The 144,179-nt window shown below is 42.2% G+C and overlaps 1 protein-coding gene across 1 annotated transcript; it reads right to left on the reverse strand.

Moving 5' to 3' along the window:
- Positions 1–647: 647 nt before the first annotated feature.
- On the reverse strand, positions 648–85,071 carry LOC126091188 (toll-like receptor 2). Its single transcript, XM_049907044.1, has 9 exons — positions 84,860–85,071; positions 78,399–78,583; positions 72,554–72,721; positions 67,703–67,933; positions 53,060–53,253; positions 30,194–30,406; positions 23,318–23,425; positions 12,722–12,926; positions 648–2,041 (listed from the first exon to the last, which is right to left on the reverse strand). The coding sequence occupies exons 2-9, from the start codon at positions 78,465–78,467 to the stop codon at positions 1,730–1,732; spliced, it is 1,500 nt and encodes a 499-aa protein (XP_049763001.1). The 5' UTR covers positions 78,468–78,583; positions 84,860–85,071; the 3' UTR covers positions 648–1,729.
- Positions 85,072–144,179: the final 59,108 nt, after the last annotated feature.

Here is a 144,179-nt window from a genome sequence, read left to right on the forward strand (position 1 = left end):
CATGATTCTTAAACCAAGTGTTAGCTATGATTAAGTTGTGCTCTGTGCAAAATTCTACCAGGCGGCTTCCTCTTTCATTTCTTAGCCCCAATCCATATTCACCTACTACGTTTCCTTCTCTCCCTTTTCCTACACTCGAATTCCAGTCACCCATGACTATTAAATTTTCGTCTCCCTTCACTATCTGAATAATTTCTTTTATTTCATCATACATTTCTTCAATTTCTTCGTCATCTGCAGAGCTAGTTGGCATATAAACTTGTACTACTGTAGTAGATGTGGGCTTCGTATCTATCTTGGCCACAATAATGCGTTCACTATGCTGTTTGTAGTAGCTTACCCGCATTCCTATTTTCCTATTCATTATTAAACCTACTCCTGCATTACCCCTATTTGACTTTGTGTTTATAACCCTGTAGTCACCTGACCAGAAGTCTTGTTCCTCCTGCCACCGAACTTCACTAATTCCCACTATATCTAACTTTAACCTATCCATTTCCCTTTTTAAATTTTCTAACCTGACATTCCACGCTCCGATTATATCTTTGGAATAGCTTATTCTTTAAGTGGTTATCACAGACAGTTTTATGTGGGATTATGATACAAATATACAAATAACATGCGGTACATGTATTTTACATCCATTACAGTACGATTTACTTGGGCTATGAGTTTTGACAGATACGTTACATGTTAACTGTATGAGGGATGCTGTTGTACGAAATATCGTTTTGCACATGCGGATAGTTCTGTGTATACTATGTTGCTGTGTACGCAGTTGCTTTAGTTCTCAGTTTCTCAAGGAAGGTAAAAAACATCTGTCTCGAGGATTCTAAATAATTAAAGAAGACGTGGCTTTACACATTTGGCTTTATAGTGCTTACGTTTCCGTGAAGCTACCGAATATTTTGCTACTTCATATTGCAACAACTGGCAGAAAAATTATTCTCTGGATTGGTTATTGGACATTATGTCCTAACATGTCCAAATGTTAAGTAAATAAATACTTTCGTGAAGATACGATGTCTCAGATATTTCAAAAGTGGTTAATTATAATTGAAACCAGTCAATTATGGAAGCTCAAGTATGCCACCCAGTATCGAAGATATACATTCTAATCTGTGATAGGCTGTATGAAAATTAATTGTGGTTGAGATGTTGGTATTAAGTAAAAGAGCAATTTCTTTCCCTTCAAAATATCTTTCTTAGCGTTCGCAAGTAATATTTTATTTAGGTTTTCTAGAACACATGTTATATTTCGTTCAATAGAAATAGATATTTAAACACTTTAGACAATAGGTCGCATATGTGCACTTGCTTGCCTGATATTAATGAATTCTATCCTTTCACACAATTCCTCTGAACGCTTCTAACATACTTATCATTTACATTACGTGCATAGGTGCTAATGTTCTTGTTTTGTGCGCCCAAAAAAGAATTCATCATCAAACCCAAACACGAGATTTTCATCCATCGTCACCTCTATTCGTGGCAAGGTAATTAAGAGGAATATTTGTACTAACGTCGTGGAGTCATAAAACTGACTACAACCACAGGTATGTAAATCAGAGGAACGGTCCAGATGTTTCGAATCAGGACCCATATCGTAATCAGTATCAACCACACTTAATGGAGTGCTATTCTGAAAACGTGCAGTCCCACTCAATTTCAAAGGTACAGTATGTTTGTTGCAAAGAAGAGTATAGATGCGACTCTTCCTCGGACGAAGTCACACAGTGAAGGCAGTGGCGTCCACCATCCGCAGCTGCTGCTGCTCGTTGTCAGGAGTGTGGTCGTCGACGTCTGCACCGTCAGTGTCTGTGTCAGCAGCGGGAGAGCCCGCCGGCGCGGTGAGGACGGCTCGCAGCCGCCTCCACATGGAGTGCTGGGCGGATGGCTGCGACGGCCACGTCAGGTAGGTGCGCGTGTCCATCAGGAAGCGCAGGTGCCGCTCCAGCTGGTGCCGCTCCAGCCGTTCCAGCTCCAACAGCACCAAGTGGTGCACCTTCTGCGACGCCAGATCCAGCTCCCAGCGGCACCACTGCAACATATCATTCACCTTCAAGAAAATCCAACAGCTCAGATGATGCTTCCGGCCAACGTAGTACAAGGTAGAAATCGTTTGCCTTCGAAAAATAGGCTAACGAATCTGCCTCTACTTATGAACTTCGGAAGCCACCGTGCGATGTATGACGGAGTCTACTATACATCCCAGCTAATCACTTCCTCTCCTCTACACTCACAAATACTCAAAAACAATTACCTATACGCTTTTTTTCTTCAGTCGTCGATCTTCTGATTGGTTTGAGAGGCCCGCCACGAATTCCTAACCTGTACGAACCTCTTCACCTCAGATTGGCACCTGCAACCTACACTATGTGATCAAAAGTATCCGGACATACGTTTTTCTTATTATCAGGTTACCCTCCATTCAGAGGCTGTTGCACGCGGCGACCGTTATTTTGATTTGTAAATAACAGATTTTAGCTGTCAGTCGTCCTTTGGAATTTTTACTGCCAGATATACACTCCTGGAAATTGAAATAAGAACACCGTGAATTCATTGTCCCAGGAAGGGGAAACTTTATTGACACATTCCTGGGGTCAGATACATTACATGATCACACTGACAAAACCACAGGCACATAGACACAGGCAACAGAGCATGCACAATGTCGGTACTAGTACAGTGTATATCCACCTTTCGCAGCAATGCAGGCTGCTATTCTCCCATGGAGACGATCGTAGAGATGCTGGATGTAGTCCTGTGGAACGGCTTGCCATGCCATTTCCACCTGGCGCCTCAGTTGGACCAGCGTTCGTGCTGGACGTGCAGACCGCGTGAGACGACGCTTCATCCAGTCCCAAACATGCTCAATGGGGGACAGATCCGGAGATCTTGAGGCCAGGGTAGTTGACTTACACCTTCAAGAGCACGTTGGGTGGCACGGGATACATGCGGACGTGCATTGTCCTGTTGGAACAGCACGTTCCCTTGCCGGTCTAGGAATGGTAGAACGATGGGTTCGATGACGGTTTGGATGTACCGTGCACTATTCAGTGTCCCCTCGACGATCACCAGTGGTGTACGGCCAGTGTAGGAGATCGCTCCCCACACCATGATGCCGGGTGTTGGCCCTGTGTGCCTCGGTCGTATGCAGTCCTGATTGTGGCGCTCACCTGCACTGCGCCAAACACGCATACGACCATCATTGGCACCAAGGCAGAAGCGACTCTCATCGCTGAAGACGACACGTCTCCATTCGTCCGTCCATTCACGCCTGTCGCGACACCACTGGAGGCGGGCTGCACGATGTTGGGGCGTGAGCGGAAGACGGCCTAACGGTGTGCGGGACCGTAGCCCAGCTTCATGGAGACGGTTGCGAATGGTCTTCGCCGATACCCCAGGAGCAACAGTGTTCACGTCCACGCTGTCGCGGCATGCTACCAGTGTTAAAGACTGCGATGGAGCTCCGTATGCCACGGCAAACTGGCTGACACTGACGGCGGCGGTGCACAAATGCTGCGCAGCTAGCGCCATTCGACGGCCAACACCGCGGTTCCTGGTGTGTCCGCTGTGCCGTGCGTATGATCATTGCTTGTACAGCCCTCTCGCAGTGTCCGGAGCAAGTATGGCGGGTCTGACACACCGGTGTCGATGTGTTCTTTTTTCCATTTCCAGGAGTGTATATTTCAGATAGAAACTAGCCTTCTCAATGCACTATCATTTTTGGTCAATGCAAGTAATGCCTGTAGGTCGAGCTTTGTCCACAGTTCATTGAATGATAGTGCATTGAAAATGGCTAGTTTCTATCTGAAATCTAGATCTGCCAATAAAAATTCCAAAGGACGACTGATAACTGAAATCTATTATTTACAATTTTTTCTTATTAGGTGCATTGTGCTGCCACCTACTGCCTGGCATTCCGTATCAGTGACCTCAGTAGTCATGAGAGATCGGGAGAGAGCAGAACGGAACACTCCGCGGAACTCACGGACTTCGAACATGGTCTGGTGATTGGATGTGACTTGTGTCATACGTCTGTACGCGAGATTTCCGCACCCCTAAACATCCCTAGGTCCACTGTTTCCGATGTGATAGTGAAGTGGAAACGTGAAGGGGACACGTACAGCACAAAAGCGTACAGGCCGACCTCGTCTGTTGGTTGACAGAGACCGCCGACAGTTGAAGAGGGTCGTAATATGTAATAGGCAGCCATCTATCCAGACCATCACGTATGAATTCCAAACTCCATCAAGGAGCCACTGCAAGTACTATGACAGTTAGGTGGGAGGTTAGAAAACATGGATTTCTTGGTCGAGCGGCTGCTCATAAGCCACGCATCAGGCCGGTAAATGTCAAACGCCGCCTGGCTTGGTGCAAGGAGCGTAAACATTGGACGATTGAACTGTGTAAAAACGTTGTGTGCAGTAACGAATCACTGTGCACAATGTGGCGATCCGATGGCAAGGTGTGATTACAGCGAAGGCCCGGTGAACGTCATCCGTCAGCGTGTGTAGTGCCAACAGTCAAATTCGAGGGCGGTGGTGTTATGACGTGCTCGTGTTTTTCATGGAGGGAGCTTCCATCCCTTATTGTTTTCCGTGGCACTATAACAGCACAGGCCTACACTGATGTTTTAAGCACCTTCTTGCTTCCCACTGTTGAAGAACAATTCGTGGATGGGGACTGCATCTATCAACACGATCGAGCACGTTTTCATAATGCACGGCCTGTGGCGGAGTGGTTACGCGACAACAACATCCCTGTAATGGACTGGCCTACACAGAGCCCTGACCCGAATCATATAGAACGTCTTTTGGATGTTTTGGAACGCCGAGTTCGTGCCACGCATCACCGACCGACACCGATACCTCTCCTCAGTGCAGCACTCCTTGAAGAAAGGGATGCCATTCCCCAAGAGACCTTCCAGCACCTGATTGAACGTATGCCTGCGAGAGTGGAAGCTGTCAACAAGGCTAAGGGAGGGCCAACACCACATTAAATTCTAGCATTATCGATGGAGGGCGCCACGAACTTTTAAGTCATTTTCAGTCAGGTGTCCGGATACTTTTGATCACATAGTGTACATCATCGTTATTCAAATGGCTCTGATCACTATGGGACTTAACATCTGAGGTCTCAACCTCCTAGAACTTAGAACTACTTAAGCCTAACTAACCTAAGGACATCACACACTTCCATGTCCGAGGCAGGATTCGAACCTGCGACCGTAGCAGTCGCGTGGCTCCAGACTGAAGCGCCTAGTACCGCTCGGCCACAGCGGCCGACCATCATCGTTATTATACCAAATCTACAATCAAATATGCCGGAACGGATGTAACCTTATCCGTTACAAGAATAGCCCGTCCAACTTATCAGCAAAACTTCACGTGTTACGCCACAGGGTAAAATAGTGGTTTGGTAGAAACCATTACATTAAATATTTCAGTGACTTTGAACTGAGTTCCAGTTCTAGATGAATTACGTGTAATTCGACATTCAGTTCCTGCTTGTTGGTATCCAGGTATCTAATTTCCTATTTCAGCCAGTTAGTTTTGTCAGGAACAGCACGTGAAGAAGTAAAAACATCCAGAAGACACCGCTAGCGACCTAAAAATTATCAAATGCAGCCACAACCCCCAACAGAATCTAATAAGTGAAGGATGCCACCAAATACAGAAAGCCATAGTTGAAAATAAAAAAATAAATAAAACTGATGCTACAAATTCATCAAGCATGTCTAGGTAAGAATATAAGAATAAGAACCAATTCAAAATTAAACTGCATATTTCAGAACATTGTTGATTAATTATTTTATTTTTGTCTACACATCTGACGATGGTTCAGGTGTACCGAAACCGACCATTGTAATAAAAAATTGAAGAAATCTAGAAGAACAACAAAATATGTGTAACGACAAGTGATAACGCAATTTCTCCCGTGACTGTACTTTAATTTCTGCAAATATAGATGGTAACTGATCTAAAATTGTCGATATTATGAACTAATGACCGGTAATGAGTATTTAGTTTCTCACTGACGTAAACTTCTCTATTAACAGCTTAAGCTCACGTCAAACGTTCGAAGTGCCTACCGGCCGGTGCATAAATACTACTGCTCTCTTCCAGAAACAGTTGTACAGTACAGCTCTGATCCAGTTCCAACCATTTTGTTTCCATTTTGTGCTGGCTTTTCATACAACAACGACTAGATGTAGCCCCATAGTAAAATGACTAAACGAGCTAGATCCTTGGATAGCTCCAGCCATGGGATATTCCAAACAGACGATCAGGGTATCTGTCGCTTAGGTGCTCACAGATGTTTCTATCAAAGTGGAATCGTGTTCCGTCATATTGAAACACGATAACGAGAACTGTATGCTCCAACGACTGTGGCAATATATCCAGCTCTGGACCTACGATATTTCCGAACCGGGCAAATACCTGATAGGGGCGCCCTCCCCCCTCCCGCTCGAGCGCTTGGCATAGGACGTCAAAAATTTAAAAAAAAATGGTTCAATGGCTCTGAGCACTATGGGACTTTACATCTATGGTCATCAGTCCCCTAGAACTTAGAACTATTTAAACCTAACTAACCTAAGGACATCACACAACACCCAGTCATCACGAGGAAGAGAAAATCCCTGACCCCGCCGGGAATCGAACCCGGGAACCCGGGCGCGGGAAGCGAGAACGCTACCGCACGACCACGAGCTGCGGACAAAAATTTAAAAAAAATCGATTTTTCAAATATGTGTTCATTTTGTGGTGCACATCTTTCTGATGGGTTTGATATGTTAAACATATATGTTCGAGAATGTTTAAAATGTGTTATTTGGTCTTAGGTGTGCCAAAGTGCAGTGCCACACCTCATCACACACTATTCTTCTATCGCATGTTACTTTATTTCGAACTGTGGAATTCAAACTTGTATATTTTGTAATAGAGGCCATCAAGCATATATTCTTGACAATGGAAATTAAAATGTCCTGTGGTGCCTCTCCTGCTCCCAGTCGGCCGGTTCGATATCGTACCTACCTTAAAAAAATTCGCAATTAATACTGCGTGTGATTATTCGTAACAGGGAAAATAAGAACTCTTCAGAAAATTTGCCCTCTTCATCGCCTATTAGATAATAACGTTCTCTTCTGTGTGACATAAAATTAAATGTGGGAAACAAAAAGCTAGGAAACGCAAGAGACAAGGAAGATAGTACACATTTCTTCAATCCTTAGGTCCAGCACTTTTTTTCTCTCTAATCTTGCTACAGCTTTACATGCAGTGCTTTACTTTCTGCGAAGGAAACTATTAGATTATCAAAGTTCGTCAAAGGTTTTGCTACGTGAAAAATCAAAATGTCCTTGTCTAATACTGAAAAAGTTGTTAATACGAGTAGTATCCGAGACTGGAGTGGTTTTTCGATTTGATTACGTCTGTTTTTCCACTGTCTGCTACATAAAACGAGAAGGTATTTCTAATATTGCAGCAATTGTAACACACGCCAAATAAGGGAGTCTGTTTTAACACAAATAGTCCTTTTTTCCTACATCGTTTACATAAATAACATAACAGAATATAATTCACGACATACCAATACCAAATGCCAACAGCAAAAAGGTGTTCATACATACGCTCCAGTTTCCCAAACATGAGACTGAAAAGTAGTAGTAACAAACTTTTATGTAAAATTTGGAATCGTCATATTCTACCATATAATCCGTGTGATGTCCCCATTTCTTCTCTTTCCTAGTTCTAATAAGCTACCTTCTCATTCTGTAACTATTCCTGCTATTGTAAAAATTTACTCTCCGGTTAACTTTATTAACCTTGCCAGAATCAACGGTTTAGTTACCCCGCCTTTATTGTCCGATTAGGCGTTATTACGTGTTCGTACAATGCATTTTCGGCGCTTTTCCGATAACAGAACTTAAACGCCTGCTAACCAGTGACTTTACGATTGGGCCTTCGTAGTGTAGCGATCTGGCAAAAATTTTCGATCAAACTTCTATTTTATTGGATACACCTAGAAGATAATACGTAATCTTTCTTAACTATTATTTCTGTTAGTCGTTTGCTTCCACCCTGGTAGACTGAATCTATGGATTTCGCTAATGATTATAACAACGCTGATCATTCGCACACCCAATCAACCGCATAAACAAACAGCGATTGCTGCCGAGAATTCTTCCGGGTTGTATGGCCGTGGTCCATGGAAGCCTTCTATCCCTGACGTTTCGTCCAAAGCTACGTTGGACATTTTCGGAGGTGCTCCTGGTTGTGCTGAGTCTTGCCGACTGACGAGTCGGACGTCGAAGACCGTGTTTAGGCCGCCCTTCGATGTCCTACTTGTCAGTCGGCAAGACTTAGCACAACAGGAGCACCTCCGAAAATTTCCAACGTAGCTTTGGACGAAACGTCAGGGATAGAAGACTTCCATGGACCGCGGCCATACAACCCGGAATAATTCTCGGCAGCTGAAACATCCGGTCGTGAAAGCCTTCATTGCATGATTAGACAGTGATCGGAATTCACCCGTTTATTCGGCTTAACACGTATAGCCTCACCCCTTTTGTCTGCAGTAAAGTTTTTTTTTGTTTTTCTTTTTATTTCCAGACCTTGCAGAGACAACGCGTACACTACGCACACATTCAAAAATCATCTTATGATTCGTTCAGAAATCAACTTAGAATGCTTTCAAAAATGTTCAGAAACCAACAGAGATGCGTTTCAAAATAAAATGAATAATCTATAAACCAACTTTCGCTCGATTCCAGGCGCTTTGTGAAACAAGGTTTTCCTCAAGAATATGAATTAGGCGCACCCTGAAATTACCACCAGTGGCAGATACCCAAACTCATCCTCATCTAACATCCCTAATTTTCTTTTCCATTATCGGTATGTTATTCTCGTCAGCAACTTCTATGCATGAGCTGTTAAGCTGATAATGCCATAATTCTCGCACTTTTCAGTTCTTGCAGTCTTAGAAACTGTGTGAATGATATTTTTCCGAAAATCAGATGGTATATCGCCAGACTCATATGTTTTACACACTAATGTGAACAGACGTTTTGTTGCCACTTCTTCCAATGATTTTAGAAATTCTGATGGAGTGTTGTCTATCCCCATCTGCCTCATTCGATCTTAAGTCCTTCAAAACTCATTTAAATTCTGATTCTAATACTGGATTCCCTATCTCTTCTATATCGACTCGTGTTTCTTCTTCTATTACGTCATCAGACACGTTTTCCCCATCATGCCTTCCATTTACTCTTTCCACGTATGCGCTCTATCTTCTGCATTTAACAGTGGCAGTCCAGCTGCGCTCTTAATATTACCTCCCTTGCTTTTAATTTCACCGGAAGTTAATTTGACCTTCATATACGCTGAATCAGTCCTTCCGACAGTCATTTCTTTTTCGATTTCTTCAGATTTTTCCTGCAGCCATTTCGCCTTAGCTTCCCTGCAGTTTCTATTTATTTCATTTATAAGTGACTTGTATTTACGTATTTACTGAATTTCCCGCAACATCTTTGTACTTCTTTTTTTCATCGATCCACTGAAGTATTTCTTCTATTACCCACAGTTCCTTCGCAGTTACCTTCTTTGTACCTATGTATTTCTGTCCAACTTCAGTTATTGACCTTTTTAAAGAACGTCCTTTCCTCTTCAACTGAACTGCCTATTGAGCTATTCCTTTTCACAGTATCTGCAGCCATAGAGAAATTCAAGTGCATCTCTTCATTCCTTATTACTTCCCTATCCCACTTCTTTGCGCATTCATTGTTCCTAATTATTGCCTTAAACTTTTTGCCTACTGTTCATCACTACTGGAGTGTGACCTGAGTCGGTATCTGCTCTTGGGTACGCCTTACAATACAGTATCTGACTTTGGAACCTCTGCCGGACCATTCTGTAATCTAACTGAAGTCTTCCTGTATATCCCCGTCTTCATCAAGAATACCTTCTCTGCTTGCGATTCTTGATCAGGGTATTCGCTATGAAATGTATTGCAGAACTCAATTAGTCTTTCTCCTCTCTCATTCCTAGTACCAAACCCTTTCTTCCGCTCCTTCCCCTACAACCATATTCCATTCCCCCTTGACTATTAAATTTTAAATTCCTTTACGTACTTTTCAGCTTACGACGTCAGCGTGTATACCTGAACTATAGTTATCGGTGTTGATTTGCTATTGATTCTGATGAGAACAACCCTGTCACTGAACTGTTCACAGTAACACATTCTGTACCCTACCTTCCTATTCATAACGAATCCTACTCCCGTTAAACCATTTCCTCCAACTGTTGACGTTACCCTATATCCAAATCCCATTGTGTCACAAAAAGCTTTCAAGCAAGTGCGGTCGATCACATCTGGAGGACGAGATAGCCTAGTTACTGTATATGGTGCTGTTTCTGCTACTGAGAACGGTATTTTGCCGGTCTTCATCTTTCCCCGGGTGCGTTTCGAAGAGCATTTTATTCGTGATGGGCCACTAGGTTCCCGTGGAGTGATTAACCCTTCTGGATGAATGATGGAAGAACATTTCTACGAATGTTTGAAACACGTTGTTTCTAAGGCAAAGTGCTCGAATTATAGAGCCGGCCGAGCGGATCTAGGCGCTACAGTCTGGAACCACGCGACTGGTACGGTCGCAGGTTCGACTCCTTTCTCGGGCATGGATGTGTGTGATGTTCTTAGGTTGGTTAGGTTTAAGTAGTTCTAGGTTCCAGGGGATTGATAACCTCAGAAGTTAAGTCCCATAGTCCTCAGAGCCATTTGAACCATTTCTAAACATAGTCTGTCTCCTCTTCTCCTTGATAATCATACTTCTCTACTGTAGTTAAAGGACTCAACTGTGAGAAAAATAACAGCATTGCTTTACTGTCACTTCCTCCTTACTGCTCCCCCCGATTTCAACCACTAGATCGGTCACTGTACGGACTATGGAAGAAGTACGCGAATACTGAAAGTGATTCGTGGATGTAATTCACCACCATGACAATATATGACATTCCAAGAATAGTGAGTTCTACATATACTGTTGCGGTTACGCCATTAAATATCCAAGCAGACTTGTGGCATTTAGCCCTTAATAGAGACGTTTTCGGCGACCATGAATTTCCTCCTGGTTCGTGACAGATCTACCAAATTCTTATAGGCCTACTGCTCTAAGTGCTGTCACGACAGAAGAACGACGCAAATTCAATCATTGAAGGTCTCCACGAAGCAAATTAATGATACAGGAAAACCTCAGTCGCAGCCTTCTTGCGGTGGCTTAGAGAATGTTCAGTCTATGCCTACTGTTGTTTCTCCGAAAGAAAAGTTCAGTGGATGTCAAGAAGCGCTTTTTCCCAGCCGAAAAAAAATAAAACTAAGAAAAGTAGAAACAGCAAAAGAAAGCTCAATACAGAGACAGTGATAGCTCTATTTGTACTGCAGGTTTTGTTTCATTTACCAATAGCAGATCAAGGGAAGTGTTGGTACAATGTATAGACCGCAAGAAATGGGCACCTGATAAATGCAAGCAGAAGCTGCCCATTTTGTTTATCAAAATTCTCAGATTAATTACGTAAAGTCCTAACAAATTTTATTTCATGGCTATTATCAGATGACAGTTTTCACCGTGGGATATTGTTGAAGGCCTACGATCTTAGCTTTTTCTTGTGTATGTTGAATTGCCGAGCTTCTTGTGTAGAATCATCAGAATTATTTTACTTGTCTATATATTATTAGTGTTAAATAGGGTAGTTCTATTTTAATCTTGAATGTTCCTTTGGCTTGAATTAATTTATATGAATACAGGAAGTGTTTTGTTACTTTAAACACCTACATTTTTCATGTAATATTAACACGTGACAAGGAACTCCATCCGTGTTACTACCTTCCCAGTCTCGGAGACGGCAGTCGCAAACAGCGCATAATAGAAAAGGCAATGCTAATTTTATCATAATAATTATGAAGCCATATATTATTTTACAAACATTCTTCAAATATAGACTACAAGTTAGTGTAATTAAAGTGAGAGTATTTATGTTGACGATCACCTAAAAAATTTAAAATAAAAGATAAGAATACCATACCAGGCATCCCCTATACATTACAGATGACTGTGTGCTATTTTACAAGACATCGGCTCCAAATTCAGATCAGCACCAGTTGATAATTATGAAACATAATCAGTTTACACACAGGATCGACACCTAATCTCACATGAAGTATTTTTTTTTTTGTACTTGTAGATAATAATTTTCCAAAATCGTAAACATGGCTGCAACTTCAGCAACTATGTTACAGTAAACGTGGAGAGGTTGAAAAATTCAACCAGTCAGTTGCAAATAAAGATTTATTGGTACCCTTGACCTTGGTATTTATAATTTTAAAATTGTCTTCTTCAGAAGGTGTAATTGACCTTGTTACATCGATGCCGATTAAGTACACTGAATAAAGCCAAACAGCTCTATCCATCTTACGAACACAAATAATCACAAGCCATGACTTAGGATTGCAGCACTACTGTGTTTCAGGCATCCAGACAGAATTCCAGGTGCAGTGGCCAATGAACAAAAAGGTCTCGTCAGCGTAAAATTCGACTTGTATACAATAGATTACAATGGAGCACAGCACTGCCACCTGGCTTGCAGCAGTATGTGTATAGCAAACAGTCAAATCTTGACGGGCCTTTTAGCCCCTAGATTGTTGCGTTATTCCTACAACTCACCCGGCTGTCGACGAAAGCTTGAGACAGGACAATGACTGTTGAGCGGCTGGTTTTCATGGAGGTGACAATGTTGTCAGCAATGTAGGATCCCAGCGGGAAGTCCCTCTCGTGCAGGCAGAGACGCAGAGCCACTTCATCGGGGGAATCCCCCGCAGTCTCCAGGTGCGGTACTAGTTGGTCCACAACCCACTCCCGGTCCGCACTGCTGCTCTCCCAGAAATAATAATGTCACATGTAATGCAATATTGACACATGAAATATTCAGATTTTTACTTCTCCTTTTAAACTTGATGGAAATTTGAGCTATTATACTGCAATCCAAACATGTATAAACGGATGTACGACTGAACGTTGCATCGCAGGATAGCACAAAGGAACTGGATGATAGTTACCATGCAGCAGTCCAGAGTCCGACTGTAGCAGAGCCTATCATCTTTCATGTGCAGTGCAGTCAAGAGAACAAACGAATGGATACGATTTCCTTGCGTTGTGAGTGAACATGCAAATGCTGTATAGATACATTGATGATGCTGAAATACCTTCATTCGTGACCACAGGCGTTAACGTAGTGTTCTTGAGGAAAAATATTGTCAATGCACCGAAAATAGCAATACTCCAAGACCCAGATTTTGCACAAGAGTATCGTGCACTTAGATTTGAAGCTATATGACGTATCAAATTCCTGTGTTGGACTGAAATTTACAGAAGCTGATCATAAAGTTTTAACCAACTGAAGTTACAAAATTATTTTTTTCTTTGTTTGCAGTTACGCGATACTAAAATTCCCTCATCCATTGACAATTTTGTCTTAGCTTCTCTAGAATTCGTGATTGGCCCCAACAAATCAGTCAAAAGCCTGAAGACGCAAAGAAAGTAATGCCCAGAATAGAACAGTCACTCATAACATGTCACCAGTGATCAACACTGAAGTGGGCACATCACAGGCGACGGTGTACTGTTTTAAAGCTTCACCTGCAAGTCGCTTAACGGTTACAAGGTGAAATATCGTAGCAAAATGTTTACGTCATCTGGCAAAAATACCGAGACAGTGTGGAACTCCTAGTCTTAACTGAAGATATTAATACATGCTGCGTATCTAACGTTTGGGTAAGATATATCGTAACTTTTTACAATAGTAACGGTATAAATACAGACTGCATACTGCATACACGGTAAGTGAGTAGTGTAACACACTTTACCTGTTCCGATTTACTGTTTCCTTAGGCGATTACATTGCTCGATTTCGGAATTTTGGGGTGGAATTCTAAATAAATGAATAATCAATGCTGGTAACATAAGAAACATTAATCCTACGTAAAAATTTGCGTAAATACCTGTTTTCCAGTGAGTAGAGGAGATAGTTACACAATAAACTTAGTGCAATCACATCACAATATTGACAAGCTCTGAGCTTATGTTGTCGTGTAGACAACGTACGAATAAGGTGTGGTAGGAATGATAAACGTTGCAGGCTGCGTACCTAACGAAAATTAGATTAAAAGTAAAGCAGTATTTTCTTAAGTTGGTTAATCCTAGGAAACACTGATAATTTTTAAACAGTTGTTAACATGAGATGGTTGCATTGTACAAGATTTATGGTATTGTATCACACATTATTACCGAAGGATAAAATGCTGATGGCATCAAATTGATGTAAAAGTTTGCACGGATTGAAAGACACTCTACGTGTGTACGTTAGTGTGTGTGTGTGTGTGTGTGTGTGTGTGTGTGTGTGTTTTGGTAGTTACATATCTTCAGGAGGTGAAATTCTTTTGAGTACTGTCAATAATTTCAAAGTACACGACGGAACTATCCTAACTTTAGGAATGAGTAGATCCTTCCTCGGGTAAGAGAAAGAAATAGATTGGGGAAGGTAAAAGGGAGGGGCTGCTCAATATGAGAGGGACCCAGCTGCTGTGAGGGCGAGGTGAGACAAACAAGAACGGGAAACGACGGAAAGAGTAGCCGAACATAGATGGTTCACGGATAAGCAGTGTGCCAGTATCAGTCCAGAGATGATGAGAACGAAACGAACAAAGATGAATCACGAGGAAGAGGAATAAAATGGGTAGTGCAATTAAGAACTAGAGGAAAATGAGATCGAAGAAAACATCGATAGAAATGGGATGTATGCGAGTGAGAAGAATGAAGATGAAAAAATAAAGAAAAAGAGAATGAACTAAGACATAGCACATAAAAAACACGTGAAATGCAAATAATAATGAAGAAACAGAGTGGTAGCCAATAAGTCAACGAAATCCAGGTGTGTGCTGGAATGCTATGGTATGTTGCAGGGAAAGTACCCAACCCTGAGGTTCAAGGTTAGATTTAAAGAGCCCATGTGTAGTAGCAGCCACTCAGCTCCCTTAAGTAATGCTGTGGAACAAGATTGGGAAGTGATTTCTGTTCCAAAGGTTAGGAGTTCTTCTATGTCTATACGCGCTCATCCAGTTTAGTGCGGAAATTCGTTCATAAAACGCTATGCAGTGGATACATGTTAGCTGTAAAACAACGTGCGTGGTTTCTCAAGTTGCTCTGTCGCCGATATTGTGTGACTTACTAGTGGTGGGCTGCAATAGATGGCGAAGAATTCGTGCTCTGAGTTCATAATGCTATTTCTTCCTTGCACAGTAACAATAAATAAGTGACTGTAACAAAATTTCACTCTATGCATATTCTGTAGTAGTAAAAGAGATCAAAGAATGGCACTTTGATTACACTGTATTCACAAGTACGCCGCATACATTCATTTTCTCGTATTGGGATCTGGATTCGAATGTAGTAGATGGAATGTGTAGCGAAATGTTAGTCATAAAATACCTTTGTGGTTTCAAAGAGACATCTGCGTGAAACCTACAACACTTACAGCAAATTGACACTAATCAGTAGGTGGAGCACCTATCCAAGTTCTTAAGTGACGTTACAGGTGCTCAACATACACACCGTTTGTGATGTGGTAAACGTTAACAAGATAACCAAATTCTGGCTCCATATGTCCCAACACATCATAGTCGATATCAGCGATTGCGTTTATTATTTTTCCTTTCAGTTCTTCCATATTAAGTGGCACTGGAGGTAAAAAAACGCAAGTTGTGAGACATAACCCCTCACTAAGATCTCACATGGTGCTAGGTGGCAGTGGGGGCCATTGAAGAAGAGTCGCGTTGCGACGCACGTCCAATCCAGTCCTGCAGCAGTTCGAATGTCTGAAAGAGAGTGTGGTGGCACAATTCCTCGTTGCATACTGAAGTTTCCTCTGCCTTGCTGTAATTGTACAGCAGTACGTCCACGTACACGAAATCAGTCACTGATTTCTCTGCAAAGAAAAAACGTCCATAAACTTTGGAAGAAGATATGAATTCTAGATGAATTTCGAACGTGTGGACGTTCTGTGGTTCAAATAAGCAATCGTCTTTCTGCACACACGAATCTTGGTTCCGTCACTGAAAAACAACTTCTTCGAAACGCCTCCCTCCTCCAGTAGCCGCTGCAAAACTCAGAAGGAAATTCATCGCCCCAAGTACTCAGCGCACGGAACAACTGCAATCAGTATCGTTTCACACCCATAGCACATCATAAGAAATGAAATAATAAAGTTGATAGTATTTCATTTCTGTGTCACTACTTAGTTATTGCACTGTTTTGTACAAGACCTGCAGTAATTGCTGCCTACTGATTAATCAGCTTAATACTACACCACGCATACTAAAAATTAGAAAATGAAAACAGAAACATTTACTCTTGTAGTCGAAACCTCCACCTCTAGCTATATATTCAACACTCTAGATGTCGCTTTTAGATTACTAGTGAATAAGTGATGAGCAAAGTGTGCAGCGTTTGCGTAATTATATGAATTGTGGAAGGAGGTAGGAAAAAGACAAGGAAAACGAAGGGGTTGTTGATACCAGTTGCATCAGGACTTCGTGCGGCATAAGCGGCGACGAGTGAAAATATGTGATACGCCTTCTCTCGTCGCCGCTGATGATGTAATTGACAATGGTGGTATTTATGTTGCAGTTCGTTACGCTGCCATAGGGGTATTCTCAGACATGCACTTTTTTATGGAGTTATACAAAAGACGGACTGTTGTTGTAGGCTTTTTCGTTGATAGTAGTTTAGTAATCACACTGTGGACTACAAATGCACTGTACGCAGGATAAGCCGGCTGAAGGAGGCTAGCACAATGGCGTTTCATTTTCTTTTTTCTATGAGATTGGAAAGAGCCATCCCAGAGGACCACAATGACATTGGAGCAGAAACAGCCTGCTTTGTATGGCGGCGTTACATTAAGGCAAATAAACGATTTTCAAGCCCCTGATGTGTAGCCTGCCCTGCATCGCATATCTGTTGTAGTAATAATAGTACTGATCTCCTTTATTGAAGTCTACTGCAGAGGCTACACATGTCTATGAGCGTGTCTGGGGCAGCTTGAGATGCGTAGAGGCTTGGATGAAGAGAGCGAGGGGGAAAGGAAATGGACAGAGGCGAGGAGGGGGAAGTGACTGAGGTCGCTGGAAGGTGTAGATGTGGCTTGCGCACGTGGGAAAGGAAGAGGGGGAGTCGTAGATTGAAAGAGAGATGGGGGCAGTAACATGGTATGAAGGGAAGGGAAGGAAAAGAAAATACAGTTAGAGAGAGGGATGGAGAAAATGGACAAAGAGAGGGGACGAGAAGATGAAAATATGGAGAAAGTGGGAAGGAGGCAATAGACGTGGGAGGATCAGATGGACAGACAGAGCAAGGAAAATGTGGACACAGAAAGAGCGAGGAAGTGGTGTGTCCAATATATGAGTCGAAAAGGCTAGTGATCCATAAGCAACATTAGTTGTGTATGAAATATATAATAAGACTTGAGTCGTCTTTCCATCCCTTTAAAAGTAAGAATCGCCTTCACTCTCATACTCACCACAAATAATAATTATTTCTTATCTTGTTGCTATGAAAACAAGTTTCCTTTTAAACTGAAAGAATACGCTGGAAGAACCAGTATCATGTAAATATTGTAACGCATTGACGATGATTATTTCCAAGACTGTACGAAAATTTTAGTGGAAGACTGAGTTCCTAGATTTCACCTGGCTATATTTTTTTCTCTTTTTATTCGAGCTGAAACTAGGAGAATTTTGCCTCTTCTGAGCCGAGAAAAGCGACTTTTATGTGAAATAAGAGAGACCACGGGTGTGAAAAATATATATGACAAAACTCCAGTTCTATAATTCAAACTAAAGGGAAACAACGTAGCGGAAGCCTTGACTGAAATGAGGTACCAACTGTTGTTCTATTGTCTCAGTAGAAGTACGCCACAACGTAGTAAGAGAGTGTGTAATATTGTATATAAAATGGGGTAAGAATCGATGGCATGCACCTTATATAGTGAGTGTTATAGGTATCTCAAGTACGATCGACCCTTAAAACGATGCGATATCGCAGTGCCTGTGTTATTCCGATTTACAAGAATCCTTCGGACATGCATGATTGTTTGCCAGAACAGACACTGCGGCAACTACAGCCATTATGAAATACATGCAAAACGGAATGACGACAACAAAAAATTTGTGCCGGATCGTGACACGAACCCAGATTTTCCACTTATCGCTTTACCATTTTTTTCGTAACGAACCTTCCTGGAGACCAAAGGGAGGGGTGGGCGCAAAGTGAGCGGGGGTCACAACCCGAGGGCTCGCCACTATGTACAGTCCCCTCCTCAGGATCTGCGGTTTACTTCAGCAGCACAGGTTAAGGGGAATCATCCCCACGTCGACTGGCGTGCGGTGTGGTGATCGGTGTGCGCTCTTTACCTTGTCACCGATATATAGTCTGCAAGGTACCTTGCGGTCAGTGGTATAGTACAATGCCAGTCTCGCCTTCATGGAATTCATCTTCCAGACACCCCGTTGTATGCCACCTGTTATGTTATGACGAGCATCCCTTGGTGTGCCGATTGGCGAATACGTGTTCTTGGTGTGACAGATGCTAGCCATAATTACCGGTACGACTCCTCACCAGATAAATCATCGCCTGCTCCTCTTTCCGGACCTTTCCGCAAGCCATGAGTAGCTCCGTGAAGCGGATTTGTGGACACGCAGTTTTCACTTGTTTGCTGAAGGCAAGAAAAATATCCTTGATTTTTGCCACTTCTTTAATGAACGCCATTGTGCAGTTGTCCGCAATCCCAAATACAGACAATTTTTCTCGAATTTCCTTCGTAGTGTCTTTCTTAACCCACCCGTTGATTTGGGGTGTTTCTGCAATGAGTAGTTGATAGAAACCATTCCCACTCTTAGAAGTGATTATTCTCTGCTCATCGGAATGTTCACACACACTACATAGTCACCACTCCGACTTAGACATTTGTCGTAGCGTTGTACCAACTTTCCAATATCCTCAGCATAGAAAGCAGCCGCCTGTGCTTCCCGCCAATTATGTACGCTCATCTGTAGCTCGTTGTCTGTGCGAAAATGTTGTCTTCACAGCCAGTAATTAATGTGAGCAGAGATGAAACACAGAGGGAGCCAATTACCGCTGTAGTGCGGGTGATCAAATAATTTCTACCTAAAACGCTGCAGGAGCATTTTCATTGCCCCTGCAAATTGCGACCGAGAACTGCCACGAAGTAGGAACCGTATGACAGTTCTGTAATGTGGGCTGCATAACATCAGGCGAATTCTCTCACCAGGACCTCATACTTGGCTATGCATCTTTATGTGTTCACCATGCTCTCAGAACTAAAAAGAGCGAAGAGATGCAACCGATAGGCATACTAGAGACAATTTCGAACACACATGTGCAAAACTTTATTAGATTTTCACAGTGGTTTCCATTTCTTGACCGATCGGAACTTACTTTCCGAATATCCCTCGTTCATACAATTAACTGCGAAAATATTTTTGTATATAACAGTGAAATCTCGAGAGTTGATGTATTGTTTAAGTGTTGTTTGAATGTCTAAATCTGCTGGAGGCAACAAGTGAATGTCCTTCGCATATGCCTATAGTGTCATTTAAGGTGTTGGTACTGCGAATACACATTGAAATAACTTTTTATTTAATTAATGTTTAACTAGCCAATAAAACAGCACATGACACTGTTATCATTGACAGAATAATATCAGTCAGTGTAGAAAACGAAGCACATACTGTTGCGAGAAGTACAGCTTGTTATATAGTGATGAGCCAAAACATTATGACCTCCTGCGTAATAGGTTCTTCGCCCGTCTTGGGGACGAAATATGATATGTCTGAGTAAGCAGAAGAAACTATCTATCAAAGTCCGAAAACAATTTATTGAACTGTTCAATTAACCAAAAAGTATGACACCAACACAAAACAGTGTTCCGACTTCGAATCACAACTACATGCAAGAATCATATAGAAAACAACTGAAATAATTTCCTACTAGTCTCCGCCAGAGACTTCTTCGATATAGCTCCCTACTTAGCACTCATATACACCCGCTCGCTCACCGATAGATCTGTACCTACAGATTGGAAAATTGCGCAGGTCGCACCAGTGTTTAAGAAGGGTTGTAGGAGTAATCCATCTAACTACAGACCTATATCGTTGACGTCGGTTTGCAGTAGGGTTTTGGAGCATATACTGTGTTCAAACATTATGAGTCACCTCGAAGGGAATGATCTATTGATACGTAATCAGCATGGTTTCAGAAAACATCGTTCTTGTGCAACGCAGCTAGCTCTTTATTCGCACGAAGTAATGGCCGCTATCGACAGGGGATCTCAAGTTGATTCCGTATTTCTAGATTTCCGGAAAGCTTTTGACACCGTTCCTCACAAGCGACTTCTAATCAAGCTGCGGGCCTATGAGGTATCGTCTCAGTTGTGCGACTGGACTCGTGATTTCCTGTCAGGAAGGTCGCAGTTCGTAGTAATAGACGGTAAATCATCGAGTAAAACTGAAGTGATGTCAGGTGTTCCCCAGGAAAGCGTCCTGGGAACTCTGCTGTTCCTGATCTATATAAATGACGTGGGTGACAATCTGAGCAGTTCTCTTAGGTTGTTCGCAGATGATGCTGTAATTTACCGTCTAGTAACGTCATCCGAAGACCAGTATCAGTTGCAAAGCGATTTAGAAAAGATTGCTGTATGGTGTGGCAGGTGGCAGTTGACGCTAAATAACGAAATGTGTGAGGTGATCCACGTAAGTTCAAAAGAAATCCGTTGGAATTCGATTACTCGATAAATAGTACAGTTCTCAAGGCTATCAGTTCAACTAAGTACCTGGGTGTTAAAATTACGAACAACTTCAGTTGGAAAGACCACATAGATAATATTGTAGGGAAGGCGAGCCAAAGGTTGCATTTCATTGGCAGGACACTTAGAAGATGCGACAAGTCCACTAAAGAGACAGCTTACACTACACTCGTTCGTCCTCTGTTAGAATATTGCTGTGCGGTGTGGGATCCTTAGCAGGTGGGATTGACGGAGGACATCGGAAGGGTGCAAAAAAGGGCAGCTCGTTTTGTATTATCACGTAGTAGGGGAGAGAGTGTGGCAGATATGATACGCGAATTGGGATGGAAGTCATTACAGCAAAGACGTTTTTCGTCGTGGCGAGATCTATTTACGAAATTTCAGTCACCAACTTTCTCTTCCGAATGCGAAAATATTTTGTTGAGCCCAACCTACACAGGTAGGAATGATCATCAAAATAAAATAAGAGAAATCAGAGCTCGAACAGAAAGGTTTAGGTGTTCGTTTTTCCCGCGCGCTGTTCGGGAGTGGAATGGTAGACAGATAGTATGATTGTGGTTCGACGAACCCTCTGTCAAGCACTTAAATGTGAATTGCAGAGTAGTCATGTAGATGTAGATGTAGATGTAGATGTAGATACCAAGCCTAATCCAGAGATCAGCGAGAAGATCCAAGAAGGGCTGCTGGGGCGGCAGCTATCCACGTCTGCTGGCGGTCCATGAACTGCCGATGTGCGGCCGAGCGCCGGCCTTTATAGCGCTTCGGCAGATGAGTACCTATGAACTATTTTCCATCACGTGGTTTCACGTGTGAAAATAGTTCCGGGATCTGCAGCGACCTCTTCCTTATGTTTATGTAGGCCGGTAGAGGCCCCTGGTGGCCGCTGGTGTGTTGTTGTTGTTGTTGTTGTTGCGGCCGTTCATCAATATTGCCTGTCGGTTGTGCAGTGCTTTGATGTGCCTGCGAAGCGGGCAACCCGCGGCTGCAGTCTGTCAGTTTGGTTGCTGATACTCTAGGTGCTGTGATGTCTGGTGGAGAAGGCCACAGCAAAATACATCAGTGATTCTGCGTATCAAGGATCCGACTGTTTATTGGTAGGATTGTGGAGGTATGTGGCATTAGATATCTACGCACAGATCATTTAACTCGCGTAAATAACGGGTCGCGGTGATGGCGCCCGATAGCGACCCAGATGGGTTCCATAGGATTTACATCAGGCGAATTTGGTCACCGAGTAATCAACGTAAATTCGCTATAATACTCCTCAAACCACTGTAGCACGGTTATGGCTCCGAGACATGGGAAATTATACTGCTGAAAGATGACGTCGGCGTCGGGGAAGACATCAAGCATAAATGGGTGCAGGTAGTTCGCAGCTGTCAGCGTATTTTCGATTACTACCATAGGTCCGATGCAAGTGCAGGGGAATGTCTCCCATAACATAATACTGCGTCCGTGGCGCGGAGCACGTTTCGAACCGCCCTTCACCTCGATGACGGCATTCGTGGGGATGACCATCGACCTAGTGTAGCAAACATGTGATTGACCCGAAGAGCCGACATGTTTCCATTGATCTCCGGTCGAATCCCGATAGTCCCTTGCCCGCTGTAATCGTAACTGACGGTGTCGTTAGGTCAACGTGGACCACGTAGGGGTGGTCTGCTGCGGAGCTCCATGTGTGACAATGTCGATGAACGATGTGCTCTAAAACACTTGTGTGTGCAAAAGCATTGTGGTCTTTCGGAAGAGATGCCTTAGACACCATCTATCCTACCTTACAGAGCAGACAAGCCTCCGAACCCCCTCCGAACTCCACGTTCTGTGAAGAGTCGTGTACGCCCAACCATTCAGCGCCTAGTGGTCGTTTTGCTGTCCTACTTCTTTCCGTAGCTGCTCGTGACAGTAGCCCCTGAACATTCGACCAGCTTCGCCGAATAGTCTGCCCTTTGCCAAAGTCATTTATATCAATGGATTTCCCCATTTGCGGCCCATATCTTCGCTAGGCTGATACCCGTCCATGTCTGCTCCACTTGCATACTTTCGTTCCCGCTTCACGTGCCCGCAACGCCACCAGGCGGCATACAACGTCGCGGTGGGCATTGGTCATAATATTTTGGATGATCAGTGTATTTTATTTTATATTATAATGCCAAGATAAACTTGATCAGATCATTGTTAGATGCAAATACGAGTGTAACAGTCTATAATGATAGCTCCGGAAAGTAAAAAACTCACAGTAGAGTTTCCTGTACGGCGGAATGTTTGAGAGTGAGATCCAAGCACAGTACTACGAGTAACTAGAGGTCACCATTGCCGAGATAACGGAAGAGCAGTGCGTCTGCCAGAGCCGTTTCGCGGAATTTGCGAGTGCTGAATGCGTTACTCACCTGTAGCAGACGAAAGCGTCGTATTTGTAGCTGCCTGAATTACGCCTCTCGGCGGCCACTCTCTCACGACGCATCTCCATCAGGTGCATCATGTAAGTTATCTCATACCTGGACGGACATATGGTCACAAATGAAACACTTTTTTGTTATTTAATGGAACTCTTGCTCAACTGTATTAACGACAACTATACAGAAAAGACAGACAAAAGCTGAGAAATTTGTCACGGAAATTCTCAGGTGCCGAGAATGTCTATTTCCGTTTTGAAAGTGTACGTGGAAGATGCAATGCCAAAATTGGGAAATACGTCCCTAGACATATTTTTAATGCCTCTGCAAGCAAGAAATTCGGGCAGATTTGTATATACGTTAGTTTCTATTGCTCACTACCTGCAATTGTAGCAGCAAGAAAAATATATTCTCTCGTCATATCGTACCATGGTCTCTGTACAGTAGCTATTGATGCATGTATGACGTGATGTATACTGAGAGATAGTGGTTCAAGAATTCACGTCTTTGACTCGTTTGAAACATAGGCTGCTTAACGTGGTAGTATAATTTCGTACTCTCGTATACTACTGGTAAGGGATTCACAAACGGTTATTGATTCGTTACAAACCAATCATTGGTCAAAATTTACGATGAATACGTTGCTGCTGTTCTTCTCCTAGGCCAGTACTGAGTTTCACATGGCTCGTGTTGATGACAGATATATTGTAGTCTGAGCGGCATTAAGACCGCTAGTTTGAAGCATAGAATATTCTACCTTACAGCTGGAGTTGCATTTGTTTAAATAATGGTGAACATGTAATGATGAGCAATTGATAAACGTTTCTGCAAGATATATGAAGGATTTACGTTCATTTTAAGCGCTCTCAAATAACTTAGAGCAAATTAATTCACCTCCTTTAGATTGTACATATCATTTCGACACCAGAAGGATGTTCAACTTATCATACCACTGCGAAATGGCTTCACAAGGTATGTGTTCAAAGGGCGCCTTCTTCGATTTTTTTTTATATAGCATTTCAAGGTCAATGATAGGACTTAAATTTCGCTACGCACTATGATGAATTTCCCGAAAGCACTCCAAAAATCGAATTTGAACATTTTCGAGCGTTATTAAGTATAAAACATTCAGAGATGAGGTGTGTTAGACTGATTTACCCTAATCATGGATTTAACCAAAGGCGATCTCAAATAAAATTCCCGATATGTTTTACAGATTAATAATTAATATGGAATATTTGTGTGTACTTTTTAACAAAATAGAACAAGATGGGGATATTACTTGTTGTCTTTTATTAGTAAGATCCATAAAAAGGGAAACAAGCGGTGTTGTCCAAATTGCATGGAATTTGTGTAGTGCATGGAATAACAAAACTTTCCTCTAGTATCTTTAAGGAAGAAGATTGAAAAATTTCTCCGAGGTACAAGGTGGCATTACAACAGGTAGATCATGTTTAGATAATATCCACTATAAGACTGAAGAATGTAGCTAGTAACAGGAAAAGGCACGTGACTTCTGTTGAACAAGCATGTTAAGCATACGAAGATTGCATGTGGCATGAAGAGTCTAAAAGTACGAGATGAACGGCTTTATAGAATTACGAGATTCCACAAGGAGACAGAAGCAAAAGTAAAGCTGGGAAACAGAGTAATAGAAACTGTTAAAGCCATGAAAATCCTTAAGGAAAGTTACAGTCTGTCTACTTTTTAACATAAGGATGAGCCAAGCGCTGAAGGTATAGACAAAACATGTTAAAATATGAGTATGTTAAATGGACAGGACGGAATGTTGCAATCGATCAAATAACCATCGAAATTAGCATATACGCTATGGAACACATTCTAGAAAGTTTCAGCTGAGGTCTAGAACTAAATTTTGAAAATAAAGAGTAGGCGTACACGTATATTGGTAACGAAAGAACGGATTTTCTATTGCTTGATAAGAAAATAAAAATATAAAATTTTTAAATATTTAGGCATCGTTTAGGCATTGTCATAACGTAGTGAAAGCGCCCGCAAAAAAGCCACGGGCGGCAAAATAGAGACGAATTCTCCACATGGACTGATTTGGAACGATAGTAATAGTCGACAGAACACAGCAAAATATTCCATAGTGATATTGAATATATGTAACTTCTTACGATGCAGAAAGGTGACCACTTACCAACATAAGAAGGGGCAAGATCAGAACAGTGGACTTAGATTATATGAGGAGATTAATGGATTCATGTACAGAGGGTTGACAAAAATATGGAAACACCAAAAACACAACACATCACTGTGCCTAAAACGGTGCACGAAAATCGATGGATTTTATAACAGTCTCCAGTCGTATTGAAGTGGATAAATACTGGTGCTGTTTTGGTTTCTATCTGCACAATAGTGGCACGTTCAGGTAACGATGGTGGAGGTGGATCGCTACCAGGCACTCTTCTCTCCAAAGTAGACTTCAAAGGCTCAATAATATTGTAATCTTGTGCTTTTCATGGCCAGGAGAGGTGCGACAATTCATCCTCGTGCTCAGGAAAACCTGTCCTGAACGATGCGAGCTGTGTGAACAGGGGCCCTGACATCTTGAAGCACAACATCACCGTTGAGGAACGAATACTGTACCATGGAATGAAATAGACCAGCCAGATTGGTCTCATAAACCTTGGCAATAACGTGACCTTGCAAACCATGGGGCGCATGGAATTCGGCGATATGACTACTACAATTATAATCTTGGAAGTAAACCTGGTCAGGAGTTGGAAACAATATGAAACAAGAGTCACCCGATTAAATGACTTTCTGGTATCGCTCTATAGGCCTGGTTTTATGGCTCTGGCACCGGGTTTACTTATTACGGGGATTGTATCACTGATGATGTGGTTTTGGATTTCTAGCTCGCCCTGCGGTTCCCAGTTTATGGAGATCTCTTCGTGTTACTTTTGGCGCTGACAGGTTTCACATGTGCAACATTCGCTTCCGCTGTTGTAATATTATTTTTCGTCATAATCCTCTTCAATCATCGTCTGTCACGAGCACACAACACACACTGTGTCCACGTTGTGGCTTTCTCTCTTTTCCTTGTACGCGGTATACAACGAGTGACAAAAGTAATGTGTATTGTGTCGAAGCTACTTTGGTCCAGCGTAGTGCAGCATCTCGACGCGGCATGGACACAACAAGTCGTTGGAAGTCTTGTGCAGGAATATTGAACTGTGCTGCATTTATAGTCATCCACAACTGCGAAGGTGTGGCCGGTGCAGGAGTATGCGCACGAAATTATCTCTAGATCATGTCCCACAAATGTTCGATGGGATTCATTCTGGGCAATCTGGATGACTAAACCATTCACTAGAACTGTTCAGAATGTTCTTCAGACCAATCGCGAACAACTGCGGCCCAGTGATATGGCGCACTGTCATCCATAAAAATTCTACCGTTGCCTGGGAACATGAAGCCTATGAACTGCTGAAAACTATCCCCAAGTAGCCGAATAAAACCATTTCCCGCCAACGCTCCGTTCAGTTGGACCATGGGCTCGGTATATTCCATGTAAACACAGCCCACACCATTATGGAGCCACCACCAGCATGCACATTGCCCTGTTGACAACATGTGTCCATGGCTTCCGTGGGGTCTGCGCGAAACTCGAAGGCTACCATCAGCTCTTACCATCTGAAATGGGGACTCATCTTACCAGTCGACTGTTTTCCAGTCCTCTAGGGTCCGACCGATATGGTCACGAACCCAGGAGAGACACTGGAAGCAATATGCTGCTTTGCAAAGGCACTCACGTCTGTCATCTGCTGCCATGGCCTATTAACGTCAAGTTTTGATGCACTGTCCTAACGGATATGTTTGTCGTACATCCTAAATTAATTTCTGCGAGCATTTAAAACAGTATTTCATGTCAGTTAGCACTGACGACTCAGTGCAAACGCAGCTGCTCACGGTCGCTAAGTGGAGGCCGTTCGCCACTGCGATATCCGTGGTGGTATTTATGAATCACTCTTGACACTGTGGATCACGTAGTAATGAAATCTCTAACGATTTCCAAATGGAATGTCTCGTGTCTAGTTATAACCAACATTCCGCGCTCAGAGTCCATTAATTCCCGTCATGCGGCCGTAATCACATCGGAAACCTTCTCACACGAATCACCTGAGTATAAATGACTGTTCCGCCAAAGTACTGCCTTTTTATACCGTGTGTATGCGTCAATACTGCCACTTGTATATAAGCATATCGCTATCCCATGCCTTCTGCCACCTAAGGGTAAATCTTCAATATGGAGCCTTTAGATTCACCAAACACTTTGGATACCTCGGCTATAGAAGCACCCACCACACGAACACCAACCATTTGCTTAGCTTTCAGAATATGCACGGACAACACAAAACTCAACGGTTAACATTTGCAACGTATTAAGAACATACGTTGCCGTCGGCAGGCACATACAACAGCTGAACCTGCTGCCTCATCTAGCCTCTGAATTTATGTTCAAGCATGCATTTTTCGTGGTTTCTGCATATTTTTGTCCAGTCCTGTAGTAATGAGGATGTAGAAAAAGACTGATACAGAATGGATGGGGTAGCTTTGGTGTTGTGATTATATATTGGTTGAGTGATAAATGGGAGGAGTTAGCAGCTTTCGATTACAGTAATCTAGACTACTAGAAGGCGTAAACGACTGAACTCTAGTGGGAAAAATCAAAGAAGGAAGTTTCCATGCGCTGACCTTCGAAACTTCTAAGAAATCTTATAAGGATGAAGAAATTCGAAGACGACAAATGCATAAGATCATCTCGTTGGATGTGTTCCACCGAACTCAAGGAAATATAGAAAGAGAAAAAAAGCTACATGCCACAAAGTAATCATCCGAATGGGACGGAAATCGATAACTGTGATGTACATGTACAGACAAACGATAATAATTTCAGAAAACTTGCTTGACTGAATCACGAGAAAAAGTTTCACGAATTGAGCAACTCAGTAGACATCCGGTCACTATACTGGCATTGAGTGACAGAGTTGTTGGATGTCCTCCAAAAGGATATCGTGCCAGATTCTATCCAATTGGTGCCTGATATCGTCTAAATCCCTAGCCTCTTGGAGGGCCATGCCAATAATTCTCCAAACATTTTGAATTGGGGCGAGATCAGATGACCTCGCTGGCCAAGGAAGGAGTTGCAAAGCACGAAGAGAAGCAGCAGAAATCGTCGCCGTTTGTGTCACCCATGAAGGTGAACAAAACGGGGCATAGAATATTGTCGACGAGGCTCTGTACTGTGAAGGTGCCACGGATAACGACGAAAGAGGTCGCGCCATGAAATAAAATGGTACCACAGATCGTCACTCCTGGCTGTCGGGTCATATGGCGGCCGACATTTAGGTTTTATCCCACAGCAACAGGCGGGTTGGTATCCCACCACTGTTTGGGGTGTCTCAAGAGACGTCTTTGCTGGAATTCAGGGCTCATGCGAAGTGGGACTCCCATACACTGAAGCAGAATAGTCTTCAGTGATGAATCCCGCTTCGAAGTGGCCCCTATGACCAGCGAAGATGCGTCTGGAGACGCTCCAGACAGTGGCGGGACACCAGCCTGACCATCATCGGCTCGACAACCAGGATTGACGCTCTGGTGTGCCGCTTCGTTTAATAGCGGGGTGCCTTTGGTTGTCATCTGTAACACCCTTACAACATAGAGTTACGTCGACGATATTCTACACCCCGTTTTGTTGTCCTCCGTGGCAACCCAATCACGGGTTTACTTTTCAGCAAGATATGCACGCCCTCACACAGGGAGAGTTTCTACTGCTTGTCTTCCTGTCCTACCTTGGACAACAGGGTCACCTATCTCTTCTCCGCCAGCCGGAGTTCAAATGGTTCAAATGGCTCTGAGCACTATGGGACTCAACTGCTGAGGTCATTAGTCCCCTAGAACTTAGAACTAGTTAAACCTAACTAACCTAAGGACATCACACACATCCATGCCCGAGGGAGGATTCGAACCTGCGACCGTAGCGGTCTCGCGGTTCCAGACTGCAGCGCCAGAACCGCGTGGCCACTTCGCCAACCGGAGTGGCCGAGCGGTTAAAGGCGCTACAGTCTGGAACCGCACGACCGCTAGGGTCGCAGGTTCGAATCCTGCCTCGGGCATGGATGTGTGTGATATCCTTAGGTTAGTTAGGTTTAAGTAGTTCTAAGTTCTAGGGGACTTATGACCACAGCAGTTGAGTCCCATAGTGCTCAGAGCCATTTGAACCATTTTATCTCTTCCGCCCAGCTGAGCACATTTGGAACATTAAGGGCAGGGCTCTCCAACCAGCTCGGAAGTTTGACAATCTCGCGTGTCAGTTGGACAGAATCTGTCACGATATCCGTTAGTATGACATTCAACAACTTTGTCAATCAACGCCAAGCCGAAATAGTGCTTGGACAACGGCCAGACGTGGATCACCACGTTATTGACTTCCCAAAAAAAATTTCAAATGGCTCTGAGCACTATGGGACTTAACATCTGAGGTCATCTGTCCCCTAGACTTACAACTACTTCAACCTAACTAACCTAAGGACTTCACACACATCCATGATGCCCGAGGCAGGATTCGAACCTGCGACCGTAGCAGCAGCAGAGTTCCGGACTGAAGTGCCTAGAGCCGCTCGGCCAAAGCTGCCGGCTGACTTCCTCAATTTGTGAAAGTCTTCCTCTCAAATAGTTGATCCAAGTATTCTGAAATTTTAATAAACGGTTTATCTGTACATGTACATCACATCTACCGATTTCGGCCCCTTTCGCATAACTGCTTAGAGGTGCATGTTTTTTGTGCAGGAGTGTGCCTGAATCAAATTTTCAAGCAAGGTTTGAAGCAGTGGACCTGACCTGCGGCAGTAGCAGACAGCGCAGACGACGGCGACGACCGCCAGCAGCGAGAGGCAGAGCAGCGCGAACTGCGCCACGTGGCGGGCGGAGCCGGGGCAGCGCGGCGAGTCCTGCAGAGAGGGCGCCTGCAGCAGCGGCGTGCCGGCAGCTGTCCACGGGCCGGAGCACACCGGCCGCAGCGGCCGCACCACGCGCGGGCCGCCCGCCGACGCGCTACGGCAGCATCAGCAAACTACAGCCACTGTGCGAGGCTACGCAATTTCAGCATTTTACTGATGAAGGACCACCAAATCACTTTTTCATGAAGAACTTGTTACAAACACGTTACAGTTCAAGTACATACACAGTACCGGAAAAAAATATCGCAACACAAAAAACTAATTAATTTAGAGTAATGAAATTTCGGGAACACATTTGTCTAGGTAACATATGTAAGTGATCAACACTGCAAGATCAAAGGTTAAAGTAAGCGCGAGATAAGTCATTGCAAGTGCGAAATGCAGATACATTAATAATCGATGTTACCTCCAGAACATTGAATGCAAGCCCTCAAACGTGCATGCTTTATGTTGTACAGGTGGCACATGATAGTTTGTGGGATGGAGTTTCATGCTTGATCAACGCAGGGACGGTTAATGTAGTTTATGAATGAAGCGGTACTTGTTGTCCAGTTATGTCCCAAATGTGATCGATTGGAGACACAGCTGGTGATCGAGCACGCCGAAACAACATGACGACACTCTGTAGAGCATTTGGGTTAAAACAGCGGTATACACGTGAGCGTTATCCCGTTGGGAACCCCCACCCCCCTTGAACCCCGATCATGAGTCGCAACACAACAGGTCGAATCACCAGATTCGTGATTGGATTCAGGATTTCCTAGAAGAAAGAACACAACATGTCATTCTTAACGGTTCAAAATCTGCAGATGTAGAGGTAATTTCGGGAGTACCGCAAGGAAGCGTGATAGGACCTTTATTGTTTACAATATACATAAATGACTTAGTTGACAACATCGGTAGCTCCGTGAGGCTATTTGCAGATGACACGGTTGTCTACAAGAAAGTAGCAACATCAGAAGACTCGTACGTACTCCAGGAAGACCTGCAGAGGATTAATGCATGGTGCGACAGCTGGCAGCTTTCCCTAAACGTAGATAAATGTAATATAATGCGCATACATAGGGGCAGAAATCCATTCCAGTACGATTATGCCATAGGTGGTAAATCATTGGAAGCGGTAACGACCGTAAAATACTTAGGAGTTACTATCCGGAGCGATCTGAAGTGGAATGATCACATAAAACAAATAGTGGGAAAAGCAGGCGCCAGGTTGAGATTCATAGGAAGAATTCTAAGAAAATGTGACTCATCGACGAAAGAAGTAGCTTACAAAACGCTTGTTCGTCCGATTCTTGAGTATTGCTCATCAGTATGGGACCCTTACCAGGTTGGATTAATAGAAGAGATAGACATGATCCAGCGAAAAGCAGCGCGATTCGTCATGGGGACATTTAGTCAGCGCGAGAGCGTTACGGAGATGCTGAACAAGCTCCAGTGGCGGACACTTCAAGAAAGGCGTTACGCAATACGGAGAGGCGCGCGCGCGCCTCTGAGCACTATGGGACTTAACATCTATGGTCATCAGTCCCCTAGAACTTAGAACTACTTAAACCTAACTAACCTAAGGACATCACACACATCCATGCCCGAGGCAGGATTCGAACCTGCGACCGCAGCAGTCGCGCGGCTCCGGACTGAGCGCCTAGAACCGCTAGACCACCGCGGCCGGCACGGAGAGGTTTATTATCGAAATTACGAGAGAGCACATTCCGGGAAGAGATGGGCAACATATTACTACCGCCCACATATATCTCGCGTAATGATCACAACGAAAAGATCCGAGAAATTAGAGCAAATACGGAGACTTACAAGCAGTCGTTCTTCCCACGCACAATTCGTGAATGGAACAGGGAAGGGGGGAACAGATAGTGGTACAATAAGTACCCTCCGTCACACACCGTAAGGTGGCTCGCGGAGTATAGATGTAGATGTAGATTGGCTACAAATTACAAACAGTTCTGTTAGAACATCCGCATCTGAGCATTATAGCAGAGGTTCAAAATACCGCTTGAGTTGTAAATTACTTTATTTTCACACGACCGGTTTCGGACTGTTGTAAGCCCATCTCGTAGCTGTGCTGTGGTCCCCGAGCGCTGCGTGAACCAGGCGCGGTATGCTGTCTATGAGCGCAGCACACCGCGCCTGGTACACGCGGCGCTGGGGGACCACAGCACAGCTACGACACCTGAGGACGGGCTTATAACAGTCAGAAACCGATAGTGTGAAAATAAAATACTTTACAACTGAAGCGGTATTTTCAACCTCTGCTACAAATTAGTAGCCGGGGTGCGTGGGGTAACCAAGAGAATGGTTCTGCTATCATACGAAATCGCACGCCAGACCGTAACTCCAGGTATAGGTACAGTGTGTCTAGTACGCAGACAGGTTGGTTGCAGGCCCTCACGTGGCCTCATTCTAACCAACACTCGGCCCTCACTGGCACCGAGGCAGAACCAGCTATCATCAGAAAACATAACACACCTCCACCCTGACCTACATCGAGCTCTCGCTTGACACAACGGAAATCGAAAATGGCGGAATGCATGCTATAGGCCGCCTTGCTAGGACCTGTCCATGAAATAAACAATTTTTTTGCAATTAATTGTCACACTGGATGCCAATTGCTGCTCAAATTGCTGCTGCGGATGCACTACGAAGCGCAACAGCCATACGCCGAACGCTATGGTCATCTCTGTCGGTAGTGCCATGTGGCCGGCCCGAACCCGATCTGCTTGCGATTGTGCATTCTCGTGACCGCCGCTGCCAGCAATCATTGACAGTTGCTACATTCCTCACAAGTCTTACCTGACTGGCGCGAAATTTTTATAGACGTCACCTTTCAGATATGGAGACACACCTAACAACTTTCGTTTACGTCGCACAGCTTCTTTTTGGTGTAGTAATTTTTATTCGCCATCAGTTTATTTTGGCGACTTGTTTCCAACCGACTGATTCATTCTCAAGCCTGATCTGACTTTTTATAGTGAGCATATGTATATCGTGACATATATCTACCGTTACTGCGTGATGTACACTCCTGGAAATGGAAAAAAGAACACATTGACACCGGTGTGTCAGACCCACCATACTTGCTCCGGACACTGCGAGAGGGCTGTACAAACAATGATCACACGCACGGCACAGCGGACACACCAGGAACCGCGGTGTTGGCCGTCGAATGGCGCTAGCTGCGCAGCATTTGTGCACCGCCGCCGTCAGTGTCAGCCAGTTTGCCGTGGCATACGGAGCTCCATCGCAGTCTTTAACACTGGTAGCATGCCGCGACAGCGTGGACGTGAACCGTATGTGCAGTTGACGGACTTTGAGCGAGGGCGTATAGTGGGCATGCGGGAGGCCGGGTGGACGTACCGCCCAATTGCTCAACACGTGGGGCGTGAGGTCTCCATAGTACATCGATGTTGTCGCCAGTGGTCGGCGGAAGGTGCACGTGCCCGTCGACCTGGGACCGGACCGCAGCGACGCACGGATGCACGCCAAGACCGTAGGATCCTACGCAGTGCCGTAGGGGACCGCACCGCCACTTCCCAGCAAATTAGGGACACTGTTGCTCCTGGGGTATCGGCGAGGACCATTCGCAACCGTCTCCATGAAGCTGGGCTACGGTCCCGCACACCGTTAGGCCGTCTTCCGCTCACGCCCCAACATCGTGCAGCCCGCCTCCAGTGGTGTCGCGACAGGCGTGAATGGAGGGACGAATGGAGACGTGTCGTCTTCAGCGATGAGAGTCGCTTCTGCCTTGGTGCCAATGATGGTCGTATGCGTGTTTGGCGCCGTGCAGGTGAGCGCCACAATCAGGACTGCATACGACCGAGGCACACAGGGCCAACACCCGGCATCATGGTGTGGGGAGCGATCTCCTACACTGGCCGTACACCACTGGTGATTGTCGAGGGGACACTGAATAGTGCACGGTACATCCAAACCGTCATCGAACCCATCGTTCTACCATTCCTAGACCGGCAAGGGAACTTGCTGTTCCAACAGGACAATGCACGTCCGCATGTATCCCGTGCCACCCAACGTGCTCTAGAAGGTGTAAGTCAACTACCCTGGCCAGCAAGATCTCCGGATCTGTCCCCCATTGAGCATGTTTGGGACTGGATGAAGCGTCGTCTCACGCGGTCTGCACGTCCAGCACGAACGCTGGTCCAACTGAGGCGCCAGGTGGAAATGGCATGGCAAGCCGTTCCACAGGACTACATCCAGCATCTCTACGATCGTCTCCATGGGAGAATAGCAGCCTGCATTGCTGCGAAAGGTGGATATACACTGTACTAGTGCCGACATTGTGCATGCTCTGTTGCCTGTGTCTATGTGCCTGTGGTTCTGTCAGTGTGATCATGTGATGTATCTGACCCCAGGAATGTGTCAATAAAGTTTCCCCTTCCTGGGACAATGAATTCACGGTGTTCTTATTTCAATTTCCAGGAGTGTATGTATTGCCAATTTTGGATGTCATCAAATTCACGCACTTTCAGTGCAGTCTCAGTAGCTCAGGCTTGAAAATGAGGCAGCCGTGACGGATTTGGAACAAATCTGTACAGGGCACCAGCAGCGTGAGTCAGCGTGGCCACTAGAGTGATTTAGTGGTCCCAGAGGGTATCCGATTTTTTATTTTTTACTCGCAAAGCGAGACTCATATAAGAATCAGCTCACTGAGTTGTGTGGTTCTTTCCGTGTGCTCACACGCGGCACAGACACACCTAGTGTTGGTATGAAACTTCCAGGCAGGTTAAAACCTTGTGCTAGTCCGAGATTCGAGCTCGGTAACTTTGCCTTTTGCGGGCAAGTGCTCCACTGACTGAACTACCCAAGCCCAAGCCACGATGACCCCTCCTCATAGCTTTATCTATGCCAGTACCCCGTCTCTTGTCTACATTTTGGTGTATCTCTCAATACCCATACTACTGCGAATCGGGCACGCGTCAAGTTTGCACTCCGCCTACCACTGCATTGAGCGGATATGATTATTGTCTTACCATACCATCTGGTACAGTAAGGTTCAGTGATGACATCGCTATCCTCAGCGAAACTGAAAGAGAATTACAGGGACCTGTCTAATGAGCACAGAATATTAATTCATTACAAACCAAAGAAAGGAGAAATCAATTAGTAAGCGGAGGATTTCTGCTAATTTGGGATTAAAATAAAGCATGGTGGACGAATGATGAGGAAATAGAAGTGAACTACGCATTTTTGGAGCAAAGCGTTGTATCGTAGTGAATGAAGGATAGTGAGAAAACCAGAACAAAAGAAAATCGAAGTGATTGAGCTGTGGAGTTATCGAAGGATATTGGAGACTAGTTGAACCGAGAAGGTAAAAAGTGAGGACATTGTGCGCAGAGTCGGAGAATGAAGGAATGTGTGGAAAAGACCGAGCAGAAGAAGGGGCAGGATAGTAACAGACGTGTTGAGGCAGCAGGGAATCATTTCCGTTGTAGCAGAAAGTGCTGTGAAGTGTAAAAGTTGTTGGAGAAGACGGATATTGGAACATAACAAACAAGTAACTGAGGACAGTGGGTACAGCAAAAGATTGTGATAACCGAAGCTCACAATATTATAATACAAAAATATGTTGGTTTAGATGCAACGTAATGGAACACGTATGACGAGATTTTAATTGAGGCAGGCAAGGACACCAAAGGAGGAATGGGGAAATGGGGAAATCGATGTTGAACACGATGTTGTCAGGCCATCTAATCCACCATATTGAATACCTATATTTCTCTTAGTAAAGTCTGATAGACGGTATAGACCTAGCCTGTGGTGGACTACCGTGAACTGAATAAAAAGATCTTAATTAGGTCAGTACCTTTATTGGATACACATTCCAGTTTAGTGTGGTTCAAGAGAGAGACACGATTTCCACAAAGTTAGTTCTTAACGAAGCATATAACCAGATTCCGTTGGCCAATGAATTGAAGACGGTAGCGGCACTTTCTACTGACTGAAATATCTATGGCTAGCTCAGGGGTGGTAGTTCTATTCCAATTAATGAGTCAATTTTTTGGAGCCATAAAGTTCAGATATATGTACAACTACCTAGGCGATCTTTGAGGAACATGTACAGTACTTGAAGGAAGTTTGTACACGGTTGAGGAAAGGCGAATTAACTATGAACCCTAAGAAATTGGAGCAGGCATACAGTAGCACGCAATTCTTGGGTCACATTGTGTCGGCTGATGGCGTGGCTATTGATACCCTGAGGGTGCAACCCATACTGGAATTTCCTACAACCTCCAATGTAAAGGTCGTTGCTCGCTTCGTCGGCATGGCGAATATTTTCCGAAAATTTATTGACAGCTTCGCTCTAAAGGCTGCTCCGCTAAAAAGTGTAAGGCGCAAAGATTGTAAATTTAAGCAGAGGGAACCACAACAACCGGCATTCTTAAGTATTATGCAAGCATTGAGTACAGCTTTGGCTTTGGCAAGACCAGATTTTAATAGCCAATTTATTCTTCAGACTGATGCATTCATGCAGGGAGTGGAAGCGAATTTACTCGAGGAAAGTGCTGAAGGGAGGCAACCCATAGGTTATGCATCGAGGCCGCTTAGTGATTTGTAAGAAACATTTTCCGTTTACGAAGTTGAAGCGCTGGCAGTACTGGACGGATTAGAGAAGTTCGGATACTACCAAGAACACGTCCTCTTTAAACCGGATATGGACAACCAGGCTTTTAATTGGGTGCTGGTCAAACACTGTAAATGGACACCAAGTAGACTTAAATTTTTCTTTCCTATAGTAAGTATAAGAGGAAGAGACAAACATTATTGTGGATACCAGAAGTAGAATGTTTGATTCACAAAACCCCTAAGAAGAGCCGCAGTTAATTAATTTTATATTAAATGATACACCAGACTTATTTAAGGATATTATGGAATTTCAGACACAAGATCAGAAATTGGATGATATCATAAATATGGTGAAGAAGGAAGAAATTCAGAAGCCATACATTATGAAAAAGGGAGTGTTATGCTATTATGCTCAAAGTGATAAAAAGCCTGAGGCTCTGGTTCCATAGATGTTTAAATATTTCCATGTCACCAGAGGGGCACACGGGAGTACATAAAACTCGTAGAAAAATCTGGAAAAGTTTGTCTGGGAAAATATGGATACCGATGTAAGAAACGGTACTGCAGCCTGCCAGATTTACGCGGAGAGCAAACCGGCTCAGAATACGAATGGGGTCATGCCGGTGGACACGATATTAGATAAGCTGTTCGTCGACTTTGTCGGACACCTCAAGAGAAGAAAGGAAGGGAATATATTTGTTTACGTTGAGGCATTTTATAGATTCACCTCCTCTATCCCAACGAAAGAGGCAAACTCTCGCTGAGTTCTCCGTGGTTTGGAGGATGATTTTGCAGTGTTTGGCCCGGTCAACATCGGCAGTGGATAATGCGTTGTCATTTACGTTATTTGATTTTAAATATTTTGTATGGATATGGAGGTCAAGCATATTACCACTACACCTTATTGTCCAAATCCTTCGTATGTGGAACGTGTAAATCGGAACCTCACAGTTTGCGTTAGTTGCTTACTACAGCAAAGGCCAGGACTGCACGTAGTCTTGGTTCATGCTTTCATTTAATAACGCTAAGCATGGGAACACTCCCGCAGAATTAATGTTCGAATTCAAGGTGGTGACTACATTGTGCAGCTTGTGGTCATTAGATGATCCGTTGCCGGTAAGGCAGTTGGCTGGACAATGGAAGAACACCAAACGGAACATACAGAAAGCGCATGTGGTTGAAACTAAGAGATATAATGATGTCAGGAAAAATTCCGCTAACAGCTTGTAAAACTGTTGTTTATCAGAACAACCGGTTTCGCTGGATAAAGCCGCACCAACAGGTGCAAAAAAGCAAAGTACAGTATTATCACATTTTGTGGAGGTTAAAATTGATAACAAATTTTTTTAATATACTCACAATGTTAAAATATCATAGGCTTACCCATTGATTCCAGTCAAAATTTACTACTCAGTGAATATCATTAACACTATGGCGAGCGAAAGGTAAAGAAGACGTGTTCCATTCTTTAAAATTTGCCTGAATCTATAAAGAAAATAGAAAATATTTCATAGTGAGCTGAAGCTAAAAGTTTTTAAAACGGAGCCAGACTGGCGATAAAAAATTTTTCACTGTTAACATGATTAGTCGCGGCACATGCAAATTACTGTGTAGACTGTATCAAGTGTTAGTGTCTTATCGGTGTGACAGCAGGGTAACGCGGTGTTGGGCAAAGTAAAAGTGGCCGTCACGAAAGACAAAGGGAAACTAGCTGGCGTAATGAAAGCTATCAATGTGGGCAGTGTGACGTCCTATACTCATGACTAGGAGCGCTGGGTTCCTACCTTTACAAGCGAGAATAATACACAATTTTATTCTTACTAATACCTAATCATACAAAAAACCAAAATTAGCCAGAATGCTATCGTGCTTTCAGACCAATCGGTTATTCAAAGTGAACTGTGCTTTTTGGTACTTATGCCTAAAAATTTTCTGAAGGTCCCCTCTTGCCGTACGTGCGCCGTTAATGCTGGTCGTGGGTTATTTAAGTTAAGGCGTTCCTGAAACCTTATTAGAAACGACCTAATGGTTCACCCTAAATATTTCTTAAGGCAATCATTACCTGTATTGCATTATACAACAGCTTCATTATATTTATTTACCATAGCTTTTTCCTTGTGTCTCAATTTTCTGCCTAATTCGAAAATGTAAAATTCACTGGAATAATGTTTTGGTCTCATAAGTCGAACAGTTTTTTCGGATACTGCACCCAGATATGGTAGTCTACAAAAAATAGTTTGTTCCTTTCTCTGCTCGGCTGGTCTAAGCTTTATAAATTCTGCCTCTGATCCGCTATGGAAAGGAACAATATTCCAGCGTATTTCACATTGTTCGTGCCGTAACAAAATTCTGTATTATTCTCGCTTATTAAAGTAGAGACCCAGGGCTGCTAGTCATGAGCGAGGCCTACGAGGAAGACAGGCTGCGGCGCTTATGTCACGAAAGTAGACCTGAACTCGCTCGCTCGTTCGCTCAACTCAGCAAACAAACTACGTTTCTACACTTGTTAACTCGCAGCTGTATGTACTCACGCATTTGTATGTACACACCTAGCTACGAGTTAAAAAGTGTAGAAGCGTAGCTTATCTGCTGAGTTGAGAGAGCGAGCGATCTCAGGCCTACCTTCGTGACTTACTACTTGACCCCAGCGAGGGAAGGGACATGTGTTTTCATCTTTCCCAGGTGAATAAATGAGCCCCTGATAAGCCCAAAACTCTGATACTGTGGTATTATTCTGTGATCTCTCGGAAGCGTGGAAGAAATGGTTCAAATGGCTCTGAGCACTATGGGACTTAACATCTGTGGTCATCAGTCCCCTAGAACTTAGAACTACTTAAACCTAACTAACCTAAGGACATCACACACATCGATGCCCGAGGCAGGATTCGAACCTGCGACCGTAGCAGTTCCACTGTTCCGGACTGAAGCGTATAGAACCGCTCGGCCACCGCGGCCGGCAAGCGTGGAAGAGAGGATATGGTGGAACAGAAGGGGGTTAATTTGTGCCGGTTTGCACGTCTTTGCCCGTCTATGGCGGTCGATGGGCTGCGTGTCGTGCATCGCCGGGAGGGTGGCGCCAACGGCTGGGACGGTTGTTACATGGGGGACCGCAAAGCGATAACAAGCAAGCGCAGGCTGTGTGTGGGGTAGGACGTAACGGAACGGGTGTGTGACAAGTTCGGCTAGGGCAATCGGTGTCCTGTAAACGACGTGGAAGTTTGCAGTGGTCACTGTGATTAAGTCTGTGGGGATTTTGAGTCATTTTCTCCAGAGGGGAACAACACCTATGTAACATGGACATGTTGATATGTTGCTTTGATGGGACGTGGTAGACTGGAGAAGCTTCCCGTTCTATAGTAGGGATCGACCGAGTCAAGGGACTCTTATGCGGTTAGCCGTCTGAGTAATTCCGTACTGAAGGTAACTTGCCGCTCTGAACTGATTGCTTGTTGTCACTGTGTTTTGCCGCACACTTATTGGCCGTGGCCCCACATAAGTACGGGGCCTTGTGACCCATTAACCATTGCAGAACACTCGTAACGGAGCAGATGGCATTGAGATGGCATTGATGATTTTTTCCCGTCGGGTTAGCGCGTATATTTTGATGCGAGTAGAAAGTCCACAGCTCAGTGATGTGGGGACTGGGTTATAGTGCAATTTTGGTATTAAATCGCATTTACCTAACTCCGGTTCTAATCGTGTCATTGGACCTCACGTGAATTTTTCTGATTATTGCTGGCCAGCAGACGCGTATCACATAGTGTCTCTGTCTCAGATGAACTTCAGATTTGGTAAGTACCATTTAGATGTATATACAGGAAACAGAAAGGCCCAACCAGGTAGTGGCGGTTAGATGACAGGAAACGTACCACGCTGGTGGCAAAAGATGCATCTGCATGAGCCACTTCGCTGATGTTCACAAGTTACGTAAATATTTGTTTTGTATCTCTGTGTCCTCATTAACTGCTTTTAAATTTATTAATTATATTGTAGTTTTGTAATTTAGTAATGCTATTGTTGGGGGACTATTGTGTGGGCTTTGCTATTTCCCAATCCGGTTGTCCGCAGCTCGTGGTCGTGCGGTAGCGTTCTCGCTTCCCACGCCCGGGTTCCCGGGTTCGATTCCCAGCGGGGTCAGGGATTTTCTCTGCCTCGTGATGTCCTTAGGTTAGTTAGGTTTAAGTAGTTCTAAGTTCTAGAGGACTGATGACCATAGATGTTAAGTCCCATAGTGCTCAGAGCCATTTGAACCATTTGAACCCCATCAGGCGCCTCCCCAGGTGGCGGATAGAAGAAAGCTCTCTAGATATGGAGGGTACGGGAGAAATAAAATAACTTGGGTGGACCAAAACTAACATGGGCAGAAGAGGCTCGCCAAGCCGTGGTGAAGGCAACGCTCTTACTGGTACAACTCCTCAAAATCAAGACTCCTGATCCTTGAAGTTTGGTTCAAATGGTTCAAATGGCTCTGAGCACTATGGGACCTAACTGCTGTGGTCATCAGTCCCCTAGAACTTAGAACTACTTAAACCTAACTAACCTAAGAACATCACACACATCCATGCCCGAGGCAGGATTCGAACCTGTGACCGTAGCAGTCGCGCGGTTCCGGACTGAGCGCCTAGAACCGCTAGACCACCGCGGCCGGCTTGAAGTTGAGGTTTGTGCTGAGAGCTACCAACCTACTCACGTAAAGATGCTGACCGGTGAGGATACTCAACGCATGCCTCGGTAACAGGACAGAATATACTGGAACAAAAGTTGGCAAAGCTACAAGGATTTCTCTTTTGGTTCTTGGAAAGTCAGAAGTCTCTACCGTCCTAGAAATGCCCAAATACTATAAATTAAGTACAGAAATACAGGGTGCAACTGGTTGCTCTCCTAGAAGTAAGATGGCAAGGAACTGGCTCACTGAAAACAGGAGACGGACTATAATGCATGGAGATTGCGGCTAACGCCATGAGTTTGGAACTGGATTCCACATTCACAAATCAATAAATGACTCGATAAAGGAATTCAAACATGTGAGTAATCGAATATCATGCATCACAGTTCAGGTTCAGTGGTTAGATATTGCATTTCTAAATGCACATGCATCCACAGAAGATAAGGATAATGATATGAAAGAAGAATTCTTCAGTCAATTGGCCCACACATACAATTCAATAAGTAGGCATAATGTAAAAGTAGCCTTAGGAGATTTTAATGCCAAAGCGGGAAAAGAGGAAATTTGCAAACCAACCATTGGCAATTTCAGCTTACACGAGAAAGGTTCTGATAATGGGTTTCGACTTATAAACTTTGCAATAACAAATGATCTCACCCTAAGCACCACAATATTTCAACACAAACACATTCACTTAGGGACATGGATATCACCTTATGGAGGAGTAGTGAATCAGATTGACCATGTGGCTATCCAAAAAAGATTCCAACAGAATTAAAGATATTAGAACCTTTATGGGCGCCTATTGTGACACAGACCATACGTTAATCATGTCAAAAATTAAAATAAAATTAAAAAGGAAAATAAATGGAAATAGAGTGGAAATTACTATACATAACCTAGGAAATCTGGCTGAAGAATCTTCAAAAGAAAACTTTACAAAAGAAATGAAAAGCAACCTACCAAAACCAACACTGTCCAACAAGGAACAACAAGATGTCGAGAGCAGATGGAGACGCCTGAAGGACAGTATTCAGGAAGCGTCTTCCAAAGTTATAGGAAAAAGAAAACGACCTAACAAAATTTGGTCTAACAAAAAGTGCCAAGAAATAGTTGAGGAGAGAAGAAATGCGAGAAAAGTGTGGATTACAGAAAGGAAAGATATGAGACTGATGGAAAGACATTACAAAATTCGCCAGGAAACACAACGAACCCTAAGATAAGAGAAATGGGAGTACTGGAACAATATGATGAAAGAAGCAAAGGATGATTTTAAGCACCACAGAGCAAGGCAGATATACCAAAATATTGAATAATCTTTGGGTAAATCTACTAAAAGAGAACAGTTTATAAAGGATCAGCATGGGAAAATACTGACCAACAACAGTGACACACAAAAAAGGTGGAAGACATACTTGTCACAATTATTCACCTGCAATGAACCACAGCCTTACTTTAAATCTGAAGAACCTGATACAGTCGATGCGCAAGTTACCACCCCATCAGTAAATGAAATACAACAAACCATAATGAAATTTAAGAATAACAAGGCTTGTGGTGAAGACCAGATACACGCTGAGTTATTAAATAATGGAGGACGACAACTGGAAGTAGAGCTACAATCTTTAATAAAACAATTTGGAAGACATAAACCATACCTGCAGACTGGAAGATCGAAATTATAGCCCCATAGTTAAGAAGAATGATCCCCTTGTGTGCGAAAACTATAGATGAATTGCTTTACTGGATGTTACTTATAAAAACCTATCGAAGTACCTCTTAAACAGACTGATCCCAATTATTGAAGAATTAATTGGTGACTAACAGTGCGGTTTACGCAGAAATAGATCCACACTAAATCATCTTTTCACTCTAAGACAGATAACTGAAAAGGCGCGGGAATTCCATGTAGATGTACACATATTATTTGTAGATTTCAAAAAGGCCTACGATAGCAAACGCCAGCAGACACTTCTAAATATAATGAGAGAATTTGAAATATCATCAAAGCTAATCAAATTAATCTGTACAGATGAAACTTTATGTGGTATCAAGACACCTGTAGGAGAAACAGAAAATTTTAAGGGGTTGACTAGACTGAGACAAGGCCAAGAAATGTAGATTATGACTGGTTCTTACGGTGCTACAGTTTTATGTCTGACATGGAAAAACTTTGGCATACATTACCTTAGTGTTACTCGCTTTTGAATAAGGCCAAATTCTTTTGGCTGAAACCTGGGTAAAATTTGGTTTCTATTTGCAACTGAGGCTGACGTGTTACATGTTCAATAACCACAGTTGCTGACAGGGCTGCACAATGTTAAAAATTCTTAGCCATACATGATTTACGTCGATCGCATGGGCATGTGGCACGCTGTGTTCTATCTGGCATTACCTCTGCCCCTTTTCCCCCACTACCCGTTCTCCTCACTACTGTCTTTTAATCACAAAATTATTTCATTCAGCTTCAATGTGCACTGGAAAGTTTCTCACCTCAGGTACTAGATGCATTGCCATTATGAAGCACATTATCATGTCGAGTGCAACGTTGTGTTCGTGCTGTTGATAGTTGTAATGGGGCATATTGGTAAGCTCATTCGATGGCCTGACAGTGTACTTTAAAAATAATCTGGGAAATAATTCAAAATTTAATCTGGAACACTGTGTAGAGTTGAGCATGTACGATTCGTATATTGTCGAAGGGGGAGAGGTAGGAAGAACAATTGAGGTGGCAGTTAACAATGATAAAATGCCAACTTACGAAGTATGCTGAATTCAGTAATATCTTACCTCTGCAGTGAAAAGACTACGAATACATAAAAATTTTATAGTGTCAGTGAAATCTGAACTCTGAACTCTGTTTGAGATTATCTGCAACGTGAATTCCAAGTTTTGCAAGAAGATATTCACTGCATGGTGTTTGGCCACAGAGGATAAGCAAAGTAACATCAAGTGCCTAAAGTGTTAGACCTATGCTAGACAAAAGGTATCCACTCCCAGTAAGAATCCAATTTATTTCATTTAATTGACAACTGGAACATGTGGAATACAGTCCCATCAAACTGCAAATCCACACTACTTCAACCCTGTACCAGAATTCATCAGTTGCAGCAGCTACTGCCGAGCAGTGGTGTGCAACTCTCTCAACAAGCCATGGCCAGGTGTTGCCAGCGGGTGAGAGGTTTGGACATCATGCCCGCCATTGTAACTATCGAACACCCTCTGGATTGGGCATGTGGTCTTGTGTTTCCTTGATGAAATGTAGCGTCACGGAGACCACATGTATGACTGGGGAATATTTTAGTTTAATATCACAATATAATTGGAACACTTCCAATGCACTTCTTGGCAGACGCCCACGTGTGTGCCACCTCGCGACCAAAGGCAAGGCAAGGCAAACCGAAATTCTGGTGACTCCCAGTTATCACATGAATGGTCTTCCAAGGCTACAGCGTGTGGTTAATGTTGTGACTTGGCAAGACAGCCAAGCCACTATGATTGGTAGCCGAAAGGCACGCGTCTAAGCTCACGCAGGCTGGCGTGAGGTCTGGAACAGTTATAGGAGTTTATAGTAGGAATAAAAGTACGTAGCTTCTGGAATACTTAACTTTAATCCATAATTGGTGAACATCGGTCTGACGGTACATGCTCACAAGATAAATAGCAAATGATAATGGCGCCTTGCTAGGTCGTAGCAAATGACGTAGCTGAAGGCTATGCTAACTATCGTCTCGGCAAATGAGAGCGTAATTTGTCAGTGAACCATCTCTAGCAAAGTCGGCTGTACAACTGGGGCTAGTGCTAGGAAGTCTCTCTAGACCTGCCGTGTGGCGGCGCTCGGTCTGCGATCACTGACAGTGGCGACACGCGGGTCCGTCGTATACTAGCGGACCGCGGCCGATTTAAAGGCTACCACCTAGCAAGTGTGGTGTCTGGCGGTGACACCACAGTTAACACTTGCCAAACATGCCAAAGAGATGCCACGACAAGGCCTAACGCATGATAGGAATAACACATTTCCGAATCTTGACCAATAGATTGAAAATTAAGACCATCATATGGGGACACAATGTTCCAGAGCAGGTCATATGTAACCAGATCCGAATGGCCAAAAGCTATTGAAAAGAGTGTGAAGAGACAGCCATGATGAGTGTCGAATCAGTGTCAGCTCAGTGTCGAATCAGTAATGGAGTAACAGAGTTACAAAGAGTAGCGGAGAGCAACAGGGCAGCACAATGGCGGAATACCAAAGAACTATCCAGAAGGAGCTCGCAACACTGCTTGAGAGCAGCCACTACAGATGGAGCAGTAGGATTTCATCCAAGAGCAAACAGTATTACTCAGACGACGAAACTGCAAGAGATAGATGTGTAATAATTTTACTAGTGTCTTTTATAAACACACATCAAAAAACTTTCCCAGAACTCCTGAAGACAGATGTTGACTATGGATATTGTATCACAGACACCGTCCCTTTTACTATTCAGAGATGTCACTAAACCCGCCCAAAGATGTAAGCAACCATCCATCAGCAGCGCTCATTAGGCGGAGGGGGTCCGATAGCCTATCAGTTCCATTCATCCAACAGGAAGGAGGTATACGGCTCGTGTTGTCTGTAACTCAACCATGCCTAGCCAGTCAGTACCGTGGTTCGATCGCGTCCACATTGTTACTGTGTGCCAGGAAGGGCTCTCAACAAGGGAAGTGTCCAGGCGTCTCTGAGTGAACCAAAGCGATGTTGTTCGCATTTGCCTCGCTCAGGGCGTCCAAGGGCTACTACTGCAGTGGATGACCGCTACCTACGGATTATGGCTCGGAGGAACACTGACAGCAACGCCACCATGTTGCATAATGCTTTTCGTGCAGCCACATGACGTAGTGTTACTACTCAAACTGTGCGCAATAGGCTGCATGATGCGCAACTTCACCCCCAACGTCCATGGCGAGGTCCATCTTTGGAACCACGACACCATGCAGCGCGGTACAGCTGGGCCCAACAACATGCTGAATGGACCGCTCAGTATTGGCATCACTGATGAGTGCTGTATATGCCTTCAACCAGCCAATGGTCGGAGACGTATTTGAAGGCAACCCGGTCAGGCTGAACGCCTTAGACACACCTTCCAGTGAATGCAGTAAGGTCGAGGTTCCCTGCTGTTTTGGGGTGGCATTGTGTGGGACCGAAGTACGCCGCTGGTGGTCATGGAAGGCGCCGTAACGGCTGTACGATACGTGAATGCCATCCTCCGACCAATAGTGCAACCATGTCGGCAGCATACAAGCGAGGCATTCGTCTTAATGGAAGACAATTCGCGTCCCCATCATGCACATCTTGTGGGTGACTTCCTCCAGGATAACGACATCGCTTGACTAGAGTGGCCAGCATGTTCTTCAGGCATGATCCCTATCGAATATGCCTGGGATAGATTTAAAAGGGCTGTTTATGGAAGACCACTCTGACGGATCTACGCCGTTGAGGAGTTGGACAATCTGAACCAACAGTTCCTTGATGAATTTGTAGGTAGTATGGCACGACGAATCAGCCATGCATCAGTGTAAGAGGACGTTCTACTGACTATTAGAGGTATCGGTGTGTACAGCAATCTGGACCACAACATCTGAAGGTCTCGCTGTATGGTGGTACAACATGTGAAACGTGGATACTTATTGGAATTAAGGAAAACGCGGAAGGGACGTCCCATCAATATAACTTTCTTTTCACACAACCTGTTTATTTAACAATATATAACCATACTTTTTTTTACAAACGAACAAATTTGAAAAATTCTTTTGACCTTAAAAAGGTGAATATGCTTTTGCAAAGGGAATCAAAACAGCAAACAATATGACAATAATTACAAGAAGGCCAGACCTGGAGCCCACCCGTTATAGGGTGAAACAGCAGTGTTTGCTACTGTGCTGGACACAGTCTCTCGGAATTCGTGACCACCTCTTGTCGCGACGCTGCCGCCAATCCCCAAACTTCATGCCTCCGCCTCTCAGGCCAGCGAGCCTTTTATATATATATAGTCGACACCACCCTTGAGCCAATGGAGCCAGACGGAACAGTCTATTAACTCAATGGCGCCATGGCTCAACATGCAATGTGTGGTTTTCATGAGCAATAAAAGAGCGAAAATGATGTTTATGTTGACCTCTATTCCAATTTTCTGCACATGTTCCGGAACTATCGGAACCGTGGAGATGCAAAAGTGTTTTTGATGTGTGTGTATATATTTTCCACTGAATAGTGTTGAAGAGAGACAGACTGTTTTTGTCTCAAATAACCGTGTTATTTCAGTTACTATTAGGAAGAAATAGCTGCATACTATTTGTCTCTTGTGAATTAGTTTATTAGTATTAGTTTATTAGTCGGAGCTAAGTGAATTCTATCGTGGGCAAGTTGTTGGTGCTCATATGGTGGGTGCCTCCGTAACCAAAGAAGCCGATGTGTTTTGTGTTTCAAAAGGCACCGCGTCGAAGATTTATACTACATGCAGAGAAATTGGAACACAACACGCGCTGAGTCACAACGCGACAAAAGAGCGTGTCGGATGATCGTGACAGACGGTCACTGAAAAGGACTGTGACGAAAAGTAGTAGGACGACAGCTTCTAAAGTGAATGCCAGCCCTGTTAGCACCAAAACAACACAAAGATCCAGCAGCAGCAAATTGTAGGGCGAGCAGGACCTCCAAAAACACAGTGATCCTGTCAAAAGATTCTTCTCTGTTCCCCAGTATTAACTCTAAATAACCAAGGAGGCTCTACTCCCTTTCGATTCCGTTGTAAAGGTTAGTCAGGGGAAACACAACAAAACAACATTGTAATCAAGTCCTTATTACGTCATGCAGGCTACATCAAATCGCTATTGGTAGCTTGGGCATGTGACGGAACGCGACATACGAAATACAGCAAACAGGAAAACCAAGAAATTGACGGTGAACATAATGGAAAAGGCATTTCGAACTTTTATGTGAGAACGCCTATGACGTGTAGTGCAAATACGTTCTGTTCCCGTGAGTAACATACCAAGGAGAGTTGTAGAAAGTTAGATCTAACATGCGAATATTTCTGGACACGTCTTTCCTTCGTTTGTGTGTGAGGAGTGTATTCCGAAAATTTTGGAACTTTTTGTTACACATAGCATAAAAATTAGAGGATGATGTCCCCTACTCAATAAGACATTGCTCACACACGAAAGCTTCGATAACGTTGCAGAGCAAGGAGTTGGAATAATTTTAGCGATAGTAAAAATATATATCTATAAATATATTACTTATTTTTGAGAATGCCGGTTATTGTTTTACACATATTTATTTTATATTACTCAGAAATCTTTCATTATTCGACTTTCTTTTATCAACGCTTCAGACCCAACTGTTTAGGGAAAAAGGTAACTTACAACTCGTTCCCTTGTATCGATGTATCCTAAACTTATTTAACAAACAGAGACGTGATCGCGTTAAGTTGTTAATTTTTATTTTCTAGATGACCGGTTTCGATCTTCTAAGAGCTCTCATCATATCTATATTCATTTATGACTGTAGGAATTGCTGATGTGGAGCAGGTCCGTCCATGCTGGCGTGCAAACTGCAGTGCTCATGACTTTTGTTTATTAAGTGAGGTATAACATTAATTGATTACTGTTTTTCTTAGAGCTATGTTCCCAAAGATTTCGTTTTTGTTACCATCGATTTACAGGACGCTCTCTTCATGGTATATATCAATGTAATGAATTATGTTACTTTTGTTAAATTAAATAGTCTGTTCTTCGTTTCAGTTTTCTGGGGAAATAAAATTGTTGCTTGTATCTACCATTTCATGGATTAATTATTTCGTCTTTTTTAAATGAGCAGTAAATGGGATCATCAATTTGGAGTAGGCCTACCAGTGATGAGAAGAATAATCGGAATGATACTCACGTGGTGCTCCTGTTCCCTTAGTGAAGTCGAAGACTAGATGAACTTCGCTTCACTGTGCAAAAGATAACTGTGTACGAAGCCGCTCGGACTGTGCGTCTGATGCCGGCGGAGTTTCGAGTCCTCCCTCGGGCATGGGTGTGTGTGTGTGTTTGTCCTTAGGATAATTTAGGTTAAGTAGTGTGTAAGCTTAGGGACTGATGACCTTAGCAGTTAAGTCCCATAAGATTTCACACACACTTGAACATTTGAAATGTGTACGAAACTTATATTAATGTTACCGTTAATTTTAGTTATAGTGCCGCTAAAGTGCAGCGTTACTTTTTCGTTTAAGAATGGGTTTCCCGTTGCAGTGACAAAGTACAGTTGTAATTGTTCCAACACAGGAGGGAAAAAAATAATATTTTTCTACTTCTAATAAAAGACGCAAAACGTGATTAGTAACTCAGTTTTAAATGTTGTAGTGAATAATTTACGTTGAATTTCGCAGATGGCTGAATATTACTTCTAACTCAACACAGTGAATTCCTACCGATGAACATGAGCATTTAGTCATGGAAACAAATGTTCCACTGTCGGACGCTACGACCTTCACTCAGAATCTGATGAGCAGGAACTGTATGCCCTCACCACACTTCCATTTTCCGGCTGAGTTACAACAGAATTACTTTTTTTCTCTCGCAGAGTGGCAATTGCACAGCTGTAGCTGCCTCGTCTTTACCACAAAGCACTTTCACATTTGCAGACGTAACGTTACATAAGGGAGACGCGGTATGGTCCACCACAGTGTGGATCTCGAATGGGCGTGAGATACGCTTATTGCTTTCCGTACTATTCACTGGATGTGCACTTTAGATATCATGCCACAGGCGCCCATTTGCACATTTGCTGTTAGCAAATACAACAGGAGGGCGACGCATATCCATGTACTGAATTTGCCTGTGGTAGACCATCGCAGGTTTCTGTCTGCCAAGCACATACCAAGAAGAAGGAATCCTTCTCAAAGGTTAAACTATCGAACTGTAGTCTGTTGGAAACAAAAATATAACATGCTCTTCAGTCGGGAAACTAAGAAATGACATATGCCGAGAGTAAAATTTCATCTGAAGTACAAACTGTTATCAAAGGCTTTGTAGTAAAGCCATCGAAGCATATAGTCATGGTGACTATTTTTAGAGAAAAGGAGAAACCAGGAGCCACGTTCCCTGTCCACGGTGCTTAGGCCGCTGTCCGACGTCTGAGCCGTCCGAACAAAGAGAACTTCTGATGGCGTCCCTGCAGCTATGAATGAAACGGCAGGAACAAGAAAATTTCATGGATCACTTCTTTGCAACCGGGAAGATTCACCGACAACTATTTTAATATCTGATTTTACACTGAATGCGTAGTATCGCCTACACCAGCCTTGAAACGCCCTATTCTTGAGTACTACTCGAGCGTTCGGGATCAATATCAGGTCGGATTGAGGGAGGACATAGAAGCAATTCAGAGGTGGGCTGCTAGATTTGTTACTGGTAGGTTTGATCATCACGCGAGTGTTACGGAAATGCTTCAGGAACTTGGGTGGTAGTCTCTGGAGGAAAGGTAGCGTTCTTTTCGTGAATCGCTACTGAGGAAATTTAGAGAACCAGCACTTGCGGCTGACTGCAGTACAATTTTACTGCCGCCAACTTATATTTCTCGGAAAGACCACAAAGATAAGATAAGAGAGATTAGGGCTCGTACAGAGGGATATAGGCAGTCATTTTTCCCTCGTTCTGTTTGGGAGTGGAACAGGGAGAGAAGATGCTAGTTGTGGTACGAGGTACCCTCCGCCACGCACCGTATGGTGGGTTGCGCAGTATGTATGTAAATGTAAATATAAATGAAACAGTTGGGTACTCAAGAAATCAGGTGTTGGGGAGGAGTGGAGTAACACGGGGCACTGCATCATGCGGCATGCCAGCGAGTAGTGTCGCATCTGCTGGACAAAAATACGGAAACGCCGCGACAAATGTACGCTTCAACATAAATTCAGAAGCTAGCTGAGCCTGCAGGTTGCGCTGTCGTAGTTGACCACGAACGGCACCTTGGTAATGTCCTAAATGCGTTGGAAATGTCAGTTGTGTTCACAACAGAGTTTTGTGAAGTCGTGAGCCCATTAGGTCGTAGACAAGTGAATTAGAAGGCGGGAAAATTGTGGGTACTTTCGCAACAAACGGAGCCGTACCGTAGTGCTCTGTGTTTCGAAAGGCGTCGTGTCGCAGATTTATATCACGTGCGGAGAAACCGGAAAAACATTATCTGCTAAGTCACAATGCGGTCGAAAGAGTGCGTTGAGTGATCGTGACGGTCTCAGGAGAGGATTGTAACGAAGAATAAGAGGACAATAGACGAAGATCCCTGCGAGCCCCTGCAGCACCAGAACAACACAAAGGGAACTCCACAAGCAGGAAGTTGCAGGGGAAGCTGGAACTCCAAAAAACACAAAGCCACGAAAGAAAAACGTGTTGCGAGTCCTAAAACGTGAGCTCTTGAGCGACGGAAGAAAGTTATTTGGTCGGATGAGTCTTTTTTCACAGTGTTTACACCTTTTGGCCGAGTTTACTTCCTAAGCGTGATAGATGGCGGGGATTCGGTGATGATTTGGACAGCTATATCGTGTTAATCCAAGAGGCCCATAGTTACTCTGCAAGGACGCATTTTTGCCAAGGTTTATACGACCATTTAGCTGATCAGGTGCGTCCCAGGGTGCAACATCTGTTCCCCAGTAGTAACACTGTGTTCCAGGCTGACAGGGCACCTGTTCAGATAACTTGTATCACCCAGGACTGGTTTCGTGAATAAGAGGGTGAATTGCCGTATCTCTTCTGGCCAGCACAGTGACATCTCAATATTATTGAGCTCTAGTTGTCTGCTTTGGAAAGGAGTGATCGCTATCCACCTCCATCATCGTTGCCTGAACGTGCCGTTATTTTACAGGAAGAATGGTGTAAGATTCCCTTGTAAATCAGACAGGAACTGTACCTGTCTTTTTCGAGGCGAATGGAAGCTGTGTAAAAATCCAACCGTTTCCCTACACCGTTTTAAACGTGGTAATGTGTTGCGTTTCTGTTGTTTCCATTTTTTTTTTCACCCCTGTAGCGCATCTGTCAGTATCCAGTTCTTAGCGGAGCACCTTCAATAAGTATCGTTGATTTTTGGTTTAGTTAGTGCTTCCTACGTCTTACTAGGCGTAGTAGTGTGCTGTATTTGTGATGCTGCCATTCTTTTAACCACTCTCTGTAGTGCATCTGTCTGTCTGTAGCATGCGCTTTGTGGAACCCTCCTCCATAAGTACTGTTGATTTTTATTTGAGTGTAGATGTGCAGTGTGACACAACAAGTGCACACACTGGAGCTGCCGCGAAGTAGTCTCCGTCTCCGTCTGCATCGAACGCCTCAAGCTCTTGATTTATAACTTGTGCACCACTCTAGAACTAGCTGTCTTGTAGCTTGGTGCCCGAAAGGAAACACTACTCGTGGCAGCGTACTACACAAGCCGCACACTGAATGAGGTCCCAAGACTGGGAGGGGCTGACTCACTTGGACATCTGGCGGAGCAGCCAGCAGCGCAGCTGCAGGGCGACGCGGCTGGCCGGGGAGCAGGGGTCGCAGTCCAGCAGCAGGTCCTCCCCCAGGTCCACCAGCAGGGACGGGCTGGGGTACGAGCCTCCGGACCACTCCAGGCCCAGCGCCGCCCTAGGGTTCCCCACCAGGGCGATCTCGTGGCCTCGAACCTGTTGCAAACCCAGGAATTGCTCCTCTCTGCTGCAGTGCCAAAGCTAATGGTAGTAAAACTAAAAATGGCACGGAACCCGGCGATCCCAAAGTAACATGTGACTACTTCAAGAAACTTCAGATGTGCTTTTATACAATAATAACAAATATTAATAACAATTGAGAACAGCTCAAGTACATCCATACCTAAAATTCACAAAGTAAATACAGCTATCAAACCAGTGTTAAAACGTAAATCTGCACCAGAAGAACAAGTTATGTTCAATAAAATACCTAAGAATATGCATATAGAGCGATTTGAAGTGGAACGACCACGTAAGATTCAGTGAAGGCAGGTAGATTGATTGGAAGGAAATTTAGTTCTTCATTGAAGATACTTATAAATCACTCGTTGGACCAACAAATGGGTATATCTTGTCAGTCTGGGGTCTGTACCAAATAGAAGAAATACAGAAAAATCCAAATAAGAGCAGTACATTTCAGATTCTTTTGAAGATTTGTGCTAAAGATCTATGGGACCAAATTGCTGAGGTCATCGGTCCCTAGGTTTAACACAAATTAAACTAACTTACGCTAGGGACAACACACACTCCCATGCCCGAGGGAGGACTCTAACCACGGGTGGAGTCGCGCGATACATGACAAGGCGCCTTAGACTGCGCGGCTACCACGTGCGGCACAGCACATTTCATTATACAGTATATACATGTAGTAAGTTCGGAAGTGTCCGATGCTGCAAGACAGACATTCTGCAGTCTGCTTTTGAAGTTCCAAGAGCATACATCCTACAAGAGTCTCCCAAGAAGAACATGAAGACAATGTTAGAGCTATTGGAGCCCACTCGAAGGCTTACCAGCAATCATTTTTCTCACAAACCCTACGCGACTAGAACAGGAAAACGGGGAAGTGACAGCACACAAAGCACACTCCATGGCTTGCAGAATATAAATGTAGATGGAGATGTATATGTAGATGTAGTTATAGAAGGATCCATACGCTTTTGAAATATTGCACGTGGATCAGCTCGCAGGAGAGCTCTGTCGTTTTTGGTACAAGTTCTTGTAACAATGCACACTTCTATCTGTTAGAGTAACTGGAGATATAACTGCACAAAATCAAAAAATCAGAATCTATATCAAGTGAACAAACAGATTTCGCAAGCCACAGTTACTTCAGTAATCTTCAAGACGTATTCTTAAGTTGCTGCATATATGAATTGTCTTATAATTATATGTTTAGCACTACGAATAAATTCATCGCCGGCCGCTGTGGCCGAGCGGTTCTAGGCGCTTAAGTCCGGAACCGCGCTGCTGCTACGGTCGCAAGTTCGAATCCTGCCTCGGTCATGGATGTGTGTGATGTGCTTAGGTTAGTTAGGATAAAGTAGTTCTAAGTCGAGGGGACTGATGACTTCAGATGTTAAATCCCATAGTGCTTAGAGCCATTTGAACCTTTTGAATAAATTCATCTTTGACCACACCATGTACAAAAACATCGGTGAAGTGTTTACAAACATGTGTAAGCAAATGTGCCTCTTGGATGATGTGACATGTATGAAAACGGTCGATAAAAGAATGTATGCTGGCGCTAAAACGTTAAAAACGCTTTTCTTGGATTATGTGGTAAGTTTCACTGTTCATCGTTTCCACTATTTCGCACATATTTTCCGCGTTTGACTTACGTAATTCATAACATCAAACCTTTTCTTGACAAGAATACGCATTTCAGTTTATTCAAGAGAAAAAATAAAGCATGTATTAATAAAAATTACACTTGCTCCCACAGGGTACGAAATGCATTGTGCACTTAATAAAAAACGAAAAGTTGTGACTGAAGACGTTTTTTAATTCATACCTCCAGTACACTTCTAAATGTCTTTCTTCAAGAGCTGAAGCGTTGTTCCTTGTCAATATAGACCTATTGCATAGGGGCCTATACGAGGGCTATTTAGAAAGTAAGGTCCGATAGGTCGCTAAATGGAAACAGCAGTAAAAATCCGATAACGCTTTGCACAGATGTGTTGGTTAGTGTAAGTGATATGCCCTTCGATAGCGTCACTTGACTCTTTTCAGATCTGAGCAGACAGTGAGTATGTACAGATGCCTGGAACAATAGTGCCTCCTGCCAGCTATGGGTGACCACTGTGAGATTTCGCCTATTTTCATGCAACCCCACATAACGTGCCTATCTTGCATTTTCTTCTCTATGACAATTCACAGCCCTACCCTGAGGGGACAACGAGCTTGTGCCTGCAGTGTTTTCTATGGAAGTGTTTGATCACCCACTGTGCAGCCTGGACTTAGCTCCCTCTGAGTTTCATTTCTGTTCACTTGGAGACTACATTGGTACAAACAACAAACTGCAGACTAGCGTAAAGAAGTGACGTAAAGAACAGGCGGCTGTCTTCTACATCGAGGATGTTGGGAAGTTGGTACAAAGCTATGACAGTGTCTAAGTCGGAGCGGCGACTGTGTAGAGAAGTAGGTGGACTACTGTCTACAGTGAAGTAATGGCGGCTAGTGCACGCAAACTGCTTCGCAATTTTTCTCAAAGGAATGTATAATACTCTTTTTTTCTTAATGGTAATAGCTATTGTGATATCTCGAAATTAAGTAATCCACTGCACAAAATTCACATCGTTTGCATAGGAGTAAATGAGTCGTTATGATTTTATATTTAGTGCTTTGTGTAAATTAGGTCGTTCATTGCTGCGTGCAAAATGTAATTAAGATACTGAATTTTTTAAACTGGAGGCCTCTATATCCAACTTCAATCTAGAAAAAATGAATTGTACGTAGCGCACACACTTCCACCATCATGCACAAACAGCGTAGTCAGACTAATTGTTCAGACATCCAAATTTCTTATAAACAGTTTAAGAGTTCTAAACGGATTTTCGGGTAATGATTGCACCAAGAATGGAGAGTATTTTGCCGTATCGTTAATACATGAAATTCTGCATCTACTGTGACACAAAGCAACTACAAATTATTTTTAATGGGTTACTGTATTATTTTAAAGGTCATCGATAGCTGGTGAAATGAGAGATATTATGGGTTTGCAACAAGTGAAGAAATTACGTTAATTTTTATTATTTTTTACCACCAATGGGCTTTTCTAGAAGTGACAGACAATTACATCTGCAGGTGCACTACATTCTACGTGTACTGCTCTACCTGTCTGGCCGGGCAGAGTCCACACAGGATACAGTGGCCTATGTACAGAGACGAATTCTCGTCCAAAGTGCTGGGTGAGTTCATTTGTTTGTACAGAAGTGGAGGCGGCCATTGTTTGCCCGCTTTCTGCCAGCTGGCGACGCACTGCGTTGACGGAATCGAGGCGCACGCTCTGAAATCTTCGGCATGCAATTTTACAGAAAATAAAAAAAAATGATTTTGCATTAATTATAGCTTTATATGTCAGCTTCACGATGAAGTTCCCATCATTACGTTGATGGCAATAGTTCTGATATTTGCATTCAAATAAGAAACCGCCACCGTGCGTGGTAGCCGCACGGTCTAGGGAGGTCTTCTTACGGTCCGCGCGGCTCCCCGTGTCGGAAGTTCGAGTCCTTCCTCGGGCATGAGTGTGTGCGTCGTCTTAGCGTAAGTTAATGACCTCAGCAGTTTGGTCCCATAAAACCTTACCACAAATTTTCCAAAAAAAGAAAAGAAAAGAAACTACCCAAAATTCCTAAAGGTTTGCAATGAAAACTAGGGGCAGCAACGATTTTGCGTTTTTTGCATATTAGATCACATTATGTAACATGCAACAAACGCAGAATTAGCTAACATATTGAATTTTTTTTCTTTTGGTTTGGGTGGAGGTCACCAGTCTTGAAAAAAATTGATTTTATGTACGATACTCATTTGCAATCACGTACACCAGTGACAAATCCAGAATAAATTATCCATTCTTAATATCTCATAAACGGTTTCAGACATCGAAACGAAATTTTCGCATACAAAGGGGAGATTGTTTTGCCATACTGAAAACATGCAAAATTTCAATTTCTTCCCTAGTATTCCACTAACAGCTGACTTCTTCTATGAACTAATGTAACCCTTAAGGACCATAGTTAGGTAGTGAATCGAGAAGAGCTGTGGGTTTTGGTAAAACGTAAGTGAAGACCTTACGCTATTATTACGGTACCGAGGATGAGCTTTTTCGTAAGCTACTGACCTCACTTGTTCGCAGTTCATCTACATCTACATCTACATTTATACTCCGCAAGCCACCCAACGGTGTGTGGCGGAGGGCACTTTACGTGCCACTGCATTACCTCCCTTTCCTGTTCCAGTCGCGTATGGTTCGCGGGAAGAACGACTGCCGGAAAGCCTCCGTGCGCTCTCGAATCTCTCTAATTTTACGTTCGTGATCTCCTCGGGAGGTATAAGTAGGGGGAAGCAATATATGGGGCCGAGCGGTTCTAGGCGCTACAGTCTGGAACCGCGCGACCGCTACGGTCGCATGTTCGAATCCTGCCTCGGGCATGGGTGTGTGTGATGTCCTTAGGTTAGTTAGGTTTAAGTAGTTCTTAGTTCTAGGGGACTGATGACCTCAGAAGTTGAGTCGCATAGTGCTCAGAGCCATTTGAACCATTTTTTTGAAGCAATATATTCGATACCTCACCCAGAAACGCACCCTCTCGAAACCTGAACAGCAAGCTACACAGCGATGCAGAGCACCTTTCTTGCAGAGTCTGCCACTTGAGTTTGCTAAACATCTCCGTAACGCTATCACGCTTACCAAATAACACTGTGACGAAACGCGCCGCTCTTCTTTGGATTTTCTGTATCTCCTCCGTCGACCCGACCTGGTACGGATCCCACACTGATGAGCAATACTCAAGTATAGGTCGAACGAGTGTTTTGTAAGCCACCTCCTTTGTTGATGGACTACATTTTCTAAGGACTCTCCCAATGAATCTCAACCTGGCACCCGTCTTAACAACAATTAATTTTATATGATCATTCCACTTTAAATCGTTCCGTACGCATATTACCAGATATTTTACAGAAGTAACTGCTACCAGCGTTTGTTCTCCTGTCATATAATCATACAATAAAGGATCCTTCTTTCTATGTATTCGTAACACATTACATTTGTCTATGTTAAGGGTCAGTTCCACTCCCTGCACCAAGTCTCCATCCGCTGCAGATCTACCTGCATTTCGTTGAAATTTTCTAATGCTGCAACTTCTCTGTATACCACAGCATCATCCGCGAAAAGACGCATGGAACTTCCGGTACTATCTACTAGGTCATTTATATATATATTCTGAAAAGCAATGGCCGGCCGGAGTGGCCGTGCGATTCTAGGCGCTACAGTCTGGAACCCAGCGACCGCTACGGTCGCAGGTTCGAATCCTGCCTCGGGCATGGATGTGTGTGATGTCCTTAGGTTAGTTAGGTTTAATTAGTTCTAAGTTAGAGGCGACTGATGACCTCAGAAGTTAAGTCGCATAGTGCTCAGAGCCATTTGAACCATTTGAAAGGCAATGGTCCCATGACACTCCCCTGTGATACGCCAGAGGTTACTTTAACGTCTGTAGACGACTCTGCATTGAGAACAACATGCTGTGTTTTGTTTGCTAAAAACTCTTCAATCCAGCCACACAGCTGGTGTAATATTCCGTAGGCTCTTACTTTGTTTATCAGGCGACAGTGCGGAACTGTATCCAGTTTGATAAACTTGATGAACCACTGTTTCAGGATTCTGTCGCAATTGCGCCTGCACCATATGTTAGTCAGGTGACACTGTGTAAACTCCACTGTTGTTTGGCAAAAGAAGAAAATTTTAACAGGGCAGCAATAGACTTATAAATCACAATCAATTGCCACTCGTGGCACTTCTCTGAAAGTGCTTAACAAGTCGGGCGAAAATAAATCGCTGCTTTTGTTGCATTTTTATGGAATTCTTTTTAGATACTAACCACAGCGGAAATGATGACAGATCTTTTCGGGCGATCACTATACAATTGTAGGCGTGGGGGGACTCCACTTAATATTTACAAAACGATGGTTTAGAGCGGCATTCCCTCTGCAGTGCTCTTGCATTTCCCTTCCAGCGCTATGACGGCCCGCCCGCAGTCCCTTCTCACTACCCCTTTCCCCATGCTTGGCCACCCAACTGCACGTTTACCGGCCATGTTATTCTGGTACACTCTAACCAAGCATTCTGTGTGCCTCTGAAGGCTTATGTAACTGCGCTAGGGCGTGGGGGTATGAGTACCTTCTACCAGCTTTCTTTGTTTCCCTACATTTTGATGACACGTCACACGAGAGACCACGGTATGGGACTCCCAGCGTCACCAACCTCCAGCGGAGAAAGCGGAAATCACTGGCTCCCAGTAGGAAACAGCGCAGGGAGAGCCGACACCAGCTCCTTAGAGAAAATTTCTACACATCTTCTCGCAGCAGCCATTGCTAAACATGACGTTTGTGCCTGCATTTTTTCATTACCTTAATGCCAGACTCTACATCTAACCACCATCATACCGTCGGGCAACCGCTATCTGCGCATCGACGCTGTGCTTGCTTACTTGGGTCGAGTAGACTTCACGTTGCAGTCGTGACGCCACTAGTGCGCTTCCGACTATAGACGTTTGCGAGCTTGTGTGAACGCCCCAGTGTGAATCAACTGAAGATGTGTACAGAAAAGTCACCCTTATCATCAAATGTCAGTTAATAAAGCATGGAAGATACAATGCTTCATCAGATATTACATTAATCGCTACGAGAGACAGAACTCGTACGATTAATCTGTAGCGTAATAAATAACGTCGCGGTTTTCAGAGCTGATAGGTTCGGATGTTGCTACAAATTGACATTTTCTCCAATATTAGCGTTTTTAACAGGTTCTGGGGCTTTTTTATGAATGTAATACCAGTATTTTCAGCAATATTCAATCTTATTTAACGTTTCCGTCTTATTAGGGAACAAAGAATGGCATAAATATTTACCTGTCCATTTCCGAATATGTGATGATTTCCGAGTGTGTGGTTAAGCACGAACTTTAAAGGACAGCTTAGGTCGTTGCAAGTGAAACGATGAGCAATAACATTCATATTCATCCTTCCGCACGTTACACAACCACAAAAACATTCCGTGAAGAGTTTCGCTACAACTGAGATTCTTCTATCATATCCATAAACATTATCACCTCAGCGCTACAGCCATCGACAAATCGATAGCCTCGTTTCTGGTCTCCTTCACAGCACCTCTATGTCACGATTACGTCAGTTCCTGCAAAAAGTGGTGAGGAACGCACTCGATCGTGCTTACTCTGGCACGTATCCGAAGGCTTCGCTCATAAGTCGCCTAGTGAACAGTGAGCTCCTACCTGAGCCAAGGCCACCGTAACACGCCAGCGGCTCACCGTGCCCAGCCTAATCAGACATTCTCGCATCGCCCATTGCGTGGTCTGCTACTTGTATAGCGCTTAACGAAACGAACAACGTGCGAGTTCTCTTGTTCAGTTCTGCGTAGCAGCTTTTCTCGAACCACAGGAGACGGGCCTGTCCATCGTTTTAATTGTGAAATCATGCGACCTCGTGCCACGTCGCTGTACCTAAGCTCCAATTGATAATGGGATCGAAGGATTTGTGATTGGTTTCCGTCTTCTGACGATTCAATAAACCACTTACCTGCAGTGCTGGTCACTGAGAGATTGTCCTAGATGCGGAATTTTATTTTGACCTCCGAGTTACTGTGTTTAGAGCATGATGCGTGGGAAGCAGAAGAAGATAGAGTGAATGACTGCCTAAAATTTCCATCACAAGTTATTGATGCATTTGGATACAAAAATCAACCGAAATTTTACTACTTTTGTTTGTTTCAGAGTACTTAGAAACGTAAAAAAGAGGGAATTGGTATAATATCTTCTCTTATCTTTAGAATGTACCGTACAATTTAAGAGCGAATGCTCTATGATGATGATGTCTTCTAGGTAACTGTAATTGGATTTTAAGAGCAATATTGTCTGTTTTTACATGAAGAGCACGAGAAACAAGCTACAATCAGTATTTATCGAACCACTGAAACAATTCTTAGTCTGAGAGGAAAACTAATTTTCCGTCCACCATTTTTTAGACCACGTTTGATCATCGTTTTCGAAAAGCTAAGACCAATTTGTCTTCGAATTACAAGTTCAGCAGAATTTGCGGAGAATTTTGTTTCCTACATGGCACAAAAAGTGCCTCCTACGTTCATCTCTCATCGCTGAGTATCACTCCCATCTTTGTCATTCTAGACCTGTAGGTCTGCTAGTGTCTCTATATGTGATTAACTTTATTTTTGTTGCTCTTAAACTGTAATACCAATGCATGTCCAATATCCCTGTAAAAGAGATCCACGGATAATAAAAGCAACTACTACTACTACTAATACTATTGCGACAATATCGGAAATGCCTTTTGGAGCGCACTAGTCTGCGACATAAGAATGAGGAAGATAATTATCTGTTAGATGACTATCAGTGTGTTGTTCGGAAAGGGTAGCACCAGAGTGGCGGTCCTGACGTTGCTATTGAAAACGGAAACAAGAATTAAGAAAAATCAAGACATGTTAAAGGGATGTATCGACACCGAAAAAGCATTCGTCAGTGTAAAATGGTGCAAGATGTCCAGAATAACGAAAAAATACAAGTTGTACAATAACCAAGAGGGAACCAAAAGAATTGATGACCAATAATGAAGTTATCGGATTACAAATGGTGCAAGGCAAGACTGTAGCCTCAGGCATTAGCCCCTACTGCTCAAACAACACATCGAAATAGCAGTGACGGAAATAAGAGAAAGTTTCAAAAGCGAGAATAAAATTCAAGGTGAAACGATATCAGTCATAAGATTCGTTAATGACGTTGCTATCCATATTGAAAGTGAAGAATTAAAGGACGTGTTCAATGGAATGAACAGTACGCTGAGAATATGCATTGAGAGAAAACCGAAGAAAAACGAAAGTAATACAGAGTGGCAGAAATTAAATTATAGGAAAAACTTCAGATCGACATTTGGGATCAAGAAGTTGACGCAGTTAACGGATTTTGCTACCTTGTAAGCAAAATAAATCTGAAGGACGAAGCAAGCAGGTCGTAAAAAGCAGATAAGCTTAAGCATAGAGGGCACACTCCGCCAAACGGAACATAAGAAATCGGCCTGAAATAGAGTATTAAATTTCTGAGACCGTGCATTTGAGGCACAGCATGGTGTGGTAGTGAGTCACGGACTGCGGGATGTCAGGAAAAGAAGAGAACCGAAACGTTTGAGGTGTGGCGCTACAGAAGGTTGTAGAAAGTTATGCGGGTTAATAAGATGAGGGATGAAGAGGTTCTCCAAAGAGCCGACGAGGGTAGAAACATTTCAAAGTGCATCAAACATGGCCATCAGATTATTTTACAGGCCCCCTTCGTCAGCAGCAGCAGTCGTGTCGGAATATCTGAGGGGAAACTTGGAGAATGTTTCGAGTAAATTCTCTTGTCATGTTGTAATTTTTTCAGGTATAGACTCACACTAGTGACTGGGGGGGTAGCAGGGATAGAAAATGAAGTGAAATTGTTCTAAATGCTGTATCCGAAATTTTACTTTCAACAGTTAATCGGAGAACCGGCTCCCGAAGATAATATTTTAGACCTGCTGGTGACAAACAGACCCGAAGTTTTCGACTCAGTCGACGTGGAACAGAGAACAGTGATCATAAGTCATTATAGCATCACTGCATACGGCTGGAAATAGGAATACAAAGAAAGGGAGGAAGATCTTTCCGTTTATCAAGAGGTGACATGAAATGGATTTCAGATTACCTGACAGGTTTAACACGAAAATCTCCTGCACTGAAAATAATGAGCATCAACGGACAAAGTTTAAAATCATCGTACAATACGCCGAGCAAATTTGTGAAGGATGGAAAAGACCCATTGTGGCTCGTCAACCGTGTTAGGAAGCTGCAAGGAAATCAAAGAGAGCTTCACTGAAAATTTAAATGTAGCCAAAACCTCACAGACAGAAAACACTAAGAGAAACCAAAATTAGCGTAAGCAGCGTTACGTGTGAAGCGTTCAACGAATTTGAACGTGAAATTTAACCTACCGACCTCAAAATATGTCCTAATAAGTTTTGGTCATAATATTAAACCAGTAAACGGGTCGAAGCCGTCTACCTAGGCCCTTTGCGATCGTAATGGCGTTGAAAAAGAGGACGAAAAAATACCCAATAGTAAACCTCTTCCTACAAAAATGTTTCAAAAAGAAAGATCGCACCGTAGTTCTTGCTTTGAATCGCCGTACGAACGACAAAATAAAACATATCGCAATAAGTGACCAAAGGATAGAAAGACAACTGAAATTGCTCTACAGACGAAAGGCAACTGGACCAAATTGGATATCGATTTCATTATACACTGAATAGCCTAACGATTGGAATAAAATACAGATCATTCTACTTTTGAAGAAAAGTCGTCAAACTGACTTATAAAACTATAGATCTATATCTCTGACGTCGCTCTGTTGTAGAATTTTGGAACAAGTTTTACATTCGCGCATTATGCCATTTCTGGAGACTGAATACCTCCTCTGTACGTTTCCAAAAATAATGATCATGTAAAAACCAGCTCGCTCTGTTCGTTCACGAGACCCAGAAGGCAGTAGATACAGGTTACCACGTAGATTCCGTGACTTTCGGAATGTGTTCGATAGAGTTCCGCGTCTCCGCTCAATGACTCAAATACAAGCGTACGGAATACGAGGACAACTGTGTGGACTGAAGACTTTCTAGCAGACAGAACACAGCATATCAGTTTGAATGGAGACAAGTCTTCAGACGAAAAAGTAACTTACGGCGTACCCAAAGGAGTATTATAGGATCTCTGCTTTCCATAATATAAATAAATGACTTAGTCAGTAACATCGAAAGTTCCATGAAGCTTTTCGCGGATGATGCTGTTGTGAACAGAGAGCTCGCAACGCTAGAAAATTTTAGCGAAACAGGAAAACCTGCAGTGGATCGTTGCTTGGTGCAGAGACATGCAATTGGTCCCTAACATAAACAAAAAGAATGTTTTGCGAGTACATAGACAGAACGATTCTTTATTGCATCATTACACGAGCGATCTGAAGTGGATCGACCACACAAAATTAATCGTGGGAAAGACAGATGCCAGACTGAGAGTTATTGGAAGAAACCTCAAGAAATGTAGTCCAACGGCAAAGGAAGTAGCTAATAAAACGCTGGCTTGACCACTACATAATACGTACGAGATAGGACTGATAGAAGAAATTGTAAAGTTTCAAAGAAGAACAGCACGTTTCGTTACATGTTCATTTAGCTACCACAAAAGTGTCACAGAGAGCTCAGCTAAATCCATTGGCCGCCAGTGCATGAGAAGTGTTTCTGTTAAAGTCCAGAGAGCGTACTTTCTAGACAGAGTCAGCCAGTAATTTGCTTTCTCCTACGTACGTCTTTCAAAAACATTGACAAGAAGATATAAGAAAATAACTTCCATGGTCATGAGAGAGAGCTGTAGGTTGCAAAAACTGGCGTGGAAGATTGAGAGTGGAATACATCCAACAAATAATTGAGAATTTACTGTTCAAATGCTACTCTGAGGTTAACAGTTTATCGCAAGAGACGAATGTGTCGTGGATCGCACTGAGCCAGTCAGATGACTGAAAAATAAATATATGTTTGTATCTGAAAATCCTCTGGCCAGGTCAAATGACTGCCTCTTGGGTGTCTGCCAGCTAGCCTCCAATTAGCCCACCATTACCTACGATAGTAACGGAGACACCAGAAAGGATCGCTCTGCTTAGAAACTCTGACTTCAGTTACCTGTCTCCTCTGAGCAGGTCTACTGACGAACACCTCAATGATCGTATCGCTGTTGAGGACTTTTATCGTTTCACAGTCCACCATTTGTCGACAATGACGGATATTCCACTGCAAAATCTCTCTTGAAATCTCGGAGCTCATAAATGCTTATAGCTCGACGTGGTATCACTTAGCGTCCTTCTGCGAAAGTAAGGCGTCGTAAGTCACGCGAAATCTTCGGCAGGGCCAACTGCTTGTGCACGCAAATCATTACACAAATAAACAGACGTCAGCAGAAAATCTCGAGAGCAATGTATGGCCCCGCCAACCAGGTTAACAATAAATTATACTTAATTATTGCTGAACAGGACTGCAACCGAATTGAAGTATACAGTTCTATGCTAGCTAGGGGATTACTTCCATCTACATATATATATATATATATATATATATATATATATATATATATATATATATCCACACGATGCATACCACTGTGAAGCGCATGGCAGAAGGCAATTCACATTGTACCAGTAATAAGACCTGTCTACCCGTTTCCTTCAGGTAAGGAGCGCGGATAGAAATTTAATACTCACGAACCATGCTGGAACGATATGGACGAGATAGTAATATATCCCTGCAATCATCATTTAAAACTTGTTCTAGGAACTTTTTAAGTAGGTTTTCTCGGGTTAGTTTGCGTCTATCTTCGTCTGCTAGCTCAATTTCTTCAATCTCTCTGCGACACTCTCCTACAGGTCAAACAAATCTGTGACCATTTGTTTTGCCCTTCTCTGTTTACACTCAATATCCCGTTATTCCTATTCTGTGCGGATCGTTCATACTTGAGCAGAATTCTGCATTATATCGCACGATTCTTTTGTAAGCAATACGTTTGCACACTGATTGCGTTCCTCCAGATACCGAAGTCTGCTTTTTGGACATGGTTGTGGAGATGAAGCAGCGATTAGTATGATTAATCAATTATTCAAAAACAGTCTTAATCGCATTTATTATTGTTATACCGCCAACCGGTTTCAACCCGACGTAGGGGGTCATCTTCTGCGCGTTTACACTGTGAAATTATAGATATCCGTCAGAAAAGCTCCATTATACAACAGCTAAAATTACGTAATTTTAAAATATGTTACTCATTGGTCGACTGCTGGTGGTGTCACTCCTGTCTACATAACGGCAGGAAACTATGCGAGACTAACCTTTCGTATGGGCTTAAATAGCGCGCTGAGATCACGTGAATAGAAGGCAACACCCCCAGCGGCGATCAACGGCATTTAATACAGTTTATTATATGTAATTACTAGTCACTTTGGTTTAACATAAATTTAAGTGACAGTAAATAACAGAAAACGGAACTATTCCATTTAAAAAGAGTTACAATTATAGTGTTAATTATAAAATAATAACAAATGTTCCGTAGTCAACTCGTAAAATTCGTAAAAGTATATTGCATTATCTGCTATAATGTAAAGTAAAACAATTTGTGACACACAAAACCTGGTGTCGTCTTGTATTATAATATATCTATTCGTATATTTATGTAGAAAACATTTGAGTCAGTTTACTAAAACGGCTAATATGGAACGACTACAAAGCCCTCTACTCCTTGTGGCGAGGACGCCGTTGCCATGGGTTACAAAGCGTATATCAGGCGCTCTCTAGTCTGTGTAGCGATGACGCCGTCGTCATGGTAGCAGCTGGTGTGTTCGTATGCGTATGCGTATGCGTATGCGTTGCCGTGGTAGAGGTATGTCATGGCTCTTCATCCACAGTGAAGTTGTGATTTATTTGAGATTATGGAAATATCGACAATCAAGGATAACCTAAAAAATCTAAAGATAGGATAAAAGTTTGTAGTACCCATTAAAGGAATTAAAGTATTAAAATAATAAAAGGAAAAGTAGCATCATTGTGAACAAATAAATTTTTCTAATCGCTCGAAAAAAATTTTATCGTGGCTATTTGTTCATTCAGCATCTCTGCCGGATTCCGTTTATTATGTATAAAAATTTCCAGGCTCTCTAGAATATCCATCATAGGTCCTTTTGGGTTACATGCAGTATCTTCAGATTTTCCCTTATATTGATTTCTGCATGTTTTTCCATATCTAAATGCTGTCCGAAGAGTGATTTATTACGTGCTGTTCCAGTAGTATGTTCTTTAAATCTGATATTAAAACTTCTCCCTGTTTGCCCCATGTAAATTTGCTACAATCTTTACAAGTCAATTTATAAATTCCTGATCTAGCAAGCATCTTGTTTTCAACATCTCATATACTATGCCTAATACTGTTAGTTATGGTATTTGTAGAGAAGGCAATCGTAACATCCGAACTCTTGAACAGTTTGTTTATCCTATCAGATATAGTCCCCATATATAGCATCTTCGCAAAAGTTCTCTTTTCGGATATTTTCGCCTGTCTGACGTGTATTTTCTGTTGTACCGTCTCTACTATATTTGCGTTATATCCATTAGATATTGCAATTTGATTAACCGAAGTCTGCTGTCTACTCTACCTACAACTTATTATTCCAATAGAATAATGAAACTCTAATCACTCCAAGAAAAACAAACTGCGATGATATTGTCACTACTGTGAGATAAGCCCCGCGCGGCAAGTTTCTCACCTTCCAGGACTGGATGTCGTTGTACGACGCGTCTATGTAGGACACACATCCCGGCCCCAAAAGATTGAGCCTCCGAAGCTGGTTGTGGGATACGTTGAGCAGCTCCAGCTGGTGGGACAGCCACAGGTCCTCCACGGCAAATAGCCTGTTGTGCGACGCGTCCAGCAGCCTCAATGTCTGCAGTGGGACCAGCAACTGAGGGCACAACGTCTGCAACCTGTTGTGGGACACCTACACACACGAAGGGAAAGTCGGTGAGTGTCAAACGCTGACGTCGGTTAATACGTAAATTAAAACGATAGCTGAAGACGTGCTTTGAAAAATCTGTTACTGAACAAGAACAAAATGTGACACTTTACCTGATGGTCAACAGTTTTTTATAATTTTTCAGTCTAACTGGAGATACATTAGGAAGTATCTACCAGATGGAGCTATCAAGAAAACTTACCGAGCTCTAGCTGTGTTACTTCACTCGCAGAAACCGTCATTATCTGCGCTGAACATCCTCAATGGAAAGTGCTTTCCCCGAAGCTGCTGCCGTTTTCTTGATGCTAACAACAGGAACGAAACGACGAGCGTTGGAATAGTTTTACAGTTTAGCCAAAAACTGGACACAGCTCAGGAGTGAACAGTAAACAACGAAACGCAGTTACCAGTGAGAGCTCCGAAAGATTTCGAAATAGACTTGCGCAAAAGAATGAAAGGGCCACTGTTTTTAAATTCTGTAATTTTGCCCCATTTTCGCGACGAAGTTTGAAATTTGTCTGAAAGGTGGTTACGACCTTCTCTTTAACTGTGCAAAAGCGCGGTGCTGTGCGACGCCATCCTTGGGCTTGGCGACGCTTCCAACAGCACGATATCGATACATGCGAAAAAATAAGGCCAGAAATCAAAAGTTCATGTGGGGTGTAATCATGTCAAACTGGCACCAAATTTCACCTCAATTTTGCTCAACGCCATCGTCGACCAGTTACATGATGGTGAGCTCGTCATCCCTTCCCCTTTATCTCACTACATCTCTTGACTGCGATGGAGGACAGGATCGTGAAACCCAATGTTGAAATCACGTGGTTTCGTTATGAATGGCCGAGGAAAATATTTCAGACTCATCGACGCTCAGAATCGACACGAAAAGACATCAGGAGGTCTAAAACGACAGTAATCAGAACGAGATTTTTCGTAACATTTGACACTGCTGACTCTTCCAAGACGATTCATCCCTTCTCTAACGCCTTCCTGCAGTTTCAGCCATACTGATACGATATGACCCATTTGAAGCGTATAACAGCCACAATTTTTCTCTAGTGTATACGGTGGAACGACGACTACGGCGTGATTACGGAAGGGGAGAGGTGACATTTACACATGCATGCAAAAGATCCTTCTAAGGCCCCCAGTTCCCCAACACCCTTGGTACCACCAGCATACTTTTGTTCAGCACTTTAAAAAGGTACCTGTACAAAGGCAACCCTAGACCAATTCCTAGTCCGCTGAAGGGAAGCAACCCCTTCGACACACAACAGCTAAGTGGCGCTAGAGTGCTTCTCTCGTTCAAGGTTGTGCTCATGCTGAACCTTGGTGTGCACTAGTGTTCTTCAGTTTATGGGCGCATCGACTTATCTCATTGCTCTTCTTCGTCTCACTAATCGAATTATTTGCTAAAACTTTTGTTGTTTACATTCATACCATCTTTGGCCTTCCTAAAAGTCACACACGCAGTAAGGCGATTCCCCCTGAAAGCATTCCAGCCTTACCTTCGCAGCAAACTGATTGTTCAGGTGTACTGACCATTTGTCAGCTCCATTCGGTAAGGGCCTTTATTGTTCTATTATCGCTTTTGCTGCAGTTCAGCAACATGCACTGGGTCCACAACAGGATCTCGTTCGTGGATACCACAGCATAACTTAAGAGTGACTTCCACAGCCTCTGTGGCTATAGGCAGACAACGACAGTTCAGGTATACATGCCAACGTCGCAGGCTGAAGACGTAGAGGTATAGAAAGTACATGAGGATACTGAACGGGTAATACAGTACGTAAATCTAATAGTCATGGAGGATTGGAATGCAGTTGTAGGACAAGGAGTAGAAGAAAAGGTTACAGGAGAATATGGGCTTGAGGCGAGAAATGAGAGAGGAGAAAGGCTAGTATCAGCAAATACTCTCTTCAAGTATCACAAAAGGATGAGGTATATTTCCTTTACTTTACGACTATGAACACAAACTTTTTGTCAACAGATACCGGTCTCGGTCTACATTGACCATCTTCAGATCTGTTTTATAAAAACAATGTCCTAATGTACTGCAGCCATGCCAGAAATCACTACATGGCTGCAGTACATTAGGAGAGATCTGAAGATGGTCATTGCAGACCGAAACCGGTAATCTGTTGACAAAACGTTTGTGACCATAGACGCAAAGTAAAGGAAATTTATTCTATATTCAGGTCAATGTTTCATTCGCGACAATGTCGCAGATTGTGAAAGGATGAAGTACATACTTGGAAAAGGCCAAATGACATGTGAAGATTTCAGTTAGATTCCATCATGGTCAGGCAGAGATTTCGAAATCAGATACTGGATTGTAAGGCGTACCCAAGAGCTGATACAGACTCGGATCACTATGTAGTAGTGATGAAGAGAAGGCTGATGATTAAGACATTAATCAGGAAGAATCAATATGCAAAGAAGTGGAACACGGAAGTATTAAGGAAAGCCGAGATACGCTAAATGTTCTCTAACGTTATAGATAAGGCAATAAGGAATAGTTTAGTAGGCAGTACAGTTGAAGAGGAATGGACATATCTAGAAAGGGCAATCACAGAAGTCGGAAAGAAAAACATAGGTACAAAGAAGCTAACTGCGAAGAAACCATGGGTAACAGAATAAATACTTCAATTGGCCGATGAAGGAAGGAAGTACAAAATGTCCAGCTAAATTCAGGAATACAGAAATCAAGTCGCTGAGGAATGAAATAAACAGGAAGTGCTGGGAAGCTAAGACGAAATGGCTGCATGAAAAATGTGAAGAAATCGAATAAGTATTGATTGCCGTAAGGACTGACTCAGCATATACCAAAATCAAAACAAACTTCGGTGAAATTAAAAGTATGGACGGCTACGTTAAGAATGCAACGGGAATTCCACTGTTAAATGCAGAGGAGAGAGCGAACAGGTAGAAAGAGTACATTGAACGGCTCTATGACGGGGAAGATTTGTCTGATGTGATAGAACAAGAAACAGGAGTAGATTTACAAGAGATAGGGGGCCCAGTAATAGAATCGGTATTTAAGAGAGTTTTGGAGGACTTACGATCAGATAAGGCAATAAAGCAGAAGGGATAGACAATATTACATCAAATTTCTAAAATGATTGGGGGAAGTAGCAACAAAACGACCATTTACGTTAGTGTGAAGAACGTATGAGTCTGGAGACATGCCATCGAACTTTCGGCAAAATATCATCCACACAATTCCGAAGACTGCAAGAACTGACAAGTGCGAGAATTACTGCACATTCAGCTTAACAGCTCGTGCATCCAAGTTGCTGACAAGGATAATATATAGGACAATGGAGAAGAAAACTGAGGATGTGTTATACGACGATGAGTTTGGCTTTAGGAAAAATCAAGAGACGTTCATAGGATTTGTCGACCTGGGAAAAGCGTTTGAAAATGCAAAATGGTGCAGGATGTTCTAAATTAAAAAAAAAAATATGGGTAAGCTTTAGAAACACACAGTTAATATACATCATGTGCAAGAACCAAGACGGAATAATAAGAGTGACAACCAAGAACGAAGTGCTCGGATTAAATAGGGTGTAAGACAGAAATGTAGCTTTTCGCTCCTACTGTTCAATCTGTACATTGAAGAAGCAATGATGGAATTAAAAGAAAGGTTCTGGAGGGGAATTAAAATTCAAGGTGAAAAGGTCTCAATGATACGATTCGCTTATGGCATTGCTATCCTGAGTGAAAGTGAAGAAGAATTTCATGCTTTGCTAAATGGAATGAGTAGGAGTACAGAATATGGAATGAGAGTAAATCGAAGAAAGACGAAAGTAATAAGAAGTAGCAGAAATGAGAACAGATAGAAACTTTACATTAGGACTGATGGTCACGAAGTAGATGAAGTTAAGGAATTCTACTATAACCAGTGACACACGGAGCAAGGAGGGCTTCAAAAACAGACTAGCACTGGCAAAAAGGGCATTCCTGGCGAGGAGAAGTCTACTATTACCAAACACAGGCCTTGATTTGGGGAAGAAATTTCTGAGAACGTACGTTTGGAGCGCACCCTATATAGCGAAACATGCAGTGTGGGAATCCGGAACAGAAGAGAATCGAAGCATTTGAGCTCTGGTGCTACAGGCGAATGTTGAAAATTAGATGGACTGATAAGGTGAGGAATTAGGAAGTTCTGCGCCGAATCGGAGAGGGGAAGAATGTGAGGGAAACGCTGACAAGGAGAAGGGACACGACGACAGGACATCTGTTAGGACATCAGGGAAAGACTTCCATGGTACTAGAGGGATCTGCAGAGGGATAAAAACTGTAGAGGAAGACTGAGATTGGAATACATCCAGCAAATAATTGAACACGTAGGTTACAAGTGCTAGTCTGAGATAAAAAGGTTGGCACAGGATAGGAAATCGTGGTGGGTCGCATCAAAGCAGCCAAAAACCAAAAAATAAATAATAAAATGTAAAAGGCCTCAAGTGTTTTAAGTTTCAAGATTTTACGCTAAATCAATTTACTTTTTTAATCTTTTAATAACTTCTGATAACAGTCATTAGATCAGCTGGGCGTCCCACTTACCTACCGCCACAGCGAACGCGTCCTTCTTAACCGCATTACCTGCAGTACTTGTAGCGCTGGAGGCAGGTGCTGGGGCAGCTCCAGCAGCAGGTTGTGGGAGGCGGCGAGCAGCCGCAGTCCTGCTGGTAGCCTCTGGGGTAGCCTCCTCAGCCTATTATTCGACGCATCCAGCTGCTGCAGGCCGCCAGGTAGCGGCTCCGGCAGCGTCTGCAACGACGCCATGTCACCTCACCATCGGGTAGCTCAGTTGCAGACGAGACTAAAAGCTAAAATAAACCAACATTTTCAGAAGACCAATTTGGATTTAGGGAATGAAAAGGAACCATGGAATCTATAATGACAAACATTCAAGAACAGTAGAGCTGCCAGTTTTCTGATGAACTGAAAGAACCTATGGAAGGCAACCCTGATATTTTCATTAAGGGGGGTAGGACGTCAAACGGGACGATTTCGAGCAGGAGAGGCACCAGAGGACATTTTAATTCCCGCTGTCTATACTTTTACGAATAAATTCATAAAACTTTGTCAAAATGAGCAGAAAGTATTCAGGATTTACACTCATAGCAGTAGAAGTTCAAAAATATAAGAAATTTTTTTTTTTACATTTGAAATTTGATCTTTTTTCACTTACCATTGGCTGCATTTGTTGCTATAGGTACACTTTTCTTCATAAGTAAGGGCACAGCATACAAACCATACTTAAAGGTGTATGAAACTCTAGAATTATCCAAATCAATTGAAAACTGTGGTAAAAATTGAGATAATTAACTATAAAACTTTAGTTTTTTCTAAACATGAAGTTTAAAATGTTACAGCACCTTCATTTTTTCATAAATTAAATAATTTATAGAGTTTCATACACCTGTAAGTATGGTTTGTATGCTGTGCAAAATTCATCGAAGAATGCAGCCAATAGTAAGTGAAAAAATGATGAACTTTCACATGTAAAACAAAATTAATTTTGTTATATTTTTGACCTTCCACTGCTATGAGTGTGAATCCTGAATCCTTCCTGGTCATGCTGAAAAATTGTTATGAATTTATACGTAAAAATATAGACAGTGGGAATTAAAAAGTCCTGTGATGTCTCTCCTGCTCCAAGACGGCTCGTTTAACGTCCTACCCCCTTAATGTAATGGATACGTTATTACTTTCGTATTGTAAATGAAGTGATGAAAATGTATAATTTTACGTAAGGGTAACTGAAACGAACTACCTGTGAATGTTATCTGTTCAATATGTAATTTATTTTGAGAGGGACATCTCGTACGTGCCGACCAGCCGATTCGAGCTCCGCCTGGCACAAGCTACATTTTCTGTGTGTCCTTTACCTACACATATTTGAAAGTAACATCGCTAAAAAGTATCTATTGAAATGCAGCATCGTAGAAGGCACCCTCTGTCATCAAACATTGGTGTTAAATATGCTCGACTATACAAAAACAGTACTAAACACCTTCTGCCATTCAACATTTGTACAAAGCACCCTCTGTGATCCAACACTAAAACAGAACACGTCTGCCACTCAGCATTGGTACGAAGCACCCTCTGCAGCAAAACATCCCTACGAATCATCCGTCACCATATGATATTGGTATAGTGCTCCCCCACTGTATAACACTGGTACGAATTACCCTCCGTCATGTAAAACAGAACTAAGCACCATTTTTTTCATGCATCATTGGTACGAAGCACACTCCGCCACGCGAACATCAGTACGAAGCACCGTCATCCACGCAACGAAGGTACGGAACACACACTGCCACGCAAGCATCGGTACGAAGCGTCCTTCACCACATAACATTGAGACAAAGCACTTTCTGGTGCGCAGCATTGGTACAAAGCAACTCTCGCATGTTGATTGTACCCGTAAATGGGCTACACTTTCCCAGAATTCCCCCCAATAAACCATTCGCCTTCCCTAACACTGTCCTTAAGTCCATTTCCTATCGCTTTTCAACCTTATGCCTGGATATTTAATTGAAGTAAATGTGTCAAGCGGTACAAAACTGTACTTGGGCGATACAGGATTGTTTTTCCTACTCCTCTTCATTAACGTCTGCGTTTAGAGCATCCTGCCCATCCAGCGCACCAAATACAAATTCTGTCTTAGTCATCCTTAACCCACCGTAGTCACTCAACGACGTTACTTTCCCGGATACTGAAGCGTCATCAGCAAACCGTCTCAGCTTACTGGTCACCCTATCCTCAGATGATTTACATGATACAAAGTTTAAAAGCGGTCCTATCACACTCTCGTGGGGCAGGACTGAAGATACCTTTGCCACTAATGCACAGACCGCCATCCAGGCCAATGTACTGGGTGGATTCGAGCCGCTCACATACCTGGAAAACTATTCGGTATGTTCGGACCTTCGTTAACACTCTGCAGTAAGGTACCGTGACGAACGCTTTTCGGAAGAACCAGAAATATGTTTGGTGCCTGTTGCTCTTCATCCATTATCAGCAGCATATCACGTGAGAAAGAGGCAAGCTGAGTTTCGAACAATCTATGCTTTGGAAATTCGTGCTGATTTCGAGGACAGAAGCTTCTCTGTCTCAAGAGAATTGATCCTGCTCGATATCAGAACATGTCCGAGTATTCAGCAGCAAACCTGATTTAAGGACAGTGGTCCGTATTTCTGCGGGTCCGCTGTTTTATCCTCCTTATGCTCAGGAGTCACCTGCGCTTTTTTCCAATCGCTTGGGACTGCTCTGGCCGAGAGATTGGCGATAAATGCAAACTGAGTAAGGGGTCAATGTCGTAGTTTACTCTCTGTAAAACTACTTGACGGCAGTGGTGTCTTTTTCACAGTGGTGGGAAACTTTAATCCATCATGTTTCATCTAGTTTGCAGTAAATATTTGTCGATAATATACACAAACCTTCCTTGTAAATGAGTCTAGTGAAAACAGCATCAAAATCCCTACAGTTGTTCCTGAGATTAGTCCGAACACACAGACAGAAACATGAAGGGGGACTTCAGTTCATATGTATTTTTATGTACAGTCAGGCAAAGATTCTTCATTGTGTTAGTAGTCACCAGGTATAGTGAACTCTTAATGAGAAATTTCTTGCGTTAATATTTAGATGGTGGCATCTTGTTCATGTCTTTGTTGATATCTTTTTAATAATGCAGTTGCACTAGGTTTTATTCTGCACAAGGTTATTTTGCTATCATGAAACTTTAGCAATTACAGAAGTTACTTTCACTATTCTCTGCTTAACCTATCTTTGGCACAGAAAGGTTAAAATATGCTACTGTAAAACTTTTCGATAAATTACCAGACGAAATAAAATGTCTGACAGGCAGCAGTAATAGTTTCAAAAATAAACTGAAATCGTATCTGCTTGACAACTCCTTCTATATCATATATGAATTCTTGGAAAAGAATAACAAATCTGTAGGTATAGCACAGTGTGTTTCAAAATGAATATACGGGTTTTAAGGCTTTGTAGCATTCATTACGTTCACCTTACAAATATAAATAATACATCAAATAAAAGAGCAACTCAAACAGTTTTGTTTATATACCTGTACGCAAAGGGAAGAGACTGAAACGACCAAGAGTGACTGAAGGACGTGTCGAACGAGCGAGAGACTTTCACGCGTAGCAGCAAGAAATCAGTTCGGATGGCTAGTCGTGATTTAGCATTTCCAGTGATTGTGGAGACGTTTAAGGAGACGCTTACAACTACATCCTTATCGTCTGCAGTTGTTACAAGCTGTAAAAAGACCACCGCGTACGGTTTATGTGTCAATTTTGCAAACGAAACGTTGCTGCATGACGATGAAGATATTCTGGATCGTGTCGTCTTCGGTGATGACTTGACATTTCACCTAAGTGAACGCTTGTAAGAAAAACTGTTTTAGCTGCACTTTCATTTGATGTATTATTTATAACTGTAAGTTGAATGTAGTAAATGCTAAAAGCCTTAGAACCCGTACATTCATTATGAAACGCCCTGTATATGCATTTTGTGCCATTTAAGGGAATGGAGAAGGTAATAAAAATTCTATGCTTTTTTTTAAAGAAAAGAATCTCGGTTAATGTGTGAACTTCTTATACACTTGACACGTTCCACATCACAGCAGTCCCGGCGAGATTGATCAATGGAACACGTAACTGACTAACTAACTACACTGCCGTTTGTGAAAGGTGCAGCACCGAGAAGGAATTACCCGAACAGCGCCACACTTGGTTGAAGTGGCGACGGGTGTGCAAGCAATACGTGATACGTTTTGCAGCGAGATGGGGTACACGTAGGCCGAGCAGAGCCAGGATCGGTGTTGCGCCTAGTGTAGTAGGTGCAGAGCTGTCACACAAGGTGTACACTGAGTGCCAGTATGCCTCGTCGACGTCAAAGGGAGTCATATCGGCATGCGGGTGAGTTCTAACGGGGGAGAACCATCAGTCTCCGGGAAACGGGGTTGTCATACGTGGCATTTCGGCTCGCACAGGGCATGCTGCTACGACAATGCGTGTGTGGAAGCAGTGGATAGAGGAAAGTCGTACGCAGCGACAAGTAGGAACTGGACCACGGAACATGACCAGAGCACGGGATGACTTTCATCTTGTCGGCATGGTCAATACGGACCGTACAGCGTCATTCACAGTGTTGGCTCGTCGCTGGACCACTGAAACAGGTGTGAATATGTCTGCATCGACGGTTTGTCGCCGTCTGCTGCAGGTTGGACTGGTTGCACGCATGCTTTACTTCGGTTTCCGTTGTCCATAAACCACAACTTCCTCCAAGTGCAATGGGCACTTGAACACCGTCACTGGGGTGCTGAGTGGCAACATGTAATCTGTTCGGATGAGTCCCGCTTCAACGTGTCCTACAGTGACGGCGGCATACTTGTTCGGCGGTACCGTGGTGAGTGCAACCTGGAGGCCTGCATTGTGGAGCAGCATAGTGGGCACCAGGTGTGACTGTTTGGGGCGCCATTCGTTACAACAACCGATCTCGCCTCGTACGTATTGCGGGCACTTTGAACAGCAATCGGTACCTAACGAAGGTTGTGGAGCCTGAGATACTCCTCCTGCTTTAGGCATCTCCACAGGGCACATTTCAACGGGACAATGCCCGGCCACATATTGCGACGAAAGTACAAAGAACGACGGGTACCATTGCTTCCCTGGCCTGCACGTTCGCCAGACATGTCGCCCATCGAACATGTCTGGAATATGGTTGGTCGACACCTGGTGCGTCATGGTCCTCCAGTAACTGGTGTTACGGACTTGTGGGCTCGGATACAAACTGCGCGGAGGGAAATCCCTCAGGAACGTATTCAGAACTTTATTGATTCAATGCCACGCCGTATGACAGCTGTAATTGCAGAGCATGCTGGCCACACGACATGTTGAATAGTAGGGCTCAAAGGACATGTACAGATTTGAAAAGGTAATCATTTGTTACTTGTCATGTACCTAACCTGTGGTATTAAATTAATTGAATTCATGCGTTTTCTTCTTGATGTTGCAATTTACACAAACGGTAGTGCAGTTAGTGGGGCAAGTCGTCTTCAAGAAAGCGATGTAATTTTATATTTTCAACTTCGCATGATAAATGTTCCATTTTTAAAATAGTTATAAAATCATAGAGTGCATAGTTGTTAAATGAAATTCATAATTCTCTCAGAAGTACGTATTCTGATTTGTTTACAGGTTGAACTCCCAATTCAGAGCGAACGAGGCTGGCCAGCATCAATATTTTAATTATGTTTTGTTATGTTTAATATGTTTTTAATATATGATCAGAATGATTTAAAAGTAGTGTTTATCATTACGATGTTATGCGACTTATGCATGAATGCTGACACAAGTGTGTGTTTACAAAGCGTTCTTATACAGCGAGTATGTCAGGCAAGGAGTGTACTTGCCTCTAGATTGTTGAAGGAAACGTTGAGGGTGATGAGTGACTGAGGTAGTCTGGCGTTGAGAGAAAACATCCTATTGCGGGAGACATTGAGGTTCTTTAGTCTTGCAGGCAACAGCTGTGGCAGTTCCTCCAACTCGTTGCCGGAGAGGTCCAGCTTCAGCAACCAGGGTACGCCCTCGAACGCAGCTGTGGTCCAATGAAGCACCATGTTCTGTGTTACTAAAATCTCCTAATAAAACAAAACACAACATCTCTCATTCTAGACAAATGTTCCCCTTCGGTGGCTTCTGTAACCCCAACATTAATCTTCGAAAGTGACACTGTAGTTGCAGTCTTCCACAACGATTTCTATAACATTAGATGAATGACGTTATTCTTTGTCATATTTAATGCATTATTTAAATTTATCCTCATTACAAGAGAAACGATTTAAGTGAGCGATTGTCTTGTAAGATTTATAAAATGTTATACGTATACGGCCTCACAAGCTTCTTTTACTTTCCAGTATTAGTTCATGTCTAATTCATTTTCAGACGTATATTTTATTGCTATGCTCTGTGTTGATAACATGACGTGATGTATTACGTTAGTATTTCATTCGTAGTGTAATATTTTAGTGCTTTTTATTTGCTTTCTATTCTCAGAACCTAACATAGAGAACGGGTTTCTAGGGGTAATGACCCATTGTAGAGTCAGAGACTTCCCAGCCAGATACCAGGCGAGCTGGTAGCGGGACAGAGATGATCACAATTGGAAATATTTGAGAGAAGATTTCCAATGATGAAATCTGAACTACAGCCAAGGTAAGTCCCCCAAAACTTAAGGTGGAGCTGTATTAATTTAAACATGCTCCTTTTTTACTTACTAAAATTATCAACAACGAGTCGCAGAAAAAATGGGTAAAATATTATCATTTTTTAACTTTCTGTTCTCAGCTTGAAGAGCAGGCTGTTGCAGATCCATTCCAGTACAGAACCTTGTTTGTTTTAGCCATATACCAGGCCAGCTCTAAGTGTAACAGAACGGGAGAGGATAAGCAGTTGTATCATTTGCTTACAACAAAGGAAAAGCCATCGAAAACCTTTTGCAGAAGCGAGGGAACTATTTTTATTTTTGGGACCATGTTGCCCTTTACCCTGTACCGTGATTACACGGCTCAGAGCTATTTCCACCTCTACCCAGCAGGTGGCGTCAAGGTGGCAGCATTACACTCGCATGACCAGAGGGAGGAGGGTGGGAAGAGGGTGGACAGAGCCGGCCGGAGTGGCCGAGCGGTTCTAGGCGCTACAGTCTGGAACCGCGCGACCGCTACGGTCGCAGGTTCGAATTCTGCCTCGGGCATGGATGTGTGTGACGTCATTAGGTTAGTTAGGTTTGAGTAGTTCTAAGTTCTAGGGGACTGATGATCTCAGAAGTTAAGTCCCATAGTGCTCAGAGCCATTTGAACCATTTTTGGGTGGACAAAAAAATGGCTCTGAGCACTATGGGACTTAACATCTATGGTCATCAGTCCCCTAGAACTTAGAACTACTTAAACCTAACTAACCTAAGGACAGCACATAACACCCAGTCATCACGAGGCAGAGAAAATCCCTGACCCCGCTGGGAATCGAACCCGGGAACCCGGGCGTGGGAAGCGAGAACGCTACCGCACCACCACGAGATGCGGGCTTTGGGTGGACAGAGGGCCGCCTGTATCAAGAACAGAGCTTCTGCAAACGTCACCCGAAATCAACAAGCTGGAGGCCAGAATGACGAAAAGTCAGTCTGTCGCGGATCAGCGGGGTGGCCTAGTCTGGAAACGTGCGCCGGCGAAGCTCGTTGGTAGCTGCGTTTGTCAACTTAGAGGGGGCGGTACGAACACCTGGAGAGCGGGCCGGACGGTGTTCTGCTGGTTCCCGGGCAGACCGTGCCTGCAGTGCATAGACGTGGCTGTGATTAGTACAGTGTGTCCGGCACACAGGATTGCCTAAGGAAACTGTCAAACTTTTCAGTGGGAAGTTAGCCATCTTCGAAACTTCTTATGCATTTCATGGTTTAACACGGCGAATGGCTTAACACAACAGACGGATTTAGTTGTGTGCTTGTTGTATTTTGAAACGGTGTTGCTCATTGTTCACTACGTACTACAGCCGATTTGCAAAGACAATATCGTTACGATAGGGGCCCCTCCTACCTTTTAAAGTCTCATTGTTACTCTTTGTGGGAAGCCCTTCAGGCAGATTCCTGTTTGCACTGATGAAACATTGTTCTCGCATTCTTAGTTTTTTAATATCGTATCACGGTACCTTCCAGGATTGAGATTTAGTTATGTTTAGAGTTTCTCATAATCTTTTGATCCGATGTTACTCATGTTGTGGAACCACGTATGTGTATGTAAGGGAGGTTTTCAATTAGCATAATATTTTGGCTTCAGCCAGTATTACGGTGTCTCTAGTGGATTGTGTTTCATCTATTTTGTACAATATCAGTTTTAACAGGAGCATTATGTTGTCGCTCTTAAATTAGTGATATAGTATTACCTTGCTGATTATTCTCTGACTGAGTATTTAGTGTTAACTATTTGATTATTCTCTGTTTTTTTTTCTTTCTTGTACTTCAATTCCCCCACCAGATGGGGGCGGGGGGGCTGGCAGTAGCATAATATGCTGCTCTACAGCCTACAGGAAAGTTAAAAATCATAATGAGAACAGAAACAAACAAGGAAAACAGGTGATAAAACGGTGACTTCTCTTTGGTCCAATGAAGGAAGCACTCCGCTGGAAGCAGTACTTGGATGACCGAGAGGTTACTGATGCAGCAAGACGTTGGTTCCGTCGTCGACAAGTAAAGTTGTACCATGCGAGTCTAGAGGCCCTCCCAGTAAGGTGGCGTGAGGTCGTCGCATTTAGATGAGAAGTAGGGTTTCGTAGTTAAAAGAGTGGGGAATACTACGACGTATTGGAATCCTGAATAAAACCAACTTGCTTTAAGAAAAAAATGCATTGCATTCCTTATTGAACGTCTCTCGTAATCATTTTAGGGCAGTTTAACTTGATAGTGCAGTGATTTTGCAGTAGTAGTGTTGTTATAAATGGTATCCCTGCTAAATTATCATTACCCGTTCACAATCCCCTTGCCCCTTCCACTCCACAGCCTTTGTTGCTGGTAATCGCAGTTCTTCCTCAGTAACTACATTTGTGTGCGTGTTTGTTTGTGTGTGTGTGTGTGTGTGTGTGTGTGTGTGTGTGTGTGAGAGAGAGAGAGAGAGAGAGAGAGAGAGAGAGAGAGAGAGTTTGTTAAATATATTTTTCATTTGCTAGGTAGAGCGAAGGACTGTTCAAGTAATTATCCTTTGTAGACCAGCCAAATACAAAGCGAATTGGAACTGGTGCTGAGGGATTTTTTTGAGAGGGGTTTCCAGTTCTGCTTTTTGCCTTATAACCAAGGATTATCTCCCAGAAAACAGTTTTAGTAGACAGTAACTATTTCTAATTTAATTCTGAGTCAATATGTTCCAGAAGAAAACTGAAAACCTTCTGTATCTGAAATGTCTACGAGTGCACAGGGTAAATTCAGTGGCTTAGCTGTGACAAAACTTTGCTTTTCCTTTATTCTAAAGAGTGGAATGAGACCCACCCCATTATTCCGAAGCGGCTCTGTCTAACCATTTTCTAGGCAATGTGGTATTAGTATAGAGGAATTCCCAATTAGAAATGTATGGAAGCGTACTACTAGCTCCTGCATTCCCAGAACTTAATCGAAACCGAGGAATTCCGAATACGCAAAACCAGTTCTTCAAAATGTTGCCCATTGTCCTATTCACAAATCAAACTTTGTGTGCATATCTTTCTTTCCGATCTAGTGAGAGCAGGGCAGGCTGCTGTAGCACTTCTACGTTTTTAGCCAGATATCCGAACAGGCTGGTAGTGAGACAAAGCGTGCGTGTTTCTCATACAGTACCTTTTATTCCATGCCCCGTAAGGCAGAGTAATGACTCAAGACAGTCAACCACCTTTCAGCCAAATATCAAAGGATGTGGTAGTGGGGCAGACGGAGTCCCAAATGAGAATATGTGTGAATGAATTTCCAGGCAGAACATTTGCCTTACAACCAAAGGAAACCTCGAGAAAATCTTAGTCAGAACTCTTGGGTGCGAACTGTTTTTAATTTAAGGGACAATATGTCTCAGTGAAATAATGTGGATAGGTGTAATTGGTTTTGTGCATACCGATTCAAGTCGAGGACTTGATTGATGTGGGTGCCGGTAGTGTTTCTTTAGGTGAACGAGTGTGTAGAGTAGCTATCGTGTCTTTTCTAGAGCATCAAGGAAACAGTTCCGTGAGGTGTGAACACCAGAGAGCAGTTCCTTGATGACTGCTGCGCCATTACGTACCACTAGAATGTGGTACAGAAAATTTAAAGCTTGAAAGTAATACCTCAGTCTCATTACAACCGTCATATTCGTCGCGAGAGAATAGCAACTGTGCTGATATTTAAAACAATTCTAGTATATCATTTATTTTTCAGTTTCAGCTGCACATTTTTTTAATACCTGCTGTTTCACAGAGGAAGACTGCACTGTAGTTCCTTCTCTAGATTGTCACACAGATGTCAAAATCGTAGATATCGAAATAGACGACAGAGGGGTAGAGAAACAATTAAAACCGCTCAAAAGAGGAAAGGCCGCTGGACCTGATGGGATACCAGTTCCATTTTACACAGAGTACGCGAAGGAACTTGCCCCCCTTCTTGCCGCGGTGTACCGTAGGTCTCTAGAAGAGCGTAGCGTTCCAAAGGAATGGAGATGGGCACAGGTCATCTCCGTTTTCAAGACGGGACATCGAACAGATGTGCAGGACTATAGACTTATACCTCTAACGTCGATCAGTTGTAGAATTTTGGAACACGTATTATGTTCGAGTATAATGACTTTTCAGGAGACTAGAAATCTATTCAGTAGGAATCAGCATGGGTTTCAAAAAGGACGATCGTGTGAAACCCAGCTCGCGTTATTCGTCCACGAGATTCATAGGGCCATAGACACGGGTTCACAGGTAGACGCCGTGTTTCTTGACTTCCGCAAAGCGTTCGATACAGTTCCCCACAGTCGTTTAATGAACAAAGTAAGAGCATATGGACTATCAGACCAATTGTGTAATTGGATTGAAGAGTTCCTAGATAACAGAACGCAGCATGTCAATCTCAATGGAGAGAAGTCTTCCGAAGTAAGAGTGATTTCAGGTGTGCCGCAGGGGACTGTCGTAGGACCGTTGCTATTCACAATATACATAAATGACCTTGTGGATGACATCGGAAGTTCTCTGAGGCTTTTTGCGGATGATGCTGTGGTATATCGAGAGGTTGTAACAATGGAAAATTGTACCGAAATGCAGGAGGAGCTGCAACGAATTGACCTATGGTGCAGCGAATGGCAATTGAATCTCAATGTAGAAAAGTGTAACGTGCTGCGAATACACAGAAAGAAAGATCCCTTATCATTTAGCTACAATATAGCAGGTCAGCAACTGGAAGCAGTAAATTTCATAAATTATCTGTGAGTACGCATTAGGAGTGATTTAAAATGAAATGATCATATAAAGTTGATCGTCGTTAAAGCAGATGCCAGACTGAGATTCATTGGAAGAATCCTAAGGAAATGCAATCCGGAAACAAAGGAAGTAGGTTACAGTACGCTCGTTCGCCCACTGCTTGAATACTGCTCAGCAGTGTGGAATCCGTACCAGATAGGGTTGATAAAAGAGATAGAGAAGATCCAACGGAGAGCAGCGCGCTTCATTATAGGATCATTTAGTAATCGCGAAAGCGTTACGGAGATGACAGATAAACTCCAGTGGAAGACTCTGCAGGAGAGACGCTCAGTACCTCGGTATGGGCTTTTGTTGAAGTTTCGAGAACATACCTTCACCGAGGAGTCAAGCAGTATATTGCTCCCTCCTACGTATATCTCGCGAAGAGACCATGAGGATAAAATCAGAGAGATTAGAGCCCACATAGAGGCATACCGACAATCTTTCTTTCCACGAACAATACGTGTCTGGAATAGAAGGGAGAACCGATAGAGGTACTCAAGGTACACTCCGCCACGCACCGTATGGTGGCTTGCGGAGTATGGATGTAGACTTAGATGTAGACCTTAGTTCCTATCTCTCTGTATCATCTTCGGATCTAATAATCGCATCAGCATCCCGTCTTGTCTACATCAGAAATATTATATGAGAAATACTTTAAATTAATAACAGCATTAACAACCAATGTAGAACTAGATTTCAAAGGACATATGTAAATTTGTTCCACAGGAAATAGCTATATGAAATTTAGTCCTATTTTTGCTTGCCAAATTCAGCATGTATTACGTTACCTATTGAGCTATAAATCATAATATGACAAACAAATTTTATCGATTCTCTTACACTGATTCATAGTTTGGGAAATGGACGACACCACGTCCACTACGCTTACCGGTACAGTTCTTCCACCTCCAGGTTTCAACTGGCTACCTAACGTACAAGAGCCACTGCGTCATTCCGATGTAGATGACCTTGGGCACGAGCAGCGAGTCCTGCCGTTAGTAGTGAAGGTCTGAAAAAACAGCCGAGTTCGACCGTTGACACCGCACCTTGACGGCTCCAGAGGTGTTTCAGCCACAGCAATACAGCGTCTTGTTGGAATAACTGCATATTTCTTCACGCCATAGTGTTTGCTAAGCCTGCACAGGCATACCAGCTACGTGTACATGGTGATTTACATGCCTTTATAAAGTTGCACAAACGAAGAAGCGCCTTACCTTCGCTGACGCTACTAATGTTGTCGTCGGGAAGACTCAGTTCATGCAGCGTGGGCATCATAAGGAGAGGTTTCTCCAGCTGGCCAATCGTCATATCCGCCAGCTTCAGCACTCTCATATGCAGATCAGGGGAGAGATGTTGCGTTAGAAAACTGACTGGGATGGTGGTCAGTAAATCTGAAGAGCCCAACGACAGATGCGTCAACTCAGCTCCCAGTTCGCCCACAAAGCGCCGCAACAGGAACGACCAGAAGTCGTCGTTGGTGAACGTCCAGTTGTAGGCTGCATGGATAATATCCGTCAAGAAGATGACCTTCTCAATACAGTCTTCTCTTAGTTGTTGCCTGCAACACCAGTAAGCGCAGTTAACTTTCCACAAACAATCATTTTAATGGCTGAAGGGGGTTGGGAAGTCTTTTCTACGAGAAATCTGAAAGGACAGAAATGTTATCAATAAAATGACTACTTGTGCAACGTTGTTTCCTGTTTGTGAATTTACCAGTGGAAGTCATCCATTACAATTTTCTACTACTTCCAGCGGGAAGCCAAAGATATTGGCTTTATGCAGACATAACTGGATGGTTCAGATGGTACTAACACAGCCAACGGAAGCAAAGTTTTAGAGCAGCACAAATATTAATTCTAGAAACGATTTCTTAAGCTGTGACTAAGCTGTTTCTACGCAAAATCTTATTTTCAGCAAGTGTACTGCAGAAAGGTATCCACAAGAACTCCCATGACGTTTAGATAGTAGGAGGGGTATTTGCAGAACTTGATGTGTGAGAATGGGTACAGTTCTACCGAGATATTCCAATGACAAAGAGCATTGTTTGGTACAACCAAGGTTCTGGTTTCCAGTTCTTGTCAGGAGGACAGTGTTAATCGACCTTCAAGTTGCGTGTATGTTCAATATTTTGTGTTATTTATCTACTTAATGAACCAATACTAGATACCTTCAGGCCTACAATAACAAACGTCTCGTTTCTTTCTCTTACCTTAGGAAGCGGCTGTAGTTTTCCAATGACTTCCTCTAACAGGTAACTGATAGGCGTTGTTGTTGTGGTCCTTAGATGCAAGACTGCAGTAATGCTTTTCTCTGCGCTAGTCTATACTGTGCAAGTCTCTTTACCTCTGAATAATTCCTGCAGCCTCCATTCGTTTGAACCTGCTTACTGTGAACAACCCTTGGTCTCCCCCTACAACTTTTGCCTCTTGTACTTCTCTCCACTCCCAAATTTACGACCTCGGGATCGCTTTTTTTAAAATCAGGTTGTGCCAATAGAGTCAGTATCTTTTCAGCTGCACGATGTATTCATGTAATTTAAACATTCTTGGGTGGTCCATTTCAAAAGCTTCTATTCTCTTATTGCCGTAACTGTTTGCCGTGCAAGTTTCACATCTTTATAGCACACCTTGAAAAAAAATACAGTTTACAATGTGTGATAGATGAAACATTGAATACCAATCATTTACAGAATGTTTAAAAAAAAGTGTCATATTTTCCCCCACCAGGTCGGATTAAAGCAAGACATCGAAGCAGTTCATAGGTGTGATGTTCGATTTGTTCCTGGTGGTTTCGATCAGCATTATGGAAAGTCTTAGTGAATACAAATAGGAGTCCCCTGAGGAAATGCGACGTCCTTTTCGCAATGCACTCTTGAAGAAATTTACAGAACTGTCACTTGTGGCCAGCTGAAAAACGATTCTACTGCCACAACATACCTTTCGTGTAAGGACCATGAAGATAAACTAAGAGAAATTAGGTCTTGTACAGTGGCATAGAGAGAGACGTTTTGTCCCTCGCTCTATTTGGGAGTGGAACAGGAGAGGATATGACTGCTAGTGGCACGTGGTATTCTCCGCTATGTACCACGCAGTACCTTGCGGAGAATGTATATAGATGTAGGTAAAACAAATACCTGCTGAAATATGGGCCGTTTTACTTTTTGAGGACTATACAGTTGCATTTAACATTCCATGGCACACTGAGTCATATGCGAGGGTTCTTTTTTCTCCTATCGGTTGCGAAATCGAAACAACACTGCAGCTCAAACATATTTTATTTGCAACATTTAGCTACACCTTCCAGCTACTTCTCTACGTAGTCACTGGTCCGATTTAGACATCTGGTACCAAATCTCCAATACCATTGTTATTGAAGGCAGCCGCCTGTGATTTCTGCCAATTCCCTACACTGGACCCCAGATTGTTATCTGTGTCAAAATTCTATGACGATGTACCAGTGGTTCTTGAGAACGAAGAGGTGAAAAGCACAGGGAGCCAAGTCTGGGCTTTATGGATGGTATCAAACATTTCCAATCCGAAACGCTGCATCTGCAGTATGCACCCGAGAACTGTCAAGAACAGGGAAACACGTGACAGTTATGTTACGTGGACTGCATGAATTCAGGCGAAATTTCTCAGCTGGGCATCTTCACGTGCTCACTGTGCACTCAGAATTGAGAAGTGCAACATAGTGTGATAGACGGGCATACTAGAGACACTGGACAAGGTACCTGTATAAAGCTTCACTAGACTTTCACTGTGGTTATAATTTTGCGAGCGATCAGAGGCTGTAAGAAAAGAAAGCCGTCTTATAACATAGCATTTCGTTATATCACTGTTTTACCTGGCACCCAAATCGTAGATAACGTAATGAGTTTGATTCTGGTATTCTAAGCCAAGTATAACATAATTACTGATTGATTATGGCTCTAGCGGTTGTGACAATGTTTATTTATTACCATGTTACACCGGCATATCTCGACAAGTAAAATGAGACAACTATTATTAGTCTTTTAAATGATAATATTTGGACGTAACGAAATTTATAATTATGTCTTTCTAAATTTTGTGATCCGACCGCGTTTAGTACTGGTATATGACTGTGTCTGGTGGAATCTTAATCCGAGGACATTTATTTCTGTAAGATTGGAAATTGCCTTAAAAAAGTCATTGTACTCGCAAATCAGTAAGTCTTCTATATCGTCTTCTTCGTCTGAAGAAACGTTCAAGACACATACAGGATTTTCCAGGTCTTTGATACCTGGAGATGTAGTGTAACTGGGACGTGTTATTTCAATCCTTTGATGCATTACGTTTGTGAGAAACGGATTTTTTTAATATAACGGAGATCTACTCTCGTTTGTTTCTTATCACGAATTACTGTTTCCATGGAAGTCCCTTTCGACACTAACTGCTGCAATTTACTTACCTCTTACTTAGCCTGTGTGCTCTGTTTCAATTAAACTGTTTCGGACACGTATCTATCCAATATTCAACACTTCCTCAACGCGGTTACCTATGTCATTCTTTCTACACATATTCAATATCGCTGCTTTCGCCTCTCCTCTGCCGCTGCCTCCACTCTCACTGTACCTTCTATCTATTTGTGCGTCACGGGCGCTTGACTGCACAGTCTGCCGCCCGATCGGGAGTGTCTGTGCACCTTTGAAAAGCAAAGACGGTGATTTATCTAAGAAGAGGCACCACTTTATTTTCTGCGGATCGTACCACAGTAGTTCACCTCAATTTTCATAGGTGACAGGTGACGGATTGGTGGAGCAGATCCGGTAGCAGGGCGCCCCCGTCACTGGATCTGAATCCGTTGGATACCTGGTTTTGGAAACATTTCAAGGCATTGGTATATGCCTGAGCCATTGACAATGTGCAAACGCTACAGCAGCGCTTGACAGATGAATATGACGTGATTCGAATGTAGCCAGGTGTGTTTGAAAACGTGCGCGATTCACAGCGAGAAAAGCTGAAAGATTTGTAAGGATGCATGTTGACCACCGCTGCCATCGCTGCCTATGCTGTCTATTTCTTCACAACAGGCTGACAGCAATGAGACGACAGGGTGGTACATATCAGAACAGGTGCTGATTTCCGGAAAATTTATGGGTACTTTTCATATACTTTTGACCTGTAAGAATATCTGACACTCTTTTCTTTGTTAAAAAAATACCCTGTATTTTCATTTGATCATATTTTGCTTTGTGACGTTGTAAGTTCAAATTTATTAAATTTAACATCGTGATCATTAGGTCAGATGTGGCCCCAAATTGTAATTTTAACGATGAACCCTTACATGTTGCATCATTTCACCTGAGCAGTGCCGGCAACTGAGCATATAGAGTATTTTTGCTCCGCTTTCGCTTTGAGCAAACAGAACAGTGGCAAATCAGTTAACTCTTCCTTGAATCTTTTCTACCTATTCCGTTAATTGAGCTGAGTAGAGGTCCCAGACAAACGAACAGTACTCGAAAGTTCGTCGAGACAACGTTTCGAAAGCAATCCCCTTTGTGAAATAATTACAGTCATAGTGTTGTTCCAAAAAGCTCATTGCTACCTCAGTACAAATGTTTCACGAAATTTTGTTAGGGAAGTCCCACACGCATTCACTATTGACTTCCTCATATTCTTCTTTTTTGTCACCTTACATAACAATTCTCCATGACGATCGGGAGCTTCGCATGTATATTCTTCTTTTTCTGTCAGCTTACATCACTATTAGCCACAATTTTACACCTAGTTAATAATTCCGAACAATGTTGTAAATTGCAAGGAGTCTCCGTTCACTTTAGCTGCCACAGACCAGTGGTCATTTTGTAATATCGTTAAACATTCTATGTCCATTCCGGTCTTCAAATTTTTGTTCTCTAGAATTTTCCGTCAGCAATCCATCCATTTTCTGCTGTATTCCGACAAAATTTGACACTCAGCGGCACTTTCTAACTCTCATATTGTACTTTTCTCGTCGCCTTCTATCCTGATAGCTAGTACCTTGCTGCACCACGATATGTACAGATTCGACTAGTTCTCAGCGGCGTTTGAGACCTACAGGGCATATGTTTTCGGTATGAAACGTATCTTCATTTGGCTTTAGTGGCATAATTACGTTCCAATATAGTCTCGTAGATTACGTTTCTGCAGGTAACGCCGTATCAACGACGATTTCTCCGTCTTCCCCCCCCCCCCCCCCCCCAGCTTCCCTTCCACCACTCTGTTCGTCGAGTTCAGGGAGGAGTTAATAGCCCCAAGCGAAAGGCTGAGAAGACTGGTTTCTCTGACGTTTCTGTGCGAAGGTCTCGACCTTTTTGCCACATAATATATACCTTCCGAGGTCGTGCTCAGTCGTGACGCAAAATGTTTCGGCGTTGGCGTATCCCTCACCAGTGAACCAGCGTACTTCTTCGAGACTCATCTGTCTTCCATGAAAATTGTAACCGTTTCCTTTCAATTCACAATCTAAATTCGACCTTTACTCGGAAGTGCATTTAATGGTCTCTTTCCTGACGTAGCAATTATGTAACACTCTGTTTTTTGTTCGTATGTTGTTTCGTTTTGAACAGTAGAAATGAAGTTCGTTTGTTCTCAATCCACACAATAGTCAGCTCGCCATACGTTGTTACTTTAGCTCGTATGTCGTCTGCTTGAAGTGGCGAAACTGTGTACTTCCTCGTGCATATTTTCTGTCTTCAGTACGACCGACCAACGTTTGTGCAGGTGACCAGGTGCGCTTCCGTTTCTTAACAGTCCTTCAGAACGACATTTTTCTCCTATGATATTAAAGATTTCTTCATTGGTCATTCTGCACTTCCATAAGATCCTTTGGACTCATGTTCATCACACTACCTCAGACGTATGTAGCCGTTTTTGGCGCAACTCCCCTACCGTCGATTTCTCTGTACCATAGACTGCAAAATTTTAAACCAAAAATTTACATTGTTTTTCCTGGTATTTAAAATAATTGGTTAAAATATTGAATCCTGCTTCACCCTTCTGTAATTCTACGTTTCATCTCCTGGTAGAATCTGCCTTCCTCAGTTATTCAGCTACATAAGTACTTAAAAAAAGTTGCTTTCTTCAGATACTCTGCAACCAGATTTATTTTTGCTACTATTGACTCCAAGATTTCAGTTTTCTTCCTACCTCAGTCTTGACGGAGGCTGTTAAAATCAGCTGTGAATAAGCTTCAATTAATAAAGTAAACAGCCATCAGCTGATTGGTTGTTTCTTTTATTAATCGATTCATCTTAATTATTTTATTGTACATGTTTGCGAAAAGAAGTAACTCATTACTTCCTTAACCTCTTGAGAAATATGATCAGATTTTGGATGATAGTGCATCTTGAGATGCAAACTTTTTATGTTTTCCCCCGTGTACAATAATTCCATCAACACAGGTATCTTTACGTTTGGAGGTTTCATCAATAGAGTAGTTGTTAAAGGAAAAAGTGTGTACTCTCACAGTCCTGTAAAACTGCTGTTTCCCTGTCTCGGCAACACAACTCCATACGCTCTTATACCAGTCTACATTGTCCAAAAAATTTTAGATCAATAAATTCTACAAATAATTATTTCTCAATACTAAGCATTTTTCACATGGTATTAATAAGCTAATTATAGATTTTCTAGTCACTCTGTATTTACTACATCCACAGTAATATTATTATTCAGTGGAGTTTTGAGTAATCTTGTTGATTAAAATCTTCGTCAGAACGCCCGAATCGGCAAGGTTAGTGTACGTTATTTTCCATACTAGTCCAGTGAGGCCATTCTGGTTGTCGTATGAGGACAGTTTTTTTTAATGTTATAACGCTTTTGTCATGGATATCACGTATGAGTGCATAAGGAACAGTTTATTGTTTCATCACTTAATGGTTGGAGCATTTCTCACGTTAGTGCATGTCAAGTGGTTTTTTGTGAGTTCGGTTTTTTAATTACTTTATCAGTTTCTTCACTAAGCATTTTCGGTCCAAGTTCATGATGTGATGCATATCTTGCGTCATGCATTAAGCCATCCTTTATTCCAAGTCCTGCATATAATATCTGATGGTATCTGTTCCACCTAGTGAGGCTGCCCATTGTTAAGGGATAGGAGCTACATTCTGGGAGACGGCTGTTTGTATCCCTGTCTGGCTATCCTAATTAGGTCTGCTTGAATCACTTCACGCAAATGGCGGTGGTGATTCCATTGAAACTGAGACGGCGGATTACCTTCACCAGTTTTCAGCAATCCGAGCTCCAGCTGCCTCACTAATGAGTTTGTTGTCCACAGGACAATAAATTCTGATCTTCCTTTTACTATTCTTTCTATTGTTGTGCCTTTCGTTCTTAGAACGGTGTATTGTGCAGTTGATAGACTCTCTGTGCCTTTCTCCTCATCACATTTCACAGTTTGAACCTACTCTCTTCTAATATTCTGCTGTATCTTAAGATGAAGTCTCTTCACATATTTGTCACAAATTCAAGTTTCTCTTATGTTTTCAAATCTACAAATCATGTTAATATTTGCACAATGGATCAGCGGAGCTATTAATTTGCGATTTGCACCATTATTTTATTCTTAACACATGTATGGTATCTTCACTAGGATCTTATGTTGCCTTGTGGAAATTTAGTCATTCTCTCAAGAGATGCTATGTTCACAGCCTATGTTTGTAAGTATAATCACTGTATCCTGAAAACTCTTCTGCTGGACCACTTTTGCATAAAAATAATGTAGGATTGTGGATCCACTTTGAAGCAAAATACTTCTGTTTTATTTTCTTCCCCAAACCAGTTTCAGCGACAATATTACCATCGACAGTAGGGTTTTCTTTCTTCTAGAACATGGAACATTACCATCGTTGCAGGCATTACAGAACGTTATTACAAGAGAACTGTTTGGTTCCGGATACTATATTGCCTGAATTGTCTCATAGTACATACTTTTAACTTGCAGCATGGTTTCTACGTTTGTTGCCATGTTTTAGGGATATTCTGTGTGTTTTGGTATCTTTTTTTTTTTTTTTTTTTTTTTTTGCATACAGCATGTCATCTGCAACTGTATGAGAGGTTGTTATTAACCGATATGAATATGTGAACTTACATAAGTCCGTGTTATACTGTTGGGAACTGCGGTAGTTTTGTGGATGCAGTTTTGGTGGGCACTGGGTTGTTACATAATATGTCATCCACCCATGTTCGTTGGTCGACTTGTAGCTGCTTTAAAATCATAGAAAAACATAACTTTTACACCTTGGCCGTAATTCAAAATTCTACACCATCTTGCTGTTCGCGTGTGTTACGAGGTGTAACGCCTATCGTGAGGTTTTGAAAATTGTAGTGGGAGTTCTGACGACCTCTGTTCCGTATATATGTCTCATTGTGCGATGGAGATGTGATTTGGTGTGTGTGTGTGTGTGTGTGTGTGTGTGTGTGTGTGTTTGTGTTTGTGTGAGTGTGTGTGTGTGTGTGTGTGTGTGTGTGCGCGCGTGCGTGTATGCGCATGCGTCCTGTGTTGAATCTCTTAAAATCGTAAATAGTTTGTTTTTCTAAAGTGTCGTGTTTCCTGTTACTACGTATTTGCCATCCAATACAGCCTTGCGTAGGTAAAAAATTTTTCTATTCTTCGTTTTCGGTGTAAATTATTGCTGTGTTTCGGAATGAGTAGATGGGTTTCGATGTTAGTGGGGTGGTAGCTTTTATTTATTGTCCTGCGAAAGTGGTATTTTGTGCTGTCGCTCTTCAGAGCTCTCATGTGCTCTCTTTCTTGTGCTTCGTGTACCTAATTTGGAAGTTTCTGGTTGTTTGTATGACGTTTTGTGATTAACAGGACCTGCATGTAAGTTGGTAAAGTTCTACATTGGTGAATTTGCCTGAGGTTCTAATGTCTGATTTTAGCTTTTGTTGAAATATGTTGCTTATATTGAACGATAGTGGGATCCCCGCTTCTTCAGCATGTTTCCAATTGTATGTGCTATTTTATTATTGTGTGGTAGTTTTTACCATTTGTTTCTTTTTCTGATGTGATATGATGTGCTGTGTTGTTTCTGTATTTTGCCTCTGGGTTTTCAGCCACATTGGTTGTGTTCTTGAGTGGACGGTCACTGTCATTATTTTCCATTTCTACCTTGCTGCTGAATTTGGTTATTGTATCAGTTTTGTATTAATTTCAACAGCAGTTGGTCTGATTATTTAATTCATGTGTGTGTGTGTGTGTTTGTGTGTGTGTGTGTGTGTGTGTGTGTGTGTGTGTGTAGTTTTCAGGTTTAAGAGGTGCTCGGTTTATCCTGTGGAGCAAGTGTCTGACACTGGTATACTTATGTGCTGTTAGGTGGTTGGATGAGCTATGGATAACATTGCTTGTGGCTGTAGGTTTCCTGTAAATGTAAAACTGAGTTAAACAGGAGAATTGGTACATATTCAGCTTAGAAGTAGAAAATGGTAGTCATGGACGACAGTAATTGGCATATAAAATGATGAAGTACCTGAATAAAGAGACGAAAATAATATGAACATTGAAATGATAAGTAACTTACAGTAGTTAGACTACTACGAGTTATAAGAAGCTTTGAACAAATCAGTATGGAGCAAACAGAACAAGTTGTAACACCTGAAGAGAACAAGAAAGTAAGTGTATAGAATAGCAATGACTAGAGTTGCGCTCCACCAAAACTGTGTTCGGTAGTTTCGGAACAGTACATAAATGACAGAGTAAATGGTAGGATTACTGTAGTGTTAGTAGCATTGGTATAAAAGAAACATTAACGAATGTGTCAGAGAGAAACTGGGAGCCAACGACTTCTCTTTGTTTTCCGTTTGTGTATTTTACAAGTAATTAGAACCGCACATTGTTTAGTGTTAGTCCAGTGAGTATCTTATGTCCTTAAAAAATAAAAATTGCGTTTAATAAGTAATAAAAGTAACTGCATGCGTAACGTCTGCGCTTTTACATAACCAAAGTAATTACATGTGATGCAAGTTCAGCTCACATAAACAAACACAAGAAAATCTCTATAATTACTATTGATATTTAGTACTCAAAAGAATGTTCTATATCATTATGAAAAGCAAGAGTTTCCTAGTATTATTGATAAGTGCAAAAGCTGCTCAGCAGTAAGAGATACATGTTTTAATTGCACTTGGCCAAGTACTCATGTGATGTTTGATATGTTTTTTTAATTTTTTACTATTTCCGAGGAAATTGCGTTTCCTTGTTCAATATGATAAATATGTATTTCTTTATTTTTATTATATCACTCTGTTTCACGTTACAGACCAACTATTTTTTAATAAAACATCAATCAAATATTTAAAATTTCAGTTTTGCTATAAATACTGTTCATTTTTAAGTGACAGACCAGTGGATAACAATGTAGAAAACAGTTCCGCAGGTTACGCCGCCATTTATGTACCTTCACTCAGTTTGTAGATGATTCACTCGTTCCGGTTCCTAGTGGATTATAGTAAGATACTGAACACATACGCAAGTAAAGCCATCGAAATGAAGTAACGCTCATTAGATGTGTAACACACCTAACACACAGGTAACGGATTAAGATCTTAGCTGACCAAACATGCTGGGAAAACTAACTTAGTGTACACTTTCTTATAATAGTCTACAGTAGCTTATGGTAGTCTTATGACACTAGAAATGACAGAATTTGAGGATGCGTTAAGAAAAATGAAAAACCCGGACAAACACCCAATTGATTGAGTTGGCATTTGCTTCCAATAAATCTTGGTTCATTCCCCTCATCATCATATGGTGGATAACGAAAGAAATTCTAAACATCTGGAAATTAATCATAGTAAAACTTACATTTAGGAAGAGAGATAGAAAATAATGAGAATTATATGGGAATTCCTTTACACGAAACTATAAATAGAATATTTTCGTAGATAACAACATAAAGAGCCGCAGTAATATTATAAAAAATCTTGTTGAAGGAGAAAATTGGTTTCAGAAAGAGTAATTCTTGCTCAGATGACACATTTGTCATTAGATAAGTAACTGGAAAGTGTGTAATATTTAACAGAGAAACACCTCTGATGTATGTTTATTGTTTGAAAGTCCTTAACAATTCAGATAGAAAAATACTGCGAGGAATATTAGTCAGGAGAGAGATACCACACCACTACGAATAATATAACACTCTAAAGCTGCTATTTATGCAAAAGAGAATGTTAGAGGAACAACAAATTCAGGATTATGACAAGGATGCAGTTTGTGTCCCATACTTTGTAGTATCTATGTTGATGAAATTTTGAGACAATTACTACAAGAAATGGAGTTTTATTTCTATAATCTTAAACAAATTAACTCATCTAATTATAATAATCTTTGCTGATAACCAGTTTCTAACAGCTGACAGTCAGGACACCTATCAAAAAGCCAATTACAAATTAAATGTCACTATCAAATGTATAACTTAACAATTGTGGCTCCAAAAACAAATTTTTTAAAGGTCAAGAGCCGGTCCCGAGCAAAAGATGTCAAGAAGGAAGAGAGAGCGAATGAATTCAGCGTCTTTGGAAACACAATCTCCTTCACAAATGAAAGGGACGTACTGGAAAAAATTGGAAAATATTGTTATATTAATAAGGTCACATTCAAATTCTGAATAAAAAGGTGGAGAAGGAAACTCTAATGAAGTTCTATAAAACAATGGCAATATCGTCTGTACTTTTTCATAGTGAGACTTGGTCAATAATAGCTGAAAACGCGTGAGTACAGCTAAGCACAGTCTTATACGACAAGGAATACAACAATCAGACATAAACTAGGACTAAAAGCGTAAACAAACAGATCAAATTATGTATAAATAAAAGCAATGACTTTTGTGTTTTGGTCACAACAGTTAATGAAAACAGAATACCAAAGTAATAATGAATTATTCACCAACAGATAAAAGTTCAATAGGTAGACCAAGAAAGAGAAAGAAAAATCTAATAGAAACTAACCACAGAAACAGAGGCACTGAGTAAGAGCATGTAACAGGCAAATGCCTAACACTGGTAAAAAAAAGGGAAGAAAACTGTTACTTATTTCATGGAAAGAAATTAAACAGCATCTAATGTGGTGCAAGAGGCAACAGCGAATCCAGAGACTTTTACCACTGAAGACAAATGCATATTTAAATTTCCCGTTAATAAAAAAGTGGTACGTGAAAGATCAGTCTACTTAATATAACTGAAGGGATGTTAAGTTTTGTTGACTTTTCGTTTTTATGTAAGGTAAACTTCTGTTACCGTGTACCATTGTAAGAATTCTCAATGAAGTATATCCTCGGTGAGCCAACGCATATAAGCAGGCGGAAGAATTGATTCTCTGCAAGACAATGTGGACGACGTGGTTGCACGAAGAGTGTCGTAAAAATTGTACACTACAACAAAATATCACAACTGAAGCATAGTTTCCCAAAGAAATAGAATTAAAAAATATCGGATAATGTTTCTACAGAAGTGATTATGTAAACAAACTATCTGACACTGTACCTGAATAAACCACGGCAGTGGGAATGAACGTAGATCTTAGCAACGGGAAACTGCTTTGTGAAGTTGATATGTCCATAACTATCGTCCGAGAATAAGGAGATGAAGCTGAGGAAACCAGCTGCCAGTACCCCAACCGTGTGGCCATCCGGTATGTCCTTGGACCTGCAAGAAAATAGGAATACCTTCTGAAAAGGACTGAAGTTTGCTGAATTACATATACAGTTACAGACTAACTGCAGTTAGTAAACTATGTCATATTTGCCTGTGGGGACAGAATTTGAATATATTTGTCAGCCTAAAGAATGGGCAACGAAACATAAACGATTTCTCAAGTTCTATGCATTTTCTAGTGACAGAAAGATAAATGATCCCATTTGATCAACAACATATGTATCATCTTCGTATGTCCCAAAATTGAATCGTGATCTGCCTATCAGCACACGATATCTGTGTGGTAATATGGCAGTAAGTGCCTGTTACACACGCATACTGTTAAAAATACGAGGCCCGAATCATCTGCAATACTGAGGAATTCCTCCTAAACCCCTTACATTACAGTCAAAATAGAATTATCACAGAGTCACAAAAGCGGTAGCTCATTAAAACAAAGTAACTACTAATACGTCGTTTACCATAGCTTTGAGTGATTTGGCGCTGAGCTACTTCGTCCTGTAATCATGTAGATGTAAGTTATGGCACATGCCCTTCAATACGTACTAATCTTGCATAAATGACGACATTTTTTATAAACTGTATATCTAAATATCCAAAAATTTTCTTAATGATGTATTAATCGTACAAAAAATGCGAATTGCTAAAATGGAAAATACATGTGAACTTGCATGAAACAAAACAAAATGCGTTAGAATGAATAGTTATATTGATACATGAATTAGTAGACTAGTTTTAATTTAATTTAATTTCAATTCAACTTAATGTAATTTATGGCAACGAATATTTGACCTGTCATCTGGAAACTGTAAACAGGTTATATGTATTCAATAATCATGTTGACACAAAATGATTTATATTTGTGTATACCATTAAATTATGTTAACAGCAACCATTTATAATATCAAAGTAAAAAGCAAAACTGAAAATCAGAAAAACAGGGACGGGTTTCTGGCAAGAGAAAATCTTTGCGTCAGAAGTATGTTTGTTGTTTTATGAACTGTTATAGTCAGTTTGGTGCCCTTGCACCAAAGCTGCACCTGAGCTAACACGTCATTCGCCATTTCCTCATGTCTCGCACCGGAGTCTGCCGACACAGCTGCTAGTATATCATGTGCATGTACATCGTCAGCTTCAGTAGTATCTGTCCCATCTAATAGATGTAATTGGAGTTCAGTAATAAAATTCCAGTGTAATAGACCACTCACGGAGCCTTGAGGACAACTCTTGGTAATTTTTTTGTTTACCTCTCTTTGTTCCGCAATCCACTGGACGCTACATCCTCTACAATAATCTACAAAGCTGTTATACAAACATCTGGAGACACCGAGATCTCGGAGGCGTGCAAACATTGCATACCACTAAAGATTATCAAATGCGGTTACGATGTCAATCTTGAGCGCGACTGCATACTTCGCTGTCGAATTTTCTACAACATGAAAGCTCTGTTAACTGCGTCATCTATACACTTTCCTATTCTGAATCCATACTGACAAAGGTTTAGACCCATGAGCTCCGTGTGAGCCTACAACCGGATATAGAGCAGATGCTCCTGAACTTTGACCAAAACGTTCACTAAGGAAATAGATCTACAGCTTTACGGTAATACCGGGTCATTATCCTTCAATTTTTAATCACTACTGCTCTAGTTGTTTTTCATATTGCACGAGTCCTGCCTATTCGCAACGTGTCGTTTAGTAATGCTGTCAAATATGGCACTATCGGTGGACCTATTACCTGCACGACTTGAGGGCACACGCCATCCGGACGAGGTGCCTTTCCAGTTTTGTGGTTGGAAATTGCTACAGAAATTTCTTCTTGAGCGTAAAGTGTAGCCAACATCTGATCATCGTGTTCGTTATCTTGTTCGTTTCTAAGTTTTGTGTGTATTTAAGTTTCTGTGTTGGTGCTATCATCATGAAATAGGGCAGTTATCAGATATTCTACTAACTCCCTCCATCTAGCCATCGTTGAGTCCTTCTCTTTACGAATTGTAGAAATGATAGTAGGTTCCCTAATCTTTTCAGTCATTAGTTTATATGGCATTCCTCATGTGTGAAATTGAAGTTAACTTCTTAGGCACTTCGCCCAATATGTTCTTTTGATTTTCTGAAGCGTTGAACACAGTAGACTGTAAATAGCACATGACTTATCTTCTGAGAACAGCACCTTAAGGAACACACGATTGAATAACTGTTTTTACACAATAAGCTATAAGCAAAATATGTGAAACAGAGGAATCTAGAAGTAACGTTGAGGTGTACTAATGTACAAGTACAAGGACCCTGTCATAGTAATGATAAAGAAACTTAATTAAAACAATTTGAAAAATCGAAATATGTAGTAATGGACACATCAAGTTTAGTCAGTAAGAACAAAGTGCAAATTGGGAACAAAATTGGCAGAAAGAAAGAAATAACAAAGATTGAAAATAAAGTAATTACATTCCCTCAGATGCTCGGTATGTGACCATAATGTGCTGCAAGAGCCACGTCTTGATTATTGTTAGGACTAACTCTAATACCACGAAGAGCACCTATCTTCAATTCCCAAAAAGCAGCCAATGCACAAAACGGATTTTCATTTTCTAATCTACTTGGTGATTTTGCATAGCATAGTTGGGTTCTTACCAAGTGTTATATTATTTATGTCCATACAATGTAGAGTTTTTGAGAATGGTACAAATTGTCACTTGAAGAGAAACATTACGCAGAAGCGAGCGTTAGAGAAACAATCAGTCCATACACAACGCTGCTATGACAGCTCAAAACTTCAGGTGAGGCTCTAAATGACGCCTGCTAGTACATGATTTCCTTGAATCGTTTCAGCAGTTTTCAGTACAAATTATAATACAATTAAAGTCATACTTGAATGTGTAAGCATTGCACAACGAGTGACCCAGTACAGATCCTCTGACTTCAACTTCACCAGTGCAGCTGGTCGTGGTAGCGCTTATACACTTCATGCTTTTTTTTTCAGTTTTCCATAATATTGCAGTGTCTGTTTACATCAACAGTAAAATCACTTTCATTACACTGAACAAAGGTCACGTATAATGGCGGCTTTAAGCTGTATATCGTGACTGTGGACCACGTGACAACGATGCAGGTAACTCAAGAGTTGCAGCTGCATGCGGCTACATGAAGCCATTTAGAAATAGAACGATGCAGGCAGGAACATAAGGACTGAGAATGAAGAATCATACTGAATGTTCTTAATACTAATTACGCCAGAATTCTTGCTTACAAGGAAATGGACTTCTCATGTGGAAATCTGTGTTGAGTTTTCCAAATTGTTCGCCACGTTGAAAAAAAATCGTACGCAAAATTTTAGCTGAAGACATAAACTGATAGACTCTAACAAATTATGAAATATAAATTTTTTTCGCATGGTTTCCGCGCTTGGAATTGGCTGGTGTGCAGCGCTCAATTCTCTCGCTTCACGATGCACCACTCTCTTGTAACTGCTTCCATTGCTTTTGCGACGCGAGCACAAGTTTGCCGACTAAAGGCCATAACCAGACCCAACCCAATCCAACGTGAACCCAAACCTGCCTAACAAAACGCAACGTAACCAAAAAATACTACTCATATTTCATCTGCAACATTGATTCCAAATTGGTATTGACAAAATGCACATATACAGGGTGGTCGGAAAATGTCTGAAACGCTCGTAAGGGTGTTTCAAGGCAGGTTGCAACGTGACATAAATGTTAAGAAAAAATGCGATACGTTGCACCGTTTCCGAGTTATTAAGCACTGAATGTAGCTTACATTCAAGCGGCCTGCCAGGGGAGGTGTTACGAGTGCTTTGTTTGGTTAGCAGAAACTTTAATTCGCGCGCGCAACGACCTTATTGGCTAACATCAATGTTAAATAACTCGGAAACGGCGCAACGTATCGCATTTTTTTCTTAACATCTATATCTCAGTACAATCTGTCCTACAACATCACGACAAGCGTGTCAGACATTTTCTGACCACCCTGTATATGAAATCCCCAACATGTATACATTAATTTATTTCTTCCAGCTCCATCTAAAATCTGAAATATTGATACAATATTCCAACGTTTCCTGTACACCATGAACATAAATTAAGTACCAAAAATGGCAACCCTGTGAGTTGCAGAAGAACTTTGACGTTTCTATAGAAAAGTGGGCTGTAACTAGGTGTGACACCAGCCTAATACCGGTTTATTTTGTGAAGTTCTATGCGTATTTAATCATATTTTGAAACTTATAAAAGTAAAATACACAGTAATAGTGTTTGAAAATTCGGAATATTCTCAAGTCAGTGTACTGAAACTTGCAGGGATCTTTCCATAATATTTTTCTATAATAATGTTCCGTAAAATGAATTGACGGAAAGTCCTCGGTCTAACGGTTGACGTAAATCCGTCCTACCAGGTTCAGTCTAAAGTATCTGTACATCTTTATGGGCGTCAATTCTAAATGCTACTGATAATGATTCAGAATTTGTATGACATGATCAGGGATTTAAAATGAGAAGAGGTTTGGTTTCACTAAACGGATGAAAAGTGTGTCTCATAAAAAATTAGTACTTTTACTAAACTTTGATGTGTCTATCAGAAGTCGGGTGTCCAGAATATTGACCTTTTCACACATGGTGTAAATTGTTCGGTCGATTTTTGAAGAGAAATAAATAACGTAGGTAACATTCCTGAGGGGTTGATCAAAACAGTTCTACTGTATTTCGACCACGAAGCTAAATTTTTGTAAAAGATCAATATTGTTATCACTGTTTTGTAAGACTTTAATACTGACTACGTAAGTTGCCAGAATAATATATTTTTTAAACACTAGCATTAAGGCGTGACACACTGTCATGTAGGTTAGAGCTTCTTAAACAAATGTAGGGATAACATCCTTCTTGTTCTTTACATAGTGTACCTACTACACGTATACTTCGTACCATGTATCTATGACAATAGAAATGAGACGTATATAGTTAAATATCTGATGAAAATGCTTTCTCCGATTGGTAGGTACTTCTCGCAATGGACCAGAAATTGCTTTATTATGCATTTCATAAGTGATAAATGAAGTATTTGACAGCAAAATACAACATTACTGTGTAGTGTGTATTACATTGGTGAAGAGGTTATACGTTACTATCAACATTACTACTTTCATTATTATTATTATTATTATTATTATTATTATTATTATTATTAGCGGCTTGGGTTAAATAATACCATTGGCTGCTTGGTGTCTTCCAGTTTCTGCTAGTTCAGAAGTAAGCAGCCCAGCGATAAAGTGATTTACAGTAGTAAGTATAGTGCACACATTTTAACTTGCTATATTTTACATGGAGGCGCAAGATGTCGGTAAAGCTAGTGTCGCAAGGGGGGAGGACTGGTGCAGGAGAAATATGTTTTGTAAGAAATGTCTGCCCTCACTGTGGATAGTAAACTTTCGTTTCCGGGAAGGAGTTGCAGGTATAACTGTCGGTGCCCTGAGAATTGTTACATCACATGGTGGTAAATTATATTAGCTGAAGCCGAGCGGCTCTTGTCTTCTTAAGATTTTGAAGGTGAATATATTATTGGTGACTAAATTCTGTGTTATGTGTATCTGTTGTGTTTCTTAAAGTTATGGAAAAGTGCTACAGACTTACGCACAAATCAAATATATATATATAATTCCTCATTGTTTCTTGTATGTTATGACGTTGTGTCCTTGCGAAGTTCAGAGAGTAGGACTGGATGAATTCAGAAAAAGTTGTACAACATTAGAAGACAATATCTTCCATTGATGTGATGGTTCGATACGGCTTTTCTGACAATACATTCTGCTCCACACAAGGGTAACGAATGCGCCCTAGACGAATTAAATGATACGTTTCATATGTATCTTTCATGTACGCAGTACATTACATTTACCTCAACAGGGATGGCGCAGCCAATTCATTGAGGTGCCCAATATTAAGAGAAAAGAGAGTCATCGTCTAATAATGAAATACTGATAACATTAACAACTAAGTGCGACGTGATTGCAACATTCACTACAATGGTCAGATACTTGACAGTTTAGGTCCGCGTCTTTTCAACGATCTGCGATCGAACCTAGAAATGTAACGTTCACAGAGAAAATACCTCACTAGGTATAAGGTTTCGTTCAGACGCAATCCATCTCGTGAAGTTCTTCTGAGAAATCTTCGGTGCCGTTCTGCATTGTCACCTAATATAATCGAAATACATTCACAAGGAAGGCGGTTGTGAGAGTTAAAACTTTCAAGCAAAGAGAACGCAGTACATCTTCAGAAGCTAAACTAGCGTCCAGTATACCTCTAGCGAGTGCAATAGGACAGTTACTGTTCACTATCATACGTACGAAATATCTGCCTTGCAATGTTCTTAGCTCTATGCACCTGTTCGCAGCTATGCCGTTAGAAAATTGTTGCGAAATACAGGAAGACTTCAAGACCATCAATGCCAGGTGTATAGACTGTAGATGAGGCTAACATACATACGTATAATGTAGAGTGCCTACGTGTACCATACTGTCTGAGTGCAGCACCAGAAGTCACTCATCTCTCCCACATTACTAAACGGATAAATCGATCACCCAATCCCAGTTGCGGAATGTCTTTCTAATGCCTTACAGAAGCAACAAAAATTTGATTTTTGTATTTCATATCATTATTGACCAAACTTAAAAATCTAAAATGCGGTTATGATCTAAAGTTTTAACACGATAAGTTAAGTATTGAAGTTAGGAACTGAGGCAGCATAACTCAAGGTTCAAAAATTACCCAGACCATGCTCTTTGTGTGATTGGTAATGAGAACACTTGACGACTTTCAAGAAACTTTGCACATCAACCTCTCCTAAACCTCTTGACGCTTATAGCCGCGCACAATAATGTTTGGAAAAGGGTCAATCGCTTACTAAATGGTTCAAATGGCTCTGAGCATTATCGAACTTAACTTCTGAGCTCATCAGTCCCCTAGAACTTAGAACTACTTAAACCTAACTAACTTAAGGACGTCACACACATCCATGCCCGAGGCAAGATTCGAACCTGCGACCGTAGCGGTCGCGCGGTTCCAGACTGTAGCACCTAGAACCGCTTGGTCTCTCCGGCCGGCGCTTACTAAATGTTCGTTGCTCTTGTGGTAAAACTTCAGAATCAAGCATGACGTTTTAATTTATTATTACTATTAACTTCGTTCACCACCCTTTCTGCAGACAGTAGTCAGTTGTACCAGTAAAGATAGCTACAAAATTATTTCACAATATAACACATAGTTTAGGAAAAAACTATATTTTCCGAAAAATACACTGATTTTAAAAGTAATGAGACGTAGAAGCTGCTTTATACATGAGAGTTCTATTCTTTTCAGAGTAGGACGTGAGGGTCTCCTGGTTATAATCTGTGGCAACTGTCAAGTACTTGGGAGCATCTGCACGAAGCGATTAGAGGTGGGACGACCACATAATTCTACATGTGGGTCAGACAGTGCACGTTCATCGACGGACAATGTAATACACTCACGACGAAATTCGTTGACAAATCCTTCGTTCGATCCGCTCCTTTCATTGTCAATCTGCGGTCCTTATAAAGATAGATATACCATGAGAGGAAGATTATTCATATCAGAACCAGGCAATTAGTCAGGGGTTTATTCTTCCATTGCTAGAGCATCACAAAAAAACTTTCAATGTTTCTGTGGGGGATACTGCAAGGAAGACATTGTACATCCCGAGGGACCTTACTGTCAAAGTTCAGAGAGTTCACGAGACAATAAGAGCAAAGAAACACATAGACATTCATTATTTCGTCAGTTATATATCGTGCATCCTGAATACGGTGGTAAAAATCAAACGAAATTGAGCTTCAACATAGAGGAAATTCCCATGCAGCACATACAATAAGGTGACTTTGATAGTACAAATATATTCGTACATGTAAATTTTAACACTTGTCGAACGGCATCAATACAAAGGCAATACAACTGTGCAATCTTTAATATGAACAAGCGGAAAACGTTTTGTAGCATATAAATATTCCCCCATTCGCATCGTACATTCAAGAAATGATATATGCTCGTTGACAATTGCTAAGAAATACAGACGTAGTGGAATCATCACAGATAATGCCAGACGACATGGAACACAATACACACAGAATATACTCTGAGTGGAACATCTGCAATGAAAAATGGTACAGATTTCTCAAGCGGAAAACGTTTTGTAGCATATAAATATCCCCTCATTCGCATCGTACATTCAAGAAATGAGATATGCTCGTTGACAATTGCTAAGAAATACAGACGTAGTGGAATCATCGCAGATAATGACAAGACGACATGGAACACAATACATACATAATATACTCTGAGTGGAACATCTGCAATGAAAAATGGTACAGATTTCTCCGCGCGAAAAAACAGGATAACAGACATAAATAGCGTTTATATTTGATCCACGTCAGGCTCACAACATCAGGTTCGATATCGGATTCTCAGTAACAATATTTGTTCTCCTCGGGCACTAATGCACATTTTGCTCCTGTCGTTAACGTTGGCTATCAAACTGATGAGCAGTCCTTGGGTGATATTGGTCCACTCCTCTATCAGAGTGGTTTCCCTTTCATGCACAATTCGGGGAGGGGGTGTCGCTGAGAAACACTTCTACCAAGAATATCCCCTGCGTGCTCTACAGCTTTTAGGTCCAGAGTAAGCAGGCCACTCCATACGTTCAATATCTTGAGTTTTCAGTGTGTCCGACACCTCAGCAGTTCTTTGTGGGCGGACACTGTCGTCCATAAAATCGAAAGTACTGACCTGTCGCACCACTAAACAGACGGACATGATCCTGAATTATCTCCGCACAATAACGCCGTGCTTTAAATGGACCTCGCACAGAGATACACAGAGGTGTTCGCTCATTGTGCATATCGCCTTCCCGTACCATAACGCTTTTATTTATTTATTTATTTATTGAAATCGTCAACATTCAGTGGTCTATAACGTGTTCCCCTCTCTCTCCCCACACTAACTGATGGCCAGAATCACGTGCCACAATGAAGCGGTATTCGTTGGAGAACCACTGTTGTTGACCCCAACCAACATACTCTGCACCAACTAACTGTTCCTCGACCACGAAATGGTTAATGTGGGATGAGTTCAACAGGCTTCCGAGTATACAAACCAACCTGATTTAATCGCTGCGAAATGGAGTGAGATATTTGTTTCTTTTCGCCATTAGGGCTGCGTATCGGTCGTCTTGCAGTATGGTGGTCCGTCTTATACCAGTAGCATGCTTTTGGAAAACGTTTGCACTTTCAGTGTCCTTTCTTAAGCGCGAGATGACACTTTTGGACTCAGCAATTATTTTGGCCACGGTGGTGACACTTGACTGCTATTTCACGATCCTTAGTATTTACATCATGTGTTGCCGAACGACATGGAAAGCCTTCGTAAAATAACATACTGCATGAACTGCGAATGCACACAGAGCGCTCGTGCACAGGATCGTTAAAGTTAATAAGTCCCGCCATCTGCATTTCATTTTGTTATCATTGATCGGGTGTTCCGTAGCAATTGTTGGCTGCTCCATAGCAACTGGCAGTTGTTCCTTAGAAGTGTCAGTTGTTCCTTAGCAACTGTCAAGCAGTGTATAAATTCGAATGGTAATTTGATGGTACCAAGAAAGTCGTGTAACCAGCTTTCATTACTATTTACAACCAGATCTGCAGTTTTTCACTCACTGTCAACATATTAATCTTAATACTGTCTAGAACTTACCACTTACGGAGATGCGCGGACTGGAGATAGGCACAGTAGACTCCTTGTTGCTCCGTACGTTTGGGAGGTAGAATGCGGAACGTCAGTGTGTCTAGCAGCTTCGTCCTATATGCACTAACGAGGTCACTTGATCCAGTGTGTACGGAAAGTATGATGCAGGTGACCTGAAATGAAAACAAAAATGCTCGCAATCTCATTTCCATTTTGGCTTCTGAAAGATTTACGTAATAGTCTCGTACGTCCATAACGGAATACGCGCTTGTACCCGTGTCGTGAACACTGCAAAGCATCATCAACATAAGTGCTTCTATTCATTTGTAGTGACGAAATGACAGGCTCATCTTCGCTTACTGTTAAAAAGGCCTCAGTCCAGCATTTTTCTTGCCAGCAGTTTGCTATATTATCGTCGTGATCATTGGAAGTTATTTCGGTGACAGGAAGAATTATAATTCTTGGTTCGTACGTGAATTGTGTAAATGGTCCTTCCTGTAATATCTCACATTTACGATTATAGAGAATTTCTGTACATCTGTGACGTTGACCACATGCACATATTTCGAAAGACCATTGTGCCTCTTCTGTTCACGCAACTGTCAAACATATTGTATGATGATACAAACAATACAGCGCTTAGTCAACATTAAAACTGCAGAGGCTTATAGAATATCGACTACCGAAGTGCGAATTACAGAAATTGTGAACCAGTAACCAAGTGGAACATCTAGCCATCTTGTGAGCTCTAGAGGAACTAGATGAATTACGGAAAAAAGAATATTTTAAAGGAAGCTACTATATGCAGATGAATTACAAGAGAAAAGATTAAAAGGAAGCTTTAATACGCACGGACAGTCGAATTACGCTGGATTCACTGAAAAATACCTTAAATCAAAAATGTATTACAGAACAGATCAGAAACAAAATTAGGGAAGGTATCGAATGGAAAAAAGTCAGCAAGAAACTTTTAGGAATGAATTTTCAGGCAAGCTTGACAATAGATATCTTGATAAAATTTAATAGAAAGCTGCAACAGAATTCGTGCACCTGTAATCAAAAAGAAATCAAAATGCGCTACAAAAGAAAAGAGGGAAAAGGATTGGGCTGAACTTTAAAAGAGACAAGCACAAAGGAGTTTACCCCGACTGTTAAAAGTCGTCTTTCCTTTATGTCATCATCGGCCTCTAATCTTGCAACATTGTTAACTGGGCACGGGAAATTATACTGTCATCTGTTCAGACAAGTCCCCAATGGTGGTTGCACATGCGGAGAGGATGTTTCGTGAACATAATAATGAGAGAGATATTTAGGAAGAGCATTACAGAAAAGGGAGTTAGGTGACCATTCAGCAATCAGTTTTAGTAATTTCACAAATTTTGTAATGTGATAAACTTTTCCAACATATAAATACACAGTATGGTCAGAAGTATCCGGACGCCTGTTTGTGGACACTAAACCAGTTAAGATAGTGATGCTGGTTACTGGAGCGAAGTCATGTTCTCAGTCATAGCAAAGGTGCTCCATTGCCATGATGTCGGGTCCTTGAGCAGGACACTCTGTTGTTGTCCCTAAACCATTGTCTGACAAATGCTGCAGTATGACAGGGTGTCTTATCATGCTGATACAATCAATTATCGCCTGCGAATAGCTCCTCTACCGTATGTAGAACACAGTGCTTTGTTTGTATCTTTCCACATTTATCGTATTCATACTAATTAAGGGAAGCAGTCACTACCTAAGAAAACCACCGCCATAAACATCACCATCTCCTCTCTTCTTCACTTTTGGCACTACATATGATGGCAGGTAATACTCTCCAATCATTCGCCAGACCTAAGCCCTTTTATTGGATTGTCAGAGCGTATAACGTGATGAATCACTCCAAATCACTCTTATCGTTCAGCCACTGTCCAGTGCTGTCGCTCTTTGCACCGCCACAGGTGTAGCTTAACATTGAGTACTGAAATCTATGGCTTATGAGGCGCTGCTTGACCACTGTACTTCCTACTTACTTTGTGCTAACTGGGCTATTGATAGCACTTTGAAACTCAAGAATAATTTTTTCGGAAGGTTACGTGCAATATTTTAAAACCAAGCTCCACAATGCCCGATGGTCCACGTCCGTCAGTACATGACATGTGCTTGATCTTGGTTTAGCTGGGATTGTTCCTTAGCGTTAGCACTTCACACTCACGCCGTCGACTGCCCCTTGGGCGGTGTTGTAAGTGTTCGTTAATCAGGTGACATACAATAACTTGTTCATGTTCGACGTCATCGAGCCCCCCTGACCGACACCGCTTCTCTAGTGATAACAAAATACAAAAAAAAATGGTTTAAATGGCTCTGAGCACTATGGGACTTAACATCTGTGGTCATCAGTCGCCTAGAACTTAGAACTACTTAAACCTAACTAACCTAAGGACATCACACACATCCATGCCCGAGGCAGGATTCGAACCTGCGACCGTAGCAGCCACGCGGTTCCGGACTGAGCGCCTAGAATCGCTAGACCACCGCGGCCGGCTAACAAAATACACCCCGCATCCTTTTATAATGGCTTCTCTAGTGACAGCACAGTACACCCCTCCTCCTTTTATAATGTCGACTCCGCCTCTCGCTATATCCAGTGGTCAATTTCGCATTGCATATGAACAATCATATTACTTGTAGAAAACCTGATGTAGTGTACACATTTGTTCTTATAACAAGATCTTAATATTTTTGGATAGCTCGTGTTAAAAGAACGTGAAACACAGTGAAACGTACTCCTATAAATGTAATTAACTTCATATTTTCACTCACACAGTGGTAATTCATTCCCTTTCGCCTTGTTCTTCGCATATCTTGTCCAGAAATAAAACATAAAGCATTAGAAACTTTACAATGGATATGACGCAAAAACAAATAAACACTAATCAAGAATCGGTCGTGTCAGTGTTTGATATGCAATTTCTCTCTCAGAGTACCCTAACGTTCTAACAGCATTCGCCTTCGCTACAAGTAGATGTATACAGTCATCGCTCTGCATGGATAGCCCTGGATTTCACCGACAGAACTCGTCAAGTATAGTCGTCTGCGAATTAGGGTTCCGCAAATGAGCGGAACAGGAAGCCCAGTACATTTACGCGGACGTTCCCCGCCGCACGTAGCGTACGCCAAGGTGAACGTGTTATTTTATGTAAAGCCACGAACGAACAAACGCTGACTCTCGAGTGACAGGCACATGTTTGAAACTAAGTACATCAATCTCGCGGGCCCCTATTGCGTATCCGCTTTGCAGTTGCTACACCCATAGTAGGAGAGAAGGAAGGAAGGTTAGGGTTTAACGTCCCGTCGACATTGAGGTCATCACGGACGGAGCGCAAGCTCGGAATGCTTCAAGGGGGAAGAAGGAAACCGACCATGCCCTTTCAAAGTAAACATTTCAGCAATAGCCTGTAGGTGGAAAACCTAACTCTGGATGACTGTACGGGATTTGAACCTTCCTACTCCCTACAGCGAGTGCAGTGTGCTAGCCACTGCGTCCACCCCCACGGTGCACCCAAAATAAATGTAATAATCTTTGGTCTACTTATCCACATAGCATCCCGGTTTCCTTATCTTGAGGGTCATTTAACAATATTTGCCACAAGTAAGAAACCTGATGTCGTAATTGCCGTGTACATCTCGTTCCTATACCTGTCCAGTACAATCTAACATTTGCCTATGTAGCCGAGGTCGCTAAGGTGCTGTGGCGTTCGACGCGGAAAAATCTGGTTTGAATCCTGAAGGCCGAAAATGTTTCAACTCCAGTACCAACCGGAGGAGTAGCGGTGATTTAAAGTTATTCGCCAACACATCTCGTACCATGTCGCGAATTAAACTCTCTCTGCAATATCTTACGGAATGAGGACGCATTGCACTGTAAGTTATGGTTCCTCTGCCGAGTCGTGATTTTAATTCGGCAACTCTCTTGGTGCTCGTTCACGCTCTTCCTTTTCTCACGATGATGCAACACAAACACGACATCGCGTTATATACGCGCCTGCAGTCAACAGATATAAAGAAGACGCACCTATCACACAACGCGAGGACAGCGACCATTGTATGCGCAGGAAGAAAATTTCTTCGGGTTAGGCAGCTGACCATATCCCTGTCAGTCTCTTAGCCAACAACACCAGACGACACATCTTCTTCCACTGCACCGACCATCACCAACCCACTAAAAAATATATCCGTTTGATATGGAATGAGCCTCTCTGACGAGAATGATGCACCTAACTCAGTTTAATTGACACAGTCATACTATCACTTTCACTTCAAATTGCAGAGGCAGTATTGCAGCAGTGCCTTGTAAGTGGGAACTGGTGAAATACCTGTAGATCATCTCTGGAGATGACGCTAAAGCGACAGCCCTGGAGCACATCAGTATTGTTGTCGTGTACGTTGTCACACGTCAGCTGAGCAAAGTTGATGCGTTTAGCACCCAGGCCGCCTGCCGATGGGTGAAACATGAGCAGCAGAAGCAGCAGCAGCGGCCACCACATGCTGCCGCCGTGGCGCCCGCCGTTACACGGATTCGACTGAACGCCAAAGGACGCCAAATGCGTCACATGTTATGCCAAAGTCCCCTCCTTCTCCCCTCCCCTCCCCCTCTCCCCCCGCGAGCGCCGATTAGTCCGAGATCTCCGGCCAAACCTGTTCCGCACGTAAACGCCAACCTGTCTGACTCGGTCTCGTCATACTGTCCCAACATTATATTTTTTGCACTCATCGTTCACTCCGCTCAGTGTGGTACACTTTCTACAGCCTAATAGTTTACTCTGTTATGTGTACCTACTTATCAGCGATCTAGAGAGTAAGAGCAGTTATGTTTACCAACATTTACAATTTTGCATTTGCATAAAAAACGAAAACTCTGTTACTTGCAGAATATTAGAGCAACATTAAATCAGTAGCAAAGATAAAAAAAATCAATAATCAAGCGATGGAATCATGAGTACTCGTGTAATGTAACAAACGACCTAGAACTTCTGTTACTAGATGTGCACACGTAAAAAAAAATTAATCACAACTAGAGGACATCATGCTAATATCGTGTAACACTGTCTGTAGCCTTGATAACGGTCTCAGTTTCGCGAGGAAGCGAGTTCACAAGTTCCTTCAGCTACGCCATATCCAGCAGCTGCTACCCGTAGTGTATTACAACCCGTAGAACACCCCCCCCCCCCACCCCCCGGACTTCGGGGATAGTTGCTGCATTTCACTCTCTATTCTCAGTTGCCTCCATACATTTTCTGTGGGATTAAGATCGGTTGAAATTCGGAAATTCGTGGTAAGTTCCTATGGGACCAACGTCGGTCCCTAGGCTTATACACTACTCAATCTAACTTAAGGGGACCACACCGTGGTTCAGGTAAAAAAAAATCGATTTTCGGCTTTCATCATATTTCTATAGATTAAGGTTTTATTTAAGTACTCTGAAAAGGATTTTGCTGAAAAAATTTTTTTTCGAGCATTTAAAGAGCATTTTCCTACCACGTGTGTTTATGTGCCACGCCCACTTTTCTGTCACCCAGTGTTCTGCATATATTTTAGATTTTTATATCCCCTACATTGCACGTTCGGGATGTTTTTTTACTCCCGAGTGTGTTGGCTATCCTTGGAATGCAACGGTCGGTATTCTTTTGTTTCTGCTGTTTGTAAACAACACGCTTTCAAACATGCGGTTAGTTTTGTTCAAGTGTGATTGCGAGTAGTTGTTATACTTTCGTTTGTTTACGTGTGTTTTGTTGTGTTTATTGAAAATGACGAAACGTAAAGGCATTTTCAAGAAACGACAATTTAGAGGAAACAAGTTTAGAAAGATTTCTGTACAAGAAGTTATGTCACATGGCAACGATGTTTCTAATTGTAATGCTTCAACAAGTGCATCGTCAAAGAAGATTTCACCATTTCAAGAGAGTTACAACGAATTTACTGCAAGTGACAAGGGGTGCAGTAACATTATTATAAATTTGAGAATATTATCAGATGTAATTTCTAAATTTGTACAATGTAGACAGTGTGGTGAGCCACAGAGTGTGAAAATTTGTGAGAGTGCTAGTGGGAGAAAAGGCTTAGCAATTGCTTTGGATTTAATTTGTACTAAATGCTCAGCTGTGATTTCATTTATGAGTTCTTCAAAACCAGATGCAAGTGGCCCTTATGAAATCAATATTAGATTAGTTTATGCCTTACGATCAATTGGCAAGGGCATGGGTGCAGGGAGAACATTTTGTTCAGTGATGAACTTACATCAACCACCAAATAAATTTTCCAAACAGATTGCAATACTAAAGAAAGTCGTATGTGAGGTCAGTGAGGAAAGCATGAAACTGGCTGCTAGGGAAGCAGTGGAAGAAAATGATGGATGTTCGGATATTGCAGTTGCACTTGATGGAAGTTGGCAGAAAAGAGGACATACTTCACTGAATGGAGTAGTGACTGCCACGAGTGTAGACACCGGTAAAGTGTTAGATGTGGAGATAATGTCTAAATATTGCAAATGTTGTAAAGTCAATGAACATAAAGAACACAACTCTGTGGCTAATTTTAGAGGAACAAGTGGTGGTATGGAATTTCATGGAGTACAACAAATATTTCATCGCTCCGTAGAAACGAGAGGCGTACGGTACACCAAATATTTGGGCGATGGTGACAGTAAGGCATACAACAATATGATGAATTCTATGCATTATGGAGATGCCATTATTAGGAAAATAGAACGTGTAGGCCATTCTCAAAAACGTTTGGGAACAAGGCTGAGAAAACTAACTGTTTATATGAGAGGAAAAAAATTAGAAGATGGAAAATTGTTGACCGGACAGGGTCAGCTAACTAAAACTGAAGTAGAAAACTTGCAGGTATACTATGGGTAGGCAATTAGAAGAAATAAAGAAAATCTGGAGGCAATGAAGAGAGATGTTTGGGCCATATTCTTCCATAATTTCTCTACTGATGATAAGCCAGTCATGGATTGTGTCCATCAGGAGAAAATTCGTAGTGCAAATACAATAGGGCTCAGGCAACTGGAGAATCTTATTCTCACTAGCATTCTCTTCCTGCTGCTGACCATCTAAGGAAATGTCTGCATGGGCAGACACAGAACCCAAATGAAAGTTTTAACAGCATAATTTGGAACCGCCTTCCTAAAACTGTATTTGTAGGCATGCATACAATGAAACTAGGAGTTCATGATGCTGTTATTACATTCAGTTGTGGTAATATTGGAAAGTGTTGGGTACTGACAAAGCTGGGAACTAATCCTGGTGAAAATATGATCATTGGGCTGCAACATTGCTATAAAATGAGGATAGCCGATGCAGATAGGTCTGCATCTAATATGGCCAAGAAAGCAAGACAAACATCCAGGAAGGTGAAAAAGGAGCTGGAAGACCTGCTAGAGACCAAGGAAGGGCCATCATATGCAGTAGGACAGTTTTAATTAACTATAAGTAACAAATTTCAAAAGTTTTTTCTTTAAAGTCAATTTCCCGCAAACTAAAATTTTCAGTACATATTCCCCATTATATCAGAAACTATCATAGATAAATGAATGAAATTTTCAGAGACTCTGCATAACATAAAAAGCCACCTCTGGTACTACGTTCATTAATATTCCCCCAAGACGAAGTTGTCAAAAAATATTGTTTGTTAATAAATTAATAAAGTATTTCTTAAAAACTAGAAAACGGATAAAGTAAATTTTAGTACAGTTGACTCTATTAGCATCATGTAACATACAGTAAAAATATTAAGGTCCTGCATCAAATAGCTTTTTTTCAGAAATGGGTCAAATACTTGCTTAAATTAATATGGGTTAGATAGGCAGGATGTGGTCCCCTTAAAGTAACTTACGCTAAGGATAACACACACACACACCCATGCCCGAGGGAGGACTCGAACCTCCGGCGGGGGGAGCCGCGCGAACCGTGGCAAGGCGCCTTAGAACGGACGGCTACCACGCGTGGCTAAGGTCAGTTGACTTAGCGGGCCACTCGAAGTGCTCTATGAGGCCTGGCAGTCAAACCATAGAACTTTGAACAACGGTACTGTCAGCTTTGAAGACGGGAGTGACCATAGCATACCTGTACTGAAGATGTAATGGCAAGGGCAACACTTCACCCTCGAGAGTTTTGAAGTGAACATCCTTCATGTTCACAATAATCTCAATGATGGGCCCAATCCCCGTAAGAAACAGGCCCCCAAAATTTCCTAGAACCACCTCTGCACACTGGAGGTTAAATGCCTCATAGATTCGTCGCTGGACTCGATGACTTGCACTGTTTGGAAAGAGGCAAAACTGTTGAGATCCCCTGCTATACCAGCAGGACAGGACATAGAGTATAATTTGTGGAAAGGGGCCAAAATGAGTGGCTGTCAGTTGCACTCGACATACTACTTAATTCATTTGACAAACATTACAAGAGTAAAGAAAACATTAAAAACAAAGCAAGCCAAACATTGATTTTAGAACTAAACTCCCGGCTAGATGCGCCATTCACTCGCATGCCTCAAGGGAAAAACAACTTTAATTTAAACCCGGCTGAAGGCCAATCACTTAAGACTCCAAAACAAGAATTTGAATTTTAAAAGGCAGATGGCCTCATCTTAAAACATTTCTCTGAATTGGGCTGAAAGCCCAAACAATTTCACGCCTTAAGGGCAAAACAACTTTAATTTAAAATCGGCTAGAAGCCATACAGAAACAAACAAGGGCAAATAAGAAAAGGCAGCACATCAAACGGCGTTTAAGTTTCCAAGGGTCGGCCTGGAATTCAGACACTAAAGCTTGCTTTGGTGAGACAGGCAGTCGGCCCAACTAATTTTCAATCCGACGGCAACCCAACCGACTGACAGTCAACAGAGACCAAGCGACAGGATAATTTCCGCTCCAGCCGACCAGCACACAACAGAGAGTTCAATGGAGCAACGCAGTAGGTATCGGCGCCCACAACGAGTTACACATTCAGCTGTCAAACTACACGCCGTGCTGGACAGCCACAACACGACGGGGAAAATACACTGCCAGAATTTACGTCAACGGCCAGGGCAGGCAACCTGAACGTTAACGGCCACAAGGCAGAAGCTCCCGCAGGTGAACTTCAATTCAAAAATAATCTAGTTAAACTCCACAGGAGGGCGACTAGAATTTCGCCAACTTGAAAACACACGTCGTTGCTCGAGGGAATGTCCTAACAGCCCACAACGCAATTCAAACGGCACAATGTGAACAGTTGGGGCTGGTTGGTAGATTAAGTAAAGACTCGCGTCCGGGATCGGTGAGCCACGGACCTCGTAGCAATGGGAACAGCGCCCACAATTCCGACCGCGTGTGGACGCCGCCAGCGACCTCAGCCAGACAAGCGCCACGGAGACTTCGTCGCTGCTCCACGCCAACCGACCAACTTTCCAGGCGCGGAAACGGTGAAAGGACAAAATATACGTCGGCCGATGAGACGACCAACCAACGGTCGTCCCGCTCCAATCTCCCTCCGTCGGACTGTTCACGTGTGTCGCCAGCGGTCGGCGAGCAGTGGCTGTCGGCGCCTCAAGGGCGCTCCGTCCCCGACTTCACTGCTGCTGGGTCCCCGACTGCACTGCTGGTCCGTGCCGAACTGATTGCCAGACGGACGACGATCCAGAAATACTACCAGTTGCACCAGAGACGGTACGACAGGACACTTATCGATACGCGCTGCTGCTGCCGCTCACGGGCAAGTAAGGCAGGAACTTAGTGACGCCAGTAAATGGAAAAGAAAACGAGGCGGCAGTACCATAATAGAAGATGACAAACAATAAATGGGATAAACGCGAGCCATGCATGGCTCAACTGTGACTCATCAGACCGTAGTATATGCCTACAGTCAGCTAATGGCCATTTTCTGCGTTGTTTAGCACCGCGAATGTGTGCAACATTATGTGCCACTTTGTGCAAGAGCGTTTTGCGTGGCACCCAACTGCAGATGACCATAATATGCAGTATCATTATATTCACTTGGAATCTGGTTGAGATGATCTCATATTCGCTGATAGCAGCAATCTGTCGGCTTGCCACTGGCAACACGTGACACTTGTTTAGGATATTTTTATGACCGCTGTCCTTACGCCATGTTACATGGCATCTTTGTAGATACGTTGCACAGTCCGCATTGATACAAAATGATATCGGACAACTATTAACGGTATGGCAATGGTCTCGTCGAAACGAGACTGCTGCATTGCATCATTCTGTCAACGTCGATCCATTTTACTCTGCAGATTCCATAGAGCCGATTCGTACAAATATGACACATCAGTGTGGTAGGTTACGTTAGCGGATGGAAGGCCGTCGAATCGCCTAATACTAATTGTAAATCACCTACGACCGTTGTGGTCTATAATCTCTTATATCCACGAAAGAAAGAAATTGTAACAATGATCTACGCACATTCTCTGACGAAAAAAATACAGTACCTTCGATCACATGGTTATTTTACCGACAAGTGAGGTGGAAGGTAGTTCATTATTGTAGGAGCATATGATAACACATAGAGAACAAATGAACCACACATGTCATCATAAAGGATGTCCAAACAGTCGCATAAATACAGTGTACACTCCTCCGGCAGCAACGTAGGGGTGTATTCTCGCATTCAAACGATCATAAAAGTGCCGAATATCATCCTACGAAAGACTGTCCCAAGCATCTTGCGCCTTCTGTTAAAATTGGGCAATGTTTCTTGCAGGCCCCAGAGAACGAGTAAGTTTCCGCTCCACCATCTCCCGTAAGTTTTCATTTGGCAAGAGATCTTGCGATTTTGCTGACCAGGGCAGCTGTTTTACACCATGAAGAGCGCGTTGCGTCGATGCACTCGTATGTAGACATGGATTGCTCTACTGAAAAATGCGCTTCATCTTCCTGTCAAAGAAATGGCGGTAGCGCGGGGATAACAGCCTGTGCTAGGGAGCGGGCACGGGTTGCTTTACCCTTCGGAAACACCAAGTAGTAACTGGTGGCCTTTCTACCCCATAAAGCTTGGACTGGGCACTGTGTGTCGTGTGCGTATGCGCTCTGGGACAGTCAGATCACCAGAGCTACACCGCACACATCTACGTCCGTCATTCACATACGTAGAGAAACTATTCTCACCACTGGAGACATGTTTTGTGTTCTCGTATTATGACGTTCTTAGATAATACAAATCTCCTTCATCATAACCAACATGGATTCCGCAAACAGAGATCATGTGAAACTCAGCTCGCCCTATTTGCCCAAGAAATTCACAGTGCCGTAGACACTGGCGAGCAGATTGATGCCGTATTCCTGGACTTCAGGAAGGCATTTGATACGGTTCCGCACTTACGTTTAGTGAAAAAAATACGAGCTTACGGAATATCGGACCAGGTTTGTGATTGGATTCAGGATTTCCTAGAAGAAAGAACACAACATGTCATTCTTAACGGTTCAAAATCTGCAGATGTAGAGGTAATTTCGGGAGTACCGCAAGGAAGCGTGATAGGACCTTTATTGTTTACAATATACATAAATGACTTAGTTGACAACATCGGTAGCTCCGTGAGGCTATTTGCAGATGACACGGTTGTCTACAAGAAAGTAGCAACATCAGAAGACTCGTACGTACTCCAGGAAGACCTGCAGAGGATTAATGCATGGTGCGACAGCTGGCAGCTTTCCCTAAACGTAGATAAATGTAATATAATGCGCATACATAGGGGCAGAAATCCATTCCAGTACGATTATGCCATAGGTGGTAAATCATTGGAAGCGGTAACGACCGTAAAATACTTAGGAGTTACTATCCGGAGCGATCTGAAGTGGAATGATCACATAAAACAAATAGTGGGAAAAGCAGGCGCCAGGTTGAGATTCATAGGAAGAATTCTAAGAAAATGTGACTCATCGACGAAAGAAGTAGCTTACAAAACGCTTGTTCGTCCGATTCTTGAGTATTGCTCATCAGTATGGGACCCTTACCAGGTTGGATTAATAGAAGAGATAGACATGATCCAGCGAAAAGCAGCGCGATTCGTCATGGGGACATTTAGTCAGCGCGAGAGCGTTACGGAGATGCTGAACAAGCTCCAGTGGCGGACACTTCAAGAAAGGCGTTACGCAATACGGAGAGGTTTATTATCGAAATTACGAGAGAGCACATTCCGGGAAGAGATGGGCAACATATTACTACCGCCCACATATATCTCGCGTAATGATCACAACGAAAAGATCCGAGAAATTAGAGCGAATACGGAGACTTACAAGCAGTCGTTCTTCCCACGCACAATTCGTGAATGGAACAGGGAAGGGGGGATCAGATAGTGGTACAATAAGTACCCTCCGCCACACACCGTAAGGTGGCTCGCGGAGTATAGATGTAGATGTAGATGTAGAACAGAGCGCCAATCCACTTTCACGACACCACGCTAGCTGTACCTGGTGGTGTCGGGGCGTCAGTGATAGCCCGTTCAGAGGCACACGAGATCTTAATCCTGCTGCAAGCAGAGAGTTCCCAGAGGTCCGTGATGACAAACGGGGTGCAACATGTATCCAGATTTCATCCCTGGATGATGTTCGGTCAGCCAACGCTGCTCGCTCAATCCGTCGATTGTGACATGTGTCTGACTGTGCGGACGCCCATAGCCCGATCTACACGAGTGGGAATGATCCACAGGCCACTGCTGAAAGCAGCGAAACACCATCGACACATATTTCTCAAGATGTGCAACAATCCTTCGATATGTGCATCCAGCTACCCGCAGGTCCAGAATTCGATCCTGTTCAAGTGGCTAAAGCTGTTCAATAGGAGTATGGGGCGTAGTTGTACTCTAGAATGAATGTTGCAAACACTGTTCACCTGTAAACTCTGCACTGATAACTGCACGCAGAGTCAAAACAGAGGCTGCACGTACAGGCCTCCTGAGCACCATCTTATCGTCTTTACCATGCCTAATCAATTAGTAACACTACAGCCCCTCAGTATGCACCCATTTTGCCTTAGTCCCACTAAATACAGTCTTGTGTTGCGTCTTTTCCGCAGTTTATTTACCAATTACAGCAAAATTAAATTAAAAACAAACGGAACATATTTAGTAATAATGACACAAAATAAAAATAAATATGCACATTGCATGTTTCAGTTACTTTATAACGCGAGGAACGGCATCCTACGAACCTCTGCCACTGACACTGCTAAATCCTAATTGATGAACCGACCCTGTGTGGGTACAAAATAAGTTCAAGGAAACGAAGAAGAATGTCTCTTACTTTAATACATGTATAGATCCTATTGATAATACGTGCGTAGATAATACAGAGAATATACAGAAGAACGTAAAGGAATAATACTCTTACATAAGTTTCTACTCTGTTGTTCCTGTGACACCTTACGTTAAGTGAGATAGTTGGTTCCGGAAACCTATTTGGAGAACGAGTTGTGGAAAGACTGCCGATACTGTTCTTTATGTTGATCCAACAATTTAAGATCTCGTTATGAACTTGCTGATGGAGAATGCAAACCCCACCACTTTCCCTCCGCAGATAACCTGTCAATGCACTGGTCTCTACGAATAAGTGAAAAACTCGCGGAAACTGCAACAACATGGCAAAACACAATATTTCAGGTGTTTTGTGTCACCTTGCAACGATATGAAGCACGCTAGAAAAGTGCATAATTTCTTTTTTTCAGAATATCGACCGCAATGTATATTATAATCATGTGAATTAAAGCCTCCTGCATGGCCGAGTTTATCAAAATTAGTACTGCCTGCTGGAAGAGCTAGCGTGTATATTTACAACACAAGCTACAATATAAAATTGTAAATTACAAATGTAATATTATTATTTATACAGATGTTATCTAAGCATGGCTTTATACACAAGCTATTGCAATCTGTAGAATTTCCCTGGTACATTGGTGTAGTTAGTGAGCAACAGAAATTGTGCATTACGGACCTCACTTTAGGGCACGCGAAGCTCTTGATGATAAGTGGGAAGTCAAGATACATGATGTGGTACGAAGGGTGCAAGGAACACGGGCACTAGACCTCGTGTGCCACCAGTCACCACGTGATGAAGTGTCCAGTAGAACTATACTACTGGCCATTAAAATTGCTACACCACGAACAAATGTAGATGATAAACGGGTACTCATTGGACAAATATATTATACTAGAACTGACATGTGATAACATTTTTACGCAATTTGGGTGCATAGATCATGAGAAATCAGTACCCAGAACAAACCACTTCTGGACGTAATAACGGCCTTGATACGCCTGGGAATTGAGTCAAACTGAGCTTGGATGGCGTGTACAGGTACAGCTGCCCATGCAGCTACAACACGATACCACAGTTCATCAAGAGTAGTGACTAGCGTAGTGTGACGAGCCAGTTGCTCGGCCACCATTGACCAGACGTTTTAAATTGCTGAGAGATCTGGAGAATGTGCTGACCAGGACAGCAGTCGAACATTTTCTGTATCCAGAAAGGCCCGTACAGGAACTGCAACATGCGGTCGTGCGTTATCCTGCTGAAATGTAGAGTTTCGCACGGATCGAATGAAGGGTAGAACCACGGGTCGTAACACATCTGAAATGTAACGTCCACTGTTCAAAGTGCCGTCAGTGCGAACAAGAAGTGACCGAGACGTGTAACAAATGGCACCCCATACCATTACGCCGGGTGATACGCCAGTATGGCGATGACGAATACATGCTTCCAACGTGCGTTCACCGCTATGTCACCAAACACGGATGCGACCACCATGATGCTGTAAACAGAACCTGGATTCATCCGAAAAAATGACATTTTGCCACTCGTGCACCCGGGTTCGTCGTTGAGTACACCATCGCAGGCGCTCCTGTCTGTGAAGCAGCGTCAAGGGTAACCGCAGCCATGGTCTCCGACCTGATAGTTCATGCTGCTGTCAACGTCGTCGAACTGTTCGTCTTGCAAACGTCCCCATCGGTTGACTCAGGGATCGAGACGTGGCTGCACGATCCGTTACAGCCACGCGGATAAGATGCCTGTCATCTCGACTGCTAGTGATACGAGACCGTTGGGATCCAGCACGACGTTCCATATTACCCTCCTGAACGCACCACTTCCATATTCTGTTAACAGTCAGTGGATCTCGACCAACGCGAGCAGCAATGTCTTGATACGTTAAACCGCAATCGCCATAGGCTACAATCCGACCTTTATCAAAGTCGGAAACGTGATGGTACGCATTTCTCCTCCTTACACGAGGCATCACAACAACGTTTCACCAGGCAACGCCGGTCAACTGCTGTTTGTGTATGAGAAATCGGTTGGAAAGTTTCCTCATGTCAGCACGTTGTAGGTGTCGCCACCGGCGCCAACCTTGTGTGAATGCTTTGAAAAGCTAATCATTTGCATATCACAGCATCTTCTTCCTGTGGGTTAAATTTCGCGTCTGTTGCACGTCATCTTCGTGATGTAACAATTTTAATGGCCAGTAACGTAAAAAAGAATCACTTCTGCGGGCGATGTGGACTCATTAGGAAGCGTTAATGATGGTTACGCACGATTTATCACAATGAAAGGCGATACGTTCGCAGTCTGAAAGACTGCGGCAGGCTATTTTTTTTTTTTATAAAACTGGAAAGACTATTAATATTAAAGTCCCTCTTGGGCTATAGAAACCTGTTTATTGGCTCAAAATCGATGCTTTTCACTCTGTTAGAGCGTCATCAGGTTATGTGAAACTACAATGAAAATTGGACATAATAAATACCCGGGTGTAGTCCTATCCTATCCTCAACAGCGATAATAAAAACGTAAAATCACAGGAAAGCATGTCAAAATACTACTGTCATGAGGCATTCGTGAAATACGCCTAGAATAGTCGGTGAACGAATATGAAAAACACCGTGCGAAATGGTATAAAGAATCCGAGAAATAAACCAACAGAGGAATACATAAGAAGTGTAAACTCGTGCAATGTGGGAAGAATTGCGATCTAACAAAACTGTGGCTCATTAGCTACACCGGTTGGAAAAGGAAAATAAATGAATGCTTAGGAGAGGAACTGAGGGCCGACGACTTCTGTTTGCTTTTTTTGTTTGTTTAAGTGTTTGATTTGCTCATATTCAATGTTAGTCAATTGTCTATTTTATATCCTTACAGAATATAAATTGCATTTCATAAGCAATAATTTTCTTTTGAACTCGTAACTTCTGCGCTTTTACTTAACCAAAGCAGTTACTTTTGATACAAATTTAGTTTTAATGCACAAATCTAAAGAATATAAGTAACTGTTGTTGTTATCACGCATTCAATAGAACTTTCATCATCATCATCATAAAAGGCAAGAGTTTTCCATTATTATTGATAAACGCGAAAGCTGTTCATGAACAACAGAAACCTGTTTAATATAACTTTTATGAAGTACTGAACTGATGTTTGATATGCACTGACGAGCTAAAACATTGTAACCACCTGCTTACTAAGTTGTTGGTCTATGGATTCGACAGTTTGTTGGTAGTTTCGTGGAGGTACGTCGCACCAGATGTTCACGCTCAAGTCATGTAATTTCCTTAGACCGCGGGCCGTTGATTTTTGTACCTGGTGATGGCGCTTGATAGCGACCCATATGGATTCCATTGGATTCGAATAAAAGGAAGTTCGTCACAAAAACCTCCAACGTGAGTACGATTTCATGCTTCTCAAACAACTGTGGATTTGGGACTTGGACAACTATCCTGCTGGAAGATGTCTCCCGTAGCATAATACTGCTCCCACCACCTGCGTCCCTGCCGCAGTGAACATTCGAACCGCCGTTCGCACGAATGGCGGTGTTCGTGCAGACGACCGTCGGCCTCGTGCAGCAAAGCCGCCGTTCGTCCGACATGACGACACGGTTTCATTGATCCAGGGTCGAATCCCACGATCCCATGACCACTGCAATCGTAACTGACTATGGCATTGGACAAACAGGTGAAGACGTAGGATAATTTGCGTCGTAGCCTCGTATTCAACAATGTACGACGTACGGTATGCTCCGAAACACTTATGTATGCACAACCATTGTGCTCTTTCGCAGACATACCTCAGATCGACACCTATTCTGCTTTACAGAGCAGACAAGCCTGCAAATTCCACGTTCCGTACAGAGTCGTGTACATCCAACCACTCATTATGCAGTGGTAGCATCACTGTAGTTCTACCACTTTCCATAGTGGCACTTTCCGTAGTGGCACGTGAACGTTCGATCAGCTACATTCGAGATAATCGTTCTCAGGCTCTGGGTAATAAGAATATCACCATTGTCAAAGTCGATTACGTCTGTGGATTTCCCCATTTGTGAGCCGTGTCGTCGATAGAATGATACCCCATACGTCTTTGATCCCCTTACATATTTTGCTTACCGCGTCACGTTCCCGCAACGCCACAAGGCAACATCCAACCTCGAGGTGAGCAGTGGTCAAATGTTTCGCCCTATCAGTGTATTTTTGTTCTGCGTTTTCTAGCGCCATATGTTAAAACCGTATTGTTTTATTTTTTGTTACAACATTCCTCTATTCCGCTTAAGAAATCGACAGCTTTCGAATAAAACCTGAATTGAACATTGACGGTTTCAGTCTTGTTGTAAGTACTGTTAACTTTCAAATAACAGGCAGGAGGATAACTATGTAGGAGAAGACCATTCCGTACTTTACCTTGCCAATTTATATATCATCACTCAGTTTGTAGACGGTTCACTGTTTATGATTTTTGCGGGAATCTAGTATGACACTGACCACATACGTAAAGAAAGCGATCATTATGAGGTAACGCCCAGTTGGTATGCAACACTCTAAACGTACAGGCAACGCAGGTACGATCTTAACTGCTGGTAGGAAAACTACCGTAATCTACGCTTACTTATGATACTTTTCGGTAGCCTACGGTAGTTCTACAATTGTAGATACGGGACATTGTTCATAGCAACGCAGAGTAAGGCCACGCTCACAAACTGTAAACATGGCCCCGGAGCGAATTGCTGGCGACTGAACCGTGCTCACACAGTATATACGCAATACGGACTGAATCAGAAGCACAAAGATAGCCGTTACTAAGCGGTAAAATGCCGGTGTAGAGACATAAATGAAAAATAATTATAGAAGAGAGAAATAAATTTTCCTAGGCGAGCTACAAACACGTTAAATAGGTAACAGACTGCACAAATATTGTTACAGAATCCTGCCCAGTGCCCGAGGCTTGGAGTTGAAGTATGCGAACGTATTACAGTGGAATAGAAAAGACTTAGAAACAGAAAGAAGAAATGCGGCAAAGGTGCATAACACTATAAACGAAGTAGGAAAGCTGTTAAGTAATAAGAAGATAAAGTAAAAATAATTATAAAATGCAATATCCAAATCGAAGGTACATAAGCAGGAGTACAGAACAAAATTTTAAGATTTTTTAAGCAGAATGACTGAAACTAAAAGAGGGCCAGTAATTGCCAAGGGTGTATAGCCCTAAACACAGTTACTTTATAATCCTAAGATTGGTATATACTTCTGCTGACATAACAAGAACCTTCAGTATAAAATAAGACAAAACTGCAAACCTCAAACAATTCATAATATGCAACGGTATTACGAAACGAATTTTTAAGTTAAAATCATAACATAAACTAATAATAAGCCTTACAAATCAAAAACAGTACCTTCATAATACAAAACGATGCTCAGGGGAACCGGCTGGGAGGCACACGTCGTTTTTGAGTCAACGAAGAGCTTTCTGCGACTTAAGACTGTCTTTAATATTAACTACAGCAGAAAGTTGTTATACCACCGCGCTACAATGGATTGGAATAAAATTTCTAAGTAGGTTTATTACACAAAGTCAAGTAATAGTTATGCCGTACGGCCCAAGGTCTCGTGCAAGCTTCTAATTGGACGCCGCTTCGGCGGCTGGCGTGTCGCTGAGCTAGCGGCAAATACACTTTCTTTTCCGCCGCTCGCCTTAAAAGCCTTATCTGGCCTCTCTTCTAGACACCGTTGTTGCACTCTGTTTTTCCTGAAAGTGCGCTTTCTTCTTCAACGTAGAACACACAATCCTCGCAGAAATAAAAATAATTATTTCGCTGTAAGCACTGTCTCTAAAGGAAACAATAAGTTCGTAGGGCAGCTTCGTGACGAGAAAACAGCGGTGAAATGAGATTGCACTTCTGCGTTTTAAAGTGAATTGTTGCAGTTATCGACGAATTTGGAATAACTGGATTGACACACTTCTTCTAAAAAAAGCTTAAGGTCTACAAGTCAAAATAAAGAAAAGTGCCTCTTCATTCGTGGTCACACAAGACACGCCAGTAACTTAAATACCCTGAACAAAGGAAAAGACCGTCTTACACGTCTTTACAAATGGGAATAAATATCTTCCTGAAAGATGTGGATAAAGTTTACATGGATTCAGTCTTTTGAATCAAAGCATCATCTGCCTAAAACAAAACTTCTCTCTACAAATAACGCTCTCAGCGGAAACCATATCGTTATTTTACAAAAATTAAGATAATTACTCTCTTGCAAGATATTGTATCTTTTTCAGATTTAGGGGTCATGCGCAAAGAAAATTTCTTATGCCGTATTATGAACTCTGAACAGGCCTGTGCTACAGATTTTAAGATATAAATTTTCGAGCATGAAAAGATTCATGTTTCTGTCGTCTACCTTTCCGCACATTCTCCAGCTGCAATGCATGTCTTTGCTGAAAGCTTTTTGAACAGCTATTTTTAAGAAGTTTTGCAATGTCTTATATCGCATGTGTTGCTGCCACATATAGATTAGAAACCGAAATTCGTCTGTTATTTCCAGACCAAAAAATGCCTGTGCTGCATAGCAACTGTCTGATTATTTGTCGCTCTTTTGCTGTTACGAAATGTGATCACAGTTGTGGTAGCGCAGAACTGTTTATCGACGTTCAGTAGACAATCCACAACATTTCGCTGCCAGCATTCCACATCGATCCGAAGTGACCTTCAGTTGTGGTGAGAGGTAACGAGCAGAGATATTTGGCTACGTTCCCTCCAAGTGACGTTGTGGGGTACGGGTGTCGTGCTTGTTCGTCGCAGACCTGTCTCTGACAGCCTTACAGAGCTTCTTCACCGTTCTAGAGGTGACTAAATATCCCTGAAATATTTAGGTTTTCTGTGTGAAAAAATACCGTACGAATGCTAACTAGTGTGGGACGGTCGACGGGTCGTTGGAGTTACCTGTGAAATTATTTGTTACTTCCTGAACAGTGCAGACATGGGTTTGTCGGGATGCTTTTCGCATATGAGCATTATTCTGTAAGTCAGTCCTAATTCTCCCTCATGGGTACGCATGGGGACCAGGACCTTCTAATGCCGATTGGTGTTGGACCCTGACGCTTGCTTACACAACTGTGATATGGGGTATGGTGCATCGATGGTCTCCCTCTTAGTAAAAAACAAGCCGTCATCTGCATGCGCCCGCCAGACCACCCGTGCACCCCGGCACGTGGATCCCAGTTTGTGCACCAGAGGAGCCCCATGGAAAGTAAACAGCCAAGCTTTAGTCAGCTTCGAACATTTATAGATACAGCTTTGCGTTAATAATAATAATCCTTGACTCTGAGTTGGACAACAGTTTCATAACTGCGTTAGTAAATTTGGTACCTGTGGTGTGCGTACTGTAAGACATTCGGTACACACATCATCAGATTATTTGACTTGTCGCTCTAACGAAGTAGGCGAATGTCAGCAATATGTCTCGTGGTCTTATTGTTGCGTGTTTATCTTCTGCCGTTAGATCAGACGATAGAAATGCCACTTGCACCCTTAGAGTAGCAGATTGACAGTGACCAACTTCAAACAGAACTTGATTAATTTTCACACACATTTATTAAAATAATAACAAGCATAAAATTACTTAACTTGATTCTGGATGCTATTTACAATTGACAATCTGAAGTTCCTTTGGTCTTGTTACGTTAATCTTATTCTCACATATCTCTGATACTTGACAAAGTGTCTATACATTTATCTTCATGGCTATGTACAGGAATATGATAATCTTCTTAGGTGCAGACTGAAACTTGGCTATAGACTGGTACAGACTAATGCTGACTGGTACAGACTGGTGCAGACAAATGCAGACTGACTGATCGGAGGCCTGTACACTCGTTATAATACCTCGCGCGTTCATGTATCACTGCGCGAGTGTGATCCACGAGGAGAAAAGGTTCTACGTTAGCAGCAATCTCATTGGCTGCGTTACATATTAATACGCTGATCGGCGGAAGCAGAATTTGGTCCGTCTCTAAGGCAGCGCCATCTCGTAGTTTGGAGACGGACGAGCGCTGCGCCTGTGTTGTTATGCTTAGCGCTCTAGTGGGAAAGTTGTGTACGCGCTGACTACGCGGAACTATGTACACAACAGTACCAAAACTAAATTTCATCACAATGTTATCCTGCGTCTTGGCAACGTCCACCGAAAGGATTTCCAGTTTTGCATCTCTACACATAAGCAGGCACTCGAAGATAGTACGGCCCGTCGGTTATTGCTAAGTACTTCCAGCGGCCAACGAGATTGTAGTCGGCATTGGCCGTTTCGTCTAAGAATGTTGTTAGAACTGGAATGCCGTTAAGTACTTCACTGACGAACTGTGTTGTCGTTGCGCCAGCGTGTCACAAAACCGGAGACAGAATTCACGGGGCGTGTCGTCCGCCCCTGGCCCCTTTCATCTTGTGTGTTTTACAGAACGTCGCGAACTTCATATTCCGTGAAGCGTTCGAACAGATATCGCCCATCTGTTCTGCTTAGAATATTAGCATTACTTGCGCAAAGGCTACGTTGTCCATTACCGCCCCCTGCAACAAACTGGTAAAAAATTTGTACTCTTCCGACAACATTGCAGCCTGGGTGGTAAGATGATCTCGGTTTTTGCCTTTTAGTTCCACCAGCATATATTGGCGGCTGTGCTTGTGTTCCCACATAATATGCTAAACGCGTGGTTATTCCCACAAATGTTGCCGAGTGGATGAATTGTAACAATAGTGCGTTCAGCCTGAGCTCTTTGTAGCGAAAGAATCGCCGACTTTATTCGTTTTGATCATAGCAGAAGGTCGACTGAGCGACTGAAGATAGAATTCCTTTGTAGACTTGTGCCAAAACGCTTCCTCCCCGCTATGTTAATAGAAACCTCTGTAGCTATATTTCAGATACATTTATTATGCCATAATCGGGTTTTCTCTAAATGAACATCTTCATGTAGCTTGCAGTTCGACAAGACGTTAATTAAGACAAAGATTAGGCTACAATCCACCAAAACATGCACATAATATGGTACTATTAACAGATGCGGACGTTGACTCTGCTTCAGCATGTCGTGCAGTAGCATTCTTACCCCTTTTTAAAAGCACAATATAGTCTCTCTTATACCATAGTGACGGTTAGCAGGAATAATCGAAAAGGAGTGTACTTTTTACAATAGCGTGCACTTTAATAAACTCGCAAACACATATACACTTGACCAGCAGTGAGATTTCCTTCTAAATAGAGCTGCTTGTCGAAGACTTGCATTCAGCGAATGTTTCACAGAACAAGTTTTTCTCAGCAATACGTCAATGTGCTGTTTGAAATCAAAGTTCAAAACTCTATTGAGCAGTACCGTTCCTCTTTTGCAGAACGAAGATAACATTTATTTAATTTTAGGACGTAGGGAATAATTTCATCCCCAAACAGATTGCTAATGTTCTTGTTGAATGAAGAATGGTTATTGCTGTAGTGCAGCTAACAAGGACATAGATGTTGGCAGTATACCTGAAGCTGAGTGTGTGGAACCAAAGCTAATGAGGGAAAGCAAGTAGTATGAGTTGATTAAATTTAGTTGTTGTATTATCGTTGTGAAATGTGACATAAGTGTAAGTCGAATGAACATCAACTTTATTAGATGTACATTTTTTTTTTCATATGGCTTCTGATTACATTGCTGCGGCCCGCCACGAATTTCTTTCCTGTGCCAGCCTCTTCATATCAGAGTATCACTTGTAACCTATGTCCTCAGTTATTTGCAGGATATATTCCAGTCTCTGCCTACCTCTACTGTTTTTAGCCTCTACAACTCCCTCTAGTGCTATGTCTTAACAGATTAACTATCATTCCGTCCCTTCTTCTTATCACAATTTGTCCTCATTCCTTACTTCATCACTCCACCTAATTTTAAACATTCGTCTGTAGCACCTCATATCAAATACTTCGACTGTCACCTGTTCCGGTTGTCCCACAGTCCATGTTTCTCTACTATACAAAAGCTGTTCTCCAGAAGTACATTCTCAGAAATGCTTCCTCAAATTAAGACCTATGTTTGATACTAGCAGACTTCTTTAGGCCAGGAATGCCCTTTTATTCAGTACTAGTCTGCCTTTTATGTCCTCCTTCCTCCGTCCATCATGGGTTATTTTGCTGCCTAATTAAGTTTATCGCTGTTCTCATTTCTGATACTTCTCATTACTTTCGTTCTTTCGCGATTTGCTCTCAATACATATTCTGTACTCATTAGGCTGTTCAAACCATTCAACAGATGCCGTAATTCTTCTTCACTTCCACAGGGCACAGCAATATCGTCAGAAATAGTGCCTTTGATATCCTTTCACCATGAATTTAAATTCCACTTCTGAACCTTTCCTTTATTTCCATCATTGCTTCTTCGATGTATAGATTGTACAATAGGGGTGATAGACTACATCCCTGTGCTATGCCCTTTCTAATCCGAGCATTTCATTCTTGGTTTTCCACTCTTATTATTCCCTCTTGACTCTTGTACATGTTGTATTTTATCCATCTCTCCCTATGGCTTACCGCTAGTTTCGAACATCTTGCACCATTTGACATTATCGAAAGCTTATTCCAGGTCGACAAATCCTATGAATGTGCCTTGATTTTTCTTTAGGTATGCTTCCATTGTCAACCGCAACGTCAGAATTGCTTCTCTTATGTCTTTCTCTTTTGTACTGCTATACCGATCGTCATCTAACACGTTCTCAATTTTCTTTTCGATTGTACTGTATGTTATTCTTGTCAGTCATTTAGATGCACATGCTGTTGAGCTGAGTATACGATAGATAATGCTCGTACTTGTCAGCTCTTGCAGTGTTCAGAATTGTGCGGATGACCTTTTTCCGAAAGTCAGATTATAGATCGCCAGAATCATACATTCTACACACCAATATGAATAATTGTTCTGTTTTCACTTCGCCCAGTGATTTTAGAAATTCGGATTAAATGTTATTAACCCCTTCTGCCTTAGATGATCTTAAGTCTTACAAAACTCTTTTAAATTCCGATTCCAATACTGGTTTTCCTATTTCTTCTAATCGACATCTGCTTCTTCTTCAGTCACAAGTCTTCGCCCTCATAGAGGCATTCAGTGTACTTTTTACATCTAACCGCTCCCTCCTCTCCATTCAACAGCGGAAATAAAATTGCAATCTTAACATTACCATCCATGTTCTCAATTTCAACATAAATTATATTGACTTTTCTATATGCTGCGTCAGTCCTTCCAACAATCCTTTCTTTTTTTATTTCTTCACCTTTTGTCATGCAGCCATTTCGCCTTACCTTCCCTGCACTTCCCATTTATTTCGTTCTTAAGCGACTTGTATATTTATATTTCTATATTTCACTGAACTTTTCTCCATTTTCTTCTTTCATCAATTAACTAAAGTATGTTTTCTGCTTCTACTTATGGTGTGTTCGCAGTTACCTTCATTGTCTCTATGTTTTTCTTTCCAGCTTCTGTGATTGCAGGTTTTGAAACGTCCATTCTGCTTCAACTGAACCTCCTAACGAGCTACTTTTTATCGCAGTGTCTATAGCCTCGAGGAATTGAAGCATATCTCTTCATCCCTTAATATTTCCGCATCCCACTTCCTTGCGTATTTTTTCGTCCAGACTATTCTCTTCAACTTCAGCCTAATCTTCATGACTACTAAATTGTGATCTGAGTCTACATCTGCACCTGAGTACGCCTTACAATCCAGTATCTGATTTCGGAATCTCTACATGACCAGATGTAATCTAACTGAAATCTTCCCGTATCTCTCGACCTTTTACAAGTGTACCTCCGCGTCTTGGGATTCCTGAACAGAGTATTCGCTACTAATAGCTGAAATTTATTGCAGAACACACTCTCTGCCCTACCTTCCCATTCATAACGATCTCCACTCACTTATGCCATTTTCTGCTGCTGCTGATATTACCCTATACGTATCTGACCATAACTCTTTTTCTTCTTTCCATTTCACTTCACTGACCCCACAATATCTAGATTGAGTCTTTTCTTCCCGTTCTCAGATCTTCTAGATTCCCTTCCCCGCTCAAACTTCTGATATTCCATGCAGTGGTTTCCATTGTCTTCTGCATACTCATGCCGTTGATCATTGCTGATTCTAGAATGAGATTTTCACTCTGCAGCGGAGTGTGCGCTGATATGAAACTTCCTGGCAGATTAAAACTGTGTGCCCGACCGAGACTCGAACTCGGGACCTTTGCCTTTCGCGGGCAAGTGCTCTACCACTTGCCCGCGAAAGGCAAAGGTCCCGAGTTCGAGTCTCGGTCGGGCACACAGTTTTAATCTGCCACGAAGTTTCATTGCTGATTCTTACAGCTTTAGAGTGGTAAAAAGATGCAGTGTTCTTACAGTTCACTGTCTGAAAATCTTAACGATCCTTTTCAGTGAACCTGAGGAGGAGGTTATAGCGAAAACCAATGGCATACTATTTCTAAATTGAAACTAACTCGAGACAGTGCCTTTAACTTTTTTTCAAACTCTGTGAAACTATCATCTTGTAATTTTTACGCAAGTACTTCAGTGTAATATCCTGACCATGACAAAAAGACTTATTAACCAATGAAAGGATAACATTTTACGAGTAGGGGGTAGAATGTCAGAATTTTGAACGTGATAGGAAAGCTACGAAAAGGGAAATGCTAAGGCTCAGTCTAAACACAGTGGGGGGCAGTGAAGTGAAATGGAAAGACGACAAGGATTCCCGGATAGAAGAGTACGGGCTAATATCAACAGCAGCACAAATTTGTATAATGAGAATAGGATTCGTTATGAATAGAAAGAGAAGACAGTGAGAAGAGTTACTGCGGACAGTCCAATGATAGGTCTGTTCTCATCAGAATTCTCAACAAACTAACACCGACAACAATAGTTCAGACAGATATGCCGACATCTAAAGGAGAACACGAAGTGATAGAGAAACCATATGAGCATACCGAACAGGTAATTCAATACTTAAACGAAGATGAAAATGTAATAGTCGTGGGGTACTGGAATGGGGTTGTAGGGGAAGGAGTATACGAATGGTTTACCGGAGAATATGGACTTGGTAGTCGTAATGACATAGGAGGGAACTAGTTTAGATCTGCAATAAATTTCGGCTAATAATAACGATTACTCGGTTCAACAATCCCAAGAGGAGGAGGTATACTTGGAAAAGGACGAGATTTACTTTACGTCAAGCATAAATTTTGAAATCAAAAATTGAATGGTAAGGCGTACCCAGTAGCTGATATGGACTCAGATCACAATTCAGTAACAATGAAGTATATGCTGACGGTTAAGATGCCGGTCAGGGAAAATCAATACTCAAAGAAGTTGAGTAGGGAGAAGTTAAGGAATGAGGAAATACGCTTGAAGATCGCTTTGTCTGTAATGAGTAGCTCAATAGGCAGTTTAGTTGAACAACAATGTACATATCTGAAAAGACCAGTCACAGAAATTGCAAAGAGAGACGTAGGTAACCACGAAGAAGCTATGGGAACAAAAGAAATATTTCACTTGACCGACTAAAGAAGGAAGTACAAAAAAGTTTAGGGAACTTGCAGAATACAGAGATACAAGTCACTTAGGAATGAAACAAATAGCAAAAGCAGGGAAGCTAGGGCTGCCGAAAAAGCATAGGTACAAGGAAGGCAACAGAAGAAATACTTCAGTCGATCTACGAAGGAAGGAAGTACAAAACTGTTCAAGGAAATTCAGGAATAAAGAGATAAAAGTCGCTTAGGAATGAAATAAATAAGGAGATTTTGGAAGCTAAGGCGAAATGGCTACATCAAAAATGTGAAGAAATCGAAAAAAATGGTTATCGGAGAAACTGACTTATAGGACACTCATTACAACTTTCTGCGAAATTAAAAACAAAGGCAGTTCCACTGTTAAATGCAGAGGAGGGAGCAGACAGGCCGAAAGAGTACACTGAAGACCTCTGTGAGGGGGAGGACATACCTGATGACGTGACAAAAGCAGAAACAGGAGTGAATAGTTAAGAGCTGGGGGTTCCAGTATTTAAAACAGCTTTGCAGAACTTTAGGTCAAATAAGGGATATATAACAGTCCATCAAAATTTCTAAGAACGTTTGGGGAAGTGATGTGTAGAATGTATGAGAGAATGAGAATGGTGATATACTATCGGAATTTGGGGAAAACATGATCCACACAATCCCGAAGATTGCATGAGCCAACAAGCGGGAGAATTATTGGACAATCAGCTTAACTGTTCATGTATCGCAGTTGGTAACAAAAATAATATACCGGCGAATGGAAAAGAAAAGTGAGTATCTTTTAGATGACGAAGAAAGGTAGGCTGTCGTGCTGTCGCTTCAAAGGAGAACGCAAAAATGGCGAAAAGCCCAGGTTAGTAGAGATTCGTGCGTCTATGAAAAGATCTATGCGCGAAGCATACAACAACTACCATTTTCAGATCTTAGCAAAAGATCTGGCAGAGAAATCTGGAAAGTTCTGGTCCTATGTAAAATCGCTAAACGAGTCTAAGGCTTCTATTCTATCTACCAGTCTGGTGTGGCAACTGAAAAAAGCAAAACGAAAGCCAGAGGTTTTAAATTTCACTTTCAAGAAATCGTTCACACAGGAGAATCATGCAAATATACCGTCATCTGACCATCGAACAGACTGGGATTAAAATTCATGATGAAAGAATATTGGTGATAAGATTCGCTAATGACATTCCTATCCTGAGTGGAAGTGAAGAAGACTTACAGGATATGTTGAATGAAATAAACAGTCTAATGAGAAACAACTGAAAGATTTGAAAGCAAATAAATCAACAGGTCTAGATGGAAACCCAATTCGGTGCTCTGCGGCATTGTCCCCTTACCTATCTTTCATTTATCCTTAAGTCCGAAGCAAATGGATAAACGTCCAAGTGACTTCACCTATATAAGACGGGTAAAAGAACGGACCCGAAAAAATACAGACCAATACCTCTAACTTCGGTTTGCTGCATAATCCTTGAAAACTAGCATGGTTCCAGAAAGAACTGCTTGTGCGGTACTCAGCTTGCCCTTTTCTCACACCATATACTGCAGGTTATTGATGAAGGGCGACAGGCAGATTCCGTATTCCTAGATTTCCGGAAAGCATTTGACACGGTTTCCCATTAACGAAGGCACGAGCCAATCGAATAAGGTCACAGATGTGGGAGTGGCGCGAAGACTTCGTAAGTGATAGAACCCAATATGTTGTCCTCGACGACGAGTGTTCCTGAGAGACAAGGGTACGTTCAGGAGTGCCCCAAGGAAATGTGATAGGGCCGTTGCCCTTTTTATACGTAAATGATTTGGCGGAGAGGGTGGGCAACAGCTTGCGGTTGTTTACCGATTATGCTGTGATGTACGGTGAAGTGTTGTTGTTGAGTGATTGTAGGGAGATACGATTTACACAAAATTTGTAGTTGGTGTGATGAATGGAAGCTAGCTCTAAATGTAGAAAAATGGAAGTTAATGCGGATGAATGAAGAGAACAAACCTGTAATGTTCGGATACAGTATTACTAGTGTACTGTTTGACACAATCAAATCGTTTAAATATCTGGGCATAACGTTACAAAGCGATGAGAACTGTGGTAGGAAAGGCAAATGGATGACTTCGGTTTATTGGAAGAAATTTAGTAAAGAGTGGTTCACCTGTAAAGGAGATCGCATATTGGACGCTGATGCGACCTATTCTTCAGTACCGTTTGAGTGTGTGGAATCCGTACCATGTCGGCTTGTAGGAAAATATCGAAGCAGTTCAGAGGCAGGCTGCTAGATTTGTTACCGGTAAGTTCGAAAAACACGTAAGTCTTCCGAAGATGCTTCGGGACCTCAAAAAGGCATCCCTATAGGGAAATCGACGTTCTGTTCGTCAAAGACTATTCAGAAAATTTAGACAACCGGTATTTGAAGCTGACCGCCACACGATTCTGCTGCCGACAACATACATTGCGCTTGAGGACCACCAAGGTAGGATACACCAAATTAGGGCTCAGAGGGATATAGACAGTCGTTTATCCCTCGCTCTATGTGAGAGTGGAACAGGAAAGGGAATGACTAGTATTGGTACAGAGTACCCTCCATCCTTCATCACGCACCGTACGGTTGCTTGCGGAGTATCTATGCCGACTTAGATGTAGATGTAGACGATCAGTTTGATTTTAGACAATGCAGTAGCAGTTCTCACGGTTCGATTGATAATGGAGGCAAGACTGAAGAAAATCAAGACACGTTCATGAGGTTATTAGGCCTGGAAGATGCGTTCGACAATGTAAAGTAGTGAAAGATATTCGAAATCCTGAGAAAAATAGGGGTCGGCAAATATCCAATATGTACAGGAACCAAGAGGGAGTAATAATAACGGAAGACCAAAATCGAAGTGTTCGGATTAAAAAGGGTGTAAGATAGAAATGTACTCTTTTGCCCCTATTTTTCAATCTATACATCTAAAAAGCAACAAAGGAAATAAAAAAAGTTTCAAGACTCGGATTAAAACTCGTGATGAAAGGATGTCAATGATAAGACTCGTTGATGGCATTCCTGTCCCGAGTGAAAGTGAGGAAGAATTACAAGATATGTTGAATAATAAAATCTAATTAGTGTAGGATATGGTTCGAGAGTAATTGGAAGAAAGACAAAATAATAAGAAGTAGCAGAAATGAGAACAGCGACAAACTTAATAATTAGAATTGATGACCACGAAGCATATAAAGTTAAGGGTTTGTAGTACGTACACAGCAAGAAACACATGGCGGACGGAGTAAGGTGGACATAAAAAGTAGACTAGCACTGGCAAAAAGAGCATTCCTGGCCAGGGCAAGTCTACAAGTATCCAACATAGGCCTTAATTTGAGGAACAAATTTCAGAGAGTGTACTTTTGGAGCACGGACGGCATTGGATGGTAGTGAAACATAGAGTGTGGGAAAACCGGAACAGAAGAGAATCGAAGCATTTGAGATGCGGTGCTACAGATTAACATTGAAAATTAGTACCTGTAAATGGGGAAGTTCTTCGCAGAATCAGCGGGGAAAGGAACACATGGAAAACACAAACAGATTGACAGGATATCTTTTAATACATCAGGCAATAACGTCCATGGAAGCAAACGGAGTTGAATGGGGTCAAAACTGTAGGGTAAGACAGATTGATATACGTACGAGTACAGCAATAATTGAAGATACAGGCTGCAAGTACTAACCATAGATGAAAAAGTGGCCACAGGAGATGAATTTGTGGCGGGCCACACCAAATCGATCAGAACACTGTTGACTCAAGAACAAAAGAATCTTTATTCTGAAACCATTTTAGTTTCAATAAACATCACTAAATTAAGAAGTGTGGGAGATGCAAGCTGCCATCTCACTGGGTTTCATCGTCCTACCAGCACGACATATCCAAGACCACCACACATGTTCTTGACGAACTACACTGGGCAGGTTTAGAAGACACGGAGCCTTATTATTCTTATTTCAGACTGAATTCTGGGTATAAATATTTATTAACAGTAATCGATGTTTATTCAAAATACGCAAATAGATATGGCTTGCTGCTCGATTAGCTAAAGCTGGTGCAGCAGAAGCACATGAACTTAAAATTATATACCGAAAAAGCAGCAGAACACTGTCACATCTACAAACTGAATTGAGAAAAGAATTTTGCAATGTTAGTTCCGGAAAATTAATGCAACGTCCTAAGGTTAATCATTAGATTGCTCTTTCAAATGTAAAAGTTTCGGTGGTTGACCGTTTCAACAGAACTCTTAAGAATAAGATGTTCAAAAAAAATACATCACAAGATTCCTACAAACAGATTAATATTGTACTACATTTACTGCACACCTCAATAATTTTAATCGGAAGTAGCAGGGTGTGAAACTGAATGATATATAGATTTCGGTGCTTCAGAAGAAGTGTGCCAGTCTCCCACAATGGGTGCAATAGATGAAAAAAGCAAACGACAGCGGCCAATTGCAGTCAACTTTTCAAATCATGTTATGTCACGCCTCTGTGTGGGAGCACACAGAAACGGCATTTTAATTCAGTCAGTTTGCGAGCCAGGGTGTGCATCGGACGATCCTCCGCCGTCGGGAACGAAGCGTTCAACAAGAAAGTCATCCCAGCATGACATAATAGATGAAATATTTTAAGAAATGAGAGCACATTACGTGAACCGACAAACGAATCGCTGCACTTTTGTTTAAATTCATTGTTTATGGATTTCCGTACATTATTTGTTGTTTCAGTTTCAGTGTCTCGCTTCCACAAAGATCAGTCAAAGAAATTGAAAAAGATTGTTATACTTTTCAGTCATTAGTTTCTCTCTAGTATAGTAACGAGAATTTGTCTGGTTTTCAAAACATTTGTTAGCTGGTGAATAGATCTACAGCGGTCACTTGGTGTAGTTAAATATGAGTATAGACATAAAATAAAAATTATGCATACTTATTTCTAACGTCATCGTTATTTACACCTTGAAGTCAGTGTTTGAAGTCAATGTGTCACAGATGATTCATAAATAAGAAACAGTTAAAGAAAATTAAAAAAAAAAATAGAGGTTGCTTTGAAGCATTCTTGTACCACATCTGCGACATGTGACAGTAGTTTTATTTCTTTCCACGTTGATGATGTCCCAAATAAAGAGTTATTTGAAATTGATAAAAAATAGATTCTAGTCTATCCAAAGAGCCACACCGACATTTGTCAGGCATTGCTCACGAAAAAAGCGGAAAACTTATATTTGAAAAGGGGGGACTAGTATTTTATCCTAAATTTCCCTAATGGGAGTTCAGCGACTTAACACTGCACCAACGGACTCAGGATAAAATCCAATGTTGAATATGGAAGAAAGGAAATGCGACGGTAAGAACGGATCTTCTGGACCTGGCAGCAAAATATTACGTTGTCTTTGTCCTTTGTGTGCTTCAATCAGCGTCCTTCAGATTATGACGCCTGCTGCAAATACTAGATGCAACCCACCAAACCTACCGCACTAGCGGTTAAACACCTTGTCTTATGACAGGCGCTATCGCAGTTTCTCGTGAGCCTAACACCATTAGGTCGTGTGTCATCTGTGTCACACGTGCGTCTAAAACTACTGATTTTAACGTATAAATAATGACCAAGGTAACTCAGAAGTAAGTGTAAATAATATTTATCTTACATTCATACCTCATTTTAACAAGACCAAGCAAAATCTGTTGAATTATTTATCCGCTAAAAAATCTTTTCAGCATAATGCAAGTCCGTGTCACTGTACTAGAGAGAGATTCATGATCGAAAAATTTATCAAGTTTTATCACTTTCTTATTAGTAATCTCCATAGAAGGTAGACAACGAAATAATAACCAAATATCATACAAGGAAATGTCTAAACAACGGGTACAGTACAGCGAATGTTGGCCGTTTCATGTAATGTGCACTACTCATAAAAAAACACAATTTGGGTTGTTAAGTAGATAACGTTTCTCACGAATTCATTTATAGGTTTGCCATGTCATAGATGGACGTAACATTTTCCATTTTTTTATTTAATTACATGAAGGAATACTGATATTTGTGGTAGCGTTAGATCGAAAATGTCCTGTGGGAGAAGAAATTCGATATTGCTTAGTTAGGAAATTAATAAACAAATTAAAGCACCAGTTAGTATGAGAACTGTGAGATATGGAATCGAAAGAACACACCCTACATGTTGATGTTACTATCAATCGGAAATATGCAACAGATTTCATTGTCTTATACATCTATTATGGAGACAACTCGTTTTACATTTCTAAATTTACACCAAAAGCAGTAAAATACATGTTTATCAGAGAGATGATTACAACGGTTTCTTATGATATGTTAATGTCAAAGTGGTCATCTTCCAAAAGGGAATGGTTTTAACATCGTGGTGCCTCGAAACCATTATGTCTTCCGATTGCGTTTGATAGCCTAATAAGTCATGTACTGTATGTACTGTTAATTCAGACTCAGCCAAATAGTATTCTTTTGTAAATGCTACATCTTTCCAAAGTTCTTGGATTTCGTCATAATTGGTATGTTGTGTTGTTGAAAGAAATACGACGTGTTCCAGCGCGCAAGTAACTAAATGAAATATGGTAAAATTGATTTGAATGGCAGAGAACCTGTACGACTGTATGAGGAAATATTTCGCAACAGAAAGACGTAGTGTTATTCAACGATCGCAGCAAATAAGAGAAGATTACGAGGGAGCCAAAAGTTGCAAGTAGCTACCTTTCATTCTGACCTGCGTTTTTGTGCTTCTTGCATTTTCATGTGAGTACCAAGTGATTTTGAGGAAATTTCTGGACGTGTTTAGGCTACGCTTATATCTGTTATTCTACGTTTCTGTCTGCTGTTAAGCGACAAGAACGCATGCCGTACATCCACGGTTGGTCGGAACAGTTGGCAATGGAGAGGTCGTTTCAGAACACTCTGAAATGAAACCATCCACCAGCACTCGCCAGCGGCTGCAAGATTTGTGTGCAACTGATTCTAACGTGCGGGGAGTTTGTAAACAAGAGGTACTTCCATACTACATACAGAAAGTCCAGGTAATATTAATAAAAGACAATTATAGTTTGCGCATCATTAGTTACAGAGCTGCAGTCTTCGGTAACAATGCTTGACATCGGTGCTATTTATCTATGATTGCATGTTTAGTCAAGACGGCATTGTAAACTTCCATAACTTGGGCAGACAAAAATCCTAGATGCCATAATCGATTTGTGAAATAGTACAGCTGCAAAACCCGAATATCAAACTCATTTTGATGCAAATGTGCGGCACCACCTAACGCTAAATATCCTAATTGATTTGAATGTTCAGAAGACTTGTTTCATAGCCACCAAAGACATCAGTTCTACACCTGTCGACTGTTTTCGTGGAATGCTATGAAGACTGCGTTGTATGCTACTACTCTAACTTCACAGGAGGATCTTATTACACTAACACACTCTGTGGATGAAATATTAAATGCACAGCCGTACTTATTTTTCCACGAGCTTCAGCCACCGCTGCTGCACACTCTGAAACTAGGCTTTAAGTCGAAGTTTTTTGAACAGCTTCTGAGCGTGCTCGACGATGTAACGCTGTTTTTGCATTTCTTAACGAAAATTTGTCGACAAGTATATTCCCTAACAAAATTATTAATTGTACCGCTCAACTCATTGTATCAAAACGCACACTCAATGGTATTTTCAGACTTTTAGACATCCGTTATAAATCTGCAATAAGATGGTGTCTCTTCAGGCTGATCAAGTTGTGGAAAAAGTATTTCGAACATGTAGACAATCATGTTTCTCCCATACGCCTATATCCCTTGTTTATATGCCGCAAGTTATTAGGCTTAATGTTCCCCCTCTTTTTCTATTTCTTATCCGTGTGATGTAATTTTCGTATTTTAACAGGTGCCTTAAAATAAATAGTGAAAAATAAATATGTGTCTGTATAGTGAGCGCATCGGAAGTCATTTCTAACCACTTAACATGAATTATACCCTTTGCATCATCCACCTTTTGCTTCTATACTGCTTCGCGAAAGACGTCCTAGCAGTACTCATCATTTAGTTTCATTTTGCGTCACTCCATTTACGAGCGGAGAAGGTTAGTAGTGTCACTGTCGTCACGAGGTTAGTGCCTTTGACTGGCAATCAATTAATGACAGGTTAGATTACACATATTCCCCGAATTTATTTTTAAACGACATATGAAATATCAAGATGTCCGTTACAAGTAGTGCAATTTTGCCAATGTTTCTTGCAAAATGTGTGAAGAACCGAATGAAGTTTTCGACCGCATCTCACCATACACATAGCCAAATAACACTTAGGAATCTACCTCTTCTCTCGATCGCTCATGCGTTGTTCTCTGTTTCTGAAGTAGCTGCTGGTCGATTCCATGCATAAACCCTGGCCGTCCTTTCAACACGTGGTTAACCGAAAACTGTTTTCTTCTTCAATAGTAATGACACAGTAGTGAGCAAAATGTAAGGAAGAACATAAAAGGATATTCGGTAGACGGTCTGGACTGCCCGTTCGCTCGACTTCCCATCGTGCATTCATCGGATGCGTTGGGGAGATGCATTGCCATACAACCGCATGCACCAACGACTAGCCAGCAGCTATCAACCGCACTGGTGATGGAATGGAACACCGTACCACAAGAACTCCTTATCAACACTGTCGCCAGCATGAAAGCACCTTGCAGAGTATGCATTGCTGTCCATCGTGATGACACACCCTATTAAGAACCATTTCCTACCGTTTGTAACGTCCGGCGGGAACATCATGAGCCGCCGTGACTTGTCTGTGAATGAAAACGTCTCGTTATGTATTTCTTCAGTTACCTTCTGTACCATACTGTAACAGTTCTTTCTACCCTGAGGGGCCAAAGAAACTGGTAAACGTGCCTAATGTCGTGTAGGGCACACGCTAGCACGCAGAAGTGGCGCAGCACTTCGTGGCATGGACTCGACTAACCTCTGAAGTTGTGCTTGAGCGAACTGACACCATGAATCCTCCAGGGCTGTCCATAAATCCGTAGAGTACGAAGGGTGGAGATCTCTTCTATCCCAGATATGTTCAATAATGCTCATATCTGAGGAGTTTGGCGATCAGCGGAAATGTTTAAACTCAGAAGAGTATTCCCGGAGCAACTCTGTAGCAATTCTGGACGTGTGGGGTGCCGCGTTATCTTTATGGAACTACCCAAGTCCGTCGTAATGCACAATGGACATGAGTGGATGCAGGTGATCAGACACGATGCTTACGTGCGTTTTTTCTGTCAGAGTCGATCTAGACGTATCAGGGGTCCCATATCACTCCAACTACACACGCCCCACACCGTTACAGAGCCTCCACCATTTTAACAGTCCCCTGCTGACGTGCAGTGTCCATGGATTCATGAGGTTGTCTGCATACCAGTACACATCCATCTGCCCGGTACAATTTGAAACGAGATTCGTCCGACCAGACAACATGTTTCCAGTCATCAACAATCCAATGTCGCTGTTGACGGGTCCCAGGCGAGGTTTAAAGCTTTGTATCGTGCAGTCATCAAGGGTACACGAGTGGGCCTTCGGTTCCGAAAGCACATACCGATCATGTTTCGTTGAATAGTTCCCACGCTGACACTTGTTGAAGGCACAGCTTTTAAATCTGCAGCTATTTGCGGACAAGTTGTACTTCTGTCACGTTGAACGATTTTTTCAGTCGTCGTTGGTCCCATTATTGCAGAATCGTTTTCCGGCAGCAGCGATGTCGAAGATTTGATATTTTGCCGGATTCCTAATATACACGGTACTCTCATGAAATGGTCGTACGGGAAAATTCATCGCTCGTGCCCCAGCGATAACACCACGTTTAAACTCAATTACATTTTGATATTCTGCTATTGTAGCAGCAGTAACAGATCTAACTGCGCCAGACACTTGTCTTATATAAGTGTTGCCGACCACAGC

Source organism: Schistocerca cancellata, chromosome 1 (genome assembly GCF_023864275.1).
Source record: "Schistocerca cancellata isolate TAMUIC-IGC-003103 chromosome 1, iqSchCanc2.1, whole genome shotgun sequence".
Taxonomy (NCBI): domain Eukaryota; kingdom Metazoa; phylum Arthropoda; class Insecta; order Orthoptera; family Acrididae; genus Schistocerca; species Schistocerca cancellata.

Coding starts and splice junctions, on each gene's coding strand:
- LOC126091188 (XM_049907044.1), bottom strand. CDS start 78,467: ATGTTTTCTCTCAACGCCAGACTACCTCAGTCACTCATCACCCTCAAC. Junction 67,934..72,553: donor CAGCGCTACAAGTACTGCAG/GTAATGCGGTTA, acceptor TCGTGTGTGTAG/GTGTCCCACAACAGGTTGCA. Junction 30,407..53,059: donor CTGCTCCGCCAGATGTCCAA/GTGAGTCAGCCC, acceptor ATGCTGCCGTAG/CGCGTCGGCGGGCGGCCCGC.